Genomic DNA, 144,179 nt, shown 5'->3' on the forward strand with positions numbered 1-144,179 from the left:
CCTTATCCCCACCTCCCCGCCCATCTAGCAACCCTCAGTTTCTATTGATTTTTAATATTGATTTTATATTTAGCCATCTTACAGAACTTAATCTATAATGTTTCATTCTATTTGATTTTTTACAACAGACACTGTATTATCCACAAATGATAACAAATTCTCTTTGTTCCAAATTTAAGTATTTTTACATATTTTTTTATTGAATTGGTCAGGACCTCTAGTACAATACTAAATAGTTAAGACTGACAACTAAACATCCTTTGCTCAGTTCTTGAATTTTATGGTAATACTTCATTGGTAAAAGAAAAATAAACAACAAAAATCTAAGAATTCATACATGTGGTTAAACAGATCAAACAGTACATACGAGGTCTGACAAGTTTGCGACCTTGTTTGCACCAATGTTGCTAACCGTTTTTGATATCAGAGGGATTATTCATTATGAACTTGTACCAACTGGACAAACAGTTAACCAAGTTTACTAATTGGAGGTGCTGAAAAGGCAGCATGGAAAAGTTAGATGACCTGAATTTTTTGCCAACAATTCATGGCTCTTGCATCACAGCAATTCATACAGCACTGTTTCTGTGAGGGAGTTTTTAGCCAGTAAACAACTGTATTGGAACACCCTCCCTACTCACCTGATCTGGCCCCCAATTACTTCTTTCTTTACCCAAAGATAAATACTAAAAGGAAGACATTTTGATGACATTCAGGATATCAAGGGTAATATGACGATAGCTCTGATGGCCATTCCAAAATTGCTTTGAAGTGTGGATGAGGTTTTGGCATTGGTGCATAGCTTCCCCAAGGGGAGAACTTTGAAGGTGACCGTAGTGATATTCAGCAATGAGGTGTGGAGCACTTTTCCTAGGATGAGTTCGCGAACTTGTCAGACCTCGTGTATGGGCTTATATTGAAAAAGAACTATCTCCTTGCCATCAGCCTTATTTAACATTTTAGCTTTTGTTTCTTCTGATGGTTATTACATTTCTAAATATGCTTATGTAGCTGTTTCTAGATTTGTCAAATTTAAATTACATATGTGTATTTAATTCTTTTACCCAACCCTTTTTGCTTTCTTCCAAGTCAGCCACACTTTTAGTCTTCAGTTCCTCCACTGAGGAACTGCAACCACTATCTCTTTTTCTTTAGAGAAAGCTTCACTTCTGTCTTCATTTTGTAAGATGGAGACATTAGTTCTGTCCTCTCTAACTTCTTGCCTTCACCTAACAACTCTACTCTGCTGCTTTTACATTGTCAAGGTTGATAACATATTATTTTATAACCATAGTGAAAGCTTCTGTAATTTGTAGATTGATTCTTAACATAGTCAATAAATACCATTTCCTTTCATTTGCATATTGCAGCTATTACTTACTCCAAAGCTAAAGTTGACCCCAAGACAAGGTGAGGGTTAGGGGTGTCGAATCCCTGTGCAGTCAAAAATCCTATAACTTTTGACTCCCCCAAAAGCTAACTAATAATAACCTGCTGTTGACCAGAAGCTTTACCAATAATAGTCAATTAACACATATTTTGCATGCTGTATTATATACAATATTCTTAAAGTAAACTAGAGAAAAATTGTCATTAAGAAAATTATAAGGAAAATACATTTACATGTTTATTGAATAAAAACGCAGATAAGTGGACCTGTGCAGTTAACACCCATGTTGTTCAAGAGTCAGTTTTAATACTGTTTACTCCTTTATGTGACATCCATGTGCCTGAATGGATAATGTTCCTAGGGTAAATTTTAATTGGATTTTGTTCTCCTAACCCCTCTCCTTCCTCTCTTCTGCCTTCTCAATCTTCTTTCCCTTCTCCTCCTCCTCCTCCTCTTCCTCCTCCTCCTCTTCTTCCTTCTCCTTTCCTCCCTCACCCCCAATACTTGGACTTAGCAGAACAAATCCATTGTGATTCCACTTTTTAATGGTTCCAATTTCTTTTTGTTTTTTGGTTTAGAGTTTTGTTTTGTTGTAGTACATTTTAAATGTAACTTCCTAAGACAGTTTAAGTGATTAATGCTATTCAACATATATTTTTCTCCCCCCCACACACTACCTGCCTTTTAGGCACACGGTTAAATTGTATGTTTCTGTTGCCTTGAAGTTAACTTGCTTTTTCCAGTGAAAGTGCTGCTTTTCCTATGTGACCGTTACCAAAAATGTTTCAGACAAAGACAGTTCTGTCAGCTTGGTTTCTGGGATGAGGATAATTTGACACAGAACTGTCAGTATACCTGCAATGGACATGTAACATGAGGGAGAAATAAACTTTTATTGTTTTAGGTTAGGAAGATTTTTGAGTTATATAACCTAGTATATCCTGCCTGATAGAGGAAGGATATGTGAGTTTGTTTGTTTCCTAGAATATTTGAAATGATGTTGTTTTCTGTCAATTTGGAGAGATGAAATTCTAGATTAAAAATAATTTTTTTTCTCAGAAATACAAAAATATTGCTGTAATATCCACCAACATTGCTTGTTACTAATGAGAAGGCTAATGGCAGTACAATTCCTTTTTATTTTCAGGTAATCCCCCCCCACCCCAAATCTTTTAGGCTCTTTATATATCCTCGTTTGAAATTTCACAGTAATGAATATTTTATTCATCTAGCTTGGCTCTCTATTGGTCATTTCTTTTTGAAGATCATATACATTTCTGTACTCTGGAAAACTTAATTGCATGGTTCTGCCAATTTTCTCTGTACTTTCTCAGTTCTGTTTTTCTTTAGTTCATCTTAGTTGGACCCCTAGATTAATACTCTATTTATTTCATTTTCTTCACCCTTTGTTTTTACATGCTAAGAGATTTCCTTTATGTTATGTTCCAACATGTCTTTTGATTTCACGTATTTTAATTTCAGCAACTATATTTTTTATCTTCTAAGAATGTCTGTCTTAGCCTAGTTCCCCTCAGAAAGCTGAAAGTGAGAGAAGGGCTTGCATGTTAGTATTTTGATTCTGGAACTGATCCTATGAAACGGGTGTGGGACAAGGAAAGTGACACAAAGGAGGAGGAAAGCCAGTACTAGGATACATTATCAAGCTGGTGATTGCTGTGAATAATTGGTCTCTGTCCTGCTTGGACCATCAGAAGTGATGCATAGAACACTTATCAGATTAGTCCACCTGAAAACTGGTAGACAGAATGTTATTTACTGGCTTTTGTCTCCCATTGCAAGGGTTGTATGTACTGCCTTTCTGCACTAATTGGATATTCATGTCGTGAGACTCAATACAGCTTGTCCCGGATCTCCCACTCAGTAACCTCAGAGAAACCGGGCAGAAAGATTGTGCAGTGCAGAAGAGCAATGGCGTCGGGTTCGGGTTCTCTCTCCAAGGAAGCTGGTTGATAGTGTAATTCCTGGGGATAGGGGAGGAGTGAAGGTGTAAGATAAGGTAAAATAAGTGATCAGTGGACTCCACCTTTTGAAATGCTCTTAATCCTTGGTGCCCTTTATGAAGTCCAGTCAGTCAGAGTTTCCAATATAGTGGTCAAATTCAGCCTTTACACAGGAGAGTTAGTAAGAACAGGCTTTTGTCTCTACTACTGCAACTGGTCCTGAGGGAATAATTAGTATTTATCATCTTCCATCTCTACTACAAATTCCGTATTTTCCTCTCTCTGGGCCAGCAGTTTATATGCTCTAAAGTGCTAGTCTGATGGGATGACCTGAGCTTTCATCCCCAAGGTACCTTACCCTTCTTGGGTCATGGTTGCTACAAGTACATTCTTAGAGTTATCATTAGGCACTGAGTTACCACCCCTCTGAATTTTAAGCACCGCTCTGCATTTCCTGGGTCTTGGACAAGTCCCTTCCTTCCCTATCATGTAACTGTAATTTTAGCCCCTTAATGTAGTTATGGTCAGTTGTCCCTACTTGATAGTAACTATTTTCTTTGCCCACTGTCCCAGTGATATCAGGAGTCCAAAGTGACCATGTGGTAATCATAGCTTTAAATTCAGTGAAGTCTTGATAGAAATGTCTCCACTACTCCAGAATGTCTCCACTATTCCAGAAGCAAAACACAGAAGAATCGGGGATTCAAGATTTTTAGGCTGGGTGGAAAAGGTTTGAGATGGGACACAAAAGGTGTGAAATAAAAGATGTGAAATATGTAAGAGCCCTCCCTTTTCTCTCATTTCGTTTCACAGTATATTATTTATATGGATGAAATATTTTTCACTATCTCTGAGGTTGCTAATAAGGTTAAACTTTATTTTTTAAAATTATCTTGTTGTCTATGTCTGTTTATTATGATGTGTGTGTGTTTAATTTTATTTTTTGGCCTTACTTTGCCATTTCATTAGCTTTCCCCAAATGTTTGCTGATCTTTGGTTGGATGTTCATATTTAAGATACCTTTGTACTCGTGAAGGACTTGTTAACTGACTGGCCTTGTCTTTTATACTGAGTATGTATTACTAGACATTACCTAAGGGAACCCATAAATGTCACAATGGAAAAGGCTTTCCTTGGATAGTACACCAATTCCAGTACCTTATTCCACCCTGGACGATTTACTTTGATTTCTTTAGAAAAGGACTTTTAATTTTTTTGGGGGTAGTAGGGTAGGTATGGTGTACAGACCATATAGTATAAGGGTCTAGCTCAGGCTTTTCTATTCTCTCACTAATTTTTTTCTGTACCAGGATTCAAGCCAGGAGCATATGTTGCATTTTGTTGTCATATCTCTTCAGTCTCGTTTAATCTGGGATAAATCCCCCCCCTTTTTTTTTTTTGCTTGTTTTGCTTAATTTTGATACTTTTGATGAATTACTGACCTGTATTTTGTAGAATGACCCTTGATTTCGGTTTTCTTGATGTGTCCTTATGATTAAAATTCAAATTACGCATTTTTGATAAGAATAGTACAGGAGTGAAGTGCTCTTCTTAGTACATCATTTTCAGGAGATATATGATGTTAATGTGTCTTATTAGTGGTGATACTAACTGATCCCTTGGTTAAGATGATGTCTGTAGGTTTCTTCCCTGTATCAAGTTATGATTTTTTTATTTTGAAATGAAATTGTGTCTTGTGAGGAGATACTTTGAGACTGTGTAAATACCCTGTTTGTTAATCATGCTTTTGCTCTCTAATTTTACTATTTATTGATAGATAATTCTTGCCCAAAACAAATATTACTATGGTGTTTGCCTAATGGTGATTTCTGTCCATACATTCTTCTATAATTATTAATTGGCATTCTACCATAAGGAAAAATATCCCCTTTCCTCCATTTATTTACTTTTGTCTTTATCACTACAGATTTATGGATTTTTAAATTTATTCTATGGATTATAATCTATAACATTAATTTTGTTGCTCAACTTATTCCAGATTTGACTTACTGGGACTCCCTTCAGTTGCCCCCATATCCTTTTGACATATTTTTCATCATTTTGTGTACTTGTTTATTTTTTGGTGGCACAAGATATATCATGCTCATCTTGAGTTCCATTCAGTGGAGTAGACTGAGCTGATCATAAATGACTCAACCTTTCCCACTTCTCCATCACATACACATCCTGAACAAAAGAACATAGAACAACATATACAGACAAGTATGAAACCAAGAAGGATATCCACCAATTGTTAGCATAAGAGGAAATTCCATAAATAGGTGCTTGTGGGACCCATTTAAAAAGGGACTTTGGGAAGAATCAAAAAATGATATGGGCCTTAACAGTAGGGACCAAAATTCTACAGAGTTCAGTGTTTTTAGGCTAAAAAAAATTAAATTATAATGGAACTGTGAAATGTTTGCAGAAGTCAACACCTATTGAATATTAATTCATGAAAACCACATTAGGAAATGACTAGCTACACAAAATAGAATGACTTATACCTGAGGATTGTAGATAGAGATAAAAATCAGAATGAGATTTTAAAATAATGGTGTTTAAAATGTTCAAGAGATGAAAGCAGTTAATGTGAGACTGAGGAAGGTGAATATAAAAGGGACTGTTTAGAAATTCTAGAAATGAAAAAATACAAGTTGTGATCAAACAATATGGTGAATGTTTAAATAAAAACAAATTTATTACAGTAAAAGACACATTGCCATTAATCTCCCTCTCTGAACACATCCCATCATTGCCACTTTCTGAAGCAGTTCTGGAAGTCCTCTTTTGTTAGTGTCTGTAGTTGCTCTGTCATGTCTGCCTCAATGTCCTGAATCATTTTGACTTTGGGGAAGAGCCAGAAGTCCCACAGTGCCAATCTGGTGAATAAGGTGGATGAGGACACACCGTAATGTTTTATTTGACAGAAATTGCCATATTCCAGAAGTAATGTGTGACACAGAGCATTGTCATGATGGAGGATGATTTATGGCACACTTTAAAACACACCTTCTCTACAGACCAATAAAACTGTCTTTGGATAGACATGGCTGGATGGGACTTCTCTAAATTTATGTATGACTTATATATTACTCAGGGCACTCTCATCTGATAGATGGGAAGCTCGAGCACTCACCACCTGTATCACTCATCTGGCTCTATGCAAAAAGAATGGATACTCGGCTGGATTCTATTACTCATGTGGCTGAGGACGTCTTCTTTGCCTGGTAAACTTACTCATCTTTCAAGATGTAATTCCAAGATTATCTTCTCTGACCTTCATCTGCTCTAGTATTACATCCACCTCGGTAACATCCCTATTGCATATCCTCACATGAACGACCCCCTCTGAATTCCCAGGGAATAATAGCACGGTGCCTGGAACTTAAGAGACTCAGTAAATGCTCCAATTATTAGCTAATCTATTTGTAAAATTAATCCCCATTACTATTTGTGCAGAACTTGCACTTTTGTACATAGGCTAAAAAAATGCATCCATTATATAAAATCCAAGGTAAAGACGCAGTATACACATCCCTCACCATTTCGCAGGGGGTAGGCTGGTAAAAAAAAATAAAAAATAAAAAAATAAAACACACCTTCTCTCAACCGTAGCTCACACCAGACAGACAACTCCAAACAAGTTGAAACTTGTCACACACTGTTACTAAGGTTTGATGCACCGCTTCCTGTATTGAAGATCCCTGTTTTTCCCTTGGATGGCACTCGGCAGCAGCATTCGCCATATTTTGTGATCACAATGGAAAGGCTCCGTGTCACACATCACTAATGGTATGGCAATTTCTGTCAAGTAAAAACACGGTCCTCATCCACCTTATTCACTGGATCTGGCACCATATGACTTCTAGCTCTTCCCCAAAGTCAAGGTGATTCAGGACATCAAGGCAGCTATGACAGCTCAACTGAAGACACAAAAGAGGACTTCCAGAGCCACTTCAGAAAGGGGCAAAAATGATGGGATGAGTGTGTTTGAAGACGGGGAATATTTTGAGGGGGATTAATGGCAATGTGTCTTTTACTTGATCACCTCTCCTACATTTGTTGATTATATGAAATGTAATTGAGTATATGAAATAAAATGGAACTGAAGGAGTGAATAGAAGAAGAATGAGCAAGATCAGCTATAGAAAGAATTAGTGAATTTTCTGAGCCTTCTAGACCGAAAGGCTCTAGGAATTTCTAGTAAACCAATTTAAATACTGTGTTATTTGCTAACGTCTTATATTAGAGCCCTTCTAATTACGTGATGTATTTCTAAAGCTCTCTTGTTTCTAATTGTTTTCTTGACCTTCATGGATTGCAATATTTGTGATCTGATTCAATGTGTTTGCCCCAATTTTTATTTCATTCCATCCTGACTCTTGTCCTTATTATGATTGATCAACCCAGCTCCAAAGCTCATCTCTGACTTAGGATTCCTGATAAATTTTTACCAGTTTGTCTGACGTTTTGTTGATCTTATTTGTTTCCTTGCCAGTCACTTTGAGCCACCGTCATCCGTGGCCCCAGGATTCTAGACTTTTTACAAATAACAAATTGACCCTTTGTAACTTCTCTACACTAAAGAAGAGTCAGTAGAGAACACCACAATAGAAAATGAGTGCAGTATATGAAACAAAACAACCCTTAATTGGATGAAGACATACAAAAAGATGGCCAATCAGTTATAGAGTTGCTAATTAAATCAATGAAATACATGTCCATATATTTTGGGGTGGGTAAAACTAATATACGCTGTAGAAGAGGTACCAAGGAATTGGTCATTCTAGTGTTGTTTTGATGAGTATTTGAACAGATTGGTGATGGGTGCAGAGATGAAGGCTATACGTGGGCCCAACAGAATAGATTCCTTCTAACCCACACTGGGCTAGCTACTACTGTGTTTCCCTGAAAATAAGACCTAGCCGGACAGTCAGCTCTAATGCGTCTTTTGGAGCAAAAATTAATACAAGACCTGGTCTTATTTTACTATAAGACTGGTTCTTATATAATATAATATAAGACCGGGTCTTACATTAATTTTTGCTCCAAAAGACGCATTAGAACTGATTGTCCGGCTAGGTCTTATTTTCAGGGAAATGGTACTGAAACCAAGAATATAGGCTGCTAGTATGTTTATTCTGATTGATTATATGTTTGGAGATCAGAGAAGTTACCAGCAGTGGGGCTACAGACCAAATGGGCCTATGCTGAGCTCAACTTTGTCAGAACTTCTGTATACTCCCCACTTCCACAGACTTCATTTTAACAGCCATGCCTCTACCTAAATTTTATAATGATGCAGTGTCCGAAGGTACAAAAAGCTTTGTGATGCTAACAAATGAGAAATTTGGAATATTGTCTACTGTTCCAGTTTTTAATTTATTATGTCTCAGTTCCAAATTCTGCTTTGTGGTGTTAAATCTGGACCCTTTAAATATTTCTCCTGTGCCAGTTCGCTAAATGTTAAGCTGCATCAATACAGAACCCTGGAGTGACTCTGCAAGGCTGTAGTGGTGGGGGGACAGCCCTTTAAAGGCCCCACTTTTCTTTCTTGTTACTCAGTAATTGTGATTATTTTTGGGTTTTACGAATATATGTATTAAAGAATATAAGAATATTTAACAATATACTTATAAATCTATTTGTATTTATATTATTCTTTAATAAACATTGCATTCTACATAAGACTAATTCAGGATTAATTAATTTCAGCTTGAAGAACTCCCTTTAACATTTTCTGTGAGGCTGGTGTAGTCTTGATGAATTCCTTCAGCTTTTGCTTTTCTGAAAAATCCTTTATCTGTCCTGCAGTTCTGAAGGACAAGTTTGCCATGTAGAATATTCTTGTTTGAGAGTTTTTTCCATTCAACACTTTGCGTATATCATACAGCTTAGCTCCCTTCTGGCCTGCAAAGTTTCTGCTGAAAAATCTGCTGATAGGTTTTAAGGGGGTTCTCTTGTACATAACATATTGTTTTCTCTTACTGCTTTTAATTCTTTACTTTAACGTTTGACAATTTAATTATAAAGTGTCTCCCTTGGGGTCTCATTGGATTCCTCTTATGGCAACTCTGTGGCCTTCATGGACCTGGATGTTGGTTTCTTTCCCCAGGTTAGGGAAGTTTTCAGCCATTATTTCTATGAATATGCTTTCAGCTCCTTTCCTCTTACTTCTGGGACCTCTATAATGTATTGTTCAGTGTGATGGTGTCCCATAAGTCCCATAAAGCTATCTTTACTCTTTTTATTTATTCTTTTTTCTTTTGGTTCCTGTGAGTGGACGAGTTCCACTGCCCTGTCTTTGAGTTAACTGATCTTCTGATTTAGTCTATTGTTGAACGCTTGTATTGAATTTTTAGTTCACTTACTGTATTGTTCAGCTCTGTTGATTTCTGTTTGGTACTTTCCTACAGCTTCTATCTCTGTTGAAGTGCTCATTTTGTTCATGCATTGCTTTGCTGACCTTAGTTAAAACATATTTATGGCCATTATTTACAATTCTTTATCAGATTAATCACTTACGTGTTTCATTAAGGTATGTTTCTGGAGTTTTATCTTGTTCTTTTGTTTGAAACATATTCCTTTGTTTTTTTTTCATTTTCTTTGACTCTTTGTGTTGCTTTCTATGCATTAGATAACACAGTCACCTCTCCCACTATTGATGGAGTAATCTTGTTTAGGGCGTGACCCTTATCGATCAGCCTGGCAGCAGCTGGTTGTCTCTCAAACCTTTGTGATTGTCCAAGCTGCATTCTTTGGTTTAGTAGCTCCCAGTAGTTAAGAGTGTGCCCAGACCTGTCAGTGTTATCTCTCTCCTTTTGTTCCTTGTAAATACTTTGACATAGTGTCATTTTAGCTTAGGGAAGAAGGCCTTTTTACGTTCTGAGACAGTCTCTGGAAGTTTTTCTTCCATTCATTCTGCCTGATTTTATAGCGAGCTTTTTCTAATTGTGCATACAAAAATTAATTTAGAAGTATGAAAAGAGCCTCATCTCGGCCATTTTAGTTAAAAATGGGACGCTGACTGTCGTGGGGCTCGTTAGTCTAACATTTCCTATGTTGATTTTGAGGTCTGTCGAGTCTGAACAAACTTATAGGGAAAACTAGCCCTTACATGCACATTTCCAGAAGAGCCAAATGGGATGGCTCTCCCTATAAGTACCGCTTCATGACCAAGAGGAAATTTTTTGTTAGGCAACCTGTAGTGCAGGGGATCCTGCCGACTTCGCCAAGTGTCGTGCGGGGCGTCCGGCGGGGTCTCTGGTCCCGCTCCCCACACAAGAACGCAGGACATGGTGAGACCAAAAAGGAACACCCACGGAGCCATAGGTAGGGGAGTCATATCTCTATACTCTCGCTGGCAGCTGGGTTGGAGACACAGGAACCAGGAGCAACACAATTCTCAACCCTCACTGTGCCGCTTGCAGACTCAGCCACCATCTTCTTGCTAGCTCCCCCTTTTTTTTTTTTGCTAGCGTAGCCACGGCAGTTATATTCATGGCTAATGGCTCACTGGTTACAGCTGACGGCCAACTAGCCACAGCTGCTGGCCATTTGATCACAGTCGATGGCCATTTACTACCTGAGCCAGCACCTTTCTATGTGAGGCCGAGAGCCTGGAAACTGCTTTTTGGGGCTCTGTCCCCACACAACCCCACAAAGATTCTTAGTCACCTAAGAATGTCTGAGCAAGGGCCAGCGAGAGCTTACCAGACGCTGTCAAAACCATGATGCTTTCCAAGGTATGGGCCGCTCTCGCGGGGCCCCCATCTCCAGGTACACCCATTCCAGGGCGCCCGGCCCTTCTCCCTGGGATTCCTGCCAATTTCTCCAGGATCAGCTGTGCTGCTGCACTGGATGACTCCTGGAACCCATCTCTGCCACCCTGGATTGGGGGATCTGAACAACTATATCATCACCTCGTTGGCTATTTGGGTTGAGGAAATAAGTGTCCTTTCTCTTTCAGAGCTGGAAAAAGAGGACAGTCTCTCATTTAACCGGCAAGTATTTTGTTTAGACTCTCAGCAAGCAATCAAATTAAAAAGCCAAAATTAAAAGCAGCAACCCATTCCCCCCACCCCGGGTTCTCGTCCTTATTTACCTCAAGGGTTTTCTAAAAACAGCTCAAAGAAAGTCATGCCTGCTCCTTGAAGGAAAGAGGCCTGAATTCCGAGAGACACCCTGATGTTGAGTGGGGAGCCATTGGGGCACAAGGGGCCCTTGTTTGTACCTAGCACCGGGTCCAATTCTGCAGGGTGGTCCTGGGTGGGTTTGTTCGGAATCCTGCCATACTACACCAAGTAAGAAACATCGAAACCAGTAGAGAATTTGTGTGAGTTTATTTGAGCCAAACTAGCAACATATGCTGGGGAGTGATAATCTCAAAGGCTCCTCATCTGCTATCTTATGGGCAGAATCTTCACCTGATACTGGTAGAATCCACAGTTAATCTCCCAATTCAAATTGAAGATTCAAATTGATTCTTCAAATCCTCTTGCCAGAATTAATCACTATCCTATAAGAGGCCCTTCATGGTAGAAAGTCCATAGTAGAAGATTACATAACTCGGGGCCTTATTCATCCTTGCACTCATCCTTGTAGCACTCCCATTTTATCTGGGAGAAAGCTGGAAGGATGAGGGTGGAGGTTTGCTTAGAACCTCCAAGCAATAAGCAACACTTGTTATCCCTCGGCACCTTGTCATGCCGAACCCTATTCGCTGCTAGCATCTGTCCAAACTGGAAGTAAATTCTTGAATCGATTTATGCAGTGCATTCTTTAGTATTCCAGTTGATGAAGCTAGCCAATACCTTTCCTCTTTCACTTGGGAAGGAAAACAATTTACCCAGACAGTGATGTCTTAGGATTTTACTGAAAGCCCCCTTAATTTCTCACAAATCTGGAGACTGATTTGGGTGACAGAACTTTCCCTAGGTTCTCTCTACCTTGTTGGAATGTGAGGATGATTTACTTCTTTGCTTTTCTTCTCAAGTTTCCTCATTGGAAGAAGCATCTACCTGTTAGAACTTTTGGTTTTAAAGGGATATAAAGTCTCTAAAGAAAAATTGCAATTTGTCCAACCTCATGTCCGATATTTGAAACATCTATATCAGGACAAGGAGTACACCTGAATCCTGGTGTCCCAAGTTTCCCAAGGCCCAAAACGAAGTGTCAGCGGGAAGTTTTCTTGGGCTAGTTGGCTATTGCCAAAATTGGATCCCAAGTCTCTCTCATGGTAAAATTTCTGTGTAGTTTTACTAAAGAATGACAGCCCTGACCCAATTTTATGGGAAGAATGGGACAATGTAGCCTTTAAAGCCTTAAAGGAAAATTTAATAAACCCACCTGCTCTTGGGCATCCTAATTATCAGATTCCCTTTTTCCTATTTGTAAATGAAAAGGAAGGGAATGCCCTGGGGGTACTTACCCAAAAACATGGAGATCTCTATAGATCCCTAAGCTATTCTGGTCAGCAGCTGGACCCTGTGGCTCAGGGATACCCCCCTTGCTTTAGAGCTATTGCTGCTACTACTCTCCTGGTTAAGGCTACAGAGAAAACAATATATTAAGTAACTCATGTGAAGATTAAAATCGTTGTGGAAATTTTTCTATGCATTTAATAAATGATAATGCAAATTACGTTTTTCATTATATAGCAACTAGTTTTAGTGCTTTACAATGTTAAAACATTCATCCTTTCAACAACCCCAAGAGGTATTTACTACTATTAGTTTATCTGCATTTCACTGGTGGTGAAACTGAGGCATGGGGTATTTCCACATTGTACTTCCTTAAAAACAGTTTTACCAGATTAATCGTTTGGCAAATTACCTGTACGAAAATAATTTAATGACTTAATTTTCATTTCTCGAAGCACCATTGATCTTTGTTATCTTTTATGTGTTATTGTCCATTTTACTTCTGTGAAGTTGCTGTTCATGTCCTTCATCTATTTTCATAGATGGTGTTTGGAGTGTTTGACTTTTGGTGGAGATTTGTAGTAGTTCTCACTATACAATGAATACCAATACCTTTTCTGTTACCTGTGTTGCAGGATAGATTTGAGGTAAATTATTTAAGTATAAATACATGATTTAATAATAATATATACTATGGTACTATATTCTACTTTTCTTTTAAAATTTTTCTGTCCTTTATCTAGAGAAGTTGTATGAGAAATTCTGTAGTATTTTTTTTTCTATAATTCCCCTACCATCGTAGTTTTAATTTGTTTTTAAAATAAATTTCATGCCTTTGACTAGAGAATGTTTTAAAACTTTGATAGTAATCTTCTTGACCAATAAAGACCAATAAATACTTTTCCTCTTCTGCAACCACTTTGACTATAAAGTACTGTCCTGATGTTCAGGTTCAGGAGGGCCTTATGTTCCTTTGATTTGATTTACCCATTTTCCATAGTAGTTGTGTAATTTTTGTGTTCTTCTCGTTGTTACTGCTTATGTCAGTCATAGTGTGCCTAACTTTTAGTAAAATGTTGATTATATTGTTCTTTGTCATAACAAAGGATTTAATGTTTATATATAAGAGTTATGGGAGGAATGGGGAAATAGTGTCCTGAAGAAAGAGACAAAAGAATGAGACATGCTGATCTAGTATGGCTATATAGAATAATAGTCATTATTTAAAATTGTATTAAAAAAACACATTGAATTTCACCCCATATCTATAAGTAGCTAAGTTATATTATGTCTTGTTTTGAAAGAAGTATACACACACACACACCCCCCCCCACATTTGAGAGAATAAAAATCCACTAAGTCCTTTTAGAGTACAGGTTTTATATTATCTTAATCTATAATTGGGACTTTACATCCATTATCAAATACTGAATATGAGAGTGAAAGCAACCAGGTGAATATTTTTAAAGGACATGAAGAAAAGAGAATTAGTTTGTGGAATCAAAGACTTTGTCACAAATAGCTCAATTTTATAATAGGAAGCAGATAGCAGCTATTGTAATTCTAATTCAACAAACATTCCACTGGGAAATGACTTAAACTGGATAAAGACAAACAACTTGCCATGTCTTTAGGTAACAAATGATGCTGAGGCTGGATGTACAGTAAAAGCAAAGGGGCATTATTGGTCTCCCAAAATGAAATGGAAGGGTGAATCTATTTACAGAATTCCAAGCCCTGAACAGTTTCCTTAGCAAATGTTAAAGCTACAAAATTCTGCACCAAAATGAAGTTAAAATATTCTGCGTATCTGCAAAATAATGTGGATACTATGTGTAGACATTTTAATGTTTCTGTGTCCATACACAATATGTGAAACACTGTTAAACTCAATTTTTTGTTTTTTTTGGTATTGCTTGTAAATTAGAACCGTAAATTTCAATATAAACCCATAGTTTGTTATTAATCTTTTGCCAGTTTTTTCTCTTTGGAATGAAATATTTCTAACTCAAACAGGTAGTAAATCACTTAAAACAAATTTTGAACTCACAAGCTAAATTGTGAAACATTGTTCTGTCACAAGAGGAAGGGATCCTTATATCACAACTTCTTTCTGGAATATACTGGAGGAGTCCCATCTGTGAGGCATACCAGCTTCAGTCCTCAGATACAACTAATCACTTTTTACCTTCTTTCCTGTTTTAGCACACTTCCAGCAACAAAACAGGCAACATTTTGTGATGACAAATACAGCAGTTGCCACACAGGTCAGCAGGAACCCAGTTACATCCAAAGAGTGGTACTGGAACCAGTTGAGGTCGTAGGAGGCTGGCCGCAGGTGTTTGGGCTCCTCTGTGGCGCATGACAAACTTGATTCAGAAGACTGCTCCCTCTAGAGGTTTCCTTGGCTGGTCTTGGTGAATTCTTGATAATTTTATAGCATTCTTTTTATATCTAAAGGAGAAACAAAAAGACACCAACATTGAAAGGAAGTTAATTTGCTCAAACAATTCAAAACCATGAAAGGTTTTTGTCAAACAAATGATTTAAAATACATGCCTTAGAATTACAGAAGTAGTAGATTTTTATTTGGGTCTCAAGAAGGTTTGATTTCTAAATTGGAATTTGCTGATTGACAAATTGGTGATGATGGAAGATAGGTAGAAAAGTTAATCTTTTTTAGCGGAGGAAATGGTAGCAATTCTATATGCTATATGTTGAATGATAGAAAATGCTTATTTAGGATAATGCCCTTGAAATTTTAAAGAGGAATTGTGTCGTGGAGGGAGAAATGCTTCCTCACCAGTCTCTGGGCTTCTACTCTTCATAACTCTACTGTCTATTTTCAACCCAGTAGCCAGAATAATTTTTTTTTTGAAACACATCAGATTATGACACTCCTCTGCTCAAAATTTCTATCTGGCTTCTCATCACATTTAGAATAAAACCCAAATCTATTATTTGCCCTATACGAGTAGGACCTTAGATGGACAGACCCCTGGCAACCTCTTCTATCCTTTGTCCCATGCACATTCTGTGTAGTCACGTTAATCCTTAGCTATTCATTGAGCTGCCAAATGTTTTCTCACATATGCATCTTTGCACTTTCTATCCCCTTTGTCCCTCTCCTGGAGCAAGTCTTCCCTGCAACACCCCAGGGCTGCTTCTACCTCTTTTTGGAGGCCTTGGCCCAGTGTCACATCTCAGAAAGGCTTTTCCTGCCCACACTATGATAGCAACCCTAGGCATTTCTTTTATATCTGATTTTTTTCTTACTATTTGATTCCTAGAATTTCTAAGTACAATACATTTAGTAAAATATGCCTTCAATTTATGTATAAAATTCATAAGAAAAACACATATCCTAAGTGATCAGCTCAAAATTTAAAAATTAGCAAGAAAATTACCATGAAATGGACATACCAATATACCTATTGTACAGATATTGATAAAGAATTCCACAAGCTACATAGAAGCACCCATTCCCGGACCTTTCACTACTCTTTCCCAAATTAACTGTTATCCTGACTTTTAATACCATAAATTAGTTTTTCTTGTTTATGTAATAGAGTCAGTATAGTATATACTCATTTGTTTTGTCTTTTCTGTAGCAGTTGTTGGTTAATTACTATTTAGTATTTCATTGTATGAAAATACCACAAAATTATCTCTACATTTAATGATCAATGGATATTTTGACTATTAGTAATTTTTTAGCCATTACTACTAATGCTGTTATAAATGTTCTTCTATACATCTTTTGGATTACATATTTATGGCATTTTTGTAGCATTATACCTAGAAGTAGATTTGATGAGAAGGTGAATTTATGACTATGATTTCTTGGTTGACACTGAATTATTTAGAAATATATGCTTGCTTTTCAAATTTAGAGATTTTTTAGTTATCTTGTCTTACGATTCTAACAATCCTAGTCTGGCCAAAACAAGATACTCTTTATCATATGATATTTTCAAATACTGCATCTTGGTTTATGCTACAGTATATATGGCCAATTCCATTAGTAAATTCATATGCTCTTGAAATACATGTTTTCCCATTGTTTTATATTTGGGGAAGGGAGCAGTGAAAGGGTCCAAGAGGGTGCTCTATGTAGCTTGTGGAATATATTTATTATACATAGATAAACTAAGTTACATTTTAAACATGTCTTCAGAATTTTGGATACCTATTCATTATTGTGTCATTTTTTTCTATATCATTGAGAAATGTATTTTAAAATGTCCTGTCATGGTTATATATTTGTGCATTTTGCTTTTCCTTTTGTCTAATTTTACTTTGTTTATTTGGTGAATTTATTAGTAGGTGTTACTAATGAATATTTTTTATTTTATTGAAAGATTAACCTATTTATCATTCTGAAATATCTTTATTTTTAGTAGTGCTTCTTGTCTACGTGTTTGATATTAGTACAATACCTTTGTATGGTTACTGCTGAAATAGATCTGTTTCTATCCTTTATACTTACAATCTTCTTGTACAGATTTACTGTTTAGATTTACTGTAACTACTGACATTTTTACTTTTGCGTCTATTACCTTACCCTATGTTTTCTTTTCTATTTATCCAACCTCTTTTTTCTTATTCTTTCTTGTGTCCTTAAAAGTATTTTGTAAGTCAATTGTACTGTCGTTTTTTTGTGATAATTCATTTTTAAAGTCTCCCACAGTGTTTAATATTAATATAACATGTTAATATAATAGAACTATAATTATATTAGCATACTATAATTACATTGATATAATATTTAATGTAGTAAAATATGATATTTTAATATATAATAGTGCTGAGGGGTAGTAATAAATGCTCAACTGATGGTCGCAATGCTAGGCACTACAAATTCCACGTTATTTTCCTTTGCAATATGGAAAAACTTAATCATTAAAATTTTATCAAATTGAAACGTTTTCTGCTTGAACTGACACTGATAAGAGAGCAAGAAATCAACCAACTAGACTGGGAGAAAATATATTTGCAACTATAGATATTTGTTCTATAGTATATAAAGAGTCTCTACAATCCAATAACAAGAAGGACAACTAACCCAATACAAAAATTGGCAAAGCATTGAAATAGACATTTCTCCAAATAAGATAGATGAATGGCCAATACGCACAAGAATAGATGCTCAACCTTCTTTGCTATAAGGGAAATGCTAATCGAGACCACAAAGAGAGGCTATTTCATACCTGCTAGGATACCTGTAATAAAAAGACTGATGATAACAAATATTCACGATAATGTGGAGAATGGAACCCTCATACATAGCTGGTAGAAAGTGTAAATGGTGCAAACTCTTTGGACATCAGTTTAGCAGTTAATCATAAAGTTACCATAACCCAGAATCCACTTACAGATACTACCCCAAACGAATGAAAACATATATTCACACAAAAATATAATGCAGTATTCATTATAGCCAAATGTGGAAACACAAAATGCCCCTGAACTGATAGATGGATAAATAAAACATGCTATAATTTATATCATAAAATATTATTGAGCAGTACAAAGCTACAACAGAAAAGAAATTCAAAATATATCCTACATGAATTAAACCAATTATTATAAAAGATATATGTTGTATGATTCCATTTATATGAAATGTCCAGAAGGGCTAATCTATAGAGATAGAACGTTGATTAATGGTTCCTTGAGTATGTATGTGTGTATGGGGAGGAGTAATTGGAAGTGAATTCTAACACATATGACATTTCCATTTAGGGTGATTAAAATGTCCTTAATTTATATTATAGTGATGGTTTCATAGCTCTGTAAATCTACCATATGTATTTGAATTTTATACTTTAAACAAGTGTTATTTTGTGGTATTATATATGTTTATTATAAAATATGAATGATAAAATCAATTTTGAGCAAAAAGATAATTTCAGAAATTTTAGATAGTGAATTGATAATTTATAATATTCTTGTCCATCATTATTTTTTCTATGGTTCTATCATGTATTTTTTAAATGTGTTCTTTTTACAATTGCCTACATCACTTGGCAATTTTTGTGTAAAAAATTGTTGCGCTACTTGGTTACCTATTAAATCAATGGTATTAAAAGTCAACTTTGAAATAAATGTCTGATTAAAAATAAGAGATTTAATCAACAAACAACAAGTGCTGGCGCGGATGTGGAGAAAAGGGAACGCTTGTGCACTGTTGGTGGGATTGCAGACTGGTGCAGCCGCTATGGAAAACAGTATGGAGGTATCTCAAAATTCTGAAAATGGAACTACCTTATGATCCAGTAATTCCACTCCTAGGTATCTATCCGGAGAAATCCAGAACTTCAATTCAAAAATCTCTATGCACTCCTATGTATATTGCAGCACTATACACAATAGCTAAGACATGGAAACAACCAAAATGCCCATCGGTAGATGACTGGATTAAGAAACTGTGGTACATTTATACAATGGAGTATTATGCAGCCATAAAGAAGAAAGAAATCTTACCATTTGCAACAACATGGATGGATCTAGAGAACATTATGTTAAGTGAAATAAGTCAGACAGAGAAAGATAAGTACCATATGATCTCACTTATTTGCGGATTCTAAAGAAAAGAATAAGTGAATGAACTAATCAGAAACAGTTTGGGAGACAATGAGGAAAAACTGAGGGTTGCTAGATGGGCGGGAGGGGTGGGGGGTGGGGGGGGAGGGTGAGGGGATTGGAGGGCAGTCGGTGACCACAGGATGGCCACGGGGTTTGAAAATTAATCTGGAGAACGTAATTTGGTGGTTACCAGAGCGTAAGGGGGTTGGGGGTGGGGGATGAGGGTGAGGGGGATCAAATGTATGGTGATGGAAGGGGAGCTGACTCTGGGTGGTGAACACACAGTGTGATTTATGGATGATGTGATACAGAATTGCACAACTGAAATCTATGTAATTCTACTAACAATTGTCACCCCAATAAATTAAAAATAAAAAATAAAAATAGATTTAAGATGGGTTAAGTCATGTTAATAATTTTAAAATTAGCTTCTGAAAATGGGATGAAAGTCATATTCACTGTTGACGAGAACCTGTCCAAAAATTGTGATACAGAGGCTCAGTAATGACTGTCTTCAATGCATTGAGCAAATCTGTACTTGACATTGTGTTGAAGTCCAATCTGACAGCTGCTTCCTTGGCCTTCGTGTGAGCGATGTTATCAGGTTGATCCGCAAACAAAGGAATGCCCACCATGGGGATCCCGTGGTCCATCGCCTCAGATGCCATTGGTTCCACCATGAGTTACAAAGGCTTTGGTTTTTGGATGACCTAGGGTTGGGTGAATTTAAGCAAATTGTTAATTTTAAGTCTTAGAATAAAATGAGAGTTGGGCAGTAAAGGTTCTGAAAGAGAAAGTATATTTAGATAACAGATTATTATACACTTTAGACTGCATCACAGTGTCTTTCAGAACTCAAAGAGGCACCTAAGTCCGCTGGAGAGGCAGTGAAGGCTACGTAGAAGACTGGTGTGTTTCCTGTGACTTGAAAAATGAATATAAGTTGCCAGTGGACAAATATTCTGGAAAGAGAATATTCTGGATTTAAAAAAAAGTATAGGCAAAAAAGAAAAAGTAGGGGCATATTAGAATATATTCTGTTAATGAATAGTGAAGTCACTGAGTCTGATCATTTGTCTTTCAAGGCAGCATTCCTGTATGATACTTCAGCATTCCTAAAGTATGATGGTGATGACACAGCAATAAGAGAAAGGATAGGGTGTACGCTATGATAAAATGTGTTACCACTTCATGAAACAAACTGGATTTTTTTCTATAGAAAATAGAGGGTCACTAGAAATAAAAGAGATGTATTTTTGTGGCACCTGATACACCCTCAGACTGGGGAAAAGGACTGATGTAAAGAAAGAATTAAGAGAGTGACAATCCAGAAAGTGTTGAAATATTCTTTGTGACAGGTTACTACACATGAAATGAAGATACTTTGTTTCTGGCCATAAGGAATGTAACTATAAAAAATGCCAACTGTTATAACTTATCCTTTCCCCTAGGCCTGGGAACTATATGTAAGAACGTTTTTTTTTTTTGAGGTTTTCAATAAGAAATGTTCAGTAAATGTCTTGGTGAATTTTGTAGCATTGTGGTTGGACTGATTCTCATTTCAGTGTTTTCCAGAGTCTTACCAAAAAGGTCATTCTGTGGGATCCATTTATAGAGCCAAGTATTTGGTACTAAGGTATCTGGTGTTTTTTTTTTGCCATCAAATTTCCATATAACCTGTTAGGGTAAAGAAGGTAACTTATTCCAATAGTAACTACACATTTTAGTGTGTTAGATTCTAAATAGATTAAGAGACATCTAGTTAAACCCCTTACATATTACAGCTAAGGAAATGAGGACAAGAGATGTTAGATAATGAGAAGGAATAAAACACTGATACAGGAAGAATACTCATATTACATGTACTTATTTTTGTATTCAATTGGTATGAATGCAGTGATGTTTCACATTTAGGGGTTAGACAAATGAGATTGTCAATGATTATGTCAAGCATATAAAATATTTCAGGTAGTCATGTAATTTTAGTGCAAAAACAGTAGCAAATTAATAATTTTCACATATATTTTGTATTAACTATTTTACTAGCTCTCTTCTTCCAGATTTAATATTAACTTATTTATTTTTTATTTTTTCGGTTTTATTATAGTTTTGTTTTAAAGTTTAATGGGGTGACAATTGTTAGTAAAGTTACATAGATTTCAGGTGTACAATTCTGTATTACATCATCTATAAATCCTATTGTGTGTTCACCATCCAGAGTCAGTTTTCCTTCTATCACCATATATTTGATCCCCTTTACCCTCATCTACCACCACTCCCTTACCCTCTGGTAACCACTAAACTATTGTCTGTGTCTATGAGTTTTTGTTTCTCATTTGTTTGTTTGTTTTTGTTTTTGTTTTTTATATACCACATATCAGTGAAATCATGTGGTTCTCTGTTTTCTGTCTGACTTATTTCACTTAGCATTATAATCTCAAGATCCATCCATGTTGTCACAAACGGTCCTATGGCATCTGTTCTTACCGCCGAATGGTATTCCATTGTGTATATATACCACAACTTCTTTATCCATTCATCTATCGAAGGACATTTGGTTGTTTCCATGTCTTGGCCACCGTAAATAAAGCTGCAATGAACATTGGAGCACATGTGTCTTTATGTATAAATGTTTCCATATTTTTTGGGTAGATACCGAGGCGAGGGACTGCTGGGTCATATGGTAATTCTATCGTAATTTTTTGAGGAATCTCCACACTGCCTTTCATAGTGGCTGCACCAGTCTGCATTCCCACCAACAGTGTATGAGAGTTCCTTTTTCTCCCCAGTCTCTCCAACACTTGTTACTATTTGTCTTGTTGATGATAGCCATTCTAACTGGGGTGAGGTGATATCTCATTGTGGTTTTTATTTGTGTTTCTCTGATGATTAGTGATGTTGAGCATTTTTTTAGATGTCTTTGCCATTTGTATGTCCTCTTTGGAGAAATGTCTCTTCAGGTCCTCTGCCCATTTTTCAATTGAACCCAATTTTTTTGTTGAGTTGCATGAGTTCCTTCTATATTTTGGATATTAACCCCTTATCGAAGACACTGCTTGCAAAAATCTTCTCCCATTCAGATGATTGCCTCTTTATTTTGTCGTTGGTTTCTTTTGCTGTGCAGAAGCTTTTTAGTTTGATATAGACCCATTCATTTATTTTAGCTTTTACTTCCCTTGCCTTTGGAGTCAAATTCATAAAATGCTCTTTGAACCCAAGGTCGATAAGTTTAGTACCTATGTTTTCTTCTATGCAGTTTATTGTTTCAGGTCTTATGCTTAAGTATTTGATCCAGTTTGAATTCATTTTGGTACATGGTGACAGATAGCAGTCCAGTTTCATTCTTTTGCACATAGACTTCCAATTCTCCCAGCACCATTTACTGAAGAGGCTGTCTTTTCTCCATTGTATGTTTTTTGCTTCTTTGTCAAAAATTATCTGTCCATATTTATGTGGTTTTATTTCTGGGTTCTCAATTCTATTCCATTCGTCTACGTATCTGTTTTTCTGCCAACGCATGCTGTTTTGATTATTGTAGCCCTGTAGTACAAGCTAAAGTCAGGGAGTGTGATACCTCCAGCATTGTTCTTTTTTCTTAAGATTGCTTTGGCTATTCGGGGGTTTTTGTTTTTCCAAACAAATCTGATGATTTTTTGTGCTATTTCTTTAAAAAATGCCATTGGGATTTTGATGGGGACTGCATTAAATCTGTATATTGCTTTGGGTAATAAGGCCATTTTAACTATGTTGATTCTTCCTATCCATGGGCACGGAATGTCTTTCCATTTCTTTGTGTCCAGTTTCTTTTAAAAATGTGTTACAGTTTTCAGCATGTAGGTCTTTCACATCCTTGGTTAAGTTTATTCCTACGTATTGTATTCCTTTTGCTGCAATTGCAAAAGGAATTGATTTTTTGATTTCTTTTTCTGAGATTTCATTGTTAGTATATAGGAAATCAATGGATTTTTGCACGTTGATTTTGTAGCCGGCAACTTGACTGTATTCGTTGATTGTTTCTAATAGCTTTTTGGTGGAGTCTTTAGTGTTTTCTATATATAGCATCATGTCATCTGCAAAGAGTGACAGTTTAGCTTCTTCATTCCCAATTTGGATGCCTTTTATTTCTTTCTCTTGCCTGATTGCTCTGGCGAGGACTTCCAACACTATGTTGAAAAGCAGAGGTGATAGGGGACAGCCCTGTCGTGTTCCTGAACATAGAGCAAAGGGCTTCAGTTTTTCACCATTAATTATGAGATTAGCTGAGGGTTTATCATATATGGCCTTTATTATGTTAAGGTATTTTCTTCCTGTACCTATTTTATTGTGTTTTAATCATAAATGGATGTTGTATCTTGTCAAATGCTTTTTCTGCATCAATTGATATAATCATATGATTTTTGTCCTTTATTTGTTTATGCAATATATCACATTGATGGATTTGCATATGTTGAACCATCCTTGTGCCCCTGGGATAAAACCCACTTGGTTGTGATAAATAATCTTGTTAATGAATTGTTGCATTCAATTTTCTAGAATTTTGTTTAGGATTTTTGCATCTGTATTCATCAGAGATATTGGTCTGTAGTTTTCTTTTTTTGCGTTATCCTTACCAGGTTTTGGTGTCAGGGTAATGTTGGCCTCATAAAATGAGTTAGGGAGTACTGTCTCTTCTTCAATTTTTTGGAAGAGTTTGAGCAGGACTGGTATTAGATCCTCTTTGAAAGTTTGGTAGAATTCATTAGTGAAGCCATCTGGTCCCGGACTTTTGCTTTTGGGAAGGTTTAGATGACTTATTCAATTTCGTTACTGGTGATTGGTCTAGTTAGATTTTCCAGTTCTTCATGGTTCAGCCCAGTAAGGCTATATGTTTCTAAGAACTTGGGCTTTTCTTCTAAGTTATTGAATTTGGTGGCATATATTCCTTCATAGTATTCTTGGATGATCCTTTGTATTTCTGTGGCATCTGTGATAACTTCCCCTCTTTCATTTCTGATTTTATTAGTGTCTTTTCTCTTTTTATCTTAGTGAGTCTATCCAAGGGTTTTTAAATTTTGTTAATCTTTTCAAAGAACCAGCTCTTTGTCATATTAAATTTTTCTATAGTCTTTTTGTTCTCTATTTCATTTAGTTCTGCTCTGATTTTTATTATTTCCTTTCTTCTACTGACCTTGGGTTTCATTTGTTCTTCTTTTTCTAGTTCTTTAAGGTGTAATGTGAGGTTATTTATTTGGGATTTTTCTTGTTTCTTGAGATAGGCCTGTAATGATATAAATTTCCCTCTTAAAACTGCTTTTGCTGCATCCCAAAAATTTTTGTAGGATGTATTTTCATTCTCATTTGTTTCTATGTATCTTTTGATCTCTCATTTCTTTTTTGACCTGGTTGTTCTTTAAAATATGTTGTTTAGTCTCCATGTATTTGTGTTTTTTCCTGCTTCCTTTTTGCAGTTGATATCCAATTTGTGATCAGAGAATATGCTTGATCAGATTTCAGTCTTCTTAAATTTGCTAAGGCTAGTTTTATGTCCCAATATATGGTCTATCCTTGATAATGTTCCATGTACACTAGAATAGAATGTATAGTCTGATGTTTTAGGATGAAGTGCTCTATAATAATGTCAGTTATGTCCATTTCATCCAACGTGTCATTTAGGGCTGCTGTTTATTTATTTTCTGTTTGGATGATCTATCCATAGCTGTCTATTATGTATTTCAGTCCCCTAGTGTAATTGTGTTTTGGTCTATTTCTCCCTTTAGTTCTGTCAGTAGTTGCTTGGTATATTTTGGTGCTCCCTGATTGGGGGCATAAATATGATGACTGTCATGTCTTCTTGTTGTATAGTCCCCTTTACCATTATGAAATGTCCATCTTTGTCTCTTGTTACCTTTTTTACCCTGAAGTCTGTTTCATCTGATATCAGTATGGCTACACCTGATTTTCTCTGGGTACCATTTGCTTGGAGTGTCAATTTCCACCCTTTCACTTTGAATCTATGTTTGTCCTTGTAGCTGAGATGTGTCTCTTGGAGACAGCATATGGTTGGGTTTAGGTTTTATCCAATCTGCCTTTGGATTGGTGAGTTCAGTCCATTTACATGTAGAGTGATTATTGATATGTGAGGATTTCCTATCATCTTATCTTTAGTTTTCTGGTAAGACTGTGTCTCCATTGTTTCTTTGCTCTTTTGTTGTTGTCTATTATTTCTGTGTGGTGGTATTCTATGACTTTTCCCTCTCTTTCTTCTTTTATTACAGTATATATTTCAGTTCTAGATTTTTTTTTGAATGGTTACCATTAAGTTTATGTAAAAGAAAGTTTGATATTTAGAGTATTCCATTTTCTTCAGCATACTTACTTTCTCCGTGTATTTCTTTTTGTGTGATGAGGGAAGTGCTTTACTTATATCCACTAGTTCCGTAAGTTGTTTTATTAGAGTTTTACATCTTTTGATTTACAAAATCAATGCAATCAGCTGTTTGTGAAAAGTAATTCTGAATTTTAGCAATTTATTAATAATTTTTGCTTAATAAGTATGCTTAGCTTCTTTTAGTTTGCTAATTATTAATCTGCTTCTAAGAAAAATTTCAAGTGATAATTTTTACCTAAGTATAGTGTTATCACTGTGGCTAGGATTGAAAATTCTTAAAATGTACAAAAGAGCACATTGGCACTTCATAAAGAAAAGTATAGCTGTGAAAAAGATGAAATATGATGATGCTAAATTTTATTCACCCTAGTGTTAACACTTCATGATGTGCTAGGATGCACTGACAGTATTGATTAATATGGTTAATTAATCATGACTGGCCAAGCCATTTCCAGTCTCGGTACTAAAATTAGGTCCAGATTTTGGGATTCCCAAGCAATCGTCAAGCTGGATTCTAGCTTAGAAGTGGTTTACATCTATTTGCTGTGTGAGTGTTCATGTAACTTCAGGTTCTCAGCAAACTATCATGGGTGATACGGAGAAAGCTACATCTGTTAGGAAGTTAAAAAGTAGTTCACAAATACCCAGAGACTGCAAATATATATTAAAAATAATTTCCTACCATATTTCACGGAGAAGGGGGCATCTGAAACTGTCCCATATCAGGCTTGCTTCTGGTTGCTCTATTTTATATTTATTTCTCCTTGGCCCACATTTTATAAAGCACGTGGCCACCTTAAGGGACGGACCCACCTCCATCTTTTCTTTTATGTCTTCCAGCTTCAGACCTTAGCAGGTCCCAGCCAACTTTATCTTTAGATAAAGATTTTCTCTTTATCTAAATCATCATGTCTGGTTTAGGTACCTGGATGCAGCTTGGTAAGCCTTGGGCATCCTTTCTCTGAATAGCACCCTGAAAAATACAGGGCATAGGCCTATTCCAAAATTCAGGGGAAGTAAGAGAGGCCTAGATGACCTGGTCTAAAGGGCATGTTACCTTTCTGACTGTTATCAAGTCCTGTTTAATGTTACTGTGAAAATTTAACTCCTTTCTGAGAACTTCTGTAGTATCTATAGTGCATTCAGGAATCCTGCCAGGAAAAGGGACAAGTGATAGGACAGAATTTGGTGATATGTGTACCTAGCTAGAATACCATTATGATACCAAACTTGATGCTGTATCTCATAAATGCACTTCTTTGTCATCACAGTTTTAATGCCAAAGTTATCGTCAATCAAAAACACCCTTGAATCACTTTAGTGCCTGCCGTATGTATTTTGGTTTTAAACTGATATCTGAGATAAATTGAAGCTATTAGGGTATTTTTGTCTCACCTTTTGTGGAATCTGGGCAAGGGCTTATGCAATCACATTGGCCCTTTCTTCTGTCATGTTACTGACCATTGACCCCAGAGAAAATACCACAATACCATTTTCCTCAGAGCTCTGGGCAAACTCTTGAATTTCCTGTGGAGAAAGATTTGCTTCGTAAAAGAACAGCAGCACAGCAAACACTATTGAAAGGATGGCTACAAACAACTATCAAGAGAAAAGTAAGTATTATCAGGAATTAATGTAGTGCCTTTTTAAAAGTTGTAGTAAAATACACATAACCTAAAATTTGCCATCTTAAACTTTCCTAAGGGTTCAGTAATTTTAAATATATTCTTTTTGTTATACAACCAATCTGCAGAACTTTTCATTTTGCAAATTCGGAACTATACCCATTACAGAGTTTTTTCCCCATTTCCACTTTCATCAGTCTCTGGCAAATGACATTCTACTTTCTGTTTTCATGAATTTGACTAGATACGTCATATATCTAGAGTCATGCAGTATTTATCTTTTGTAAGTAATCCATTTCACTTAGCATAATGTCCTTAAGTTTCATCCATGTTGTAGCATATATTAGAATTTTCTCTTTTTAAGCTTGAGAATATTCCATTGTGTATAAATACCAAATTTTGTTTATTGATTCACCTGTTAATGGACACTTACATTGTTTCCACCTTTTGACTCTTGTGAATAGTGCTGCTGTGAAGGTGGATGTTCAAATGTCTCATCATGATCCTAATTTCCATTGTTATGGATATATAACTATCACTGGAATTGCTGGACTCAACGATAATTCTATATTTAACTTTTTGAGGAAACTCCATTTCTTTTTCATCAGTAGCTGTTTATAGCATACCTAATCTCCCATTTCCTTTGAGAGTGTACAAATGATCTGTTACATATTTTCCTTTATAATGTATATTTGTGAAATGTTTGTGTGTGTAAAAGCAAGAAATGAAATACAGTCTATACATAGTACTGAGGAGGAAATGCCCTTAGACAATATTATATCCAAACTTTTCATTTATAATTGTTATTAATTACTAACATAGATTCTTGGAAGGCAGCCAAACAGCAGGCTATTAACTCGCCTTTCTTTATTTTTATAGTTCTACTTAAATCACTTGTGTTTAATCTCAGCTGGTTTTTTAGAGAATTATATTTTTGTTTGTCTTTGTATTTTATTTCTCAGACTATAAACACTAAGAAAAAGTATATTATGACCTCATCTAAACCTGTATCAGTGTTTCTGAAACTCTCCCCCTAAATCAATCTTTAAAGGCTGGACGTGCAAGGCTGTCATTCATGAGTCTGGCTTTGCTGTTTGGAATTTCCATTAAATAGCCCTAAGATTCCTTTTTATAATTCAGAAATGCTATAATTGTATAGGACTTATTTGAGTGACCATATTTCTGTCTTGTTTACACATGACAGCTTTTGCCCTGAAATCATATTGCAAAATGGATGTCCTAGTAGAATGTGCTATGTGAAACTGGTTATGAGGGGCCTTATCATCACCCCAGGGAGCACCTGCCCCACAGTGGGAGAGGTACAGCTGGGCTTTCTGCAGTGGAGATCTGGTCACCCTCTTAAGTAGCTCAATTCAAATTCAATTCATAAGGTAGGTGCAAAAGTAATTGCGGTTTTGCAATTTTAATCTTTTAAACCGAAATTACTTTTGCACCAACGTAATATATTACTTTCTAGGTTAGAGTAATTCCTCATTGCTCAATGTACTCTTCTACCAAAAACACAAAGTAGACAAGCCAAAAGTTTCCTTTATATTTTATCAAAACTGCGTAGTCATCTTTTTTGTCCCCCGTCCTGCTTTAATCTATTATTTGTTATTTTCTCTCTGGAAAACAGTGACCTAGTCCTTCCAATTAAAAATATATTTTCTCATCCTCTCTCATCCTAATCGTTGTAAAGCTTCTTTTTCAAGTGTTTTTTGTTTTTTTTTTTATTTGTTTGTTTACAGAATAAAGAAAAGAGGAAAACTTTTTCAAACTTACACCTTGCAAACTCTGCACTGTCCAGATAATTCTTCAAAAGTATAATTCCACCCTGATGGCATTAGTTTCATATGAACATCACTGTAGTTTTCTGTGGTTAACACTGTGAATCCTCATAAGCTGTGGGACTCCAGTAACCTGTAGCAACATCATAGTTACCTGTGTTCAATGTTTTGTCTCATTACCTCTCTGCCAATGGCTTTCTTCAACTGTGCTGTGGAAAATGGTTCCCTATAGTACTATAGTAATACAGCCTCTCCTTATAGATTAAGTCATTGACATAGGCTGGTCATTCTCATTTTGTGACATCCTTAAAAAAATGAGACATGCTTATTGATAGAACATCTGGAAAAGTATGAAAAGAAGTCAAAAGTATCCAAGATTCACCCCTACTTCTCATTCAGGAGTATCCTCTATGTGAAATTTATATGCATGTTTACACATCTTGATTATTTTTATCTGTATAGTTTCATATGAGTATATTATAAAGTCAAAATCTATGCATTTTTAAGAATCTTGTTGCCCTTTGCCAAATTCTTCTTTTCAAAAAATTTTTATTAAAATATAGCTAACATATAATAATTGTATTAGTTTCAGGTATACCCCATAGTTATTCAACATTTATAGACCTAAAGAAGTGATTGCCATGATAAGTCCAGCAACCATCTGACACCGTACCACGCTATCACAATATTACTGACTGTGTAATGCTGTATATTACATCCCTATGACTTATTTCTGCTATACCTAGAAATTTGAACTTCTTATTCCCCTTCACCTTTTCCCTACCCCTTTTAAAATTTTTCAATTACAGTTAGCATTCAGTGTTATTTTATATTAATTTCAGCTGTACAGCATATTGTTTAGACATTTATATAATTGAAGAAGTGATCCTCTTGACTAGTCTAATACCCACCTTGCACTATATATAGTTATTACCATATTATTGACTATATTGCCTATACTTTACATCCCTATGACTATTTTGTAACTATAAGGTTGTACTTCTTCACTTCCCTTCCTCTTTTACACACACCCTGCCTTCAACCCCTCCCATCTATCACCCCAACAAATCTAGTACCCATCTGATACCATACATAGTTATTACAATATTATTGACTGTATTCCTTATGCTGTATCCTACATCCCCATGGTTACTAGGTAACAACCAATTTGTACTTCTTAATTTCCCCTTCCCCTTTCACTCATCCCCAACCCCCTCCCATCTGGCAACCATCAAAATGTCAAAATGTTCTCTATATCTATGAGTTTGTTTCTGTTTTGTTTGTTTGTTTTGTTCTTTAGAGTCCACATATAAGCGAAATCACGTTGCATCTGTCTCATCACTGTCTCACATACTTCACTCATCAGCACAGTTCTCTCCATGTCCATCCATGCCACTGCAGATGGCAAGAACCCATTCCCTTCCCTGGCTGAGCAATATTCCATTGTATATATGTATTCACTTCCTCTTTCCATTCTTCCATTGACAGACACTCAGGCTGCCTCATCTTGGCCATTGTAAACAATGCTGCAATGAACATATGGATGCACATGTCCCCTCGAAGTAGCGTTTCGGTTTCTTCAGATAAATACCCTTAAGTGAGATTCCTTGGTCCTTCTTTGTCTCTTGTTACAGCTTTGTTTTAAAGTCTATTTTGTCTGGTATTAGTATTGGTACCCCACCAGCTTTTTCCCCCCACCATTTTCATGAAATATCTTTTCCCATCCCTTTACACTCTGTCTGTGTGTGTCTTTCAATCTGAAGTGAGTCTCTTGTATGTAGCATATGTAAGGGTCTTCTTTCCGTGTCCATTCAGCCCTCTTAGGTATTTTGAGTGGAGCATTTAATTCATTTACATTGAAAGTAGTTGTTGATTATGTAGTAGATATGTATTTATTGCCATTTTTTAATTCATACTTTTGATTATTTTTTTTCCATCTTAAAGAAGTCCGTCTAACATTCCTTTTAATGCTGGTTTGGTGGTGATGAATTCCTTTAGCTTTTTCTTGTCTGGGAGGCTCTGTATCTGTTCTTCAATTCTAAACGATACCTTTTCTGGGTCTAGTAATCTTGGTTGTCGGTCTTTGCTTTTCATTACACTGAACATTTTGTGCCAATCCCTTCTGGCCTGCAAAGTTTCTATTGAGAAATAAGCTGACAACCTTATGGGAGCTCCCTTGTAAGTTACTAGTTGCCTTTCTCTTGCTGCTTTTAGGATTCATTCTTTGTCTTTAACCTTTGCCATTCTAATTGTAATGTGCCTTGTGGGCCTTTTTGGGTTCATCTTGATTGGGACTCTGCGCTTTCTGGGTTTGGATGTCAATTTTCTTCACCAGGTTAGGAAAAGTTTCAGTCATTAGTTCTTCAAATAGGTTCTCAATCCCTTGCTTTCTTTTCTCTCTTCTCTTTCTGGTACCCCTATGATGTGAATGTTGCTATGCTTCATGTTGTCCAGAGGTCTTGTTTTATATTCTTTTTTCTTTCTGCTCTTCCAATTAGGTGTTTTATGCTATCTTGTCTTCCAAATCATTGATTCGGTCTCCTCTGCTTTATCTAGTCTGATGGTGATTCCGTCTAGTGCATTCTTCATTTCAGTTACTGCATTTTTCACTTTTGACTGGTTCTTTTTATGGTTTTTATGGTTTCTGCGACATTTTTTTATGCTTACTTTCTTTTGTTGGAGTTCTCACTAAATTCCTTGAGCATCCTTATAGCTATTGTTTTGAACTCTGTTTCTGATAGATTGCTTGTCTCCATTTTGTGTAGTTCTTTTCTGGAGTTTTCTCCTGTTCTTTCATTTGGGATGTATTTCTTTGTTTTCTTCATTTTGGCTGCATTTTGTTTGTGTCTATGTATTAGGTAGATCTCCTATATCTCCCAGTCTTAGCCAGGTGGCCTTATGTAGTAGGTGCCCTGTGGGGCCCATTGGTACAGTCTTTCTGGTCACCTGCACTCGGTGCTCCAGGAGTGTCCCTTGTGTGTGCCCTCATTATAGTTGAGCTTTGATTGCTATTGGCACCTCAGTGGGTGTTACTGTCCCTCAGGATGGCTGGCTGGAGGATTTTGCTACGTCCACAGCTTACAGGCTGCTGTGCGGGGGCCTTACCCCAATGAATGGGATTTGCCCCAGTGGGCTCTGGTGCCTATTGAGACCACCCTTTGTATGTGCCACTTGTGGGGCTAATTGGGTAGTGCTCTGCTGTGATCTGAAGCTAACTTCCAAATATGTTGGTTCTGCAGCCTCTTGCGAGGGGCTCTGCTGCAGACCCAGGTCACCCGTAGCCTATGGCCAGCTAGGGGCAACCTAGTAAGAGCTACAAAACAATCCTTGGTTTTTCACTGCCTGCACTAACCCTGGAGGCATGTGGGAGAGGACATGCTGTGAGCTGAGGACGTCTGCCACCAGTGCCAGGCCTTGGGTTGCTTCACAAAATGCCAGAACACCCTGAGGCCTGTTGCCAACTGCCAGCTCCTTTAAGGTTCAGCCACCGATAAAGCCTCGTGTGGTATGCAAGTTGGGTGAGGCAGGGTCTCAGGGAATCACTATAGTGGGAAGAGTTGTGGTAACCAGGTTAATGTAAATTCTGGGTTGTTGCCAGTGGTGAGCCTGAAACTTCTCAGCAAAAGTCTGAGAACACACCGAGGCCAGTCACCACCTGCCTGGGTTCTTTAGGACTCTGATAGCTTTCCAAGAAGGAATGCAATATGGTCAGGGCTTGCTGCTCTTGGAGAAAGTGCCTCCTTCATTGAGGGAGTTGGGTGGGTTGGGGTCCCAGTGAGTCAGGAGAGTGGAGCTGTGGAACTCTTCAGGCCAATCAGGTTCAGATTGAACCATAAGCATAGGGAGATGGATCAACACAAGAAAAATTGCTCCCACCTGCCGGCTGCACAGGACCAGAACCCTTCACAAGTAAAAATGTTGACTGCCCGCCAGCCTTCAATTCAAAGCCATACAACTCAGTGTGTCCCCATATGTCTCCGACAGCCTCCACTGTCCCTCTGCTGGAGCACAAGGTGAGTGCCTGGGAATAAGAGAGTCTGTTGCACTGGACATGTAAGAGAACGCCTGGGTTTCCCTCTGCCTTCCGTCCTCCCCAAATGGTCGAAATCCCCACTGTTTCACAGCCAGAAGTTCTGGGGGCTCTCATCCTGGAACCGGTACTCTGGGTTGGGGAGGCTGGTGTGTGGCTGGGGTCTCTCGCTCCTCTGAGGTAACCTGCATGGATGAGATATCCCCTCTCCTGGTTCTCAGCCTCCACACAGAGTTTGGGGTTTGCATTTTCTGCATCTCCACCCTTCCTACCAGTCTTAATGTGGCTGCTTCTTTATATCCTTAGTCATAAAACTTCTGTTCAGCTAGACTTCTGAAGGTTCTCTACATTGAATGTTCTATAATTAGTTGTAATTTTAATTGTTCATGGAAGGAAGCAGACAGTGTTATATCTACTCTGCCATATTGGATCTCTCCTGTATTGTACATTTTCCCTGTCATCATTTTTGACAGGCAGCTATGATGATGAGAAATATTTTTTGCTGAGGAATCTTTACTGAGATTTTGTACAGGCTTGGTGTATATATGGCAGAGAATATCTGCTGAAATAAGCAAATCTCTTTTATGCTCTAGGTGTCAAACCCTGGAATCTTAAATTGAGGAATTGTTTTAAATGCTGTAGTGAAGGCAAGTGAACGTTGGGTTTGATTGCCAATATTATTGGGACACACATTCATATCATTGAGGAATGGTGTTCCCTTTAAGCTAGAATATTGGGTGGTGAGCCTAAATCCTTACAATTTTTTTTTCAGTATTTCAACATGCTCATCTGATCACCAAATTATGTATACATTTACTTTTAAGTACTTCACATGTTCTCATATGTTCTCTATGACTTTGATAGAAAGCAATCTTGATCTATTGGAAACCAGTTCTTATTAAATAAGGAATCATATCAAGATAGGATGACACATATTAGGTTACTAATAATATCCTTAGTTATATTAACAAAAATAACAATAGTGATAATAGTTATACTCTGTATCACTATGTGCCAGAGACATTTTAAATATTTATGAGTATTAGGTAATTTTTTTCTATTGAATAGAAATATGAGGTTGATATTATAATTATAAGAGTAGGTGTGGTCATATTTTTAATGTTTAGCTTTCCATCACGTGTTGCCTGAACTCACGCACAACCTCTATATGGTCTCCCTTCCACTCTTGCTCCTATGCAATTCAATCCAGTGACTGTAACTTGAGGGATTTTTTTAAAAAAGAAATCTCATCTCTCTCAATTTTCACTCCCTTTGCTCCTTTTCATTGGCTCCTGAATCCTTTTATTAGATGCTTCAAAATACTTATAATTACTATCTCTAACTTCTCCAGCATCATCTGCCTCTTTATTCAACCCCTTCCTGATATACTGAATTGAACTTTTGGGAACTGTCATTATTCTTCCTGCTTTATCTCTTGTGTCTTTCTCTCTCCCTATCCCTTCCTCCTATTACTGCACATATTCAGGTCTCAATTATCGATGATATGAAATACTTTGTATGATCACTGCTGGGTGTTCTCAAGTATTGTGGTTTTTCCTTACAATACTTTTCACACAATTTTTAATTACTTGCTATATTCCATCTTTTCCAGTAGAATGTTACATGTCTATGATGGATATTGTGTCTACATTGTTTTTCTGAATATCTAGCTTTCTAGTACTTATCTCTGGACTAGGCTAGTCACTTTAAGAATTTTTCTTTGAATGAATGGTTGACAGTTTCTTATGTGTTGAATAATTTAATTTACTTAATTAACTGACCCTATTCCTAAAGTCTACCAGATATAATACTTTATTGTCTAATGATAATGAAATTCAGATTCTTCTAATGGTATTGAAATATTTAAAATTTTAATTGTCAGTTCATTTTGCCCGGTTCCTCATATCTCTCACATTGTGATCAAACATTCTAAACAAAGAACACAGAACTCCTACTGAAAATGCAAAATAAAGCAAAACAAACAGTAGTAGGTTTTATCTCAGGTAGGCCGTTAGCAGGTTTGCAGTGGCGTCCTACAACAAATTCAAAATGTGGCAAGAGTGGGTGAGGAAATTCAAAATTTTAGTAGCTTCGAATGAGACACATTTCAGCTTTCCCCTTTTATTATTGTAGTGGGTTTAATTATTTATCTATTATTGTAGTAGGTTTTCCTGAAGGGAAAAGGAAACAAAAAGTAGAAAAATCAGAATATTGTAATGTGAAAATACCAGGTAATTTTCTAAAAGGATCTTGGAATAATGTAGACAAAGATGTTTAAAAGTGGCTTGGTTTGAAAATACATATAAATATATATGTGTGTGTGTTTATATACAAAGTATAATAAACTTTTATGTCTAATGTCACAACAGTATATTCAGCATCATAAAAATTATTAATCTATATTAAACATGTATTTGTTTACTGTGTAAAGCTTCAAAATTAACTAATGCAAATGTAAACAATGATTTCAACTCCTCAATCAATTAACCATTCACATGAAAGCACCTTTCCATAGAATACCCCGTCTAGAGTCTATAATTTAGCAAGCTCTTCCCTTGTTCCTAGATTTTCCAAGTAAACTGAGGTTTTTGAGAGTTTGGCTACTATCACACTTGGTTCATGTTAAGAACTTAATTAATATTTGTGTAGTAAATAAAAGTATGTGAAGAAAATAGCTGAAAAGCTTTCATAAAGTATGGAAAAACATCTGTCCACCCTTAATTTTGGCTCATTTCGTGTTTAATGGAGAGATACAGTTTTTTAAAAAAATATCAGCTGATAACTTGATTGTCCGCCCTTCAACAAGATTTTAGGTGTTTAAAACAGGTGATTTGTAAGTACTTAGTGAAGGACTGTAATTAATCAGTTTCCTAAGTCTGAAATAGAGCCACTTTATCTCTCAATTGTGAAAGATCCTTCAGGTAATATGGCAAAATAATTTCAATGAAAATAAGCTATACAAGAGGAAACAATTTTCTTAAAGTTCCATGGGAATCGTGCTAGGAAAAAAAATCGTAACTACTATATATCTGCTTTGATCCAAGATAGTTAGTGAAATTTCTAATGCCTTTATTGAAGATGGATATGTATATGTATGTAGGATGAATGTAGGATGTATGTATGTAGGATGAATATGCTCTGCCTATTCATGTCAGGCAGTGAAACTATTCTGTACAATACTATAATAGTAGTGTTATAGTATTATACATGACATTATAAATTTGTCCAAAATCATGGACTGTATATCAAGAGTGAACCTTTATGTGAACTGTGGACTTTGGATGGTGATGATATGTCAATATATTTTCATTAATTGTAACAAATGTAATTCCCTGGTAAGAGTGTTGATAATAGAAGGCACATGTGGTGGGACAGGGCGTATATGGTAAATCTCTACTTAATATTGCTATAGACCCAAAACTCCTCTGTAAAATAAAGACTATTACAAACAAACAAGAATGGGTATGTGATTGCTTAAATCTGTGGTCTCCAACTTCCTGGAATGTCCTATATTAGTAATTGACAACAGGGTTCAAAATGACCTTATAATTTAAGCATTCTATAATAATTGTGAGATTGAAAGATCACTTTATAATTTTATTTTATCATTTCCCTTATAAAAGACAAATTCCTCTAACTTACTATTTGTACAAACACCTCCCAAGGTACTACAAAAGTTAGGACTTCATGCTACCAACTGAAAACATGACTTATCTAGTACTTCGCTGTAAAACTGATCCCACTTCTTATGAAATGTTTGGAACAAGAAGTCAAAGTAAAGCATATATGTCATATTTAGTACCCTCTCCATGAATGTTATTGGATCACTTAATCCTGACAAAACAATAGGTACGTAGGATGGAGGGGTTAGAAGTCCTCCACTATACTTTTCAATTGTGTTGCCTGGAAAGAAGCAGAGACTGTACACTAAAGGTATTTTAAATAGCTCAGCCAGGAGCTCACCACAGGGTAGCACAGCATCTGCGAAAATGACATCAAACCTTGATTCTTGTAGTTTTGTCATAAGTTTCTTGTTAAAAATGACAAATTCACAGAGCATTTCAGCATAGTTAGAAAATTCTGCAAAGATTTCTTGCATTAGTGAAAAATATGTCCATAATGTATCTTTTGACTTATACATATCCACTTAGAGATCAGCTGTGTGAACAAAACCTCCAAATCATCTTTTGTTAAAGATGTAGGGTAAACCTCAAATTTAATAGCAGATGGTTTGTTGGGATCAATAAGAATGGAAGCTGAAGATGCCAGAACAATCACTTCATGGCCTCTTTGGACAAGTTCATCCAGGATTGTCTTCATATTGAGCCAATGGCTGTATTCTGTGGGCCACACCAGCACCTTTCCACAACTCCCTGGACTAAAGTAACAACTCAGCTGTAGCAGCAGCAGAACTGGAATCCACTTCATAGACATTCTGGTGGAATGTAATGGTTCTTTTCAAATCACTGTTCGTTGCTGTCATTGCTCATGCTGATATCCAAGGAGAAATCCATCAGAAAGTTAAAACATAACTCCCTACTCCTCAAAGTAAATCCATTATATGAACACTCAGAGCATGTGGACGGCAAGTGGATAAAGCAAAAGGTACATGAATACTTAGGTGATGATGAGGACACGAAAATGTCTCATTGTGTTCTTACCATACAGTTACTAGATTTTCACGTGAAGATGCACACATACACAACAGATAAATTTGTTAACTGTGTGGCATGAAAATTATTTACTCTTCTCTCAGTGGAAGTGGATTATCCTGAATGTCTTCATCCTTGTTTTCTTCATATTGAGTAGGCTGAGGAGGGGTTGCTCTTGCTGTCCAGGGGTGGCAAAGGCAGGAAAGTTAGAGGAGGTGGGAGGAGAAGCAGGAGAGGCAGGCACACGCGATGTAACTGGATGGTATATAATTAATTTCTGTCTGACTTTTCAGCTTGTTCATGTCTGTAAAAATGCTTCTATACAGTATCAATCCTCCTTCCACCATTTTCTTTAGTTTCAGTGCCTGTATCATAAAAGGGTCCACGTCGTAAAAGAAGTCAAAAGCAGTCTTAAATATCAGAAACCTGCCAAATTATCTAATGTCAATTTTTTTTCCGGCTGTACTTCTTCTGTGTCTTCTTACTCATCGTATGGCTCATATGGTAGTTCTATTTTTAATTTTTTGAAGAACCTGCATAGTGTTTTCCATAATGGCTGCACCAATGTACGTTCCCACCAACAGCACACAGGGTTCTCTTTTTTCTACATCCTCGCCAACACTTGTTACCTCTTGTCTTTTTGATGATAGGCATTCTACCATGTGTGAGGTAATATGTCATTGTGGTTTCGATATGCGTTTTCCTGATAATTAGTAATGTTGAGCACCCTTACATGTCCCTGTTGGCCATTGTATATCTTCTTTGGAAAAACATCTATTCAGATCTTCTGACCATTTCTTTTTTGATTTGGCATAATTTATTAGTATGCATATAAAACCATGTAAGCATCACAAAGCAAATGCTTGATCCTCTACAATAACCAACAGATAATCTGCCATGACCTTCTAGCACCCCCACTATTTTAACATACGTTTCACAGAAAGTCATCGTCATAAAAATAGGACCATGTTTCCCTGAAAATAAGACCTAGCTGGACCATACTCTAATGCGTGTTTTGGAGTAAAAATTAATATAAGACCCGGTATTATATTTATATTAGCTCCAAAAGATGCGTTAGAGCTGATGATCCAGCTAGGTCTTATTTTCAGGGAAACACGAGATTATAATACATTTTTTTAGGGAAAGGGTTTTTTGGTCCACATTTTCTGTTAAAACCAACTAACAAACACATATTTTCCTCTTTGACAAAAGAGGTTAAATTCCACACAGTGAACTCACAAAGCAAACTCAGATAAAAGCCACTGAACATGAGGTACAGCTGAGGTCTAATCTAATCTGGAATTAGAGACACATACTCAGGAGGAAAAGTGTTCCTTACAAAGTCACTTCTGTTCCCAATCATCTCAGTAGAAAAGCTCTATGTAGATTTGGCCTTGGTCACTTTTGTAAGAAAACACTTGTAATAACTTTTGTTATTACAGAGTACGGTTTCAGAGTACAGAGTACAATGCTCAGAGTACAATGTGAAGAAAGGTACAGGAAGTGCGGGCATCTGACCTTAACATTATTTTTAATCTGAACTACAAAAGCATCTGACACTGTAATTCAGACTATAATTGCTATGCCACCTTCATTCAGTTTGTTGGGAGAACAGTTTTGGTTGCTGTTAAGTCTCAGCATTTGGCTTTGCAGATCGTTTGAGAAACTGGATTGGCATGTGAAAGTCATATAGTATCCGCCAGGTCTGAGGTGAGGAAGAAACAAAGTGTGATGAAGGCCAGTTCCTGAGGGATCCAGTTCTTTCAAGACGAGAGCCTTGAGGTCCCCTGCAGGCCAGAAACCTCCTGCTCTATGCATGCTCTGACCGGCCTTTGCACATCCCCTTCTGGAGTGGAGTCTAAGAACAGGCATTTGATAAGGTGGTTGTGTGTGTGTGTGTGTGTGTGTGTGTTTGTGTATGTGTGTTTAATCTACAGTTATAATTGCTGACAACCACCCTGGTGTACTTCAACACTTCAAGTAATTTCTTTCTTTCTAGAAGAATGTTAATGATGTTTTTAATTCTAGTTATCAAAGGAAATGAAATGAACCACAATAACAAGATTAAGTTTAAACAGATCTGCTGCTAACACAGTATCAGATACAATATATTTAAAAAGTGAGCATACTATTATATACCTTTTGCGACAGTTGCATTCTCCCACTTAACCTCTATGCAGAACTAAAGTCTGATAAAGGCAATAAGTCAATTCTTGTTAAATATACTGGGGAGATTGCATATTCTTAAAGCAGCTTAGTAACACAGAGAAATGAAAATACCATCTAAAAATTTTCATTTTTCCAGCCCAACAAAAACTAACAGACTCTTGCCCTAAGAGTCAGAACAAAAACAACTGCACAACTTTGTAAACAGTATGAGAGGTGGACTCTGAGATCCCTCTGCAGAATCCTATTCTCTCATTCTCTCTCTCTCTCTCTCTCTCTCTCTCTCTCTCTCTCTCTCTCTCTCTCTCTCTCTCTCTCTCTCTCTCTCTCTCTCTCTCTCTCTTCTCACACACGCACACACACTTGAACAAGTCTCCCTTCTTCCAGTGCTGCACACAGCCCGATGCTCAGTACCACAGCAGGTTTATGTCACATTGTGTTTACAAAACCGCAGTCACCGCCATGTGGTTGAGAGGTTTGAGGCAGTCTTTGATGGCTAAATAAGCATCACTCACCTGCGGCTTTTGGACAGTCGTGCTCTGCACGCGCTCTGCGGTTAAGCAGTGGCTGGCTTTGGGCTGATGGAGCTCTAAGGCCTTTAGTAGCCCGTGGACGTGGCGCCACCTGTCGCTGCAGCCAGGGAGAAGCTGCCAGAAGAGAAGGAGTGCTTGGGCGCCTGCTGAGGCCCAGGCATAAGGTAGCCGCTCTGCGCGGAGAAGGTGTGCGCGCGGGACAGGTACAGCTCCAAAAGGGTGTGGCGTACTCGGGCTCCGGGTTGGTCTAGGGCAGCGCGCGCTCCTGGCCACGGGTGCGGAAAGGGCAGTGGTAATGGCTATGGGCCTCAGCTTGGGCGATCGCCCCGCCTCGTCTGCCTCAGTGTCCATGGGCCTCAAGGTGGAGCCCTTCCTGTGACTGTCCCAGTGGCAATCATGAAAGACTTCTGGTAATCCGCCACATCACTTGTGATGATATCATATTTTTATGTCATCTTCTTTTCATTATCATAGCTGATAGTAAATTCGGTTGACTGATGCCTGGCAGACGGATATTTAATCTGCTTCCAACAACTTGTTTTCTGAGTCTTAGCGGATCTATAAGGATTTACTTTCTTCTTCCTCTTTCTAGGGATTGCAACAATTCCCATTCCAGCAATCAGCAGGGCAAGGAGGAACACCAGTGGAATAGCAACTATTGTGATGTTTATTCCTTGTGGGCATTTCTTCAGAGGGGGATAAGTTTTGTGGTAGTTTCATCATCTTTTTTAGTTGAACCAACAGAATTTGGACTTATTTTGTGCCACATCAATGAGTTGTTACCTAGTGTAACCTGGCAACCAATGAGCTCCGCTTTCAAGGCTATCCTCTGGTGCCATGTCGGAGGGACAACCTGCACATATCTGCCATGGCACGAGGGAGGAAATTGTTCCTTACTGGATCCTGAAAATTAAAGTTGCCCTGAAACATCTTTTCTTCATTATTCACAATTCCTTTGTAGGTCCTCCACTTGGAGTTCTTGTTTTTGAAGTTCATCACAAAACTCTTAACATAAAATTTGACTGTGTGGCTCCTGTTGTCCTAATTCATGTTATTTTCTTTTTCTCTCCCAAATCTATCTCTAGCCACTCTCGTTGTGTTTTTTGCGGCTGTCCGCTGAGGCCCATGGTGAGGCCTTGGTCCTGACGTCTGGCTTTGCCAGGAAACAGACCAATGAACTTCTCCAATCTCATTAACCCACTGCCAAGAAGAAGATCTGATTTGCCTGTCAGTTTCTCAAATCAAGAATCTGTTACAACCATTGAAGATAAACAGAAATCGCTTGTCTGACAGGGAACCATCCCTTAAGAGCCCACCATTGGTCAGGATTCCTTCCTGTCCACTTATCCCTTTGCATTGACACATGCTATCTGACCACCCAATTCATCTCCAATTATTCCTGCATGGATGACGACTTTGCACAATAAAGAGGTATCTCTATACCCATCCACTACATTCCCAGAAATGTTTCCTGCTCTGTCTCCACAACCAGCGGGGCAGAATTTGCTGTGTTCTGTCTTCAAGTAATGGTTAGCTTCTTCCAAGCACGTTATTAAGTCTGGATGGTTGCTGCTGGCATAATAGGTCAGTAAAACCCCCCTCCCGGAAATGTGGGATCTACTCTCAGAATGAAGTTACTTTGTTTGTGTTCACAGGAGTTCTTTGGGAACATTCATACTTCCGCATATTGATCCTATTGCTGGTGAAGAGAAGACAGTCAGAAGCACAGGTCTGGGACTCAATATCCAAATCTAATACCAGAATCAATCTCTTCCCCTTCAGTGCTGTGATTGTTTTTTCACAGTGTGATTGGGGTAACCCCTTAGTTGTCATGGTGCCACTGTCCTGATAGGTTACTGTGTGCCCACTGCCATCACCCAGCTCCTCCACCTGCAGCCAGAGCCAGCAGAAAGCATGAGCAGCAGGGTCAGGAGGCTGCTCTAGGTAGCCCCAGACAGTGGGCAGCTGCTGCGGGCACCAGCTTGTCAAGGACAGCCTCCCCTCACCTGGCGCAGCTGGGTTGCTGTCGGGCAGAGCCTCTTCCTCCGCGGCCAAGCGTGACGCCTGCAGTGGGCACACTGCAACATGGCACAGAATCCCATTAAGGCTACCTCCATACGTCCTGCCTAGGGTGTCTCCCACCCTGCTCATTCCTGCCTGCGGGCCCCAAAGGAAGAAGTCTGGTTCCCCCTCAGTGACTATGGGGGAGCTCTTCTGACCATTTTTGAATCAGATCTTTTTTGTTTGTTTGTTTTGCTGTGAAGTTGTATGAGTTCTTTATATATTTTGGATGTTAACCCCTTATCAGATGTAAAATTTGTAACAGTTTTCTCCCATTCTGCAGGTTGCTTTTTCATTTTGTTGACGGTTTTCTTTGTGGTGCAGAAGCTTTTTAGATTGATATAGTCCAACATCTTTATTTTTACTTTTGTTGCCTTGGATTTTAGTGTCAAAAAAAAAAAAAAAATCATTGCCAAGACTGATTTGAAGGAACTTATCACCTACATTTTATATGGGTTTTATTGTTTTAGGTCCTATATTCAAATCTTTAGTACCATTTGAGTTAACTTTTGTGTTTGGTGTAAGACAGTGGTCCAGATTAATTCTTTTGCATGTTGCTGTCCAGTTTTCCCAACACCATTAATTCAAGAGACTGTCCTTTCCCCATTGTGTACAGGCATACCTTGGAGATATTGAAGGTTCTGTTCCAGACCATTGCAATTAGTGAATATTGCAATAAAGTGAATTACATGAACATTTTGGTTTCCAAATGCATATAAAATTTATATTTAAATTATATTGTAGTCTGTTACGTGTGCAGGAGCATTATGTTAAAAAAAGGAAATACAGTAATTAAAAAATTTTATTGTCAAAATATGCCAAACATCATCTGAGCCTTCAGCAAGTCATAAAAAATAAAGTTGATTCTTACATCATGTACAAAAATTAACTTAATATGAATCAAAAACTTTATGAACTATAAAACTGTTAGAAGTAAACGTAGGAGTAAATCTTCTTGACCTTGGATTTGACAGCGGTTTCTTGGATATGACATAAAAGCATAGGCAACCAAAGTAGAAATAGATAATTTGACCTAATGAAAAAAATAAAAAAACTTGTGCATTAAAGGACATCATGAAGAGAGTGAAATGACAACCCACAGAACTAGAGAATATATTTGCAAATCATGAATCTGATAAAGGACTTGAATCAGGAATATATAAGGAATTCTTACAATTCAATAGAAAGACAAAACAACACAGTTAAAAAAGGGGAAAAGGGAAAAACTGTAGAATATCACCATCCTAAAATAACAGACAGCAAGAAAAAGGCAAAGAAACAATGAAGACACCGAGCCACCAGAAAACAAAAGATAGAATGATAGAAATGCTCATTTATCAATAATCACCCTAAATATAAATGTCAATCACCCTAAATATAAAAAGAGAGAATGACAGGAAATCCTCACTTATCAATAATCACTCTAAATGAAAATGGACTGAACTCACCAATAAAAAGGCACATTGGATCAAAAAATAAAACCAACCACATGCTGACTCCAAGAGACACATGTCAGCTACAAAGATAAATATAGACTGAAAGGGAAAGGGTGGAAATTGATACTCCAAGCAAAAGGAATTCAGAGAAAAGCGTGTATTCATATCAGATAAAAGAGACTTCAGGATACAAATGGTAACAAGAGACAAAGACAGATATTTCATAATGATAAAGGGGACGATACAACAAGAAGACATAACAGTCATCAATATTTATGCCCACAATCAGGGAGCACCGAAATTTACCAAGCAACTACTAACAGAACTAAAGTGAGAAATTGACCAAAAAATTGGGAAAGGTTCTGAATACACATATCTCCAAGGGAGTTGTCAACAAGCATATTAAAAAGGTGCTTAATATCATTAGGCACCAGTGAAATGGAAGTTAAAATCACAGTAAGATATCTCTTTGCAACCACTAGGATGGCTAAAAAGAAAAAACAAGTTTTGGCACATATATGGAAAAATTAGAAACTTCATACCTTGCTGCTGAGACTATAAAACGACAGGTATTCAAATCAAAGCTTGTGAATATTCATAGCAGCAGCATTCACAATAGGCTACTTATGGATATAACTCAGATACCCATCAATAGATTAATGAAAAACCAAAATGTAGTATGTCTATGCAATAGGATAAGTTTCACCATTAAAAGGAATGAAGTAATGGTACATGCCATAATGTAGATGGTATTGAAAACATGCTAAATGAAAGAAGTCAGACACAAAAGGCCACAGTTGATTCCATTTATATTAAATATGAAGAATAGATATTCCATAGATATAGAAAACATTGTAGTGGTTTCCAGGGGCTGGGAGAGAAGGAAATAGGAAACAATTGTTTAATGAGTTTCCTTTGAGTGATGAAAATGCTCTGGCCCTAGATAGTGGTGATATCACACAAAATTATGAACGTATTAAATGCCCTAGGAATCACACACTTTAAAATGGTTAAAATGGTGCATGTTATATTATGTGAATTGTCGTGTCCAGCACGCCATGGGTAGTGGGGAAGGAGAAGGGCGGCGCAGGGTTAAGAAAAGACAGTAGCCACAAAAAGAGTATAAGCATGGCCAAGGGGAACAGTCTCAGGGACTGAACCCCAAATCGAGCCAATGTGTAGTTTTTATTGGTAAACTTCTAAAGAGGTAATGATTGTTAATCTCAAGATCTGTGCTGGGTGTCTCTCCGAAAGTTCCCATTGTGTTCCAGCCTGAACTTTGCCTTCACACACACACACACACACACACACACACACACACACGCACATCTCCAAGGAATCCATTGAAGGGGAGGGACCGATGTAATTTCATCCGGCCTCAGTTTGCTGAGACTTCCCCTCAAAGGAGTTTTTCCGATATCTCTCCGTCGGGCCTCAGTTTGCTGAGGCACTCCCTTGTGAAATCCTGGGAAAAGCACAGGGGAACAAACGGTTTGGCAGCTGTAAGGCAACAGTGAATTTTACCTTAATTAAGAAAAAATGATACATGGCTGGCCAGAATTAGACCAGAGTCATTAGTTTGTAAGCCAATTAATTATACCATAAATTAAATCCCTACATATTTGAAATAGAAAATATTATTTATAAATTTTCATTTGAAAGATATTTCATTTAAAATATATATTAGGTGATTTATGTGTAGACTAAGATTGTGAATGATGGTAGTTAATGCAAATTTAATTTTGCTATATACAGTAACTATATACAGCAACTGTTTTTAGAGCTTTCTCATATTAATGCATTCATCCTTTAAACAACCCCTGAGGTAGTTAATACCATTAGTATAAATACATTTCACTAGTGGGGAAACTGAGGCATAGAGCGGTTAAGCAACTTGCTTTGGGGACAGAGCCCCAGAGAGCAGTTTCCAGGCTCTCGGCCTCTTGTGGAAAGGTGCTGGCTCGAGTAGTAGATACCCGTCAGCTGTGGCTAGTTGGCCGTCAGCTGTAACCATTGAGCCATGGGCCACTAATATAACTGCCGCGGCTACGCTGGGGAGTGGAGGAGAGTCGAGGAGAGTCGGTCAGTTGGCAGCAACGCGGACAGCAGGTCGCACGTCGTGTGAACCCAGCCTCCAGTGAGACCATAGTGGCATGATTCCCCTACCTATGGCTCCATGGGTGGTCCTTTTTGGCCTCACCACATCCTGTGTTCTTATGTGGGGAGCGGGAGCAGAGACCCCGCAGGTCACCCCGCACGACATTTGCCCAACTCCACATAACTCTGTAGTGGTTTTGCAGGGACTGGGTCCAGAGTGCAAGATATTAACCACCATGTTATAATGACTCACCTTTTTGGATTACAATTATTTTCAAAATGTAACATTTATAGTTTCACCTATTTATAGCTACCTATAGCTATAATATTGTTACAAATGTATAATTTTAAAAATGTAGAAATATTGTTCCAGATGTCTATCACTGCATAACAAACTGCCCTCAAATGTAGGGGCTTAGAACATCAATAAGCATCATTCTCTCGGTTCTGGGTGTTGGCTGGGTTCCGCTAGTTGCTTCTTGCTTGGCTTGGTTCTTGATTCTTGGGTTTCTCAGGTGGTTACAGTCATATGGTGGCTGAGGTTGTAATCATCTAAAGGTCATTTACTCGCACATCTGGTGATTGGTTTGAGAAGACTCAAACCATTGGGGGGCTGGGGAACTGGGGGGCTGGAACAACTGGGAATGTAAGGTACATTGTTGTCATCTCTGTACTACTTGGTCTTTTATCTTGGGTATTGCTGGTGTGGCACAGGGTTCCAAAATGAGTGGATACCTTGTTTCCCCGAAAATAAGACCTAACCAGAAAACAAGCCCTAGCATGATTTTTCAGGATGCTCATAATGTAAAATAAGCCCTACCATATTTCCCCGAAAATAAGACCAGGTCTTATATTAATTTTTGCTCCAAAACACACATTAGGGCTTATTTTATATTACGAGCATCCTGAAAAATCATGCTATGGCTTGTTTTCTGGTTAGGTCTTATTTTCGGGGAAACGCGGTAGGAAAAGAGAGGGAGGGAAAGAGAGTGAGAGAGAGACAGAGACAGAATGTATTGCCTTTTCTATCAGAGCCTTGGAAGTTAAGCTGCATCACTTCCACTGAATTCTTTTTGTTAAGACAGTTGCAAGGTCTACTAAAGTTCAAGGGGGAAGAAAGATGTTCAAGGGGGAAGAGAGATGGAGGATTTTCAAAGTATTTGTAATCATGTCTCAAAATCACCACAAATATACCTTGCTAAGTAAGCCAGCAGAGGTCACTAAGCCACTATAAAATTCATGAAATGTTAACATTCAAAACACAGTAAAATCATTAAGAATTGCGAATTTAGTTCTCCTTCCATCACCATATATTTGATCCCTTTTACCCTCATCTACCACCTCCCTTCCCCCTTACCCCAATAAACTTTAATTAAAAAAAAAGAATTGTGAGTTTAGATTTTCACATGCATTAACATTTTTAATGTATTGTAATATAAATATTGTAATATATATTTACTCCTAGATATTTCAAATGAAAGGTTTTTTAAATATGAAAAAAGTGCCCCAATTTGATGCAATAGATAATACACCAGATGTTTGGTCAATTCAAGTACTCTGAATGACACCACCAAACTGATAATCCAAATGTTAGAACTTGTTATCTTGAATCAATATGTTTATTTCACTAATGAAGATTTTATTCCACATAATACATGAAAACCATGTTGTGATATTTATAAACATTTAAATTACCATCACTGGAAATTCTATGTATTCTTCCAGAATATGTCCTCTGTTTATACAAATTTGCATATATTTTATTTCTAAAGAAGAGTATCACACTTATGTTTTTTTCTGGAACTTATTTATTTAGCAATGTGACATGGAGAACATGCAAGAATATTGCCCGTAATCTAATATTCTTTGTTATTACTGTATACCTTATACCTTTCATTGGATGTAAGTGTGTTCATTGACTGATAGGTATTTAGGTACCTGAGGGAAAATGCTATACATAAATATATGCCTGTGTAAGTTTTTACATGACATATCGTAGGAGTAGAATTCCAGGGTTAAACAGTATCTTTAGATTTTATTTGAAAGCATTATTTCACATTATACTCCATAAAAATATTTTTCTCAGATTCTTTGTCTAATAGAAGAAAATTTCTTCAATCAGCAAAGCAATAACAAACAATATTTGTCAAATAGTCAAAGGTTTCCACCTGAGATTGGGAAGGAGATAAGAATGTTCAATATTCTGCTTTAATTAATCAATATTGTATTTGAGGTCTTGGCCATACAGTAAAGCCCAAAATAAAAATAACAGATGTTTTAGGGAAAAAGGTTAAGGGAAAGAAAAGAAAGTTGGGACTTGGACTTAAAGGTCCAAATCAAGCCAAACTATAGTATACAGTTTAGAAAATGTTACATGTGTACAACATAAGGCGGACCCTAAAGCTAACTTTAAGAAAAAATCAGTAATTTATAAGAGAAACTGACTTACTGTAAAGGCGATTGTCTTTATCTTGCTAAACTGTAAATATCTCACTTTGATATTACTTCACAATATTTAATAGAATGACCACTTCCCACACAATTAAAAAAATACATTTTAATCATTTCTGTAGAATGTATTTTATTATTTGAAGTAGAAATAAGACCCAAAGAATGTCTTAGTAAACAATAAGCTGACTTTAAATATATCGTCTGTGATCATTTTGGTAAGACAGTTTACTACACCTTAATTCCAAGCATAAAATGGACGATTTAGAAAGCTTTTTGATTGGGGAAGGTGGAAAAAAACTGTCAAGACATGCAAAGAATCTGCAGGTTAAAACACAAAATCCTGTTACTTATAACTCACATGTTTAAGACACCAAATACTGAAAACACAAGACAGTTGTCAGAAACACTATTATAACCTATTAATAACTGCTATCATCCAACAAATTATAATAAAAATGCCTCTTATAATAAGGAGTCCATTTATTATTCACAGATATTGTAGAATCCTAGGCATCTTCTGTACTGAAAAAAATTGCAAATCAAAATATTTTTAGAGTAATGTAGCAGTCCACATCTTTCTCAGGATAGACTATGTCAGCTACCTCAGATCTTTGGAAATGTACCCTCAATTTTGGCAGCATAGGCCATGAAGCCGCCCATAACATGATGGACTCTTAAAGAGTCTAACTCTTGGACAGCTGTCAAGAATTGCGGATCTTCACGGCTTTCTGGGATTCACTGACCAATTTGCATATCACATAAATGGGGAGACCTGCTCCTTCCCGTGTGCTCTGCTTCCCTTCCCTGATAGCCTCTCCTAAGAATTGCAGGCTGTCTGCATCTCTTGGTTCCAAATGTTTCAAAGGGTTGTGTAGGGCATGAGGCAAACAGCTCTTGTCCACCTCCACTTGAGGCCACATGTCTAGCAACGTAGTGTGACCCAAAATCCGGAAATCACTTATAGTTGGTGATGGAAACTCGCTCTTCTGGGCTCAGCAACTGCAGCGTGTGGTACTTATTGGTGGCTGAGGAGCGCAGAAGTCTCAGTTCCGCAAGTTAGTCACTGGGCAGCTCCTGACACGCTGCACATTCGGGCCTGTGGCTCCACAGCCCAATACAGCAGAAATGTCTTCTGTGGGCATCAAAGAGCAACAGGTTGCCACTATCTGAAGGGCCCAAACCTGCAGCAATCTTCAACACCTCCAGCGCCTGCAGGCCGCCCAGGACCCCAGTTACGACTCCAAGCCCCCTGCCATCCATGCAGTTGGTCGCCGTCTCAGCTGGAGGTGGCTGGGGAAATACGCAGTGATGGCAAGGCGCGCCATTGTAGTGGTAGGCTGTGGTTTGGCCCTCAGAGCACATCGCGCTGGTCAACACAGGAGGCTGATCCGCCAGCACCCAGGTGTTGTTAACCAGGTAGTGAGAGGGCACGTTGTCTGAGCAACCAGCCAGCACGTCCTAGCAGCCGCCTCCATCTAGCACTGTGGTTTACGTAGGTGCTAGAGCATAGGACACGCACTGTGGGGACAGAATCCCAGAGAGCAGTTTCCAGGCTCTCGGCCTTATGTGGAAAGTTGCTGGCTCAGTTATTACATGGCCATCCGCTGTGGCTGGGTGGTCATCAGCTGTTACCGGTTAGCCATTAGCCACTAATATAACTGCCATGGCTACGCTGGCAAAGGGGTTTGTTGGTTGGTTGGCAGAGAAGCGGAGGGTGGATTGTGGCTGGTAAGTAGGGTTAGCAAGCAGACTACGGATCGCAGATCGTGTGGAGCCAGCCCAGCCTCCGGAGAGAATATAGTGGTATGAACCCCCTATCCATGGCTCCATTGGTGTTTCCTTTTGGCCTCACCTTATCCTGCGTTCTTGTGCGGGGAGTGGGACCAGAGATCCTGTATCACACGCACTCCTGTCGGAACTGAGGTGGTGCAGCGAGGTGGGGCCCAGTAGACCCTGTCCTGGAGAGTCTGCTCATTTGTACTGTTGTAATTACAAGGCCAAGGCAGGCTATACCGGCTGGCCGCTGCCAGGTGCTGAACCTTAGGCAGCTGAGTACACTGAAGCCAACGACTAGCCGGGACCCAATCGCCAGGCACAGCAGGGTGTAGGCCCAGCTCAGGCAGCACCAGTGGCTTGCTGGCTGTAGCACAGAATCTCATCTTGGGACCGGTAGCCTCGGTGGCAGGGGCGACACCAGAACCAGCTATTCTGGCTCCTGCTGTGCCAAAAGAGCTGCTGCCAGCCTCTGCTTCCAGGAACTCAGCGCCTCCTCATGCTGGGCAACTTCAACCTTCAAGGTAAGTACTTCCTGGAAGTCACAGCGGCTTTTGCCCACGTCAATCCTTCTGTTTGATAAACCTTATATGGTAACAATTTGTTAACTCAATTTGTGTTTACCTAAAATCAGTGCCTTTGCTATTGTTTCTGTTATTATCCATTTTTACTTATGTGAATTGTCTGTTCATATCCTCCATGTATTTTTGGCTTAGACTGTTTGTCTTTTTGTTTGTGATTTGTAAGATTTCATACTATAGAATGATTACCAATCTTTATTTGTTGCATGTGTTACAGGATAGATTTGAGGAAAATTATTGATTTAACAATGTTATTTACTAGGGCATTATACTAGTTCTATTTTTCTTTACAATTGTTTTTTTATTACTAATTTCAAAACAACATAATGATTAGACATTAATGCCGCTCACAAAGTGATTACCCCAACAAGTCTACTACCCATCTGATATCGTACATAGCTATTATAACACCATTGACTATATTCCCTGTGCTATACTTTACATCCCATAAATGAATACACACACGCGCATGAGTACAGTGCCAAAAAATGTATACACATTTTAAGGAAAAAACTGTATTAAAATTGAAATACTTAATATATAGTCACTTTTAACTTCTGCAATTACAGGAGGTGCTCAAAGTGGTTACCGTCAGCATCTAGATAATTCTGATTATGGCGAAATACTACTGTTACATAGATAACATCGCTTAAAATGTGTATACATTTTTTTGGCACCCTCGGGGGTGTGTGTGTGTGTGTGTGTGTGTGTGTGTGTGTGTGTATAAAATTATAGTTGATATTCAATATTATTTTATATTAATTTCAGGTGTGCAAGCGCAATGGCTAGGCATTTATATAATCTATGAAGTGATCCCCCCCATAACACCAGTACCCATCTGACACCCTACATAGTCCTTACTACATGACTGACTATATTCCCCATACTGTATTTCACATCCCTGTGACTACCAATTTGTACTTCTTAATCGTTTACCTTTCTCACTCATCCCCTAACCCCCCTCCCACCTAGCAACCATCAATATGTTCTCTGTATCTATGAGTCTTTTCTGTTTTGTTTGCTTGTTTATTCTGTTCTTTAGATACCACATATAAGTGAGATCATATGTTATTTGTCTTTCTCTGTCTGTCTTGTTCCGTTTAGCATAACATATTCTAGGTCCAGCCATGTTGTTGCAAACAGTAAGATTTCATTCTTTTCTAATGGCAGAGTAATACTACGTTGTATAAATGTACCACAATTTCTTTATCCAATTGTCTATTGATGGGCATTCCGATTGTTTTCATATTTTGGCTATTGTGAATAGCGTTAAAGTAAAACTAGGAGTGCATATATTTTTTCAAAATACTACTTTGGATTTCTTTGGATCAATCACCCAGAAGTGGAATTGCTGGGTCATAAGGTAGTTCTGTTTTTAATTTTTTGAGGAACCTCAATACTGTTCTCCATAGTGGCTGACCCAATTTGCAATCCCACCAACAGTGCATGAGGATGTCCTTTTCTCCATGTACTCGCCAGCACTTATTTGATTTATTGATGATAGCCATTTTGACAGGAGTGAGGTGTTATCTCATTGTGGTTTATGTTTGCATTTCTTTGATGATTGGTGATGTTCAGCACCTTTTCATATATGTATTAGCCATCTGTATGTCCTCCTTGGAGAAATGTCTGTTCAAGTCCTCTGCCCATTTTTTAATTGGATTGTTAGTTTTTGGTGTTGAGTTGTTTTTTTAAAATAAAGTTTGGATATTAATCCCTTATCAGATGTAGCACTGGCAAATATCTTCTCCCTTTCAGTAGGATGTCTTTTTGTTTTGTTGATGGTTTTCTTTGCTGTGCAAAAGCTTTTAATTTGAGGTAATCCCATTTGTTTATTTATTTATTTTTTTTGTTTCCCTTGCCTGAGGAGAATTATCAGTAAAAATATTACTAAAGGTAATGTCTGAGAGTTTACTTCCTGTATTTTCTTCTAGGAACCTAATGGTTTGGGTCTTACATTTAAGTCTTTAATTCATTTTGAGTTTATTCTTGTATATGGTGTAAGAAGGTGGTCCAGTTTCTTTCTTTTTTTTTTTTTTTGCATGGATCTGTCCAGTTTTCCCAGCACCATTTATTAAATAGACTGTCTTTATCCCATTATGAATTCTTGCTTCCTTTGTCATTGATTAAACGACCATATAAGCATGGGTTTATTTCTGGGTTCCAAATGCTGTTCCATTGATCTATGTGTCTGTTTTTATGCCAGTACCATGCTGTTTTTATAACTATAGCCTTGTAATATAATTTGATATCAAGTAGTATGATACCCCCTTATTTCTCAGGATTGCTGTTGCTGCTGTGTTTCCCCGAAAATAAGACCTAACCATACAATCAGCTCTGATGCATCTTTTGAAGGAAAAATTAATATAAGACCCGGTCTTATTTTACTACGAGTAAAATAAGTAAGATTTTACTTTACTATAAGTAAAATAAGACTGGATCTTTATATTACAATATAATGTAATATAATATAATACCAGCTCTTATATTAATTTTTGCTCCAAAAGATGCATTAGAACTGATTGTCCGGCTAGGTCTTATTTTCGGGGAAATACGGTATTTAGGGTCTCCTATGGTTCCATATAAATTTTAGGATTATTCTACTTCTGTGAAATTTGCCATCTGTATTTTGATAGGGATTGTGTTGAATCTATATATTGCTTTGGGTAGTATGGACATTTTACCTATATTAATTCTTCTTGTCCATGAACATGGTATATGTTTCCATTTATTTGTATCTTCTTTAATTTCTCTCTTCATTGTCTTATAATTTTCTGAGTAAAGGTCTTTTACTTCCTTGGTTCAATTTATTCCTAAGTATTTTATTATTTTTTTGATGAAATTTTAAATGAGATTGTTTTCTTAATTTCTCTTTCTGATAGTTCGTTATTGGTGTATAAAAATGCAAGCTATTTCTGAATTATTAGTTTTGTATCCTGCTACTTTACTAAATTCATTTATCAGTTTTAATAGTTTTTTGGTGGAATCTTCGGGGTTCTCTATATAGTGTCATGTCATCTGCAAATAATGATAATTTTTTTTTTTTGTTCTTTCTTTTCCATTTGGATGCCTTTTATTTCTTTTTCTTGTCGGATTGCTGTGACTAGAACTTCCAGTACTATATTGAATAAAAGCGGTGACAATGGACATACTTGTCTTGTTCCTGATCTTAAGGGGAATGCTTTTAGCTTTTCCTCATTCAGTATATTAGCTGTTTGTCATATATGGCTTCTATTATGTTAAGATATGGTCCTTTTATTCCCACTTTGCTGAGAGTTTTGTTTTATTATTATTATTATTATAAATGGATGCTGGATTTTGTCAAATGCCTTTTCCACATCTATTGATAAGACAATATGATTTTCATTTTTATTTTGTTTATGTGGTGTATCACATTAATTGATTTGTGGATATTGAACCAACGTTGCATTCCAAGGATGAATCCCACTTGATCGTGGTGTATTATCTTGTTAATGTACTGCTGAATTCGGTTTGCTAGGCTTTTTGCATCTATATCATTAGGGATTTCGGCCTATAGTTTTCTTTTTTTGTAATGTGTTTGGTTTTGGAATCAGGGTAATGGTGGCCTCTTGAAACGAGTTTGGGAGTCTTCCCTCCTCTGCGATTTTTTGGAATAGTTTGAGGAGAATAAGTATTAATTCTTTTTTGAATTATTGGTAAAATTCATGTGGGAAGCCATCTGGTCCAAACTTTAGTTTGTTGGGAGCTTGTTGATTACTGATTTAATTCCATTTTGTTGGTAGAAATCAGTCTGTTCAGATTTTCTGTTTCTTCTTGGTTGAGCCTTGGAAGATTGTATGCTTCAGGGCATTTATCTGTTTCTTCCAGATTGTCCAATTTGTTGCTGTATAGTTTCTCATAGTATTTTCTTAATTTTTTTTTGTATTTCTGTGCTGTCAATTGTCACTTCTCTTTCATTTCAGATTTTATTTATTTGGGTTCTCTTTTTTTCTTGATGAGTCTGGTTAAAGGTTTGTCAATTTTTTTTTATATTTTAAAACATATATTTTGTATCTTTTTTTTTTTTTTAAGGTTTTATTGGGGAAGGGGAACAGTGTGTATTTTTCCAGGATTTTTTCCAAGTTGTTGTCCTTTCAATCTTAGTTGTGGAGGGTGCCATTCAGCTTCAAGTTGTTATCCTTTAAGTCTTAGTTGTGGAGAGCACAGCTCAGCTTCACGTCCAGTTGCCATTGCTAATTGTAGGGGGCACAGCCCACCATCCCTTGCAGGAGTCAAACCAGCAACCTTGTGGTTGAGAGGATGCACTCCACCCAACTGAGCCATCCGGGAGCTCAGTGGCAGCTCAGGTCAAGGTGCCGTGTTCAATCATTAGTTGCAGGGGGCGGAGTCCACCATCCCTTGTGGGAAATCAAACCGGCAACCATGTGGTTGAGAGCTTACTGGCCCATGTGGGAATCGAACCGGCAGCCTTCGGAGTTAGGAGCATGGAGCTCCAACCACCTGAGCCACCAGGCCAGCCCCAGGTTTGTCAATTTTTTTTTATCTTTTCAAAAAAACTAAGTCTTGGTTTCATTGGTCTTTTTCACTTTTTTTTTTTTTTTTTTTTTTTTTTTGGCCTCTATTCCATTTATATCCACTCTGATCTTTATTATTTCCATCCTTGTACTCACTTTGGGCTTTGTTTGCTATTCTTTTCCCAGTTCCCTTACGTGTAAAGATAGACTGTTGATTTGAGATTTTTCTTGTTTCTTCATATAGGCCTGCAGTGCTATGAATTTTCCTGTTAGGACTGCTTTTTCTGTGTCCCGTAGATTTGGGGTTGTGTTTTAATTTCCCTTTGTCTCAAGATGTTTTTTGATTTCTTCCTTGATCTCATTGTTGATCCATTCATTATTTAGTAACATGTTATTTAGTCTCCATATTGTTGTGTGTTCTTCAGGTTTTTTTTTTCATTTGTTTGTTTTGTTTTGTTTTTTGTAGTTTCTAATTTCATACCACTGTGGTTAGAGAAGATGCTTGATATGATTTCAATGTTCTTAAACTTGTTGAGACTTGGTTTGTGGCCTCAGATATGATCTATCTTGGAAAATGTTCCATTTGCTCCTGAAAAGAATGTATATTCAGCTGCTTTGGATGAAATGCTCTAAAACTATCAATTAAATCCATCTGGTTTAGTGTGTCATTTAAGGTTGCTGCTTCTGTGTTGATTTTTTGTCTGGAAGATCTTTTTATTGGTGTCAGTGGGGTGTGGAAGTCCCCTACTATGATTGTTTTACTTTATGTTCATCAATATGTGCTTTACATATTTAGGTGCTCCTGTGTTAGGTATATAAATTTTTACTAGGGTGATGTCCTCTTGTTGGATTGATCCCTTTATTATTATTTTATGTCCTTAGTTATAGAGTTTCTGTTTAGCTAGTCTTCAGATGATTGTTGAAGTTGATTGTTCTATAATTTATTTGTAATTTTGGTGTGATCCTGGGATGCAGTAGGCATAGTATTTACCTAATATGCCACCTTGCACATGTCTCAGATTGTTTTAATTATCTAGAGGAGTTCTTTGGAAAATTCTATGGTAAACTTTTCCAATAATTCTGCCAGCATAAAATTTTAACTTTAAAAAAAATGAATTTATGGCTCATGCTGGAGAATGTTTGTTGTGAGACTTTGATGATGGTCTTTGGACCAACAAAGGAAGGGATGTTTTTCTCATCTGGACCACTTGGATCCTGGTGTGTATGTTTTAGGAGGGCCTTGAGAACCCTTGTGATCTGATATTCCTATTTTCATAATATTTACACAATATTTGTATTCTTTGCATTGTTACTGATTATGGTCATTTATAGTGTGCCCAGGTATAAAAGAAAAAGATGATTATAATATTTTTGTCATGTCAAAGGATTTGATGTGTTCATATTAGGTTAATGGGAGGGATGAGACAGCAGGTTTCTTAGGAAAGAGAAGGAATGAGACATGCAGATCTGGTTTGGTTATATAAGAATAATAACCATTATTTCAAATTGTCTTCAACAAAGACACTGCATTGCTCACCATATCTGTAAGTAGCTAAGTGATGCTGTACCTATTTTGAAAGAAGGGGACATATGTAATTACTTTTGCACCAACCTAATATATGTACACACACATTGGAGAGAATGAAAATTCAAGAAGTTTCTTTAGGGTATGGTTTCTACATTATCAAACCTACAAGTGGGGGGACATTACATCCACTATCAAAAGCTGAAATGAGGAGTTTGGGAGTTGCGGGCTTGGGTGCAGACATGGCCAAGTCCAAGAACCACATCACGCACAACCAGTCCCGAAAATGGCACAGAAACGGCATCAAGAAACCCCGATCACAAAGATATGAATCTCTCAAAGGGGTGGACCCCAAGTTCCTGAGGAACATGCGCTTTGCCAAGAAGCATAACAAGAAGGGCCTGAAGAAGATGCAGGCCAACAACGCCAAGGCCTTGAGTGCACGGGCTGAGGCCATCAAGGCCCTCGGAAAGTCCAAGGAGGTCAAGCCCAAGATCCCAAAGGGCGGCAGCCGCAAGCTCAGTCGACTTGCCTACATTGCCCACCCCAAGCTTGGGAAACATGCTCGAGCCCGCATCGCCAAGGGTCTCAGGCTCTGCCGGCCAAAAGCCAAGGGCAAGGCTCAAACCAAGGCCCCAGCTGGTCCTGCAGCTGCAGCTCCGCCTCCAGCTCAGGCCCCGGCTCCCAAAGGTGCCCAGGCTGCCACGAAGGCTCCAGAGTAGAGGCCTCTGTCTGCCGATGGAGGACGGAGAGACTGGGGACCCTGGGCTGCTGTCTGCGTGGGGCTAGTGTCCTCCTGTGTTACCTGGACCAATAAAGCTGAGGCAGGATCTGGAAAAAAAAAAAAAAAAAGCTGAAATGAGAGTGAAAGCAATCAAGTGAATCTTTTTAAAGGGCTGTGAAGTAAAGAGAATTAGATACTGAAACACAAGTCTTTCATAAATAGCTCAGTTTTATAATAGGAAGCAGTTATAGCTGTTGTTACATTTCTAAATCCACATTCATTTTGATGAGAATTGACTTAAACTGGATGAAGGTAAATGGCTTGAAATGTTTTTAGGTAAGAGTGATGCTGAGTCTGGATGCTCAGTAAAACCAAGGAGCATTACTGGTATCCCAAAATGAAATGGAAGGGTGAATCTTTTTTGCATAATTCTAACCATTGAATAATTTCTTTAGCAAAAGATGAAACTACAGAATTCTGCACCAAAGTGAAATTAAAATATTCTGAGAATTTGCAAAATAATATTGATATGTGTATAGATCTCTTAGTGTTCATGTGTCCATATGTGATGTTTGAAACACAGTTAAGCTCAGTTTTTTTTGGGGGGTGGGCGGAGGTATGATTTTTGTATTAGAATAATAAATTTCAATATATATCCATATTGTTTTGTTTTTATTTTATTTTATTTTGCCCGTTTGTATCTCCGGCATGACATATTTCTAACTCTTAAATAGGTAGTAAGTCATTTTAAAACAGATTTTGATTTGACAAGCTAAATAGTGAAACACTGTCACAGGAGGAAGGGATCTTTACAACACAACTTCTTGCTGGAATACACTGGCCACAGTCCTGAGATAAAATTACTCCTTCTTGTCTCTCTTTCCTGTTTTAGCACACTTTTGGCAAGACAACAGACAACATTTTGTGATGACAAATATAGCAGTTGCCACACAGGCCAGTAGAAACCCAATCACATCCAAAGAGTGGTACTGGAACCAGTTGAGGTCGTAGGAGGCTGGCCGCAGGTGTTTGGCTCCTTTGTGGCGCATGACAAATTCAATCCAGAAGACTGCTCGATCTAGAGGTTTCATTGGCTGATCATGGTGAATTCTCGATAATTTCATAGCATTCTCTTTATATCTAAAGGAGAAAGAGAAGGACACTAACATTGAAAGGAAGTTAATTTGCTTAAGAGTATCATTGCAATGAAAGGTTTTGTTTCAAAACAATGTCACAGAATTGCAGAAGTTATTTATATTTGGGTCTTCATAGATGGTTTGGTTTTTACATTGGAATTTTGTGATGACGAGTATTTTACAAAGTGAAGAAGGAAGATAAGCTGGGAAAGTTGAATCTTTGTAGCAGAGCAAATGATAGAACCTTTCTAGGGTTATCAGTGTGAATGAAAAACGGTCTATTTAGCAGACCTGATGAGCTCAATGACCTAAAATAACCATGCAGAATGATCTGATCAGAAATTCTTAACTGGGCAAGTCCTGGTGAGTAGTCACATCCCGGGCCTAGTAAAAGGTTAATCTTTACCTTAAGGGAGCCTACCCATTGTTTTTATACACCTAGGATACCTTACCTTTTGGTTATCAGAGTGAATTCTTTTCCAGATGACTTGGAAGCATAACAGTAGGCACCAGAGACCAATGACCACATTTCTCATTGTTGTCTTGTTGCCCACATACAATGTCTATTTACTATAAATCTTACGTTAGCTATCCTGTATCTACCAGCACAAAAGAAGTTTGTATCTCTGCATTTCACTTTGTATCCAATCCTAGACATCTCTCCTTCCTCCACTTTGCTTTCTCCCTCCTCCTAATCTACCACTAATAGATTTCATGTGACCTTCTTTATGTTTTCTCCTTTAATTCCGAATGTATAAAAAGGACTGACAAACTGCCATTCTCTGGAACATTTTCTCTTTGGTTGACATTTTTCTTCAAGTCGGTTTTCAGTTATTGGCTCAAATAAACTCTTAAAAAAATTTTATGTAAGTTCAAACTTCCTTTTGTCATCATAAATTGCATGATAAAATGCAGTTTTAAGATGATGCTTTTGAGTTTTAAAGAGGAATTGTGTCATGGTGGAAGAAACGCCTCTCACTAGTCCCTGTGCTTCTAGTGTTTTCATAACTGTGTTATCATTTTCCACTCAGTAGCCAGAATGATACTTTTTTATAAACAGATCAGATTTTGACCCTCCCCTGTTTCTAATTTCCATCTGGCAACTCATCCTGGTTTGAATAAATTCCAAATCTGTTCTTTGTCTTACAGGATCCTACATAGTATTAAAGAGAAAACCACAGGCCCTAAATTGTGTTACTCCTGCTAAAAGCCCATGATGCCAAACCTAAATTTTAATGCCTGATTTAATTGAAATTTCATCCTCTCCCAGAAATATAATCTCAATCAACCAGTCTGGAATTTTGTGGTCAACACCATAGAGGTTCTGTTACTTGGGCCCTCTCAAAGGCAAGGGACTTATCTTGTAGAGAACAGGCAGTCTACATGATGCAACCTATGCCATTCCTTTCCTGGAAAAAAGATATTTTTGTCTAAAAATAATCCTGTGTTTTGTTTGTTTGTTTGTTTGTTTTTTGGCTAATAACTTCCCTGCTACATCCTTCTTTTTATACAATTTTCCATTTTGTACAACCCCTTAGAGAGTCCTTGTAGTTTCTTATCAGATGCTGCCTGATTTGTAAATTGCGTAGTAAATCTAATTATATCTTAAAATTTACTGTGTTGAATTTTGCATTTTGAAAATGGATGGACCCTTGGCAACCTCTTTCCTGTCATTATGTCCCATGCACACACTATTGTAGGCACGTTGGCCTTTAGGCGGTTCACTGAAGCTGCCAAATGTGTTCCTACCTCAGCACCTTTGCACTTTCTCCTCACTTTGTCTTACTTGGAATAGTCTTCCTACAACAGGCTACTTGTTGTAGGAAGCCTACTTCTAAGGCCACTTCTAAATTCTGATGGAGGCATTGGTGTCAGTGTCACATCTCAGACAGCCTTTCCTGGTGACACTAAAAACACCTCTTAGGCATTTTTCTTTTCTTTTCTTTTCTTTTCTTTTCTTTTCTTTTCTTTTCTTTCTTTTCTTTTCTTTTCTTTTCTTTTCTTTTCTTTTTCTTTTCTTTTCTTTTCTTTTCTTTTCTTTTCTTTTCTTTCTTTCCTTTCCTTTTCTTTTCTTTCCTTTTATTTTCTTTCTTTTCTTTTCTTTTCTTTTCTTTTCTTTTCTTTCTTTCTTTCTTTTTTTTACTATTTGATTTCTAAATTTCTCAATACATGATGTATATTGCTTTAATATGATTTCAAATCCACTTGTTTGTGATATAAGTGAAGTTTTAATGCACTTGTTTACGACAAAGACAAAAACAAAGTTGCTTTGCTATAGGAATGAAGTAAATCGTTCCTGATTTTATCCTTCTACACCTGGTGTTCTTTGGTAAGCAGAGGGGACCCCCTGGGGCTTATCAGTAAGAACCTGTGGAGAAGCAACTGTGACAAGGGGACAATTAGGCCATAACTACTAAGTTTGTGAGCACTATTTGAGAGTTCCAGTTTGGGGAGGTGACTCTTCATTACTAACCTAAACTCTGCAGGACCCTTGGGACATTCCTTCCGTCTTTAAAAACTCCTCTTAGTGGTGCTAAACGTCAGAACCACCCTGTGAAAGAGATCAGCCAGCCTACCAACACGGGCATCCTTGTGCCCTAGCAGCCTGCTCCAGCAGAGTGGGACGTTTACTTTGGTGCTGGATGATGGCAATCAGGTCTTGGTTGCTGACTGTCACCAGTGCCTCCTGTCAACTGATGGTCACTGGTGCCAATTCAACACCAACAGGAATCCCTAATTTGGGGTGCGGTGAAGAGGAAAACTGTATTCAGTGCAAACAGCTCAATAGTGTTACAGCTCAATTATGAAAGAGCATAGCTGTGAGGTGGCCCTGAGGCCAGGCCCCTCTCTAGTGAGATAGCTGTGCTCTGCTCCTGTTAACTCCACTCTGCCCTGAGCCGGACTGCTCCCCTCTGCTCTGCTCTGGAGAGGTATTTTGATTTCAGCTCCAGCTGGGAAACAGTTTTCTGACTTCCTTGGAAAGAGAGAATGTGTTCCCAGAGCTAGAGGGGAGCTGCCTTAAATAGTTAGAAGTTCCTTCCCCTAGTCCCTGATTGGTCCATCCAAATGCAAATGGAGACTTCAGATCCTCACAACCAGTTTGGTTGGTTCACAGATCCAACCAGTTTGGTTGGTTCAAAAGGCACTGTCTTTATTGGTCAGAATGGAGTCACTGTGGTCAGTGAAATGCTGATAGGATATAGTTGTACAGCTCTAATTGGACGGGGAAAGCCTCAGTCCTACTGGTTGAAATGTTATTCCAGGAACTACTTTATAAGGGCTGGCTTAGATGGCAGGAACACAGTGCAGGCAGGCAGTTTAGTGCAGGAGGGAGGCTGCCTAGTGCAGGTCTCTACCCAATGTGCAGCCTGTGCAAGAGATCTCTCTGTAGAAATGGCTGCTAGTCTCTGTTTTTCATTTTTTATTTTTGTTTTTATTTTTATTTGAGCTTAGTTAGCTACCTGGAGCCATTCTTAGTAGGTATCTTCTTTCTCAGGGTCCACACTCATCAGAAAATTTACACCTCATATTAAATTTGGGCTCTATTCTTCCATCTTTTCTTGCCTGAGACAATAGTGTGATTAACTGGTCATTTTTTTTTGGTATATGTTATTTCTTTATTTGGTTTATGAAGACATTATCCTGTATGCTATTGGCTTGTGAAGTTATTATATTTCCCATGGTGAACCTGTGCTATAGAAATTCCTGGCAAAGACAGAAGTCAGTCTATTTTGGTGCCGCTCCCAAACAAAACAAAATAAAACAAAACGTTTTGTAAAATATACCCTTAATTTAAGTATAAAAAACATTTAAATGTTCATATCTTATATGAACAGCTCAAAATTTTATAATTACTTAGAAAATTGTCATGAAATCAATATAGTAACGCACCTACTCATAGATACTGATGTAGGATACCACAAGCTTCGGGAAGCTCCCCATTTTCTTGGAACTTTTAGTCACTAATCCCTTCCACAAACTAACTTTTAATATCACAAATTAGTTTTTCTTATTTGTATATTGGAATCAAGCAGTAATCCTTCAATGTCATTGCTGAAGTAGATGATGCTTGGTTCAAATGCTGTATAGTATCCAATGCTGTATCATCTGTCAGTACTAAAGATTATTGCTTCAGAATGTTCAATGGTCATTTGAACATTACTGTTCATTTTTTTTGGCCATTTTTACTAATGCTGATGTAAATATTCTTGTATATGCCTTTTGGTTTACATATTTACATCTTTCTGTTGTGTATATACTTAGAAGGTGAATTGCTTAGAAGAAGGTGCATGCATGATTATGATTTCAGTTTTGACTCTGAACTACTAGAAATATATTCTTTATTTTTCAAAATTGCTTGTTTTTCAAAATTTAGAGATTGTTTTGTTTTTGTTTTTATGTTTTTATTCCTGACTTAATTCTAGTCCAGTCCGACAATATGCTCTTTATGATTTGTAAACTTTCAAATACTGAGTCTGGGTTTTGCCCCAGCATGTATGTTCAATTCCATTAACTATTCCTTATGCTATTGAAAAATACATGTTCTCCACTCTTGTATATATGTCAAATAGGTTGCACCTTAACATTGTTTTTCAGATCTTTTACGTATTCACTTATTTTGTCATTCTTTTTTTATATTATAGAAAAAGTTCTTTAAAAACATTCTATTATGACTATAGATTTATTTTGGTATTTCCTTTTGTTTACATTTACATTTTTTACTTGGGGATTTAGTAGTAGGTATTACCAATTAATAATTTGTAGTGTTTTGGAAGATTAACCTATTTATCATCATCTTTATTATTAGTAGTGCTTCTGGTCTGCCATTCCTGATCCTAGTACAGCTACATCTTTTTTATGGTCACTGTTGAAATAGATCTTTTTTCTACCGTGGCACTTACAATCTTCTTGTCACATCTATGTAAGATGGCTTCAAAATAGCATATATCATTAATTTTTAAAATCTTGTCTGACAGTATTTTGTAAAAATGATTTAGCATGTTTTCATTTTCTATAAATATTGGCATCTTTAGTTATATTAACACAAAATCAGAGATAGCAATATTCATAACAGCAAATATAGAAACAACCAGAATGTCCATGGACTGATAAATGGATTAAAAAAAAAAGTGCTTTATCCATATCATAGAATGTTATTCAGCAGTGCAAAGCTGGTAAGAAATTCAAAAACATGCTTTGTGAAAAAAGCCAGTTATAGAAAAACCATGTGTTACATGATTCTGTTATTATGCAATGTCCAAAAGGACTAATAGAGACACAAAGTTTATTAATGGTTGCTTGGGCATGGGGGGATAGGAAGTGACTTCTGAGGCAAATGACATTTTTTTTTGGAGTGATGAAAATGTCCTATGTTTATATTATGGTGATGGTTTCATAGCTGTGTAAACATATTACATATATTTGAATTTTATAATTTTAACTATGAATTTTATGATATGTAAATTGTATCACAAAATTTATTAAAATATTTATAATAAAATGAAGTTTTTGAATGTAAAGAGATTATAGTTTCAGAAATTTTAGGTATTGAATGGGAAGAATTTATGATTTTTTTTGTAGTTCATCATTCTTTCCTTCTATGGGTTCTGTCATGTTTTTTTAAAGTGTTCTTTTTACAATTACTTATATAACTTTACATTATTCGCGGAGAAAATTGTACCAGTTGGCTACTCGTTAAACACAGAGGGTGGCGAAAAAATGTATACACATTTTAAGATAACATCTCTTTTTTTTGGTACCCACGGTATATGGTATTAAAATGAAACTTTGAAATAAATGTGTTGTTGAAAATAAAAGTAGATTTCAGATGGGTTAAATTATGTTAATGTCAAAATTAACCTCTTAAAACTGGGATGGAACTCATATGCACCATTGATTGAAGAACCTATGTATAAATACCATCTATAAAAAAAATTTATGTTACTCACAAAGGGTCACTAATGATTGTCCGCAATGCATTGAGCAAATCTGTACTTGACATTGTGTTGAAGTCCAATCTGACAGCTGCTCCTTTGGCTTCCATGCGAGCGATGTTATCAGGTTGTTCTGCAAACAAAGGAATGCCCACCATGGGGATCCCGTGGTAGATCGCCTCATAGATGCCATTGGTTCCACCATGAGTTATGAAGGCTTTGGTTTTTGGATGACCTAGGGTTGGGTGAATTTCAGCAAATTATTAATTATAGTCTTAGAATAAAATGAGAATAGGGCGATATAAGCACTGAAAGAGGCAATGTATCCTAGATAACACATGTTTATACACATGAACCTGCCTTAAAATTTCTTCCAGTACTCAAAGGAAGAAGCACGTAAGTCAGCTGGCAAAGTAAGTGAAAAATACATAGAAGATTGGTGTGTGACTTGAGACTTCAAAATGAATACAAGATTACCTGGTGGACAATTTGAAAAGAACATGCTGGATCTTAAATAAAAAAAGAATAAAATGCATGGGGTAAAAAGAGGGAGGGGAGTATGTTAGAATGTATCCTCTTAATGAAATAGTGAAGGCACTGAGTCTGATATGTGGGGTGTCAAAGCAGCAGGAAGTGTAGTGATGATGCATAGGAGTCAGAGGAAGGAAAAGCTACACGTTACAATGAAATATGCTATCACTTTGGAAAGAGGTTTTGAATTTTTCTCTGGAAAAGGGAAACTCAGTGGTAATAAAAGACAAGCGGACCTTTTACAGGGGCACCTGTCCACCCTTACAGTGGGTTCAAGGATTAGTGTAAGGAGAGAACTAAGAGATAGGGTGACAATCCAGAAAGTGTTGAAATAGCCTCTGAGAGAGGTAATTACACATGAAATAAAGACAATTTGTTTCTGGTCATAAGGAATTTGAATGTGTATAATAAGATGCCAACTGTTTTATTTGATGATTTCCCCCTAGGGCTGGGAATTATATAAAGGAAATTAATTTGTATTTTTGAGGCTTTCAGTAAGCAATGTTTAATAAATGTTTATTTCCTGATGAATTGTTTATCACTGGTCAGATTGGCTCTCATTTCAGTGTTTTCCAGAGTCTTACCAAGAAGGTCATTTTGGGGGATCCATTTATAGAGACGAGTATTTGCCCCTAAGGTATCTGGTCTTTTGCCATCAAATTTCCATATAACCTGTTAGGGTAAAGAAAATAACTTATTCCCATCTTCAAACTACAAATTTATAGCGTGTTAGATTCTAAATAGATTAAGAGACTTCTAGTTCACTCCCTTACATATTACAGCTAAGGAAGTGAGGACAAGAGATGTTAAATAATGAGAACGAATAAAACACTGATGTAGGAAGAATACTTATATTACATGTACTTATTTTTGTATTGAGCTGGTATGAATACAGTGATGGTACAGTGATGGCACACTAGGGGTTAGACAAATGAGATTATCAATGACCAAGTATATAAATTTTTTAGGTAGTCATATAGTTTAGTGCAAAAACAGTAACAAATCAATCATTTACACATACATTTTTTTAACTATTTATTTTACTCTCATCTTCCAGATTTAATATTAACCTGTTTAATTCTATTTGAGTAATGGGGGAAGTGCTTTACTTATATCCACTAGTTCCATAAGTTATTTTATTAGAGTTTTACATCTTTTGATTTACAAAATCAATGCATAGCTATTTGTGAGAATTAAGTAATTCTGAATTTTAACAATTTATAATAATAAACAATTTCTGCTTAATAAGTATGTTTAGCTTCTTTTAGTTTACTAGTTATTCACTTTGTGTAAGAAAAATTTCAAGTGATAGTTTTTACATGAATATAGTGTTATCACTGTAGCTAGAATTGAAATTTCTTAAAATATAGAAAAGAGCACACTGTCACTTCATAAAGGAAAGTATAGGTGTGGAAAAACATCAAATATGATAATGTCAAACTTTTTCACCCTACTGTTAACACTTCATGATGTGCTTCAATGTACTGACAGCATTGATTAATATGGTTAATCACTCATAACTGGCCAAGCCATTTCCAGGCTCGATACACAAATTAGGTCTAGAGTTTGGATTTCCCAAGCAATCCTCATAAGCTGGATTCTAGTTTAGAAGTAGTTAACATCTATTTGCTTTTGAGTGTTCATGTAACTTCACGTTCTTAGCAAACTAGCGTGGGTGATACGGAGAAAGCTACATCAGATAGGAAGTTAAAAAGTAGTTCACAGATACCAAGAGACTGCAAATTTATATGTTAGAAATAATTTCTTACTATATTTCTTGGAGAAGGGATCATTTGAAAGTGTCCCATACCAGGCTTACTTCTGGTTGACTCCATTTTATATTTATTTCTCCTTCTTTAGTCAGGAGGAGTTACTCTGATTGGTTAGAAGCAGAGTTGTGGTGGGGCCACATTTTATAAAGCACATGGTCACCTTAAGGGCTGGACCCACCACCACCTTTTCTTTTACGTCTTCCTGCTTTAGACTTTAGCAGGGCCCAGCCCACCAGGGAGGTTTTCTCTTTCTATTTCACAGGCTAGTTTTTCTCCTTATCAAAATCAACATGGCTGGTTTGGGTACCTGGATGCAGCTTCCTAAGCCTTAGATATCCTTTCTATGAATAGCACCCTGAAAAACACAGGGCATAGGCCTATTCCAAAATTCAGGGGAAGTAAGAGACTCCTAGATGACCTGGCCTAAAGGGCATGTTGCCTTTCTGACTGTTATCAAGTCCTGTTTAATGTTACTGTGAAAATTTAACTCCTTTCTGAGAACTTCTGTAGTATCTGTTATGCACTCAGGAATCCTGCCAGGAAAAGGGACAAATAACAGGACAGAATTTGGTGATATGTGTACCTAGCTAGAATACCACCAAACTTTATGCTGTATCTCATAAATGCACTTCTCTGTCATCACAATTTTAATGCCAAAGTTATTGTCAATCAAAAACATCCTCTTTCTTACTGTAGCATCTGTCGTGTATATTTTGGTTTTTAAATTGCTCTCTGAGATGAATTGGGGCTATCATAGCAGTTTACCTTTCATGAAGAAAATTTCTATAATCCGACTCTACAGAGTTTAACACACTCACTAAAGAGTTTTGTACTTTATCTCACCTTTTGTGGAATCTGGGCAAGGGCTGATGCAATCACATTGGCCCTTTCTTCTGTCATGTTACTGACCATTGACCCCAGAGTAAACACCACAATACCGTTTTCCTTGGAGCTCTGGGCAAACTCTTCCATTTCCTGTGGAGAAAGAATTTGGTCCATCACAAATGAGTATTAACACAGTGAATACTATTGAAAGGAGTGCAACAAACAGCTAAAGAGAGAAAATCAAGTATTATCAGGGATCATTAGTATACTACCTGGTTTTTTGTTTTTTTTTTTAATTGTGGTAAAATATGCATAGCATAAAGTTCACCATCTTAACCATTCTTAAGTGTACATTTCAGTAGCATATATATATATATAGTTTATATATATATATATAAAATAATATATAATTATTATTGTTTTGCAACCTATATCTAGAACTTTCATATTTTGCTAATTGGAACTGGATTCATTATTTTGTAATCCTCCATTTCCCACATTCACTAGTCCCTTACAACTATCATTCTACTTTTTGTTTTGTGAAATTTAGTAGTCTACATACCTTAGATAAGTGAAATCATACAGTATTTGTCTTTTTGTGAGTGGCCTATTAACGTAGCACAATGTCCTTAATATTCCACTATGTTGTAGCAGAATTTCCTTAGTTTTGGGGATGTATTAGAATTTCCTCAGTTTTAAGGATGAGTATTATTCCTCTACAGACTCCCTGACCTACAAGAAAGACAAGTGGGTTATGGAGCAAAGGAAGCCAGAAATATTGCTGGAGGTAAAAATGACAAAACTGAGATCGTCATTGTTCAGGCACTTCATGAGAAGGCAGGATTCTTTGAAAAGACAGTAATGCTAGGAAAAAAAGAAAGCTACAGGAAACATCAAGATGGATTGACTCCATAAAGAAACCATCAGCTTGAGTCTAAAGTTGCTGAGCAGGGCTGTTGAGGCTAGGATTCTCTGGACATCATTCATAAGGTTGTCTGGGGTTGGAGCTGACTCAACAGCACATAACACACAGTATTGCATGGTGTGTAAATGCCATATTTTGTTTATTGATTCATCCACCAGTGGACCCTTGGGTCGCTTCCATCTTTTGGCTCTTGTAAATAGTGTTGCTATGAAGATGGGTGTGGAATTATCTCATCAGGATCCTAAAGTCATTGTTTTGGATATAAACCCAGAAGTAGAATTGCTGGACCAAATGGCAATTCTGTTTTAAATTTTTTGAGGAAACTCCATTCTGTTTTTATCAGTGGCTATTTTTAATAGACCCAATATGTCAGTTCCTGTGGCATATAGAATTGATATTAGTTTAAGATTCTTGGAATGAGGCTACAGCAGGATCTTAACTTACTTTCAATTCTTATTGTTATAGTTGTACTAAATGTGTTTATTCCTGACAGGTTTTCTGGAGAATTATTTTCGTTTACTCATTAGTATTGTATTTCTTTGACCGTGAGTACTAAGGAAAAGTTTGTTATCTTTAGGATGATTTTATATCTTTCTTCTTTTAGCTCTATAATAATTTACACCCCACCTTAACCTTTGTCAGATTTTCCCAAGCTCTCCCCCTGCATCACTTAGTAATGGTTATTGAAGTATAGTAAGCATATTATATTAGTTTCAGGTGTACAGCACAGTAATTTGACATTTATATACCTTACCATGAGATATCTGTGGTATATTGAGTAAATCATCTATCACTGTACAAGTTATTATATTACTGACTATATTTCCTATGCTGTACATTACGTTCCAACGACTTATTTGTCTTACACCTAGAAGTTTGTATCTCCTATTCCTCTTTACCTTTCCCCTCTATCCCCTTTCCCTCTCCCCTTTGGCAACAGTTTGTTTTTTACCTACAAGTTTGTTTCTGTTTTTTTGTTTGTTTTGTTCTTTTTAGATTACACATACATGTCATGTGATATTTGTCTTTCTCTGTCTGATTTATTTCTCTTAGCATGATAGCCTCTAGGTTCGTCCATGTTTTTGCATTTAACATGATGTCATTCATTTGTATTGTAACATTCCATTATATCTATCTATCTATCTATCTATCTATCTATCTATCTATCTATCTATCTATCTATCTATCTGTGTGTATATATATATATATACATATATATATATATATATAAAACTTTTATTTTATCCACTTATCTGTTGATGGAAACCTAGATTACTTCCATCTCTTAGCTATTGTAAATAATGATGCAATGAACATGGTGGTGCATATATCTTTTCAAATTAGTGTTTTGGATTTCTTCAGATAAACACCCAGAAGTGGAATTGCTGGTCCATAAGGTAATTCTATTTATAATATTTTTCAGGAAACTCCTAACTGTTTTCCACAGTGGCTGTACCAATTTGCAGTCCTACCAAAATTGCACGAGAGCTCTTTTTGCTTTACATGCTCACAAGCAATTGTTTTTTGACTTACTGATAGCCATTCTGGCAGGAGTGAGGTGATATCTCATTGTGGTTTTGGTCTGCATTTCCCTGATGATTACGGAAACTAAGAATCTTCTCATACACCTGTTGGCCATCTGTATGTCTTCTTTGGAGAAATTTCTATTCAGGTCCTTTGCCCACTGTTTAATCAGATTGTTTGTTTTTTAATATTGAGTTGTATGAGTTCCATATATAGTTTGGGTATTAAGCCCTTATTGGAAATACATTTGCATATATCTTCTTCCATTCAGTAGGTTGTCTTTTCATTTTGTTGATGGTTTCCTTTGCTCAGCAGAAACTTTTTACTTTGATGTATTTCCATTTGTTTATTTTTGTTTTGTCCCCTTTGCCTGAAGAGATATATCCAAAATAAATTTGTCAAGACCAGTTTTGAAGAGTTTTCTTCTAGGAGATTTATGGTTTCAGGTCTTACATGTAAGTCTTTAACCCATTTTGAGTTTTATTTGTACATCGTATAAAAAAGTGGTCTAGTTTCATTTTTTTTTTTGCTTGTATCTGTCCAGTTTTCTCAACACCGCTTACTGAAGAGCCTGTCAGTTTCCTATTGTATTTTCTTACCTCCTTTGTCGTAAATTAATTAACCATATAAGCGAGGGATTTTTTTTATGGGCTCTCTATTCTGTTTCATTGAACTATGTGTCTGTTTTTATGCCTCCACCACAATGTTTTGAGTACTATATCTTTGTAGTATATTTTGAAATCAGGAACATGATACGTCCAACTTTGTTCTTTCTCAATATATCTTTGGCTGTTTGAGATCTTTTTTGGTGTCATGTGAATTTTATGATTATTTGAGAAAAAATGCCATTAATATTTGATATGGATTGCATTGTATCTGTACATTGTTTTGGGTAGTATGGACATTTGAACAATATTAAGCCTTCCAATCCATGAGCATGGTATATATCCTTCCATTTCTTTATGTGTATTCAGTTTCTTTCATCAATGTCTTATAGTTTTGAAAGTGCAAGTCTTTTACCTCCTTGGTTAAATTCATTTCTAGGTATGTTATTTTTTTGAGACATTTTGAAAATGGATTATGTTCTATATTCTTCTGATAGTTCATTATAGGTGTATAGAAACACAGCATATTTAAGTACATTAATTTTATATCTGGCAACTTTACTGAATTCATTTATTAGTTCTAATAATTTCTTTTGTGGAGTTCTTATGATTTTCTATATATTGTGTCATGTCATTTGCAAAAGTGACAGCTTTATTTCTTCCTTTGCAATATGAGTATTTTTTTTTTTCTTCTTTCTCTTGCCTGAGTTATGGCTAGGAAATCCAATACTGTGTTGAATAAAAGTCGTGATAGTTAGTGTGCTTCTCTTGTTCTGATCTCAGAGGAGAAGATTTCAGCTTACTCCCATTGCGTATGGTGTTAGCTGTGGATTTATCATATATGGCCTTTATTATGTTGAAGTATGTTCTCTCTATAGCCACTTTGTTGAGCGTTTTTATCATTGCTAATGCTTTTTTTTTTTTTTTGCATCTATTGGTATGATCATATGATTTTTATCATTGGTTTTGTTGTGTATTGTTTTTTGTGCATATTGAACCATTTTTGCCTCACTAGAACAAATATCACTTGAGCGTGATGTATAATCCTATTATATATTGTTGTATTCGATTTGCTAATATTTTGTTGAGAATATTTGCATCTATGTTCATCAGGGATATTGGATTGTAATTTTCTTCTTTTATTCTTTGTCTGGTTTGCTATCAGGACAATGTTGGCTGACTTCATACAATGAGTTTGGGAGTGTTATTTCCTGTTCAATTTTTGGGGTATTTTGAGAGGGATAGGTATGAATTGTTTGGTAGAATTAAATGTTTGTTGAATTCAGCTGTGAAATCATCTGGTCTTGGACTTTTGTTTGTTGGGAGTTTTTTCATTACTGCTTCAATTTTCTTGCTAGTAATCAACCTATTGAGATTTTTGCTTATTCCTGGTTCAGTCTTAGAAAGTTGTATGTTTCTTGAAACTTATTTGTTCTAGGTTGTCCAGTATGTTGGCATAAAATTATTCATAGTATTCTGTTATGATGCTTTGTTTTTCTGTGGAGTTGGATCTAATTTCCTCTTTGTCATTTATGATTTTATGTATTTGGGCTTTCTCTTTTTTCTAGGTAGGTCTGGCTGAAGGTTTATGGATTTTATTTATCTTTCCAAAAAGTAACCCTTACTTTCATTGGTCTTTTCTATTTGATTTTTAGTTTGTTTATTTTCACTCTGATTTTTATTTCCTTTCTTTCATTTATTCAGGCTTTTGTTTGTTTCATTTTTTCATGACTTTTTAGGTGTCATGTTAAATTATGGAATTAGGATTTTTTTTCTTCTTTTTATTTTTTTTTGACATAGGCCTGTATCACTCTGAATTTCCCTCTTGGAACTGCTATTTATGCATCCCATAGATCCTGCATCCCATAGATCCTGGTTTAACTTTCATTTAGGTCTCAGGTAGATTTTGATGTCCCATTTGGTTTCATATTTGACTCATTGGTTCTTTAATGGAACCTTTTTTAGTCTCTATGTGTTTGGATATATTACAGTTTTCTTTTTGTAATTGCCTTGTAATATTATACTGTTGCTATTAGAAAATCTTTTTGAATTTATTCAAACTTGTTTTGTGATCTAACATGTGATCTTTTCTGAAGAATGTTCTATGTACCCCTACAAAAAAATATGTATGCTGCAATTTTTATATGACATGTTCCAATCCATCTGGTCTAATGTGATGTAAGGCCATTGTTCCCTTATTAATTTTTCTGTCTGGATGATCTATCCATTGATGTGAGTTAGGTGTTAAAGTCCCTTACTGTTATTATTGTAATACTGTCAGTTTATCCTTTTATGTCTGTTAATATTTGTTTTATATACTGAGGTGCTCCTATTTTGGGTGCATAGATATTTTCAAATGTTATATCCTCTTCTTGCATTGTCCCCTTTGTCATTACATAATGCCCTTCTTAGTCTTTTTTATAATCTTTATTTTAACATCTATTTTGTCATATGAGTATTACTACCCTAGTTTTCTTTCACTTTTGTCTGCGTGGTATTTCTTTTTCCACGCCTTCACTCTCAATCTGTGTATGTGAGTCTCTTGTAGTTACCATATAGATGACACAGTTTTTAAAATCCATTCAGCTATCTTTTGACTCTTCATTGGATCATTTAATCCAGTTTTATTCAAAGTAATTAATTATTAATAAGAATGTACTTATTGCCATTTTTAATTTTTTTTTTTTGTAGTTCTCTGTCTTGTCTTCTTGATCTCTCCTCTTGGTATGCTGGTTTTGTTTAGTGTTTGTTTGATTCTCTTTATTTTTGGGGTATTCTTTGTAGATTTATGGGTGGTGGTTACCACGGTTCACATATACCAATTATTACCTATAATTGGTATTTTGCTTTTATGCATTTAAGCTCAGAAGCACTCACAAAGAGCTACATTTATACTTGTCCCTCCATGTTTTATGTTTCTGACATATTTTATATCTTTTTTTTATTGTTGTAGTACCCTAAATACTTATTGTAGTTATAGTTAATTTGCTACTTTTGTCTTTTGAATCTTCATACTTGCTTTTTAAGTGGCTGATCCACTGTGTTCATTATATATTTGATATCCAGTAAGATTTTTTTATTTTACATATTATTTCTGGTTATGGCCTTTCTGTTCAGCTTAAAGAAGGCCCTTTATCATTTCTTGTAAAGCTGTTTTATTGGTGATGAACTCCTTTTACTTGTCAGGGAATCTTTATCTCACCTTCCATTCTGGATGAACCTTGCCTGGTAAAATATACTAGGTTGTAGGCTCTATTTGTTTAGCACTTTAAATATATTCTGCACTACCTTCTGTAACATTTCTCCTGAGAAATCTGCAGATAGCTTTATGAAGTTTCCTTTCTATGTGAGTAGTTGTTTTTCTCTTGCTGCTTTCAAGATTCCCTCTTTTAACCATCAACAACAAAGAGACAACCAACTGAATGAGAGAAGATATTTGCAAACAACACCTCTGATAAGGGGCTAATATCCAAATATATAAAGAACTCATACAACTCAACACCAAAAGAATAAACAATTCAATTAAAAATGGGCGGAGGACCTAAACAGAAACTTCTCCCAAGAAGACGTGCAAACAGCCTACGTACAAACATATGAACAGATATATGAAAAAATGTTCAACATTACTAGCTATTAGGAAAATGCAAATCAAAGCACAATGACATATCACCTCACACCTGTTAGAATGGCTATTATTAAGACAAGTAATAATGTGTTGGAGAGGTGGTGGAGAAAAAGGAACTGTCATACACTGCTGGTGGGAATGCAAATTGGTACAATCACCATGGAAAACAGTACAGAGTTTCCTCAAAAAATTAAGTATAGAATTACCATGTGACCCAGCAATCCCTCTCCTGTGTATCTACCCCAAAAATCTGGAAACATTTATTCTTAAAGATATATTTACCCCTGTGTTCATTGTAATGTTATTCACGGTGGCCAAGACATGGAGAAAAACCAAAGTGTCCTTCAATAGATGACTAGATAAAGAAGATGTGGTATATATATAATACTACTAGGCCATAAGAAAAGATGAAAGAATGCGGTTTGCAACAGCCTAGATGGATCTTGAGATTATCAGGCTAAACAAAATAAGTCAGACAGAATAAGTTGAGAACCATATGATTTCACTGATATGTGGTATATAAAACTGAAAGCAGCAAAGGAATAAGACAAACAAACAAGGAAACAAAAACTCGTAGATACGGATAACAGTTTAGTGGTTACCAGAGTTATGGAGGGTAATAGGGTAGTAGAAGAGGGAAGAAGGTGTTAAATATATGGTGATGGAAGGTGAACTCATTATGGTGGTGAATGCACATTGCAATTTATAGATGATGTATTATAGAAATGTATACTTGAAACTTATATAATTTTACTAACCATATCACCCCAATAAATCTAATAAAACTTTTTAAATGATTCTTTATCTTTATTTTTTGCCACTTTAATTATAGTATGTCTTGGGGTGGATCTCTTTCTTTTCACCTTGTTGGGGACTCTCTGGTCTTCGTGGATCTGGATGTTTGTTTCCTTCCCCAGGTTAGGAAAAATTTCAGTCATTATTTCTTTAAATGGTCTCTCTCTCTCTCTCTCTCTTTCTCTCTCCCCTTTAATGCAAATGCTAATACTCTCATATTGTACCTGATGACCTTTAAACTATTCTTGCTTTTAAAAGACTTTTTGCTAGTCTGATTGTGTAATTTCTATTATGCTGTCTTCCCAGTGGCTAGTCCGTTCTTCCCTAGTATTTTATCTGCTGTTGATTAGCACATTTTTCACTTCAGTTAATGTATTCTTCAGCTCTGATTGGCTTGTTTTTGTTTTTTCTAACTCTTTTAAAGTTCTCACTGTGTTCTTCTATTCCTCTATTATATTGGTAAGCATCCTTATGACCATTCCATTGAATACTTCATCAGACAAATTACTTATCTTTGTTTTTTAGGATTTTATTTCTTTTCTGTTTTTTTTTGTTGTTGTTGTTCTTTCATTTTGATCATATTTCTTTTTCTCCTAATTTGTTTTATTTTCTGTGTTTGCTTGTATAAATTAGGTGGAACAGCTACCTGTCTCGAATTCGATGAGAGGTCTTGTGTAGGAACGATCTCTGTGTAGGCTGTGTGTGCATTGGAAGGCTGGCTGGAGCCAAAGTGTTGCTTGAGGCACGAGAGGTGCTCTACCCAGCAGGCCAGTCAGAGTTGGGGCAGGTTTACCAGGGTGCATGGCTCTGGGGGCACCTTGTTAGGCGGGCTGGCCTGGTTTGGAGCAGTCCAGGGGACGCGGCGATAGCGGTGCCATGGCAGTCTGGCTGTGTGAGCCTGGCGTGGGTGTGGGGTGAGCAGCCTAAGGCACACTGTGGTGGCCTTGCAGCTGGACTAGAGCATTTGAACTGTGTTCCTGCCCATGCTGTCTGTGTGAAGAGGGGACATAAGCATTGGTACTCACTGGCACCTCCAATCCCACAGAGTTCCCACAGAGCCTGGAAAGTTCTCATGATTCCCCAACCTTCTCTGTCATGTGCTGTGCACAAGCTGTTTTATCAACCCTCGGTCGTTTTTCAGGAGGAATTGCTCTATATGTGGATGTATATTTGGTGTGTTCATGGGAGGATGTGAGTTCACGGTTGTCCTATGCTAACATCTTAGGACCCTCTCCTTAAATCCCTTTTATAAGCTAAAGGATCACTGTAATTCATGAGTCTAGTATCATTGTCTGGAATCTCCATGAAATAGTCCCAAGAGGCCTATTTATAATCCAGAAATGTATTTGTACAGTTACTTATTTGAGTGACTACCTTTCTGATTAGTTTACATATGACAGCTTTTGCCCTGAAATCAGATTGCAAAATGGACGTGCTAGTAGAATGTGCTGAGTGTCACTGGCTGTGAGGGGCCCTATCGTCCCCTCAGTGAGACCTGCATCACAGTGGGGGAGTTACAGCTGTGGTTACCCCCTTGAGTTGCTTAGTTCAAACTATAGAAAGTTCCTGGTGAAGTCAGGGTTACCTGGAATTGTTTCAGAATTATTCTGACTTGTGGCTCCTAATACTTATTAGTTTTCAAATTTTATCACATTCTGTATTTGAAAAGTTCCTTGTTGCTCCATGTGCTTTCTAAACTCTGCCCTGTCTCCAAAGAAACACATAAGGAGCCAAAAATTTCATGGATATCTGGTCCAAACCTCATAGTAATCTTTTTTTTTTTCTTTTTTGATCCAATCCTTCTGTTTTCTATTGTTTAATTCTATTTTCTCTTTGGGAATTAATGACTTAACCCTTCTAAAAAATGTTTACTTCTCATCCTAATCATTGTTTCATGCTTCTTTTTTTTGTTTAAGTTGAGACATAATTGACAAATAGCATTCTGTGAGTGTAAGGTGTTTGTGTTGTGTTGACTCATTTATCTATAGCAATAAGTGCCACTCTTGCGTTATTAAACACCTCTATCATGTCATTTAACTATCTTTTTTGTTTGTATTTGTTGTGAGAACATTTAAGATGTAGTCCCTAGAGACTTTCATGTATGTAATAGTATTATTGACATGTAATCACTATGCTGTGCATTATATCTTTGGAATTTAATAATCTCCGAGTTGCAAGTTTGTAGCCTTTGACCAATATCTTCTCAAGTCTCCCATCCCCCTTTTCACCAGCCCATGGTAATCACCATTCTACCCTCTGTTTTTATGAGTCTGCCTTTTATATTCCACATAGAAGTGATATCATACATTATTTATATTTTGCAATGTGACTTACCTCACTTAGCACAATGCCGTCGAGGTCCCTCTAAGTTGTTCCAGTGTCTGGATTTTCTTCTTGTTCATGGCTAAATAATATTTCGTTCTGAGTGTGTGTGTGTGTGTGTGTGTGTGTGTGTGTGTGTGTGTATTTCATATCTTCTTTACCCACTCATCTGTAGACAGTTTCCATTTATTGGCTAGTGTGAATAATGCAATAAACATGATATTATGGATGTATTTTTGATATCCTCTTTTTCTTGGATATATACCCAAAAGTGGGATTGCTGGATCATAGGGTAGCTCTATTTTTAATTTCTTAAAGAATCTCCCTACTGATTTCCATAGTAGTTGTGCTGAATTTACATTTCTACAAACATTGCACAAGGGTTCAGTGTTTTCTTGTAGATTACTGAGTTAACTTCAAAGAGCTATTTTGAATTTTTTATCAGTGAAATCATATATCTCCATGTCTTTATTTCGTTACTGGATGGTTATTGCAAAATTTGGTGATTTCGTGTTTCCTTGCATTTTCATGTTCTTTGGAGTTTTGTGTTGTTGCTTTTGCATTTGAATTAGCAGTCACCTACTTCAGTCTCTACTAACTGCTTTCAGGGTAGAAACGCCTTTTGTCAGTCCTGCTGTACATAAGGCTTTCTCAGACCTTGTAGGAACATACCTATTCCATGCTACTTGCTCCTTACTTCGTGTGGAAGAATTAGTAAGCATGTATGCATATTCTCCATCCTATAAAGCACCAGGCCAGATGCTGACAGCCTGCCTTTTGTTTTCCTGAAGGTGGCGCTACAGCTCAGGTTTGTAGTTTGTTTTTTGCCAGAAAACCCTGGTCTACTTTCTGGTGATGCTCCCTAGCCTCCTATCAAATCTTGCTCTTCTTGTGGCTGTCCTTGGCAGCATGTACAGGGAGCTGGCCACAGAGGGGAGGAGGTTGGGTTTGGAATGCTGTGTGCTGTCAGTGTCCACAGGCCCGTGGAAGGGATCTGCAGGAGAGGTTTTCTTTGTGGTTTGTGGTCAGCCTTCATGTAGGAGTCCAGAATGCAGTCAGGAGGAACCATGTCTCTGTTGTGCCCTCTGGAAATCTTGTACGTCCCTCTCTTGATCTGCTTCTTCTCATCAGTCGCTGAGCTCCGAATTTAACACTGTGGATGCTGTGAAATAAGCCTTTGGAAGCATCCTGCACAGCAGAAAAAGCTGGGCATCCACTCAGCGATGTCCCTTTCCCCTGCAGGAGAAATCTTGGGCCTTTTTTTTAATCCCTAAATTATGGTGCCTTATGGGAGGCTCACGTAATGCTCGCAAAGTCAAACTTTCTTCTCACCCACAAGAACACATTCAAACTCATATATTTTGTGGTCCGATAGAGTGCTGGAACTTCTCTTCTGGAATTCCGGACTTCCACAAAGGCTCTCCACTCTGTAGGTGACTGCCCAAGGTACGGTTCTGCAGCTGCTCTTGGACTACTGCCTCAAGGGGCTGGAACCAATTCACCATCTCCTGTCGGTATCACAGCTGGTACTGGAGTCTTTCTGCCTATTACCTATGCACAGGTTGGCAAGACTTTTCCCAGGTCTCTTGGCATCTGATGCTGGATCCTCCAACTCCCACTTTTATTCATGGATAGATGCCAAATTTTTGTGTTGCAGGGGGACAAAAACGTGGGATGTTTATGCTCACTTATGGCAGATTGCATCGTCAGTCCTGAGGTGTTATGATCCATTCCTATGGGATGTTCTCTAGCATTATAGTAGCATTGTTCTTTTTTTATTGTAATACTTTTCACACAGCTTTGAGTCACTTGCTTATATTCTAAGCATATCTTTCCAAGTAGAATATCTGGTGTGTGGGGGTAAAAAATGTGTCTACACTGCTTCTCTGCATATCCAGTACTTACTCCTGCATTATGCTAGTCACTTTAAAAATATGCTTTGAATTAATGGCTGACACGGTCTTATGTGTTGAATAATGAAGGCCTTAATTTAACTGACACTATTTCCAAAGTCTCCCGAGTACAAAGTTAATTCTGTAATGATATGAAATTCAGATTCTTGCACTAGATAGAAATATATGAGCTTCTAATTGGCAGGTCACTTTACCCAGATTCTTATCTTTCTCTCTCAGTGTGATCAGATATTCTAAATAAAGAACACAGATGCTTTCCTACTGAAAATGCAAAGTAAACAGAAAAGCATACACGAATGGGTTTACCTTAGGAAGGGGTTTAGCAGGTTTGCAGTGGAGTCCTCCAACAAATTCCAAATGTGGCAAATGTGGGCGGGGAAATTCAAAATCCCAATAAGTTCGAATGAGCCACATTTCAGCTTTCCCTATTAACTCAGACAATGTCGTGGGTCTTCCTGAAGGGAATGAAACAAAGAAAAGGTTGAGGAAATGAGAAATTGTAATGCGAGCATATCAGGTAATTTTCTGAAAGTAGTTTAGGATTATGTAGTCAAAGATGTTTCAAGTGTGTTTGGTTTGGTAATATGAATATACAAGTGTTACATATACATATATATGAACAATACATATATATAAAACATGTATATTCATATATATATGAATAACATACACAGTCTGACAATTATGTTGCGAACTCATCCTGGAAAAAGTGCTACATACTTCACTGCTGAATATCGCTACTGTCACCTTCAAAATACTCCCCTTGGGAAGCTATGCACTGATGCGAGTGCCTAGTCCACCCTTCCAAGCAGTTTTGGAACTCTCTTTTTTGGAATGGCCATCAGAGTTGTTGTCCTATTACCCTTTATGTCCTGAAGGTCATCAAGATGTCTTCCTTTCAATATTTCCTTTATCTTTGGGTAAAAAAAGAAGTCATTGGGGGCCAGAACAGGTAAGTAAGGGAGGGTGTTCCAATACAGTTATTTGTTTACTGGCTAAAAAGTCCCTCACAGACAGTGCCGTGTGAGCTGATGCATTGTCATGAACTGTTGGCAAACAGTTCAAGTTGTCTAACTTTTTCATGCAGCCTTTTCACCCCTTCCAAATAATAAACTTTGTTAACTGTCCATAAATTCATAATGAATAGTCCCTCTGATATGAAAAATGTTTAGCAGTGTCGTTGCAATAAGTTCAGCAAAATTTATTGTGAGACCTAGTATGTATGACTAAGCGTAAGAATCTTTCATCCGTAAATCACATCAATACATTCACAATCATAAAAAAATGATTAAACCTAAGACACTGTAGAATTACTCTGTAAGCTATAAAAGCATGTTTACTCTGTAAGCTATAAAACTAACAGATGCAAATATAAACAATGATTTCAATTCCTCAATTAATTAACCCTACCATACCCATGAAACATCTTTCCCCAGAGTACTTAAGTCTAGTTTCTACAATTTAGCAAGCTATTCCCTTGATCCCAGATTTTCCTTGTAAAGCATGAGGTTTTGAGAATGTGACTCGATTCCTTGGCCTATAACTGCATGTAGTTCACGTTAGCAGCTTCATAATAACTGTGCCTTAATAAAAATATTTTTAAATAACAGCTGGAATATTTTTATAAAGTATAGTAATAGATTTGCACATTTAATTTTGGCTCATTTTGTGTTTAACGAAGGGAAAGTTTTCAAAAAATATAGTTTATAATTTATATGTCCATTGTTTGACAAAATTTTAAGTCTTTGAAAATATGATTTTAAGTAATTAGTAAAAGAATGTGGGGTCATTAGAAATCTCAAATTATAGATTCTTGATCTGGGATAGAGCCTCTATATCTCTCTATTGTGAGAGATATATTACCTTCAGGTAATATGGCAAAATAGTTTAATTTTTTAAATGAAAGTTAAATACACAAGAGAAAACAGTTCCTCAATGACCCTATAATTGGAGCATTTCCATAATATTTGTGACACTGAAAGATCATTTTACAATTTTATTTTATCATTTCCCTTATAAAAGACACATTCCTCTGATTCAATATTTATACAAACACCTTCAAGGCACTAGAAAAGTAAGAACTTCATGCTACCAACTAAAAACATGACTTACCTAGTACTTTGCTGTAAAACTTATCCCATTTCTTCTCATTAAACGTTTGGAACCAGAAGTCAAAATAAAGCACATACATCATATTTTGTACCCTCTCCATGAATGTCATTTGATCACTTAATCCTGACAAAACAACAGGTACATAGGATGGAGGGATTGGAACTTTTGCACTATATTTTTCAATTGTGTTGCCTGGAAAGTACCGGAGACTGTATACTAAAGGTATTTTAAGTAGCTCAGCAAACAGCTCACCACAGGGTCCAATGGCATCTGCAAGAATGATATCAAACCTTAATTCTTGTAGTTTTGTCATAAGTTTCTTGTTAAAAATGGCATCTTCACAGAGCTTTTCAATGCAGTCAGAATAATCCCTAGATATTTCTTGCATTAGTGAAAAATATGTCCAAAATGTATGTTTTTGCCCATATGTCCATTTCATGACCGCCTTCTTGAAAAAAAACAAAAAATCATCTTTTGTTAAAGATGTAGGGTAAACTTCAAATTTAATAGCAGATGGTTTGTTGGGATCGATAAGAATGGAAGCTGAAGATGCCAGAACAATCACTTCATGGCCTCTCTGGACAAGTTCATCCAGGATTGTCTTCATGTTCATCCAATGGCTGTATTCTGTGGGCCACACCAACACCTTTCCACAACTCCCTGGACTAAAGTAAGAACTCAGCTGCAGCAGCAGCAGAACTGGAATCCACTTCACAGACATTCTGGTGGAATGTAATGGTTCTTTTCAAATCACTGTTTCCCTGCTGTCATTGCTCATGCTGATATCCAGGGAGAAATCAATCAGAAAGTTAAAATATAACTCCCTACACCTCAAAGTAAATATAAAACAGAACATTTTTATGGCAAGTAGACAAACACATATAGTAGATGATCTGTTTTTTATACAAATGTGTTTAATGTCTACAAGAGCTATCATCCAGCTAAGAGTTAACCTTTCTGTGCAGTACCCCTGAATTATGTAATATATTGACATAATTGAGTCAATTATGAGTGTTAGAACTGTAAGAAGTGAGGGGTGACTGTGTCTGCAGTCTCTTTTCCTGAAGAAATAGAGATAAAGCAATTATATAGCTGCCTCGGAATTTCCTGGATGATGGTTCAAGAGATTTTATTGTTTTTATAAAACTTTGTTGACAGGTAATCCACACACCTTTCAATTGATAAACTTAAAATGTACAATCATGGTTCATAGTATATTCACAGATTTATGCTACCACCTTGATGATCACATGAAGAGCACGTCATACCCCAATAGAAACCTTTACCCTTCACATGGTAATCTCTAACTTCTGACTCCCCAGCCCTATCCAACCATTAATTTAGTTTGTGTCTCTACAGAAATAGAGTATTTCCTGTAAATGGAATCATGGAATATGTGGTCTTTTGTAACTGCCTTCTTTCACTTAGCATAATATTTTAAAAAGTCATCCATATTGTAGCATGTTCAGGACTTAACCCTTTTTATTGACAGATAGTATTCCATTATATGGATATACCACATTTTGTTTATTCATGCATCATTTGATATACATTCCCCCCACAATTTTTGGCTATCATGAATAACGTTTTTTAACATTCATGTGCAAATTATGAGTGAACCTAGAAGTGGAACTGCTGCGTCATATTGTAACTGTGTAATCATTGAGAAATTGGCAGACTTTTCCAAAGTGACTGCACTGTTTTCCGTTTTACTACCAATATATGATGATTTCAATTTCTCCATATCCATGCCAACACATTATTATTTGTCTCTATGATTTCACCAAGCTAGAGGGGATGAAGTTATATTTCACTGGGGTTTTGACTTACCTTTCCTGATGCCTAGTGGTGTTAAGCACGTTTTCATATGCTTGTTAATGACATATATCTTCCTTGGAGAAATGTCTTTTCAGAAGCTTTGTTACTTTTTTATTGTGTATTTGTTGTCTTATTGAACTGTAAGAGTTTTTTTTTTTAAATGTGCATATTCTGGATATAAATCATTTATATGAAGTGTATAGAAACACAACTCATTTTTGTATATTAGTTTGTATCTTGCAAATTTACTGTTTGTTAGTTTTAATATTTTTTGGTGGAGTCTCTAAGTTTTTCTACCTTTAAGACCAGGTCATCTGCAAACAGGGATCATTATATTTCATTATTTCTCTTTTGGATTTATTTCATTTTATTTCATTGCATTTCTTAATCATCTGGCTAAGACATCAATAAAACGTTGAGTAGAAGTGGTGAGAGTAAGCATATTTGCCTTGTTCTTGATCTTAGAGGAAATGCTTACATTTTTTTCACCTTTTACTACGATGTTAGCTGTGGGCTTGTCATATATAACCTTCATTATGCTCAGATAATTTTCTTCTATTCCTAGTTTGTTGGGAGTTTTTATCATGAAAGGGTGTTGAATTTTCTCATATGATTTTTCTGTATCTGTTGAGATGATCATGAGGGTTTTTTTTATTGTTTATTCTGTTATTGTGGTGTATGACATTAAATGATTTCCATTTCTTGCATCCCAGAGATATATCCCACTTGGTTATCATGTATTAGCTTTTTAATGTACTATTGAACTTTGATAGTACCTTGATGATTTTTCCATTTTTGTTCATTTGAGATACTGATCTGTAGTTTTCTTGTATGTCTTTGTCTGACATTGGTGTCAGGGTAGTGCTGGCCTCATAAAATGAGTTTGAAAGTGTTCTTTCCTTTTCAATTTTTTTTGAAGAGATTATGATGAATTAGCATTGATTCTTCTTTAAATGTTTGGTAGAAAATTCCAGTCAGGTCACCTGGACTTGTGCTTTGCATTATTGGGAAGTTTTTGATTACTGATTCAATGACCTTACCAGTTATAGGTTCCCTCAGATATCCTATTCTTCATGATTCAATCTTGGTAAGTTTTATATTTCTGGGAATATATCAATTTCTTATAGGTTATTCAATTGCTAGTGTGTAATGATACATGGTAATCTGTTATGATCCTTTTATTTCTCTGGCATTAGTTGTAATGTCTTCTCTTTTGTTTCTGATCTGCCCTCTTTTATAGTTAGTCTATCTTATGGCTTGTCGTTTTTTGTTTTGTTTTGTTTTGTTTTTATGTTTAAAAAGAGCAACTTTTAATTGTGATGATCTTTTCTCTTGTTATTCTATTTTCTATTTCATTTATTACTGTTGTTTATCTTTATTATATCCTTCTGCTAACTTTGGGCTTAGATGTTCTTTTCTGAGGTTTTTGAGATATAAAGTTAAGTGACTTTTTGAGATCTTTCTTCTTTTTTTTATGTAGGCATTTTTCATTATAAACTTCCCTGTTAATACTGCTTTTTCTGTATACCATAATATTGGTATGTTGTGTTTTCATTTTCATTTTTCTCAAGATAGTTTAAAATTATTCTTTTGATTTCTTCTTTGATCCACTGGCTGTATATGAATTTCTACATCATACTTCCTGCTGCCTTGACAGACTACTTATCGTACTCAGTGACTTTACTATTTCATTAAAAGAATGTATTCTAACATGTCTCACCACTTTTTTTTGCGTACTCTTTTTTTTAAAATCTGGAATATTCTCTTTTAATTTGTCCACTGGCAACTTGTATTCATTTTTCAAACACAAGAAACACACCAATCTTTTATGTAGCCTTCACTACCTCTCCAACAGAATTAGGTCCGTCTTTGTTTGAGTGCTGAGAACATTTTAATGCAGTGTGAAGTGTACACTAGTTTTATGAGCCCGACATAAGCCTACAACCAAATACAGAAAAACATCACAAGAAGTGAACTTGTGATGTTCATTTAATGTCCCTTATGAATATAGATGTAAAATTTTTCAACAAAATTCTAGTCAACTGAATCCACTAGTATATAAAAACAAGTATACAGCATTTCCAAATGGGATTTGTCCAGATATGCAATTGTGGTTTTATATACAATAATCAGTTAATGTAAACCACATAATAGAATGAAAGGGAGAAATAATATGGTCATCTCAGTAAACACATGAAAACATTTAAGAAAATCCAACACCTTGTTATGATGAAAACAGTCAATAAACTAGTATCGGGGCAATATTCTCACATGATAAAGGGCATCTATGAAAGCCCACAGCTAACATACCTAATGATGAAAGACTGAAAGACTTACTCCTAAGACCAGGAGCAAAACAAAAATGACTGTTTTTATAACTTCTGCTCCACAATGTACTGGGAATTCTAGCCAGAGAAATTAGACAAGAGAGAGAATAACAATTATCCAGATTGGAAAGGAGAGCAAAACTACCTCTATTCACAGATGATCTTATCTATAGAAAATCCTAAGGAATTCACAAAAAACTATTAGAGCTAATAAATAAATTTAGAAGAGTTTTGGAATACAAAGTAAACATACCAAATCAGGTGTATTCCTCTACACTGGCAATGAAAAATCTGAAAAGAAAATAATTCCACTCATAATAGCATCAAAAAGAATCAAATCCTTAGGAATGAATTTAGCCATGGAAGTGAAAGTCTTGTGTACTAAAACTACGCAATATTACTGAAAGCAATAAAGAGGATAAGTGAATGGAAAGACATTGCATGTTCACAGACTGGAAGACAATATTGTAAAGATGGCAATAAGCCCCAAAGCAATCTACATATTCAGTGCAATTCCCTATCAAAATCTCAATGGCCATTTTTGCTAAGTGGAAAATTGATCCTGGAATTCATACGAAGTTGCACAGGGACTAAACAGTCCAAACAATCTTGAAAAAGAAGAATAAAGTTGTTGGACTCACATTTCCTGATTTCAGAACCTATTACAAATCCACATTAGACAAGACCATGTGGTACTGACAGTGAATAGATATATAAATCAATAAAATAGATGTGAGAACCCAGAAGTATACTTTTGCCTTACGTTCAACTGATTTTTGGTAAGAGTGCCAAAACAACTCAATGGGGGAAAGAACAGCCCTTTAAACAAATGCTGCTGGGAAAGTTGGATATCCATATGGTAAAGAATGAAGTTGGATCCTTACATCATATACAAAGAGTAACTCAATGTGGATCAAAACTTAAATTCAGGAGATAGAACTAAAAAACTCTTGGAAACATAGATGTAAATCTTCTTGTCCTTGGATTTGGCAGTGGATTCTTGAATATGACTCAAAAACACAAGTAGTCAAATTAGAAATATATAATTTGGCCTAACTAAAATTAAAAACTTCTGTATATTGAAGGATACCATCAAAAAATGAAACGGCAACACACCGAATTTGATCATATACGTATTTGCAACTCATGTGTCTGAGAAGGCGTTTGTATCTGTAACATGTAAGTAATTCCTACAACTCATCCACAAAAAGACAAAACATGTCAATTAAAAAAAAATGGCAGAGAGCCATAATAGATATTTCTCCAAGGAAGATATACATGTTGTCAACGAGAATATGAAAAGGTGCTTAACTTCATTAGTCATCAAGGACATGTAATTTAAAACCACAAATAACATATCACTCTGTAACCACTAGACTGGCTGCAGTAAAAAAATAGAAAAAAACAAAAACAAAAACGAGTTTTGACAAAGATGGGGCGAAATTAGAAACCTCATGCACTGCTGCTGATAATTAAGTGGTACACGCACTTTGGAAGATCGTGTGGCAGTAGCTCAAATGGTTAACCAGAATTACCATGTAACTCAGCAACTGTACTTTTAGGCTTCTGCCTACTCCCAACAGATGAAAACAGGTGTTCAACTCAAAGCTAGACATGAATGTTCCTACGGGTAGAAGAATCAGTCATAATAGGCTACTTGTGGAAACAACTCAGATATCCACCAATGGATGAATGGAAAAACGAATATGGTATGTCTGTACTTGCACAATAGAATAGAATTCACCATCAAAAGAATTAAGTAATAATACATGCCATAACATTGATGGATATGAAAACATACGAAATAAAAGAAACTAGACACAAAAGGCTACAGTTGTTACCATTCCATTCATATTAAATGTGCAGAATAAACAGTCCACGGATATAGAAAGCACATTAGTGGTTGGCAGAGACTGTGGGAAGAGAGATATGGGAAGTGATTGTTTAATGAATGAGTCTCCTTTTGAGGTGATAAAAATGCTCTGGATTTAGTTGTGGTGATATCACACAACATTGTAAATGTATGAAATTGAAATGCTCCTGAATTGCACACTTTAAAATGGTTAAAATGGTGAATTTTATGTTATGTCAATGTACCTCAATTAAAAAAAAATCCACAATAGATGGCTGGCCAAATTTGGATCAGAGGCCCTAGTTCATTAGTCATTGGGTTATGCCATAAATTTAATTCCTACATAGTTGATATAGGAATTGCTGTTATTTTTATTATTTACATGTGAAATATGTTACATTTTAAATATATATTAGGTAATTTATGTAGAAACTAGGATCATTATGGAAGTATTTCTATTCATTTAATAGTGATAGTTAATGCAAATTGAATTTCACTGCATATAGCAAATATATAGGATAAATGTTTTTAGCACTTTACCACATTTTGCTTTCATCTATTCAACAACCTCAAGAGGAAGATAATACCATCATCATGATTTCCATTTCACTGGAGAAATAGGACATAGGGAGGTTAAGTACTTACCCAACCTTATATAACTTCCTAGCGGTTTGTCAGGGACTTGAATCCAGGGTATCAGAGTCCACAGAGAGCAAGCTCTTAACGCACCACTTTTCTGATTTAGCATGTTTACAAGATGTAACATATCTAGTTTCTCATTCATGCGGTTATAACTTATTATAATATTACTACAAATTTATGATTAAAATATGTACAAATTTTGTTTCAGTTATTAATGACTGCATAACAAAGAGTCTTCAAATATGGGGCCTAGAACATTAATGCTCATTATTATCTTTCATAGTTTGGTTGTTAGCTGGGCTCAGCTAGTTGGTTCTTGTACCATTTCTCAGGTGGTTACAGCTGGGGCTGTAATCATCTAAAGGTGCTTTCTTCACACCTCCGGTGATGGGTTTGAGAAGCTTAAACTGCTGGGGAGCTTCAGCAACTGAGACTTCTTAGGTGCATCTTTCTAATCTCTCTACCATATGATCTCCTTTTCTTGTGTACTTCAGGTGTGGGACAGGGTTCCAAAATGAGTGGAGAGGAAAAAAGAGAGAAGGAGGGAAAGAGAGTAAGAGAGAAAGAGACAATGTCTATCAATGCCTTTTCTATCATAGCTTTGTAAGTTAAGCTGCATCACTTCCACTGCATTCTTTTGGTTAAGACAGCTGCAAGGCCTGCCAAAGTTCAAGGACAGGAGACATGATGGGAAGATTGTGAAAGTATTTGTAATTACGTCTCAGAATCACTAGAAAATACAACCTTCAAAGTAAGCCAGCAGAGGTCACTAAGCTACTGCAAAATTCATGAAATATTGACAGTCAAAACACAGTAACATCATTAAGAGTTGTGAGTTTAGATTTTTACATGAATTAAAAATTTTAATAAACATTGTAATATATTTATTCCAAGATATTTTAAATATAATATATTTTTTAAAATATGAAAAAAGTTCCCCAATTTAATACCAGATTTCTGGTCAGTTCAAGTGTTCTGAATGACACTCAATAATTGATAACATACTATCACAATCTTGAAACGTGTTATCTTGAATCAATATATTCATATAACTAATTTTTAAAACTACATAATACTTGAAAATAATATTATGAAGGGTCGACAGTGAAGACATATCTAAAGATTTAAATTCCTATCGCTGTAAATTCTTATTTCAAATGATTTCCTTTGTGTTTATACAAATTTATATATTAATTAAATTTTATTTCCAAGTAAGAATATAATGCTTAATTGTTAAAAACTTATTTTTTTAATTTAAAAGTTATTTGTAACTGAAGTTGACATACAACATATTGAGGTCAGGTGTACAACATAATGAGTCAACATTTATATAACTTACAAAGCGTATCACTGTAGATAGTTATGAGATTAATGCCTCTATTCTCTATGATTTACATTATATCCCAGTGATTTACGTTGTAAAGGGAAGTTTTCCTTGTTAATTCCCTTCTCCTTTCTTGCCCACCCTCCCACTGGTCTCCCTTTCGGCAACCATCAGTTTGGTCTGTATATCTATGTGTTTGTTTCTCTTTCAGTTGCTTTTTTTAAATTTAATTTTTTAGTATGTGGAAATGGTTGTTTATGTAGCAGTATGACATGAAGAACAATTGAACAATATTGCCTATAATCTACTTGTTCTCCGTAATTGCTGTATTCTTATAGCTTTCATAGGAGGTGTGTTCATTGACGAATAGCTATTTAAGTGCTTGAGGGAACATCATGCACATAATGTGTGGATGAGTAAATATTTCTGCATGACAGTTTCCTAGATGTAGAATCACAGGTTTAAACAATATGTTTAATTTTATTTGATAGTGGTATTCTACATTATACTCCCTAAAATAGTTTCTCAGATTCTTATGTTTGATATATCTTCTTTGGGGAAATAATTTGGTGGCTTAATTTATGTTTCCCTAAGTATAGGTAATTTTTGCCATCTGTTATACATTGTAGGCCATTTTACTTTTGTGAATTGCCTGCTCATATCCTCCATCTATTTTCACATTGGACTGTTTGTCTTTTTGTGTTTGCTTTGTAAGATTTCTCACCGTACAGTGGATACCAATCAATGTTTCTGTTATCTGTATTAGAGGATAGATTTGAGGAAAATTAAGCCCATACTCATGATTTAACATAATCTACTATGGCTCTATATTCTATTTTCCTTCAAATATGTGTCAATTATCTAGAAGAGTTTTAGGGAAAACTCTGTGGTAAACTTTCCTATACTTTCCCCAATATCAAAGTTTTAACTTGTTTTTCAAGTGAATTCATGCCTTACACTGGAGAATGTTTGTCTTGAGATTTTGATGATGGTCTTCTTGACCAATAAAGACAGGAATGTTTTTCTCACCTGGACCACTTGGTATGTATGTTTTAGGAGGGCCTCTAGAATCCTTGTGATTTGAAATCCTGGTTTACATAAAATTTACATGATATTTATATTCTTTGAATTGTTATTGATTATGGTCATTTATAGTGTGCCTAGGTTTAAAAGAAAATTATTATATTGTGTGTGTGTGTGTGTGTGTGTGTGTGTGTGTGATGCCAAAGGATTTAATGTTTCCATATTAGGTTAATGGGAGGTATGAGACAACAGGTTTCTGAGGAAAGAGAAGGAATGAAACATGCTGATCTATTATGGTTATATGGAATAATTATTATTATTTCAAACTGCTTTTAGCAAAGACATTGAATTGCTCACCATATGTGTCAGTAGCTAAGTGATACTGTGCTTTGTTTTTAAAGAAGTCGACATATATATGTACATACACATTGGAGAGCATGAAAATTCAGTAGGTCCCCTTAGAGTGCAATTTCTATAATTAACCTACTATTAGAATCTTACATCCATTATCAAAGGCTGAAAACGGGAGTGAAAGCTACCTTGAAGTTAACAAGTGATAAAGTGAAATAATCTGCTTGATGCTACATAAAGGATTCAGAATGTTCAAAAAAAGGTGTGATTTCTACTTAACTTTCAAATGTACTAACGTTGCCACCTCGTACTATCCTAAATTATCAAGAATATTACAAAGAAGTCCTTGTGGTGCTGCCGTCCCCAGGGCCAAAGAGATACCAGCTGCCTGGCATGCATAGCGGTCAGCGGGCAGTTGGCATTAGTGAGTATTCTCTGGGGAAATACGTACGGTATTATAGCCAGGTGCTGCTCTTCACTGGGTGTGAATGCCAAATACAGAATTATCACGTGGGAATACCTGGCTAGAAAAGCAAGAGTGGGAATGGTGATTGATTGATTGATTACAGTGTGTATAAGCGTTGGAAAATGCTATTGTCACAAATTACAAAATAAGCAAGAATACAAGGTTTTATGTTTCTATGAATTTTATTGATATAGTACGCTTGGTGGCAGACTCCACCTTGAACATCATCTCAAACAGCTTCATTTTCAGCATCTGTTAGAAAAAGTATAAGCAGCGAATTGTTCAAATTTAGTCACAGAACCGAACATGTGAGAGGAGTAGATCAGAAAGGCAAGGCCTCCCCTCCTGCTCTGTCACTAAGCTCTTATCTAATCAGTTACCTGTGCATTTGCATTAATGTATCCTGGCATTTCATGTGAAAACAGCCACTTCGACAATTCCATTAAAAATCTAAAAAGCAGGATAAGAAATAAATGCACATAGCCTAAAGACATTTTGATAACTGAGAGTTGTCACCTGAAATATAGTAACTGTAGTACTTGAACTTGCCTGTGAATGAAATCTAGCTTTTGTCCATCAGATGTTCAGCTTGAAATCGTCACACATTAAGTACCTGAACTTGTTGGTGTGTAGGTATTATATACTCTTAACACACTTGTATTATATAGTCTTAGATCATCTTCTCACTACCTTCTCCTGACTTCTCCACATAGCAGCCAGCAGGATCTAACATCTTCTGGCTTCTCATTGACCGTTCAGTCCAAATCACTTTCCTTGGTATGCAGGGACCCTGAATTATGGTCCCCTCTTCTCATCTCTAAGTTCCTCTTCCATACTCCCCCCAGGTCTGCCCAGGCAGTCTCATTTGGTTTACAGCCTGCAATGTCACGAACTCCACACTCTCTCCTGCCCTAGGCCTCTGTCTGTGGGCTCTTTGCAAGGCTGGCTCCTTTGAGACTCATGTATCAGTTTACATCTGGGCCCAATAAAGGAGGGTCTGTATCAGTACCTTGTTTGTTTTCTTCCTAATACTTAACACATTGTAACTTACAGTTTTGTCCACCTCCCCCACTGAGGTGTATGTAGGCTCCATGTTTTGCTCGCTGTCCTATACACATGTGGGGGATGAGGGATTAGCACAGGACAACGCATTAAGTACTGGTTGAATGAAATATTTAAAAATGATTAAGTGATAAAACTGTCTTATCTACGATTAATTCCAGTTGTCTCTTTAGCTCTTTGATGTGTTTCCAGTCTGTCCATTCTGCCATAAATATTCACTCTAAGAGGGAACAAGCTCTTACTACATTGATTGGGTATTCTATATATAATCTCTTTTCTCTTACCCTGCTCTCCAGCTGTTCCCAGCTCTTATGTCTTGTCTCTGCTCCTCCCTACCCTATAAACATGCCAACTAGGTTGTAAATTTCCACATAAGCCTGTCTCTTTTTTTTCCAAATCCATCCCCCTTCAGCATCTTCCAAGGCGAGACACAGAACTAGGTATTCAAAGGTGGTTGTTGATTGGTTCCTGTATGAGACACTGGATCCTTGGTGTGAGTTATCATGTTGCATGCAGTGCCCTGCTGTGCATTTATTAGTGATTGGCGGTTAGGAAGCTGGAGACAGTAACCATCAAATTAGAGTGTACCCCAACTCATTGAATGACGCCATTCAATTTAATTTTTTTAAATAGCTCAGATTCCAGGTCAACAAATCAAAATGCTCAAGTGTCTTAAGGCCCACTCATTATGGTAGGAAGATTTACCTGCCAGTTTTAAGTTTCTGCTCTGTGACCATGGGCAGTAGTCATGGTTATTTCTCCAGCAATACATAACTTCCAAAGGGAGTATGTTTGTCAACACCTTTTTTATCTACATCTTCTCCTGGGAAAGCAACAGAAAAAAATCTGGGCTTTGTGGCCTGGGACATCTTGTCCACTTATAGGGGGACTAGCATTCTGAGGCTTGGGGGTTGTTTCTGGAGTTTCTGATCAGCAGGAACAGCAGTGCGTACTTGGACTGCAGCGTATCTCTTCAAGGGATCTGCCTGGGAAACAACAGCATGTTTAGGACGAGGTTTCCAATCCTGTGCTCCCTGAACATCTGAGCTATTAGAATAGAAGGCGGGGCACTGGTCTTCTTGCTGTCTGTTGTCCATCATCACATAAGTTGGAGAAGTAACTTTCGGTGGGTGCTGCAGAGACTGTGGGTCCTTAGGATTAGATAATAGAGGGTTGCTTGGGGGAAAGTCCCAGGTACAGGTGGTGGTGATGGGTGACTTTGTTATTTCATATCAGTTAGACAATAAAGGGTCCACATGTTAGAATATGGTGGTGGTTGTCCTGCTTCGCTTGTTGCTATTGCTGTAAAAGTTTTTTTGCAGACATTAAAGTTTTGGTCTCTGCATTAGGGGCTATGCACAGAAATGTCTTTGTACTTTTTTTACATATAAAGAAAGAGCTGTAGTAATATGCACCATAAAGCATGGTGTAGAGAGGACTAAGTAAATCATTGTTGGTAATGTAAAAGAGATTCTCTACAATTGGAAAATGAAACAGTGCTGTGATAGCAAGTGGCAGGGACACTAGATCTGTGGCTAAAGAAGCAGTCTCATTATAAGTTGCCATTTCCAGGTACTTAAACTTTAGACATGGCTTCTACGGGCTCCTCAAGAAGAAACGGGAAATTAATACTTTTGGCTTTACCAAAAAAATTGGTTGAAGACTGTATTAAGTCCTTGAAAAAAAGGTTAATGCATCTACACAGTGATATTTTTTCTTTACTAAAGAAATCTGCACAGGCATCATCTTTTGATCACTTAATCAAGTATCTTTGGCCCTTAAATTACCATTATTGCCCATTAATTTGTCACCGCACACAAAACACTGATTTAGGATTCTGGTGTCTGTTGCCCAGAGTTTGTGGTCTCAAATACTCAAAGAATGAGAACACGGACTCAGACAGGTAAATTGAAGCAGTATACAGTTTTATTGCAAAAACGAAAAGTGTACGAGTACAGCTCTCCAAAGAGAGGGGTGATCCGAATGAAATGCCGTGTAGGCTAAGCTGCGCCAGAGACTATATGTCCTTGAGTCTGTAATCTTTAAGTTGTTTACCAGGAGCCTGTTGGGCTCCCCGTCCCCATCGCCTTCCTGCACCTGGGCTTGTATCTTGGCTGACTCTGCAGTCCGGTGCAGTAGCCCTCCCATCCAGTTCCCTTCTCTACATTTTTTTTTCCTGGCAGCTACTGTTCTCTTTGGCCTTGAGGTCCTCTGCCACACGTCCCTGACTGCCCATGATTTTCCCATCTCATTTTGAGACTGTCTGTCTGGGCCATGGTCCCTCCACCATGGTCCTGACCCTAACTGTCTATGACTTTCCTATTTCCATCCTTCCTCTGAAAAACTAACCCTAACTGCCGATAGAGGAAGGGCAGGAAGACCGCTCTGGCTGCTTCCTGCTGAGAAGGGGTGGAGTATGGGCTGGCAGTAGGCTAGTCGGTCAGAGGGCGGGCCAGAGGTTTGTGGTAGATGGGTGAATTTTGGTGAGATTTTATATTCAGAACCATCTGGAGCTGGGTGGTCTCTGTCCTATGGCCCAGATGTTGTAGTCGCTTGTACTGTTACAGTCAGCCAGTAGGTGATCTGCAGGCTGAGATACATTGTGGGCAACAGCATGATATTATCCCCACAGCAGTGAATAAGAGACAAATGGGAAATGTCTCCTTCAGCCCAGTCAGGCTGGGAATCCAGGAAGTAAGGGAGGAGAGATCAAGACCAAAAAGCCCTTCTCTGTGCTTAATATTGGACACTATGTCGTGAATCTGTTTAACTTTGTCTTCAGTTAACTGTGAGTTGTCAGAGAGATTAAAACAACATAGTGTTTTAAATTCTTCATTCCATGGTTATGACTTAAGAGTAAATAATCTATGGCAGCTCTGTTTTCAAGAACTGCTTCTCTGACTTGTCCTAACTCCTTTCCAATGACTGCCTGTGAAGTGACGTTTAGGGCCTTTGTCATGGAGGGGCAGCCTACTTGGCTAATCTCTATATTTAAGGCAATAGTCATAGCTGGTACTATAAAAACAGATAATGATACATATTCTGCTGGACTGAACAAATGTACATTACTGTTACAACTGGAATCTAGAGTAAGTTCCCCGTGGTGTCTAGTCTGATGAGATTTTTGAGGTAAAAAGACAGTTAACCCCCTGAGGGAGCAAGGTACCCCCGTGCTGTAAGCTGGAACATAGGAGTAGACAGTCTTCCACAAATGAGAAGCCATCCAGCAGGTCATTTGACATGTGCATTAACATAACTTACACAGGTGGTGGAGCTTCAGTTTAAACAGATATTGGCTGAAAGATTGAAACATTGGTTAGAACAACTGGTGAATTTGACACATTTTTCTGCCAGGGTTACAGCTATTACTTTTCAGGAAAACATCCTCCTGTCTTTTAGGGAACTGGTGGGTCCCCAATTATAAATGTCAGAGTAAGAAATGGGCTTATTAATAAACTGAAAGATAGTATGGTTTTTTATGTGGCTTAAGGGTGTGCAAACTCCTATTAGGCAGGAGGTAGAGGTTTGTTCTATGTAGGTGCCTCTGGTGAGACAGAAATCAGACACATTCATTACATGTTTGGCTAGGTAAAACCAAAAATTTTCATCCTTTTGGAAGGACATGGGACTATCTGAAAATCCTTTTGGGAGAAGTGTTAAAAGAATTAAATTAGAGGTTTATGGATGGTGTTATTTTTCATAGCTTATCTGATGTGTTGGCAACCTTTCCAAAGAGAAGCTTTAGATCTTTCAATGGTACGCAGGAGTAATTGAGTGGCTCTGTTGAAGGGCTCACAAGCTCTGGACCCACAGGTGGCACCAGTTCTTCCAGATCCCACTGCTTTATCTGGGAATGGTGGATCCAAGAGTCAAATTCCAGTACCTTCACAGCTGTGGGAGTAGAGAGGATTACCGTGTAGGACCCTTTCCAGGCCAGGTCTAGACTAGGAGACAAAGAGGGAAGGGTTTTAATAAGCATTCCATCCCCTGGGGAAAACAGGGGACTCCCTCTTTCTCTGGGTTGTGATCCCGAGATCTGTTGGATGACCTATTGGAATTGGGCTAGAGAGGTGACATGTTGGGTTAATTCTATGGTTTCATGGTCTACAAGTAGGTCATTTGTTAGGAAGGGCCTGCCATAGAGCATCTCAAAAGGGCTTAGGCCCGGTTTGTTGGGGGCATTTTGAATACGAAGGAGAGCTATAAGGAGTAAGGTGGTCCAGGTTTGGCTGGTTTCTTGGGATAGCTTTTGAAGATGCCTTTTAATAACATCATTGGTCTTTTCTACCTTGCCAGAGGACTGGCGTCTCCACGAACAGTGGAGATGATAGTTTATTACCAAGGCTTTAGAGCTTCCTTTGGTGACTAAGCATTTGAAAGAGGGTCCATTGTCGCTTTGGGGACCTGGGGAGACCAAACCTGGGTATAATTTCTGTGATTACAGCTTTAACTACCTCTATAGCTTTTTCAGTCCAGCAGGGAAAGGCCTCAATCCAGTGTGTAAAGGTGTCTACCCATATTAGGAGATATTTGTATCCTTTTTCTTTGGGCATGTGGGTGAAATCTAATTGCCAGTCCTCCCCTGGATATTTTACCCTGTTTATTTTACCCTATTCCCAGGGGTGTGTGACAATGCATTTGGGGATTGTTTTTATGGCATAACTTACAGGAGATAAGAATGTTTTTTATAGTTTTGTGAATGCCTTTGCCTGTGAATAACCATTGAGCTATCTGTAGGGTTTTGTCCTGCACTAAATGGAAGGTCTGCTGTAGGGTTTGGAGGACCTTCCACTGATTTGCTGCTGGGAGGTGGAGACGGCCATCCTCACTTTGTAGCCCTCCTGTAGGCAGATAAGAGTAACCCCTTTCCTTTGTCCACTTTTGTTCTTCCTGTGTGTTTTGGGGCTTCATATGTGTTGCCGACCTGTCCCAAACTAGGGGAGTTGTGTGGGAGCAAGTATGGCAGCGTTTGTGGCCACCTGACATGCTAGACGGTTACTTTCAGAAACCTCGTCATTTCCCTTTTGGTGTCCTTTACAATGTATGACTGCTATTTCTCTGGGGAGGTGTACTGACTGGAATAACTGATTGATCTGATGGTATTTGATGGGAGATCCAGTGGCTGTTAAGAAATTTCTTTCTTTCCAGATGGGAATGTGATACCTCCAGCCTTGCTCTAGGGTGTATGGGGATGACTGCTTCATTGATGGCCTGGGGGTTTTGTGCCTGACAATGGGCTCTAATGCTTTTCAGTACATAATATGTTCAAAAGAATGACATAAAAGTGCTAGAGGACCAAACTTTGAGGCCAAGTTTTAATGATGTCACCTTAAAATCACTCATCTCTTAAGAGTAAAATCTCAAATACAACAGTGTTTAAATAGCTTTAACATTTTAAAAACTTTTGAAAATAAAGACTTTTGAGCAATCTTCAGAGAGCCTACCTTGATGGTTATCTGAAATACAGATGTCACCTGAAATGTCTTTTCTAAATAAATAATTTATTTAGAATTCTAAATAAAATTCTAGCAAATCATTACAACAATACATTAAAAAGATTACACATCATGATCAAGTGGAGTTCAGTCCAGGGGCACACATATGGTTCACCATATGCAAATTGATCAATGTGATACACCACATAAACAAAATGAAAGATAAAAATTATACGACTTTATCAATAGATGCAGCAAAAGCATTTAACAAGATACAACACACATTTATGATTAAAACAATTAAATGGATATAGAAGGAAAGTACCTCAACATAATAAAGGTCACATATGACAAACCCTCAGCTAATATCCTACTTAATGGTGAAAACTGAAGGCTTTTGCTCTACAATCAGGAATAAAACAGGGGTCCCTGTCTTATCACCACTATTATTCAACATACTATTGGAAATCCGAGCCAGAGCAATCAGGCAAGAGACAGAAATAAAAGGTATTTGAATTGGGAAAGAAGAAGTTAAATTGTCGCTTTTTGCAGATGACATGATTTTTGTATAAAAAACCCTAAAGACTCCACCAAGAAGCTATTAGAAACAATTAACAAATAAAGTTGCTGGCTACAAAATCAATGTACAAAAATCCACTGCTTTCCTACATACTAACAATGAAATGAAAAAACAATTCCTTTTGCAGTTGCAACAAAGGAATAAAATACCTAAAATATCTAAAAATAAACTTAACAAAGGATTTGAAGGACCTATACACTGAAAACTGTAGGGCATTCTTAAAAGAAATTGAAGAAGACACAAGGAAATGGAAAGACATTCCGTGCTCATGGATTGGAAGAATCAACATAGTTAAAATGACCATATTACCCGAAGCAATATACAGACTTAATGCAATCGCCATCAAAATCCCAATGGCATTTTTTTCAAGAAATAGAACAAAAAATCATCAGATTTGTATGGAATCACAATAGACTTATACAGCCAAAGCAATCCTAAGAAAAAAGAACATTACTTTGACACCAAAACCTGGTAAGGATCACACACACACACACACACACACACACACACTACAGAATAATATCTCTGATGAATATCATAAATGGCTGCTGGATTTTGTCAAGTGCTTTCTCTGCATCTATTGATATGATCATGTGATTTTTATTTTTCATTTTGTTAATGTGGTGTATCACATTAATTGATTTGGGGATGTTGAACCACACTTGCATACTAGGGATGAATCCCACTTGATCATGGTGTATGATATTTTTAATGTATTGCTGAATTCTGTTCGCTAATATTTTGTTGAGGATTTTTGCATCTATGTTCATTAGAGATATCGGCCTGTATTTTTCTTTCTTTCTTTTTCTTTTTTTTTTTAAAGATTTTTATTGGGGAAGGGGAACAGGACTTTATTGGGGAACAGTGTGTACTTCCAGGCCCGTTTTCCAAGTCAAGTTGTTGTCCTTTCAATCTTAGTTGTGGAGGGTGCCGTTCAGCTTCAAGTTGTTGTCCTTTCAGTCTTAGTTGTGTCGGGCGCAGCTCAGCTCCAGGTCCAGTTGCCGTTCCTAGTTGCAGGGGGCACAGCCCACCATCCCTTGCGGGAGTTGAACCGGCAACCTTGTGGTTGAGAGGATGCACTCCAACCAATTGAGCCATCCGGGAGCTCAGCGGAAGCTCAGCTCAAGGTGCTGTGTTCAATCTTAGTTGCAGGGGGCGGAGCCCACCATCCCTTGCGGGAGTTGAGGAATGGAACTGGCAACCTTGTGGTTGAGAGCCCACTGGCCCATGTGGGAATCGAACCGGCAGCCTTCAGAGTTAGGAGCATGGAGCTCTAACCGCCTGAGCCACCAGGCCGGCCCCGAGTTTTCTTTTTTTGTGGTGTCTTTGTCTGATTTTGGGATCAGGGTGATAGTGGCTTCGTAAAAAGTGTTTGAAAGTCTTCCCTCCTTCTAGATTTTTTGGAAGAGCTTGAGGAGAGTGGGTGATAATTCTTTTTGAACGTTTTCTAAAATTCACCTGTAAAGCCATCTGGTCCAGGGCTTTTGTTTGTTGGGAGATTGTTGATTACTGATTCAATTTCCCTGGTGGTAATCAGTCTATTCAGGTTTTCTATTTCTTCTGCAGATAGCGTTGGAAGGTTGTATGCCTCTAGAAAATTGTCCATTTCTTCCAGATTGTCAAATTTGTTGGCATATAGTTGCTCATAGAAATTTCTTAAATTTTTTTGTATTTCTGCAGTGTCTGTTGTCACTTCTCCTCTTTCATTTCTGATTTTATTAATTTGGGTCTTCTCTCTCTTTTTTTTAATGAGTCTGGCTAAAGGTTTGTCAATTTTGTTTATCTTCTCTCAGAACCAACTCTTGGATTCATTGATGTTTTGTATTGTTTTTCTGGTTTCTATTTCATTTATTTCCGCTCTGATCTCTATTATTATCTCCTTCCTTCCTCATGCTTCCTTTGGGCTTATTTTGCTGTTCTTTTTCCAGATCCCTTAAGTGAGAAGATGAACTGTTGATTAGTGATTTTTTCTTGTTTCTTTAGGGTAGGCCTGCAATGCTGTGAATTTCCCTCTTAGGACTGCTTTCGTGGCATCCCATAGATTTTGAGTCGTCGTGTTTTCATTTTTGTTTGTCTCCAGATATCTTTTGATTTCTTGCTTGATCTCCTGCTTGACCCATTCATTATTTAGGAACGTGTTATTCAGCCTCCATGAATTGGTGTGTCTTCCAGTTTTTTTTCCTGTAGTTCACTTCTAATTTCATAGCACTGTGGTCAGAGAAGACAATTGGTATGATTTCAATTTTCTTAAATTTATCAAGACTTGTTTTGTGGCCTAACATATGGTCTATCTTGGAAAATGTTCCATGTGCGCTTGAGAAGAACGTATTTTCTGCAGCTTTGGGGTGAAATGCTCTGAAAATATCTATTAAATCCAAGTGGTCCAATGTGTCATTTAAGGCCGTTGTTTCCATATTGATTTTCTGTCTGGAAGACCTGTCCCTTGTTGTCAGAGGTGTGTTGAAGTCCCCTACTATGATAATGTTACTGTTGGTCTCTCTCTTTATGTCAGTCAGTACCTGTTTTATATATTTAGGTGCTCCTCTGTTGGGTGCATAGATGTTTACTAGGGTTATGTCCTCTTGTCAGATTGATCCCTTTATTATTATATAGTGCCCATCTTTGTCTTTTAATATGTTCTTCATTTTAAAGTCTATTTTGTCAGATATAAGTATTGCAACTCCAGCTTTTTTCTCATTTCCATTTGCATGAAATATCTTACTCTAACCCTTCACTTTCAGCCTGTGTGTGTCTTTTGATCTGAGGTGAGTCTCTTGTATACAGCATATACAAGGGTCTTGCTTTCTTATCCACTCAGCCACCCTATGTCTCTTGATTGGAGCATTCAATCTGTTTATATTTAAAGTGATTATAGATAGGTACATAGTGATTGCCATTTTTAAATTTGTAGTTAGATTGTTTTCATCTTTCTTCTATTTACAGAAGTCCTGTTAGTATTTCTTGCAATGCTGGCTTGGTGGTAATAAATTCCTTTAACTTATTCTTTTCTGGGAAGCTCTTTATCTCTCCATCAACTTTAAATGATAGCCTTGCTGGATAAAGCAATCTAGGTTGGAGGCCTTTGTTTTCCATGACTTTGAGTATCTCCTGCCACTCCTTCCTGGCCTTCAATGTTTCTGAAGAAAAGTCATTTGATAGTCTTATGGGAGTTCCCTTGTATGTAACCCTCTGTCTTTCTCTTGCTGCTTTTCGGACTCTCTCTTTGTCTTGAAACTTTGCCATTTTAACTATAATGTGTCTTGGTGTGAACCTGTTTGGGTTTATCCTGGTTGGAACTCTCTGCACTTCCTGGGCTTGTATGTTGGTTTCCTTCATCAGGTTGGGGAAGTTTTCAGACATTATTACTTCAAATATGTTCTTTTTTTTTTTTTTCTTAATTAGGGGGCTTTATTTTAATCTTTTTCTTTTTAAGATGCTACATAGTCAAACATAATTGGATTGGCCTTTTACATCATAAAATTAATTCACAGTCAAACTCTCAATTACGACTGGATAGATTATGTGAGGAGTCTCTCGCATCCCCTGCCCACCCCCACCGGCTGGTTCCCTCTCTGACCACTCTGCCATCTGACTCACTCGCCCCGACCCCAAGCTAGGGCCACATGGAAAAGGTCAGGACCAGACTCAGGGCAAATATGCTGGGAGTATGAGTGGTGGCTGGGGGGCGGGCAGTGAAGAAACAATACAAAGGGTAATACAGAGTTGACTGTCGCTACTAAAAATGTCCCTCCCTATGGTAGCTGTTATTTATTTACACAGAAAAATGCTTCCTGGCAGCTGTTCTCCAACATTCCAATAAACCTCCGTGTGTATGCAGAGCCCAGAACCTCCGGGCAGAGGAGCCCGCGGCCCTCCAGCAGCCATGTCAGCCTCGCCCACCGGCCTCAGGTAGCACAGGTGATTTTAGGCCACAGCATTAATTATAATCTTGTGACAGTAAGAAAACATGAGATGAAATACATTAAATAAGTTAAATATGCATTAAACATCTCTGAATAACAGTTCAGCCTCACTACATGAACCAACAGTAATTTAGCTTGGTCCCTTTAAGAGAACAAAGCATTGACTTTTATTTCCAAAGTGTCGGGTCAGTCAGTCAACATATGCCTCCCCCTCTTGACAAGCACATCTGACGCTGCCACAGCACAATTCTTTTCTGCTTCTGACTCTGATCATCAGTACCAAGGAACTCATGGCCTGGGCAGAACGTGGAAAGCAGCCTGGGGAGTGAGTGAGCAGCTTGGGGGTTACTCCGTGGAGGCGACGGCACTCCCCAGCGCCGAGGGCCAGCACCAACAGGCAAGGAAGAGTGTCGTGTTTTAAGAGAGGTAATCCAGCAACATGTACCGAGGCTACAAATGTTTAAAATGACATTTACAACATGCCATTATCACTTAATCATGGTTCCCCTTGTCATTAACAAAGATCATTCTTCTCCCCCAATCATTGACTACTCATTTGTAACTTTCTAAGAGATCGTTATATTATGTTCTATTCGTGTGCGCGCACCACTCGCACGCGCAGGGAGGGTAATTTAAAGGCAAGACCTGTGAGATGTCATCATACATTAATTTCTTTGTGTACACGGTTATGATAAATTTAAATCCCACGCCATGGCGGGCCGTCACCCGACCGGTTGGCCCGCGTCTTCGCGGCCTCTACAAAGCGATCTTCCCTATGACCACCCCGACGATGAAGAACAGGACCACCAGAGCCAGGAGCCGGCTGCTCAGGCCCTCCTCCTTGCCAGCCATGGCCAGCGCAGGGCCAGGGCTGTTGCTCTGTGCCGCCTTCCTCATCCGGAGTCCATCTTCTTCCTTGAAGTGCTTGTTCTCCTCCCAGAGCCTCTGAAGCTCACCTTGCAGCCTCCTACATTCTTCCATCACCTTCTTCACTTCAGTGTCATCCAAAGAAGAACTCAGAGATTTAGACACCGTAGGTGTTTCTGTCTTTGATGCAGTTGTGGATATAATTTTATTTATTTCTACATCATGTGGTTTATCATTTTCTGCTGGCAATTCAAACACACATCTAAGTTTTGAATCCATAAGGTCTTCCGGTTTTGCCTCCTTCCATACTGCTTCCATATCAGAAGTGTCACTTGGAGCAAACATAGACTGAACCATAAACTTGTGTTTACTTTTCTCATTGGGATCATAATCGAAAGGCTGTAACATCACGGAGACATTGATGGCAGCCCCTGCATCGATGACCCCGCTGTTGGGCCTCACGCAGTACCTACGCGGTCCTGTGGTCTTCACTTTAAAGCACACGTTGCGGTCTGTCGGGTTGCCAAGCTTCAGGTTGGTGGTGACAACGTCTGTGAAGGGACCTCGGAATTTGAGCTCGTGCTGCGGCTCGAGGCTCAGGACCTGCTCCACCTTCGCCATGTTCCTCCGCAGCCGGACACCTCTGGCGGGGAGACCCCTGGGAGGTCACCTGAGGCGGGAGGCGTTAATGCTGCGCCCCCTTTAAATTTGGAAAGGGGGGGCCGGCCGGGGCGCGGGCGGGGGTCCTTGCGGGCTCGCGCGGGGGGGTTGGCCTACGCGGTGCAGGCGCAGGGGCGGAGGGCGAGGGCGAGGCCCCAAATATGTTCTTAATCCCTTGCTTCCTCTCTTCACCTTCTGGTATTCCTATGATGCGCATGTTGCTGTGCTTGATGTTATCCCAGAGGTCTCTTAAGCCATCCTCATTGTTTTTTATTCTTTTTTCTTTCTGTTGTTCTGTTTGGGTGATCTCTGCTAACTTGTCTTCTAAGTCGCTGATTCGATCCTCTGCTTCATCTAACCTGCTGTTAATTCCTTCAAGTGAGTTCTTTATTTCGGTAATTGTGTTCTTTAGTTCTAACTGGTTGTTCATTATGATTTCTACATCCTTCTTTATGTTGTCTCTAAGCTCTTTAAACATTCTTATCATCAGTGTTCTGAACTCTGTCTCTGAAAGGTTGGTTACCTCTGTTTCATTTGGTTCCATTTCTGGAGGTTACATATAATTAGTGATATTACACATCTCCCTCCTGGTTGCAGTCTGAAGGGAAAGTATTCAATATTCATCACTGAGTATATTAGCTGTAAGTTTTTTATGCATAGTTATCAGATTTAGGAAGTTCCCTTTTATTCTTTGTTTGCTTATCAACTTCTTTTAAAGTATTTTCTTGTAAAGTGGGTCTGATGACAATGGATTGTCTCAGCTTTTGTCTGCCTGAGAATGTCTTTATTTTGCTTTCATTTTTTAAAGAATATGGACACTGGGTATATGTTCATTCTAGGTTGGCAGTTTTTGCTTTCAATACTTTAAAGATGTGTTCCCATTGTCTTTTGGCTACTGTGGTTTCTGTTAACAAATCAGCCATTTGTATTATTATTATTCCCGTGAAAGTAATGTGTCTTTATACCCTACCTGATCTGTATTATTTCTTCCTTGTACTCACTTTGGGCTTTGTTTGCTGTTCTTTTTCCAGTTCCCTTAAGTATTAAGATAGACTGTTGTGGTGAGATTTTTCTGTTTCTTTAGGTAGGCCTGTAGTGCTATGATTTTTCCTGTTAGGACTGGTTTTGCTGTGTCCCATACATTTTGTGTTGTTTTGTTTTGATTTTCATTTGTCTCAGGGTATTTTTCTATTTCTTTCTTGATCTCATTGTTGACCCATTCATTTAGTAACATGTTATTTAGTCTCCATGTTGTTGTGCGTTCTTCAGTGTTTTGTTTTCTGTTTGTTTGTTTGTTTGTTTTTTGTAATTTCTAATTCATACCCCTGTGGTCAGAGAAGATGTTTGATATGATTTCAGTGTTCTTAAACTTAAGACTTGGTTTATGGCGTAAGATGTGGTCTATCTTGGAAAATGGAGTCCATTTTCACCTGAAAAGAATGTATATTCAACTGCTTTGGGCAATATGCTCTAAAACTATCAATTAAATCCACCAGGTCTAGTGTGTCATTTAAAGCTGCTATTTCTATGTTGATTTTTTGTCTGGAAGATCTTTCCATTAGTATCAGTGGGGATGTGAAAGTCACCTACTATGATTGTTTTACTTTATGTCCACCAATATCTGCTTTATATATTTAGGTGATCCTATGTTAGGTGCATAAATTTTTACTAGGGTGATGTCCTCTTGTTGGAATGATCCCCTTATTTTTATGTAATGCCCTTCTTTGTCTCTTATTATAGTCTGCATTTTAAAGTGTATTTTGTCTGATATGAATATTGCTACTCCTGTTCCTGTGCCTGTATACCTATTTTCTTTGCCAGGTTCAGAAAGTTTTCAGTCATCATTTCTTTAAATAGATTCTCAATACCTTGCTCACTCTCTTCTCCTTTTGGTACTCCTATGGTGTGCATGTTGTTACTCTTGATGTCATTCCTACAGGTCCCTTTAGTACCTTCCTGTTATTTGTAATTCTTTTTTCTTTTTGTTGTTTTGATCGGATGTTTTCTGCTACTTTTTCTTCTAAATCGCTAATTCAATCCTCTGTTTCATTTAACCTGCTGTTGATTACTTCCAGTGTATTCTTCATTTCCATTACTGTATTCTTTATACAATAATGGTTCTTTTTTATGGTTTCGATGTCCTTCTTTGTGCTTGCTATCTCTTTGTTGAAATTTTCACTAAGTTCCTGAAACATTCTTATAATAAGTATTTTAAACTGTCTCTAGTAGGTTGGTTGTCTCCATTTCATTTAGTTTTATTTCTGGAGGTTTCTCCTGTTCTTTTCTGGGGGACTTGTTTCTCTGTTTTCTCATTCTGGCTGCTGATGTGTATTTGCTCCTGTGAATTTTGTAGATGTCCTATGTCTCTCAGTCTTTGCACGGTGGACTTATGTAGTATGTGTCCTGTGTGGTAGAATGGCGCATTCTCCCTGATCCCCCATGTGTGTATTCCAGGAGTTTTCCTTGAGTGTGTTGTGTATGTTCTCCTATTGTGGTTGAGCCTCAATTGCTTTTGGTGCGTCAGTGGGTGGGATTGACTCCCAGACTGACCGTGTGGAGTGGCTATGCACAAAGTGTATGAGCTGCTGTATGGGGGCTGACCCCTTAGAGGAGGATTTGCCCCCCATGGGTTCTTGTGCCTATAGAGAACCTCTCTTTGGGTGTGATGCCTGTGGGGCTAGCTAGGTAGTGCTCTGGAAAGGTCTGAAGCTGGCCTCTGTGTGTGTTGTTTCTGGTGTCTCTTGGGAGGGGCTTCCATGAAGGCCAATTTCAACCTTGCCTGTTACCAACCCATGTCTATCTAGTAGAAGCCCCAGAACTATATGTGGATGGCTGCTGCCTTTGCTGGACCTGGAGGCATGTGGGGGTGGCCTTACTGTGAACTGAGGCTGGCTGCCACCAATAGTTGGCCTGAAGCTGCTTAGAAAAAGGCTCAGGGCCCCCAACTCATTGTCACCTGCTGGCTGCCCATAAGGCTCAGCAGTTGAAAGAGCCTCCTTAGGTGTACAGGCTGGGCTGGTTGACCTGGTGTTGAGAGTGCCCATGGCGATGCAGCACTTGTGGACAAGGTGGATTCCCTGGGTGTCATGAGATGTGGCTGTTAGTTTTTACAAAGTTAATGCAGATGCAGTTCTTATGCCAGTGCCTGGCCTGTGACCACTTTGAACGGTGCTCTGAGAACACTTCAGCCAGTCACCCCTTGCCTTGGGGCAGTGCCTGTCCTGTGACCATTTCGTGATATACCCTTAGAATACCGCACCACACCACCGCTTGCCTCAGGCTCACAAATCCCCAAGAACTGCCCCAAAATTGCTGTGGCACAGGTTTTGGGTCGCTGTCCACCCCAAAATTATCCCAGGATTGTCATGGGCCATGTGCTGCTTTAAAAAGCTTTCTACTTCCTGTGGGGTGGGACTAGCAGCCCAGCAGTCAAGAGCATCCCAGGAGATGTAGCACCAGCTGTGCATGGGGGTAGGGAACCAGGATGTCACAATGGTGGTGCGCCCACATGGATACCATCAGATCATTGTGGTCTCAGACTTGGCCCTTTGGGAGAAGACTTAACACTGAAAATATGGCGCCTTCCTATAGGCAATTGTGTCAGGCTCCAGCAGGGACAACAATGGCTCCTGTTCTTCTAGCTCCTGCCCAAAAGCCTTACAACTGTCCCACATGTCTCTGAGCCTCCCAAGCTGCCACTCCTCCGTCAGAGACCAGGTGAGTATTTGCTAGCGAGTGAGTCCATGTGCTGGCTCTACAAGAGGGTGTCTGTGTTTCCAGCTGCCCCCTGCCCACCTGGAAGGGCAGATAGCATCCTCTCTGATTTTCACTGCCAGATGCCATGGGACCTTTTCTTCCTGGCACAGGATCCCTGTGCTGGAAAGCACGGCATGGGGCTGGGACACCTCACTCTTTAGGGTGGACCTCTGCCATCAAAGTGTTTTCCCTGGCATTCAACCACCACCCATGGGCTTGGTATCAGTCCACTTTCATCTCCACTCCTTCTACCAGTCCCAATGTAGCTTCATTTTTATATCCTTAGTTATAGAGTTACTGTTTGGCTAGTCTTGAGATGATTCTTTAGGTTGATTGTTCTATAATTTATTTGTAATTTATTTGTAATTTTGGTGTGATCCTGGGATGCAGTAGGCATAGCATTTACCTAACATGCCATCTTGGGCATGTCTTAGATTGTTTTAATTATCTAGAGGAGTTCTTTGGAAAATTCTGTGGTAAATTTTTCCTATAATTCCACCAGCATAACATTTTAACTTTTTAAAAAAATGAATTCATGCCTCATGCTGGAGAATATTTGTTGTGAGACTTTGATGATGATCTTTTGACTAATTAAGGAAGGGATGTTTTTCTCACCTGGACCCCTTGGATCCTAGTGTGTAGGTTTTAGGAGGGCCTTGAGAATCCTTGTGACCTGATTTTCCTATTTTCATAATATTTACACAATATTTGTATTCTTTGCATTGTTATTGATTATGGCCATTTATAGTGTCTCCAGGTGTAAAAGAAAATGATGATTGTAATATTTTTGTCATGCCAAAGAATTTAATGTGTCCACATTAGGTTAATGGTTGGGAGGAGACAGCAGGTTTCTGAGGAAAGAGAGAAGGAATGAGACATGCCGATCTGGTATGGTTATATAGAATAATAATCATTATTTCAGACTCTGTTCTACAAAGACACTGAGTTGCTCACCATATCTGTAAGTAACTAAGTGATGCTGTACCTATTTTGAAAGAAGTGAACAAATGTAATTACTTTTGCATCAAACTAATATGTGTACACACACATTGGAAAGAATGAAAATTCAAGAAGTTTCTTTAGAGTATGGATTCTACATTATCAAACCTACAAGTCGGGGGACCTTACATCCACTATGAAAGGCTGATGAGAGTGAAAGCAATCAAGTGAATATTTTTAGGGCTGTGAGATAAAGATAATTTAGGTACTGAAACCCAAGTCTTTCATAAATAGCTCAGTTTTATAATAGGAATCAGCTATGGCTGTAGTTATATTTTTAAATCCACATTCATTTTGATAAGAATTGACTTAAACTGGATGAAGGTAAATGGCTTGACATGTGTTTAGGTAAGAGTGATGCTGAGTCTGGATGCTCAGTAAAACCAAGGAGCATTACTGGTATCCCAAAATGAAATGGAACGGTGAATCTTTTTACATAATTCTAACCATTGAATAATTTCTTTAGCAAAAGATGAAACTAGAGAATTCTGCACCAAAGTGAAATTAAAATACTCTGAATATTTGCAAAATAATATTGATATGTGTATAGATCTCTTAGTGTTCATGTGTCCATGTGTAATGTTTGAACACAGTTAAGGTCAGTTCTTTTTTCTTTTTTTTTTTTGGTATGACTTTTGAATTAAAATAATAAATTTCAGTATATATCCATATAGTTTTATTTTTACTTAATTTCTTTGCAGTTTGTATCTCTGGCATGACATATTTCTAACTCTTAAATCGGTAGTAAGTCACTTGAAAGCAAATTTTAATTTGACAAGCCAAATTGTGAAACATTGTTCTGTCACAGGAGGAAGGGATCCTAACATCACAACTTCTTGCTGGAATATACTGGTGGATCCCATCTGTGAGGCATACTAGCCTAAATCTTCAGATACAATTACTCTCTCTTCTCTCTCTTTCCTGTTTTAGCAAACTTCTGGCTACAGAACAGACAACATTTTGTGATGACAAATATAGCAGTTGCCACACAAGCCAATAGAAACCCAATCACATCCAAAGAGTGGTACTGGAACCAGTTGAGGTCATAGGAGGCTGGCCGCAGGTGTTTGGCTCCTTTGTGGCGCATGACAAATTCAATCCAGAAGATTGCTCGATCTAGAGGTTTCATTGGCTGATCATGGTGAATTCTCGATAATTTCATAGCATTCTCTTTATAACTAAAAGACAAACAGAAAGACACCAACATTGAAAGGAAGTTAATTTGCCTAAGCGTATCATTCCCATGAAAGGTTTTTAAGTGTCATACATATTTCAAAATAAATGTCAGAGAATTGCAAAAGTTATTTTTATTTGGGTCTTCATAGATGGTTTGGTTTTTACATTGGAATTTTGTGATGACAAGTATTTTACAAAATGAAGAAGGAAGATAAGGTGGGAAACTTAAATCTTTTTAGCTGAGCAAATGAAAGAACCTTTCTAATGGCTATAAGTGTGAACAAAAAAGGGTCTATATAGCAGGCCTGACTAGCTCAGTGACCAAAAATAACCATGCAGGATGATCTGATCAGACTGGGCAAGTCCTGGTGAGTAGTCACATCCCAGATCTAGTGAAAGGTTAATCTTTACCTTAAGGGAGCCTGTCTGTTGTTTTTATACACCTAGGATACCTTACCTTTTGGTTGTCAGAGTGATTTCTTTTCCAGATGCCTTGGAAGCATAACCATAGGCACCAGAGCTTAATGACCACAAATTTTCCTTTGTTGTCTTTTTGCCCACATACCATGACTACTTACTATAAATGTTACATGTTAGCTATCCTGTATCTACCAGCACAAAAGAAGTTTATATCTCTGCATTTTACTTTGTATCCAATCCTAGTGATATCTCCTACCTCCACTTTGCTTTCTCCTTCCTCCTAATCTACCACTAATAGATTTCATGTGACCTTCCTTATGTTTTCTCCTTTAATTCTGAATGCATAAAAAGGACTGACAAACTGCCATTATCTGGAACATTTTCTCTTTGGTTGAGATTTTTCTTCAAGTCGGTTTTCAGTTATTGGCTCAAATAAACTCTTAAAAAATTTTTTTCTGTAGGTTCGAACTTCCTTTCGTCATCATAAGTTGCGTGATAAAATGCAGTTTTAAGATGATGCTTTTGAGTTTTAAAGAGGAATTGTGTCATGGTGGAAGAAACGCCTCTCACTAGTCCCTGTGCTTCTAGTGTTCTCTTCATAACTGTATTATCATTTTCCACTCAGTAGCCAGAATGATACTTTTTTATAAACAGATCAGATTTTGACCCTCCCCTGTTTCTAATTTCCATCTGGCATCTCATCCTGGTTTGAATAAATTCCAAATCTGTTCTTTGTCTTACAGGATCCTACATAGTATTAAAGAGAAAACCACAGGCCCTAAATTGTGTTACTCCTGCTAAAAGCCCATGATGCCAAACCTAAATTTTAATACCTGATTTAATTGAAATTCCAACCTCTCCCAGAAATATAATCTTAATCAGTGAGTCTGGAATTTTGTGGTCAGCATAATGAGCTACTCTTACTTGGGCCTTTTCAATGGCAAGGATTTTATCTTGTAGAGAAGAGACAGTCTACATGACGAAACCTATGCCATTCCTTTCCTGGAAAAAGATATTGTCTGAAAACAATCCTGTGTTTTTTTTTTTTTTTTTTTTTTTTTTAATAAATCCACTGCCACACTGTTCTTCCTATACAGCCTTTGCTTTTTGTACAACCTGTCAGAAAGTCCTTATATTTTTTTATCGGATGCAGCCTGTTTCATGAATCGTTTAATAAATCTAATTATATCTTAAAATTTACTATGTTGAATTTTGCATTTTGAAAGTTGACAGACCCCTGGCAAACTCTTTCCTATCATTATGTCCCATGCACACACTATTGTAGGCACGTAGGCCTTTAGGTGGTTCACTGAAGCTGCCAAATGTGTTCCTACCTCAGCACCTTTGCACTTTCTCCTCACTTTGTCTTACTTGGAATAGTCTTCCTGTAATACCCCAAGTCTACTTCTAAATTCTGATGGAGGCATTGATGTCCGTGTCACATCTCAGACAGGCTTTACCTGGACACACTAAAAGCACTCCTTAGGCATTTCTTCTATTTTTTTTTTTTTTTACCAGATGTCACAGTACATGGGATATATTGCTTTAATATGATTTCAAATCCACTTGTTTGTGATGTAAGTGAAGTTTTAATGCACTTGTTTATGACAAAGACAAAAACAAAGTTGCTTTGCTATAGGAATGAAGTAAATCATTCCTGATGTCATCCTTCTACACCTGGTGTTCTTTGGTAAGCAGAGGGGCCCCCCTGGGGGCTTATCAGTAAGAACCTGTGGAGAAGCAACTGTGACAAGGGGACAATTAGGCCATAACTACTAAGTTTGTGAGCACTATTTGAGAGTTCCAGTTTGGGGAGGTGACTCTTCATTACTAACCTAAACTCTGCAGGACCCTTGGGACATTCCTTCCTGTCTTTAAAAACTCCTCTTAGTGGTGCTAAACGTCAGAACCACCCTGTGAAAGAGATCAGCCAGCCTACCAACACGGGCATCCTTGTGCCCTAGCAGCCTGCTCCAGCAGAGTGGGACGTTTACTTTGGTGCTGGATGATGGCAATCAGGTCTTGGTTGCTGACTGTCAGCAGTGCCTCCTGTCAACTGATGGTCACTGGTGCCAATTCAACACCAACAGGAATCCCTAATTTGGGGTGCGGTGAAGAGGAAAACTGTATTCAGTGCAAACAGCTCAATAGTGTTACAGCTCAATTATGAAAGAGCAGAGCTGTGAGGTGGCCCTGAGGCCAGGCCCCTGTCTGGCTAGATAGCTGTGCTCTGCTCCTGTTAACTCCACTCTGTCCTGAGCCGGACTGCTCCCCTCTGCTCTGCTCAGGAGAGGTATTTTGATTTCAGCTCCAGCTGGGAAACAGTCTTCTGACTTCCTTGGAAAGAGAGAATGTGTTCCCAGAGCTAGAGGGGAGCTGCCTTAAATAGTTAGAAGTTCCTACCCCTGGTCCCTGATTGGTCCATCCAAATGCAAATGGAGACTTCAGATCCTCACAGTTTGATTGGTTCGAAAGACACTGTGTTAATTGGTCAGAATGGAGTCACTGTGGTCAGTGAAGATGCTGATGGGATATAGTTGTACAGTTCTAATTGGATGGGAAAGCCTCAGTCCTACTGGTTGAAATGTTATTCCAGGAACTACTTTATAAGGGCTGGCTTAGATGGCAGGAACACAGTGCAGGCAGGCAGTTTAGTGCAGGAGGGAGGCTGGCTGGTGCAGGTCTCTACCCAATGTGCAGCCTGTGCAAGAGACCTCTCTGTAGAAATGGCTGCTAGTCTCTGTTTTTTTTTTTTTTTTTTTTTTTTTTTTTCTAATTTCAGCCTAGTTAGCTACCTGGAGCCCTTCTTAGTAAGTATCTTCTTTTTAAGGGTCCACACTCAGCTGAAAAAGTACAACTCTTATTAAATTTGGGCTTTATTCCTCCATTTCCCATTGCCTGGAACAACAGTGTGACTAATTGGTCATTTATTTTGTATACATGATTTCTTTATTTGGTTTATGAAGACGTTATCCTGTACTGGCTTATGAAATTATTATATTTCCCAGGGTGAACCGGTGCTATATAAATTCCTGGCAAAGACAGAAATCAGTCTATTTTGCTGCTTCTCCAAAACAAAACAAAGGAAAACAAAACAAAAGGAAAGAAAACATTTCTAAAATATTACCTTAATTTAAGTATAAAAATCTAAGAAAAATGTATATATCCTATGTAAACAGCTCAAAATTTTATAATCACCTAGAACGTTGTCATGAAGTAAATATAATAATGCACCTACTCTTAGATACTGATATAGGATACCACAAACCAATAGAGGCTCCCCATTTTCTTGGACCTTTTAGTCACTAATCCCTTCCACAAACTAACTACTATAATTACTTTTAACATCACACATTAGTTTTTCTCATTTATATATTATAATCAAATAGCAATAAGTCCTCATTTGTGTCTTTTCTGAAGTAGTTGTTGGTTAGTTCCAGTGCTGTATAGTATCCAATGCTGTATCATCTGTCAGTACCACAGATTATTATTTCATAATGTTCAATGGACATTCGGATTGTTAAATTTTTTTGGCCACTTTTACTAATTCTGTTGTAAATATTCTTGTATGTGTCTTTTGGTTTACATATTTACACATTTCTGTTGTGTATATACCTAGAAGGGAAATTGCTGAGGAGAAGGTTCATGTATGATTGTGATTTCTATTGACTCTGAACTATTTAGAAATATATTGCTTAATTTTCCAAATTTAGAGATATTTATTTATTTATTTATTTATTTATTTAGTTTAAGGTTTGTTTGATTTTTTTTTTCTTAATTCCTGACTTAATTCTAGTCTGGTCTGACAATATGATCTTTATGATTTATAAAATTTCCAATACTGAGTCTTGGTTTTGCCCCCGTAGGTATGTTTACTTCAATTAACTATTCCTTATGCTGTTATAAATATACATGTTCTCCACTCTTGTATATATCTCAAATAGGTGCACTTTAAAATTGTGTTTCAGAACTTTTATGTACTTATTTATTTTGCCATTTTTTTTAATGTTATAGAAAAAGTTCTTTAAAAACATACTATTATGGCTATAGATTTATTTTGGTTTTTCTTTTTGTCTACCTTTACTTTTTTTTTTAATTAAAGGTATTGGGGGTGACAATTGTTTGTAAAGTTACATAGATTTTAGGTGTACAATTCTGTAATACATCATCTATATATCAAATTGTGTGTTTACTGCCCAGATTCAGTTCTCTTTCCATCACATTATTTCATCCCCTTTACACTCATCTACCACCCCCCTCTTCCCTTACCTCTGGTAACCACTAAACTATTGTCTATGTCTATGAATTTTTCTTTCTTCATTTGTTTGTCTTGTTCTTTTGTTGTTTTCAGTTTTATATATCACATATCAGTGAAATCATATCATTCTCTACTTTTTCTGTCTGACTTACTTCACTTAACATTGTAATCTCAAGATCCACACATGTGGTCACAAATGGTCCTATTTCATCTTTTCTTACCGCCGAATAGTATTCCATTGTGTATATATACCACAACTTCTTTATCCATTCACCTATCTAAGGACATTTTGATTCTTTCAATGTGTTGGCCACCATAAATAATGCTGTAATGAACATTGGAGCACACGTGTCTTTATGTGTAGATGTTTTCAGATTTTTTGGGTAGATACCCAGGAGAGGGATTGCTGGGTCATGTGGTAATTCTATTCGTAATTTTTTGAGGAACCTCCACACTGCCTTCCATAGTGGCTGCACCAGTCTGCATTCCCACTAACAGTGTATGAGAGTTCCTTTTTCTCCACAGCCTCTCCAACATGTGTTACTATTTGTCTTGTTGATGATAGCCTTTCCAACTGGGGTGAGGTGATATCTCATTGTGGTTTTCATTTGCATTTCCCTGATTATTGGTGGTGGTGTGTATTTTTTCATATGTCTAGTTTCCATTTGTATGTCCTCTTTGGAGAAATGTCTCTTTAGGTCCTCTGCCCATTTTTCAATTGGGTTGTTTGTTTTTTTGTTGTTCAGTTTCATGAGTTCCTTGTATATTTTGGATATTAGCCCCTTATCGGAGGCATTGTTTGCAAAAATCTTTTCCCATTCGATTGGTTGCCTCTTTATTTTGTCGTTGGTTTCTTTTGCTGTGCAGAAGCTTTTTAGTTTGATATAGTTAGTCCCAGTCATTTATTTTAGGTTTTACTTCCTTTGCCTTTGGGGTCAAATTCATAAAATGCTCTTTGAACCCAAGGCTCATAAGTTTAGTACCTATGTTTTCTTCTATGTAGTTTATTGTTTTAGGTCTTATGTTTAGGTCTTTGATCTGCTTTGAGTTAATTTTGGTACACTGTGACAGATAGCAGTGTAGTTTCATTCTTTTGCACATGGCTTTCCAATTCTCCCAGTATCATTTATTGAAGAGGTTGTGTTTTCTCCATTGGATGTTTTTGGCTTCTTTGTCAAAAATAATCTGTCCATATTTATGTGGGTTTATTTCTGGGTTCTCAGCTCTATTCCATTGGTCTGTGTGTCTGTTTTTCTGCCAGTACCATGCTAGTTTGATTATTGTTGCCCTGTAGTACAAGCTGAAGTCAGGCAATGTGATACCTCTAGCAGTGTTCTCTCTTTTTTTTTTTTTTTTAGGATTGCTTTGGCTATTCAGGGTTTTTTGTGGTTCCATACAAATCTGATTTTTTTGTTTGTTTGTTTTATTTCTTTTAAAAATGTTATTGGGATTTTGATGGGGTTTGCATTAAATCTGTATATTGCTTTGGGTAATAAGGCCATTTTAACTATGTTGATTCTTCCAATCCATGAACATGGACTGTCTTCCCATTTCTTTGTGTCTTCATCAATTTCTTTTAAAAATGTCAACACTTAATAAAATAGGTATAGAAGGAAAATACCTCAACATAATAAAGGCCATATATGACAAACCCTCAGTTAAGATCATAATTAACGGTGAAAAACTGAAGCCCTTTGCTCTACATTCAGCAACATGACAAGGCTGTCCCCTATCACCTCTGCTGTTCAACATAGTATTGGAAATCCTAGCCAGAGCAATCAGGCAAGAGAAAGAAAGAAAAGGCATCCAAATTGGGAATGAAGAAGTTAAATTGTCACTTTCTGCAGATGGCATGATGCTATATATAGAAAATCCTAAAGACTCCACCAAAAAGCTATTAGAAACAATAAATGAGCACAGTAAAGTGCCGGCTACAAAATCAACTTACAATAGTCCATTGCCTTCCTATATACTAACAATGAAATCTCAGAAAAAGAAACAAAAAAACAAACAATTTCTTTTGCAATTGCAACAAAAAGAATAAAATACCTAGGAATAAACTGAACCAAGAATGTGAAAGACCTATATACTCAAAACTACTTTTACTTTTTTACTTGTGAATTTATAAGTAGGTGTGTCCAGTTAAGAATTTGTAGTGTTTTGAAAGATAAACTTATTTATCATCATCTTTATCATTACTAGTGTTTCTGATCTACTATGCCTGATATTAGTATAGCTACATCATTTTATGGTTACTGTAGAAATAGATATATTTTTCTACCTTTTTACTTATAATTTTCTTGTCACATCTATTTAAGCATGGCTTGAAAATAGTATATATTGTTAATTTTAAAAATCTTGTCTGACAGTATTTTTTAAAAGTAATTTAGGACATCATAGGAATGGCGGCAGCAGGGCGCACTTTTTGAGTTCTCCTCCGGATCTTATCACAAACGGGACATATAACCCATCAAAGGACTCTGGATTCATCACGCAGAAGAGCTAAGTGATTCGTACAAGGATTACTTGCAGGTGGGCAAATTAGGCGAGCAGGGGAAGAGGGAAGGGAGCGGAGTGGAGACACAGGGAGATGCGGCCCGCATCTAAGGCGGTGAAAACACAGCCGGCATCCACAGCTGCAGAGACGCAGGGAATCCCAGGATGGAACAGAGAACACAAAAGTCAGGAGGTGGGCTCTTTCCCTGCGTCCCACAGCAGATCTCACCCACTGAGGGGACAGCATATCCAGCATTTGAGGCAATAACCTCAGCTGGGACCTCCAGTTGGGTCCTAGGCTGGACAAAGGACACAAACTCCATACCTGGGCCCTTCCCCCCACCCCCTGCTCTTCCAGTCCTGCCCCGCCTTCCAGAGAATTAAACTGGCCCCTGAACTGAGGAGTAGTGTCAGATTATAGAGGAGCCATAGTGCTCAGGCTCTGGGAAGACTGGCAGGCAGTTCTGACCTAAGGAAGAGGCTGGGAAGAGTGTGATTTTTGCTGGGCTAGGAGAGAAGAGACCCTTCTACCCCAAGCCACCACCTTTTCTGGCCTGCGGGAAGAGGGTGATGCGCGGCTGGGCTGGGAGAGAGAAGACCCCCCATCCCCAGCCCCCACCCTTTCTGGCCTGCCTACGGCAGGGCAATTACAACTGCGGAGGCACTCCCAGGGATCAGCAGTAAGCGGCAGATGCAGCTCCCGGCTTTCAGCAGCTCAGAAATCTCCTGCTCGCCACACACACACACACACACACACACACACACACACACACACGGAAGAAGTGCCCTAAATCTCAGGAGAACTGGACACAGGGCTGGTGATGCTACTCTCAGTGTGCATATGTGCAGGCAAGGGCAAAAACTGCACTGACTTTGTAAAAACTACCATCCAGACCCCTCAGCCCCATGCATCTGAATCTGCAGTCTCAACGTCACTCTGGGCACCAGGTGACTGGCTCTGTCTGCACAATACGCAGGGGACTCTTTGATACAGCAGAGGACAAACTGGAGATTATTTGGTGGGCTTAAGCCAAGGCTGGCGCTGCTTTTTGTTTTGTTTTGTCTTTATATCTTTGATATCTTTGCCTGTGTTGAGTGGGTGTTGTCGGTTGTTTTTACATGTGAAGGTATTTGATTTTTTGTTTGTTGTTGTTGTTGTGCTTGGTGATTTGCTTTGTTCTGAAATTGCCCTACCAGGGCCCAGCTTAAGAGGCACAAGGGGTATTCTCTACAGGCACAAGAGCCCATAGAGGCCAAACCACATTTAAGTGGTCAACCCTCACACAGGAGAACACCCTGCGGTGGGCAGAGCCAAGTCTCACAACTAGTCAGCCTAGGAGTTAACCCCACCTACTCACAAGCGAAAAGCAATTAAAGATCTTCTTTAACAGGACAATATACACAACACAAGAGTCACCTTTGGAGCACACGCAGAGGAGAAGAAAGAAGTAGTGCAAGTCAAATATAAAGGACACATACTACATAAGAAAACCCAGCAAGAACTAAGAACTCTAGGGCATCTACTAATACATCGAGGCAAACACAGAGAGTCAGCCAGAATGGGGAAACAAAGAAACATGTCCCAAATAAAAGAACAGAAGAAACCTCCAGAAATGGAACCAAATGAAACAGAGGTAACCAACCTATCAGAGACAGAGTTCAGAACACTGATGATAAGAATGTTTAAGGAACTTAGAGACAACATAAAGAAGGATGTAGAAATCATAATGAACAACAAGTTAGAACTAAAGAACACAATTACCGAAATAAAGAACTCACTTGAAGGAATTAACAGCAGGTTAGATGAAGCAGAGGATCGAATCAGCGACTTAGAAGACAAGTTAGCAGAGATCACCCAAACAGAACAACAGAAAGAAAAAAGAATAAAAAACAATGCAGATGGTTTAAGAGACTTCTGGGATAACATCAAGCACAACAACATGTGCATCATAGGAATACCAGAAGGTGAAGAGAGGAAGCAAGGGATCAAGAACATATTTGAAGTAATAATGTCCGAAAACTTCCCTAACCTGATGAAGGAAACCAACATACAAGCCCAGGAAGTGCAGAGAGTTCCAACCAGGATAAACACAAACAGGTCCACACCAAGACACATTATAGTCAAAATGGCAAAGCTGAAAGACAAAGAGAGAATCCTAAAAGCAGCAAGAGAAAGACAGAAGGTTACATACAAGGGAACCTCCATAAGACTATCAAATGACTTTTCTATAGAAACATTGAATGCCAGGAAGGAGTGGCAGGAGATACTCAAAGTGATGAAAAACAAAGGCCTCCAACCTAGATTGCTTTATCCAGCAAGGCTATCATTTAAAGTTGATGGAGAGATAAAGAGCTTCCCAGAAAAGAATAAGCTAAAGGAATTTATTACCACCAAGCCAGCATTGCAAGAAATACTAACCGGACTTCTGTAAATAGAAGAAAGATGAAAACAATCTAACTAAAATTTAAAAATAGCAATCACTATGTACCTATCAATAATCACTTTAAATGTAAACGGATTGAATGCTCCAATCAAGAGACATAGGGTGGCTGAGTGGATAAGAAAGCAAGACCCTTGTATATGCTGTGTACAAGAGACTCACTTCAGATCAAAAGACACACACAGGCTGAAAGTGAAGGGTTGGAGTAAGATATTTCATGTAAATGGAAACGAGAAAAAAGCTGGAGTTGCAATACTTATATCTGACAAAATAGACTTTAAAATGAAGAACATATTAAAAGACAAAGATGGGCTCTATATAATAATAAAGGGATCAATCTGACAAGAGGACATAACCCTAGTAAACATCTATGCACCCAACATAGGAGCACCTAAATATATAAAACAGGTACTGACTGACATAAAGAGAGAGACCAACAGTAACACTATCATAGTAGGGGACTTCAACACACCTCTGACAACAAGGGACAGGTCTTCCAGACAGAAAATCAATATGGAAACAACAGCCTTAAATGATACATTGGACCACTTGGATTTAATCGATATTTTCAGAGCATTTCACCCCAATACTGCAAAATACACGTTCTTCTCAAGCACACATGGAACATTTTCCAAGATAGACCATATGTTAGGCCACAAAACAAGTCTTGATAAATTTAAGAAAATTGAAATCATACCAATTGTCTTCTCTGACCACAGTGCTGTGAAATTAGAAATGAACTACAGGGAAAAAAACAGAAGACACACCAATTCATGGAGGCTGAATAACATGTTACTAAATAAAGAATGGGTCAAGCAGGAGATCAAAGAAGAAATGAAAAGATATCTTGAGACAAACAAAAATGAAAACACGACGACCCAAAATCTATGGGATGCCGCGAAAGCAGTCCAAAGAGGGAAATTCATAGCATTGCAGGCCTACCTAACGAAACAAGAAACATCACTAATCAACAGTTTATCTTCACACTTAAGGGATCTGGAAAAAGAACAGCAAAATAAGCCCAAAGGGAGCACAAGGAAGGAGATAATAAAGATCAGAGTGGAAATAAGTGAAACAGAAACCAGAAAAACAATACAGAAGATCAATGAATCCAAGAGTTGTTTCTTAGAGAAGATAAACAAAATCGACAAATCTTTAGCCAGACTCATAAAAAAAAGAGAGGACCCAAATTAATAAAATCAGAAATGAAAGAGGAGAAGTGACAACAGACACCGCAGAAATACAAAAACTTTTAAGAAATTTCTATGAGCAACTATATGCCAACAAATTTGACAATCTGGAAGAAATGGACAACTTTCTAGAGGCATACAACCTTCCAACGCTATCTGCAGAAGAAATAGAAAACCTGAATAGACTGATTACCACCAGGGAAATTGAATCAGTAATCAACAATCTCCCAACAAACAAAAGCCCTGGACCAGATGGCTTTACAGGTGAATTTTACAAAACGTTGAAAAAAGAATTATCACCTATTCTCCTCAAGCTCTTCCAAAAAATCCAGAAGGAAGGAAGACTCCCAAACACTTTTTACAAAGCCACTATCACCCTGATCCCAAAATCAGACAAAGACACCACAAAGAAAGAAAACTACAGGCTGATATCACTAATGAATATAGATGCAAAAATCCTCAACAAAATATTAGGGAACAAAATTCAGCAATACATTAAAAAGATCATACACCATGATCAAGTGGGATTCATCCCTGGTATGTAAGGGTGGTTCAACATCCGCAAATCAATTAATGTGATACACCACATTAACAAAATGAAAAATAAAAATCACATGATCATATCAATAGATGCAGAAAAAGCATTTGATAAAATCCAACAGCCATTTATGATAAAAACCCTTAAAAAAGTGGGAATAGAGGGATCATATCTCAAAATGATAAAGGCCATTTATGGTAAACCCACAGCTAACATCATACTCAATGGGGAAAAGCTAAAACCATTCCCCCTAAGATCAGGAACAAGGCAAGGTTGCCCACTTTCTCCACTTCTATTCAACATAGTGCTGGAAGTTCTAGCCACAGCAATCAGACAAAAAAAAAGAAATAAAAGACATCCAAATTGGTAAGGAGGAAGTAAAATTGTCATTATATGCAGATGATATGATACTATTTATAGAGAACCCTAAAGACTCCACCAAGAAACTATTAGAGCTGATAGATGAATTTAGTAAAGTAGCAGGATACAAAATTAATATTCAGAAATCAGTTGCATTTGCAACAATAAAACACCAGAAGAAGAAATTGAAAAAGCAATCCCATTTACAATTGCTCCAAAGACTATAAAATACCTGGGAATAAATTTAACTAAAGAAGTAAAAGATCTGTACTCAGAAAATTATAAGACACTGAAGAAAGAAATGAAGGAAGATACAATTAGATGGAAACACATACCATGTTCATGGATAGGAAGAATTCATATAGTTAAAATGTTCATACTGCCTAAGGCAATATACATATTCAACACAATTCCTATCAAACAATCAATGACGTTTTTCACGGAAATAGAACATACAATCCTAAAATTTATATGGGACCATAAAAGACCCTGGATAGCCTTAGCAATCTTGAGAAATAAGAACAAAGTGGGAGGTATAATGATACCTGACATCAAATTATACTACAAGGCTACAGTAATCAAAACAGCATGGTACTGGCATAAAAACAGACACATAGATCAATGGAACAGAATAGAGAGTCCAGAAATAAATCCATGCCTATATGGCCATTTAATCTACAACAATGGAAGCAAGAATGTACGGTGGGGTAAAGATGTCTATTCAATAAATGGTGCTGGGAAACCTGGACAGACACATGCAAAAAAAAAATGAAGCTGGACCACCTCCTTACACCATATACCAAAATAAATTCAAAATGGCTTAAAGACTTAAATGTAAGATCTGAAACCATAAAATTGTTAGAAGAAAATATAGGAAGAAACTTCACAGACATTACTCGGAGTAAGATTTTATTGATATATCCCCTCGCGGGAGGGAAGTAAGAGGAAAAATAAACATGTGGGGTTACATTAAACTAAAGAGATTTTTCACAGCAAAGGAAACCATCAATAAAACAAAAAGGGATCCTACTGAATGGGAAAAGATATTTGCCAATGGTATATCTGATAAGGGGTTAATATCACAAATTTATTAAAAAACTCACTCAACTCAACTCCAGAAAAACAAACAACTCAATTAACAAATGGGCAGAGGACATGAAGAGACATTTTTCTAAAAAGGACATACAGATAGCAAACAGACATATGAAGAAATGCTCAACCTCACTAACCATCAGAGAAATGCAAATAAAAACCACAATGAGATACCACCTCAACCCAGTCAAAATGGCTATCATCAACAAATCAACAAACAACAAGTGCTGGCGCAGATGTGGAGAAAAGGGAACGCTTGTGCACAGTTGTTGGGATTGCAGATTGGTGCAGCCACTATGGAAAACAGTATGGAGGTATCTCAAAAATCTGAAAATGGAACTACCTTATGGTCCAGCAATTCCACTCCTAGGTATCTATCTGGAGAAATCCAAAACTCCAAATCAAAAATCTTTGTGCACTCCTATGTTTATTGCAGCACTATACACAATAGCCAAGACATGGAAACAACCGAAATGCCCATCGGTAGATGACTGGATTAAGAAACTGTGGTACATTTATACAATGGAGTATTATGCAGCCATAAAAAAGAAAGAAATCTGACCATTTGCAACAACATGGATGGACCTAGAGAACATTATGTTAAGTGAAATAAGTCAGACAAAGAAAGACAAATACCATATGATCTCACTTATATGCGGAATCTAAAGAAAAGAGTAAGTGAATGAACTAATCAGAAACAGTTTTGGAGACATAGAGGAAAAACTGAGGGTTGCTAGATGGGCGGGGGCATAGGGATAAGGGGGAAGGTGAGGGAATTAGAAAACAGTCAGTAACCACAAGATGGCCACGGAGTCTTGAAAATTAATTTGTGGAACGTAATCAATAATGTAAAGATTTTGTAGGGTGTCCGATGGACACGTGTCCCATTTGAGAGAGCACCTCAGGGATGATGTAAATGCCTGATCACTGCACTGTACACCTGAAGCTGAATAATAATGAATACCAACTATAAATTTATATATATATATATATATATTTGTATATATGTGTATGTATATACTTTCAAGAAGCAGAGTACAGCATTAGGAATAGAGACAGTGGAAATGTAATGGCTCTGTGCGATGTCAGAAGGATAGTGGATAGGGGAAGGTGGGTTCACACAGTGTGAGGGACATAAATGATAAACGACTAAGTATTAAAAAAAAGTAATTTAGTCTATTTTCATTTGTTGTAAGTACTGGCATCTTTGCTTATATTCACACAAAATCAGAGATAGCAATATTTATAATAGGCAAACATGGAAACAACCAAAGTGTCCATAGACTGATAAATGGATACATAAAATGTGCTTTATCTGTATCATAGAATGTGATTCAGCAGTGCAAAGGTACAACAGATAAGAAACTCAGAAACGTTATAGTATGTGAAAGAAGCCAGTTGTAAATGACCACATATTATATGATTCTGTCATTATGAAATGTCCAAAAGGACTAATAGAGACAGAAAGTTTATTAACGGTTGTTTGGGCATGGGGGGATGGGAAGTGACTTCTAAGGCGTATGACATTTCTTTTTGGAGTAGTGAAAATGTCCTGAGTTTATATCATGGTGATGGTTTCATAGCTGTGTAAACATTACATATATTATAATTTTAGCTATGAAATTTTATGATATGTAAATAATATCTCATAAAATCTGTTAAAATGTTTATAATAAAATCAAGTTTTTGAGTGTAAAGAGATTATAGTTTCAGAAATTTTAGAAACTAAACGGAAAGAATTTATGATTTTTCTTGTAGTTTATTCTTTCCTTCTGTGGGTTCTATTGTATTTTTAAAAATGTGTTTTTTTACAATTACATATAGAACTTTACATTATTTGAGGAGAAAATTGTTGCACCAGTTGGCTACCCATTAAATATATGGGATTAAAAATGCAACTTTGAAATCAATGTGTGGTTGAAAATAAAAGTAGATTTAAGATGTTATGTTACTGTCAAAATTAACCTCTTAAAAATGGGACGGAATACATATGACAAACTAATATTCACAAAAGCACCTATCTATAAATACGTCTATTAAAATAATTTGTGATACTCACAAGGGGTCATTAATGACTGTCTTCAGTGCATTGAGCAAATCTGTACTTGACATTGTGTTGAAGTACAAACTGACGGCTGCTCCTTTGGCTTCCATGCGAGCGATGTTATCAGGTTGATCCGCAAACAAAGGAATGCCCACCATGGGGATCCCGTGGTAGATCGCCTCATAGATGCCGTTGGTTCCACCATGAGTTATGAAGGCTTTGGTTTTTGGATGACCTAGGATTGGGTGAGTTTCAGCAAATTATTAATTATAGTCTTAGACTAAAATGAGAATAGGGCGATAGAAGCACTGAAAGAGGCAGTGTATTCTAGATAACACATTATTATACACATAAAACTGCACTAAAATTTCTTCCAGTACTCAAAGGAAGAAGCACGTAAGTCAGCTGGCAAAGTAAATGAAAGATACATAGAAGATACGTGTGTGACTTGAGACTTCAAAATAAATACAAGATAGCCTGGTGAACAATTTTAAAAGACAATGGTGGATTATAAAAAAATGCATGGGGAAAAAAGAGGGAAGGGAGTATGTTAGAATGTATCCTCTTAATGAAATAGTGAAGGCACTGAGTCTGATATGTGGGGTGTCAAAGCAGCAGGAAATGTAGTGATGATGCATAGGAGTCAGAGGAAGGAAAAGCTACACGTTACAATGAAATATGCTATCACTTTGGAAAGAGGTTTTGAATTTTTCTCTGGAAAAGGGAAACTCAGTGGTAATAAAAGACAACTGGTCATTTTTCAGGGCACCTGTCCACCCTTACAGTGGGTTCAAGGATTAGTGTAAGGAGAGAACTAAGAGATAGGGTGACAATCCAGAAAGTGTTAAAATAGCCTCCGTGAGATACAAATAAAGACAATTTGTTTCTGGTCATTAGGAATTTGAATGTGTATAATAAGATGCCAACTGTTTTATCTGATGATTTCACCCTAGGGCGGGGAAATACATAAGGAAGATAATTTATTTTTTTGACGTTTTTAATAAGAAATGTTTAAAAAATGTTTATTTCCTGATGAATTATTTATCACTCTGATCAGATTGGCTCTCATTTCAGTGTTTTCCAGAGTCTTACCAAGAAGGTCATTTTGGGGGATCCATTTATAGAGCCGAGTATTTGCCCCTAAGGCATCTGGTTTTTTGCCATCAAATTTCCATATAACCTGTTAGGGTAAAGAAAATAACTTATTCCCATCGTCAAACTACAAATTTATAGCATGTTAGATTCTAAATAGATTAAGAGACATCTAGTTCACTCCCTTACATATTACAGCTAAGGAAATGAGGACGAGATGTTAGATAATGAGAATGAATAAAACACTGATGTAGGAAGAATACTTATATTACATGTACTTATTTTTGTGTTCAATTGGTGTGAATGCAGTGTTTTACACTCAGTACAAATGAGATTATCAATGACCATGTCAAGCATATAAAACATTTTAGGTAGTCATGTAATTTTAGTGCAAAAACAGTAGCAAATTAATAATTTGAACTTACATTTTGTTTTAACTATTTGTTTTACTAGCTCTTTTCTTCCAGATTTAATGTTAACCTATTTCTTTTCTTTTTGAATGATGAAAGAAGTGCTTTACTTATATCCACTAGTTCCATAAGTTATTTTATTAGAGTTTTACATCTTTTGATTTACAAAATCAGTGCAATCAGCTCTGTGTGAGAAGTAATTCTGAATTTTAACAATTTGTAATGATAAATAATTTCTTCTTAATAAATATGCTGAGCTTCTTTTAGTATACTCATTACAAACTTACTGTTTGTAAGAAAAATTTCAAGTGGTAATTTTTATATCAATTTAGAGTTATCACTGTAGGTAGGGTTGAAAATTCTTAAAATATAGTGGAGCACATTGGCACTTCATAAAGGAAAGTATAGCTGTAGAAAAAGATCAAATATGATGATGCCAAATTTTATTCACCGTACTGTTAACACTTCATGATGTGCTACAATGTACTGTCAGCATTGACTAATATGGTTAATTAATCATAACTGGCCGAGCCATTTCCAGGCTCAATACCAAAATTAAGTATTGATTTTGGAATTCCCAAGCAATCCTCATAAGCTGTATTCTAGTTTAGAATGGTTAACATCTATTTGCTATTGAGTGTTCATGTAACTTCAGGTTCTCAGCAAACTAGCATGGGTGATACGGAGGAAACTATATCAGTTAGGAAGTTAAAGAGTAGTTCACAAATACCCAGAGACTGCAATTTTATATGTTAGAAATAATTTCCTACCATATTTTGTGGAGAAACGATCATCTGAAACTGCCTCATACCAGACTTGCTTCTGGTTGACTCCATTTTATATTTATTTCTCCTTCTTCATTCAGGAGGAGTTACTCTGATTGGTTAGATGCAGAGTTGTGGTGGGGCCACATTTTATAAAGCACATGGTCACCTTAAGGGCTGGAGCCACCTCCATCTTTTCTTTTATGTCTTCCTGCTTCAGACTTTTGCAGGGCCCAGCCCACCAGGGAGGTTTTCTCTTTCTTTTTTACAGGCCAGTTTTTTCTTTATTGAAATGGTCATGGCTGGTTTGGGTACCTGGATGCAGCTTGGTGAGCCTTGGACATCCTTTCTCTGAATAGCACTAGGCCTATTCCAAAATTCAGGGGAAGTAAGAGACTCCTGGATGACCTGGCCTAAAGGGCATGTTGCCTTTCTGTTATCAAGTCCTGTTTAATGTTACTGTGAAAATTTAACTCCTTTCTGAGAACTTCTGTAGTATCTGCTATGCACTCAGGAATCCTGCCAGGAAAAGGGACAAATAACAGGACAGAATTTGGTGATATGTGTACCTAGCTAGAATACCACCAAACTTTACGCTGTATCTCATAAATGCACTTCTCTGTCATCACAATTTTAATGCCAAAGTTATTGTCAATCAAAAACATCCTCTTTCTTACTGTAGCATCTGTTGTGTATATTTTGGTTTTTAAATTGCTCTCTGAGATGAATTGGGGCTCTCATAGTAGTTTACCTTTCATGAAGAAAATTTCTATAATCCGACTCTACAGAGTTTAACACACTCACTAAAGAGTTTTGTACTTTATCTCACCTTTTGTGGAATCTGGGCAAGGGCTGATGCAATCACATTGGCCCTTTCTTCTGTAATGTTACTGACCATTGACCCCAGAGTAAACACCACAATACCGTTTTCCTTGGAGCTCTGGGCAAACTCTTCCATTTCCTGTGGAGAAAGAATTTGGTCCATCACAAAGAGCATCAGCACAGTGAGTACTATTGAAAGGAGTGCTATAAACAACTAAAGAGAGAAAATCAAGAATTATCAGGAATTGTTAGTATACTACCTGGTTTATTTTTCTTTCTTTTTTTTTAAATTGTGGTAAAATACGCATAATATAAAGTTCACTATCTTAACCATTCTTAAGTGTACATTTCAGTAATATATATATACACATATATATGTGTATATATATGTATATATACACATATAGGTATGTGTATATATATACACACATATATGTATATATATATGTATATATATACACACATATATATGTATATATATATGTATATATATATATATATATATATACTTATGTAAGGTATGTAGACTACTAAATTTCATAAAACAAAAAGTAGAATGACAGTTGTAAGGGACTGGTGAATGTGGGAAACGATCCATTCCTTCCATCCCTATGGGATGTTCTCTAGCAGTATAGTAGCATTGTTCTTTCCCTATTGTAATACTTTTCACACAGCTTTGAGTCACTTGCTTATATTCTAAGCATATCTTTCCAAGTAGAATATCTGGTGTGTTGGGGTAAAAAATGTGTCTACACTGCTTCTCTGCATATCCAGTACTTACTCCTGCATTATGCTAATCACTTTAAAAATACTCTTTGAATTAATGGCTGATACTTTCTTATGTATTGAAAAACGAAGGCCTTAATTTAACTGACACTATTTCCAAAGTCTCCCGAGTGCAACAGTTTATTCTGTAATGATAATGAAATTCAGATTCTTGTTCTAGATAGAAATATATGAGCTTCTAATTGGCAGGTCACTCTACCCAGATTCTTATCTCTTTCTCAGTGTGACCAGATATTCTAAATAAAGAACACAGATGCTTTCCTACTGAAAATGCAAAAAGTAAACAGAAAAACATACACGAATGGGTTTACCTTAGGAAGGGGTTTAGCAGGTTTGCAGTGGAGTCCTCCAACAAATTCAAAATGTGGCAAGTGTGGGCGGGGAAATTCCAAATCCCAATAGGTTCGAATGAGCCACATTTCAGCTTTCCCTATTAACTCAGACAATGTCGTGGGTCTTCCTGAAGGGAATGAAACAAAGAAAAGGTTGAGGAAATGAGAACATTGTGATGTGAACATACCACGTAATTTTGTAAAAGTAGCTTAGAATTATGTAGTCAAAGATGTTTAAACTGTCTGTTGTTTTATAATAGAAATATACATGCATATATACATATGTATATGAACAACATATGAGGCCTGACAATTAAGTTTGCGAACTCAACCTAGAAAAAGTGCTACATACCTCATTGCTAATGTCACCTTCAAAGTCCTCCCCTTGGGAAGCTGTGCATTGATGCCAGCGCCTAGTCCCCCCTTTAAAGCAATTTTGGAACTCTTCTTCTGGAATGGCCATCAGAGCTGTCTTCTGTTACTTTTGATGTCCTGAATGTCATCAAATTGACTTCCTTTTAATATTTCCTTTATCTTCAGGTAAAGAAAGAAGTCATTGGGGACCAGATCACGTGAATAGGGAGGGTGTTTCAATAGAGTTATTTGTTTACTGGTTAAAAACTCCCTCACAGACAGTGCCGTGTGAGCTGGTGCATTGTTGTGATGTAAGAGACATGAATTGTTGGAGTACAGTTCAGGAAGTCTAACTTTTTCCCCAACCTTTTCAGCACTTTCAAATAGGTACCCTGGTTAATGTTTGTCCAGTTGGTACAAATTCATAATGAATAATGCCTCTGATATCGAATAAGGTTAGCAACATCGTTGCAACAAGTTCGCAAAATTAGTTGTGAGACCTTGTATATATAATTAAGTGTATAATCTTTCATCTCTAAATCACATCAGTACATTCACAATCATGAAAAAATGATTTAACCTAAGACACTACAGAATTAAACATGCATTTGTTTACTCTGTAAGCTACAGAACTAACAGACGCAAATGTAAACAATGATTTCAATTCCTCAATGAATTAACCCTACCATAGCCATGGAAACACTTTTCCCTAGAGTACTTAGTCTAGTTTCTACAATTTAGTCTAGTTTCTACTATTTTTTGATTCCAGATTTTTCTTGTAAAGTGTGAGATTTTAAGAATGTGGCTCAATTCCTTGGCCTGTAACTGCATTTAGTTCATGGTAGCTTAATAGTAGTTTTTCATTGATAAAAGTATTTTTAAATAACAGCTGGAAAATTTTCATAAAATATAGTAATAGATTTGCACACTCTTAATTTTGGCTCATTTTGTCCTTAATGAAGGGACAGTTTACAAAAAAACATAGTTTAGTAATTTATATGTCCATTTTTTGATAAAATTTTAGGTCTTTGAACTCATGATTTAAAGTACTTAGTGAAGGAATGTGAAATCATTAGAAACCTCAAATTATAGATTCCTGATCTGGGATAGAGCCACTATATCTCTCTCTATTGTCAAGGAATCCTTCAGGTAATATGGCAAAATTGCTTAGTTCTTAAATGAAACTAAACTATACAAGAGGAAACAGTTCCTCAATGACCCTATAATTTGAGCATTTTCATAACACTTGTGACACTGAAAGATCATTTTATAATTTTATCATTTTCCTTATAAAAGACAAATTCCCCTGACTTAATATTTATTCAAACACCTTCAAGGCACTAGAAAAGTAAGAACTTCATGCTACCAACTAAAAATGTGACTTACCTAGTACTTCGCTGTAAAACTGATCCCATTTCTTCTCATTAAATGTTTGGAACCAGAAGTCAAAGTAGAGCACATATATCATATTTTGTACCCTCTCCATGAATGTCATTTTATCACTTAATCCTGACAAAATAATAGGTACGTAGGATGGAGGGGTTGGAAGTCCTCCACTATACTTTTCAATTGTGTTGCCTGGAAAGAAGCGGAGACTATATACTAAAGGTATTTTAAGTATCTCAGCCAGCAGCTCACCACAGGGTAGCACAGCATCTGCGAAAACGATGTCAAACCTTGATTTTTGTAGTTTTGTCATAAGTTTCTTGTTAGAAATGGCATCTTTACAGAGCTTTTCAGTAAATTCAGAAAATTCTGCAAAGATTTCTTGCATTAGTGAAAAATAAGTCCAAAGTGTATCTTTTTTCCGATCATATGTCCATTTCTTGATCAGTTGCTTGATAAAAAACAAAAAATCATCTTTTGTTAAAGATGTAGGGTAAACCTCAAATTTAATAGCAGATGGTTTGTTGGGATCAATAAGAATGGAAGCTGAAGATGCCAGAACAATCACTTCATGGCCTCTTTGTACAAGTTCATCCAGGATTGTCTTCATATTGAGCCAATGGCTGTATTCTGTGGGCCATACTAGCACCTTTCCACAACTCCCTGGACTAAAGTAAGAACTCAGCTGTAGCAGCAGCAGAACTGAAATCCACTTCATAGACATCCTGGTGGAATGCAATGGTTCTTTTCAAATCACTGTTCGTTGCTGTCATTGCTCATGCTTATATCCAAGGAGAAATCAATCAGAAAGTTAAAACATAACTTCCTAAACCTCAAAGTAAATATAAAACAGAACATTTTAATGGCAAGTAGACAAACACATAAAGTTGACAATCTCTTTTTTATATCAATGTTTTTAATGTCTACAAGTGCTATTATCCAGCTAAGAGTTAACCTCTCTGTGCATACCCATGAATTATGTAATATACAGAGGGTGACAAAAATATGTATACACGTTTTAAGAAAGGAAAAAACTATATTAAAATTACACTGATGGTAACCACATTGAGCACCTCTTGTAACTGCAGAAGTCAAACGTGACTTGTATTCATCTTTGTTATCATTATATACTGAGTTTAAATTTAAAAAATTGTATTAAGAAAATTTTAATACAGTTTTTTTCTTTTTAAAATGTATACTTTTTTTGGAAATCTGTGTATATGAGTATTAGAATCATAAGAAGCGAGAGGTGATTGTGTCTGTAGTCTCTTTTCCTGAAGAACTAGAGATAAAACTATTTACAGCTCACTCAAAATTCCTGGATGATGGTTCAAGAGATTTTATTGTTTTTATAAAACTTTGTTGACAGGTTATCCACACACCATTCAATTGATGAACTTAAAAGGTACAATCATGGTTCATAGTATATTCACAGATTTGTGCTACCACCGTGATAATCATATGAAGAGCACGTTCATACCCCAATAGAAACCTTTACCCTTTACATGGTAATCTCTAACTTCTGACTCCCCAGCCCTATCCAACCATTAAACTAGTTTGTGTCTCTGCAGAAATAGAGTATTTCCTGTAAATGGAATCATGGAATATGTAGTCTTTGGTAACTGCCGTCTTTCACTTAGCATAATATTTTAAAGTGTCATCTGTATTGTAGCATGTTCAGGACTTATCTCTTTATTGCAAGATAATATTCCATTATATGGATATACCACATTTTGTTTATTCATGTGTTATTTGATAGACAGTTCCCCTCCCTAATTTTTGGCTATTATGAATAATGTTCTTTTTAACATTCATGTGTAAATTATGAGTGAAAGTATTTTCCTTTCTCATGGGTTTATACCTAGAAGTGGAACTGCTGCATCATATGGTAACTCTGTTTAATCATTGAGAAATTGGTAGACTTTTCCAAACTGGCTGCACCATTTTCCATTTTTACTAACAATATAAGAAGGTTTGAGTTTCTCCATATCCATACCAACACATTATTATTTGTCTCTATAATTATAGCCAAGCTAATTGGGATGAAGTCATATTTCACTTTGGCTTTGACTTATCATTTCTGATGCCTAATGATGTTAAGTACCTTTACATATGCTTGTTGATGACTTGTATATTTTCCTTTGAGAAACGTCTTTTCAGAAACTTTGTTACTTTTTAATTGGGTGTTTGTTGTCTGATATTGACTGTAAGAGTATTTTAAATAATGTGTAAATTCTGGATATAAATTCTTTATATGTATTGTATACAAACTCAGCTGATTTTTGTATATTGATTTGTATCTTGCAAATTGACTGTGTTTGTTTGTTCTTGTATTTTTTGGTGGAGTCTTTAAGTTTCTCTACCTTTAAGTCCAGGTCATCAGCAAACAGATAATTTTCTTTCATTCTTTCTGATTTGGATTTATTTTATTTTTATTTTATTTTGTTTTTTAATCATCTGGGTAGAACATCAACAAAATGTTGAATAGGAGTGGTTAGAGTAAGTATCTTTGCCTTGTTCTTGATCTTAGAGGAAATGCTTATAATTTTTCACCTTTGAGTATGATGTTAGCTGTAGGCTTGTCCTATATGACCATCATTATGGTCAGATAATTTTCTTCTGTTCTTAGTTTGTTGAGATTTTTTTATCACGAAAGGGTGTTGAATTTTCTCATATGGTTTTTCTGTATCTGTTGAGATGATCATTAGATTTTTTTTCCTTCTGTTATTGTGGTGTATGACATTAAATGATTTTCATTTCTTGCATCCCAGAGATATACCCCACTTGGTTATGGTATGTAAGCTTTTTAATATGCTATTGAACTTTGATAGTACCTCAATGATGATTTTTGTATTTTTGTTCATTTGAGATATCAATCTATATTTTTCTTGTATGTATTTATCTGACATTGGTGTCAGGGTAATGATGGCTTCATAAAATGAATTTGAAAGTGTTCTTTCCTCTTTAGTTTTTTTGAAGAGGTTATGAAGAATTAGTATTGATTCTTCTTTAGATGTTTGGTAGAAAATTCCCGTGAGGTAACCTGGTCTTATGCTTTGCATTGTTGGGAAGTTTTTGATTACTGATTCAATGACCTTACCAGTTATAGGTCCCTTCAGATATCCCATTCTTCATGATTCAGTGTTGGTAAGTTTTATATTTCTAGGAATATATCAATTTCTTACAGGTTATTCAATTTCTAGTGTATGATGGCCCATGATAGTCTTTTATGATCCTTTTATTACTCTAGCATTAGTTGTAATCTCTTCTTTCATTTCTGATTTTATTTTTGATCTGCGTCTTTTATAGTTAGTCTATCTTTTGGCTTGTCAATTTTTTTTTTGATCTTTAAAAAAACCCCAACTTTTAATTGTTAAAAGTTTATTATTTAACATATATATTATATAAAAATAGATTATTTTTTCTATTGTTATTCTATTTTCTATTTCATTTATTTCTGGTGTTATCTTCATTATATCCTTCTGCTAACTTTGGGCTTAGATGTTCTTTTTTGAGTTCTTTGAGGTATAAAATTAAGTGACTTTTTGAGCTGTTTCTTAATTTTTCACGTAGGCATTTTTCATTATAAACTTTCCTGTTAATACTGCTTTTGCTGCATTCCATAATTTTGGTATGTTGTGTTTTCATTTTTATTTTTCGCAAGACATTCTTTAATTATTCTTTTGATTTCTTTTTTGAACCACTGGTTGTACATGAGTCTGTACATCATACTTTCTGCTGCATTGAAAGACTACTTATCATACTCAGTGACTTTACTATTTCATTACAAGAATATATTCTAACATGCCTCACCACTTTTTTTGCATACTCTTTTTTTTTAATCCACAATCTTCTCTTTCAGTTTGACCACTGGCTACTTGTATTCATTTTTCAAGCCACAAGAAACACACCAATCTTTTATATAGCCTATCTACCTCCAACAGACTTAGGTGCCTCTTTTTTTTGAGTGCTGAGAGACATTTTAATGCTGTCTGAAGTGTACACTAATTTAATAAGGCCAACATTAGCCTAGCAACAAATCCAAAGAAACATCACAAGAAATGAACTTGTGATGTTCACTTAATGTCCCTTATGAATTTACATATAAAAATTTTCAACAAAAAATACTTGTCAACTGACTCCACTAGCATATAAAAAAAATTATACTGCGTTTCCAAATGGGATTTGTCCCAGATATGCAACAGTGGTTTTATATACAATAATCAATAGTGTATACTACATAATAGAACAAAGGCAGAAATCATATGGTCATCTCAGTAAATACATAAAAACTTTTAAGAAAATCAACACCTTGTCATTGTGAAAACAATCAATAAATATAGTATCAGAAGTAATTTTCTCACACAATAAAAGGCATCTATGAAAGCCCACAGCTAACATCATATCTATTGATGAAAGATTGAAAGCTTTACCCCTAAGTCCAGGAACAAAAGAAAGATTGCTGTTTTTATAATTTCTACTCCACATTGTACCGGCAGTTCTAGCCAGAGAAATTAGACAGGAGACAGAATAACAATCATCCAGATTGGAAAGGAAAAAGTAAATCTACCTCTATTTGCAGATGACATGATCTTATCTATAGAAAATCCTAAGGAATTCACAAAAAACTATTAGAGCTAATAAATAAATTTAGAAGAGTTTAGGCTTACAAGGTGAACACACAAAATTAGGCATATTTCTCTACACTGGCCAAGAAAAGTCTGAAAAGAAAATAATTCCATTCATAATAGCATCGAAAAGAATCAAATACTTAGGAATGAATTTAGCCATGGAGGTTAAAGTCTTGTGTGGTGAAACTACAGAATACTACTAAAAGCAATTAAGAGGACTTCCTTAAATGAAAAGACTTCCCATGTTCACACTGAAACACAATATTGTAAAGTCGGCAATCACCCCCAATGAAATGTACATATTCAGTGCAATTCCCTATCAAAATCCCAATGGCCTTTATTGTTAAGTGGAAAATTGATTCTGCAATTCATATGGAGTTGGAAGAGAACCTAAACAGCCCAAACAATCTTTTCTTTTCTTTCTTTTTTTTTTAATTACAGTTTATTGTGGTCACAATTGTTAGTAAAGTAACATAGATTTCAGGTGCAGAATTCTGTAATACATCATCTATATATCGTGTGCTCACCACCCAGAGTCAGTTCTCCTTCCATCACCATATATTTGACACCATTTACCCTCATTTATTACCTCCATTCCCCATTACCCTCTGGTAACCACTAAACTATGTCTATGTCTATGAGTTTTTGTTTCTTCATTTGTTTGTCTTGTTCCTTTATTATTTTCAGTTTTATATAGCACATATTAGTGAAATCATATGGTTCTTGACTTTTACTGCCTGACTTATTTCACTTAGCATTATAATTTCAAGATCCATCCATGTTGTTGCAAATGGCACTATTTCATCTTTTCTTATGGCAGAATAGTATTCCATTGTGTATATATACCACAACTTCTTTATCCAATCATCTATTGAAGGACACTTTGGTCGTTTCCATGTCTTGTCCACTGTAAATAAAGCTGCAGTGAATATTGGAGCATATATATCTTTACGGAGAAATGTTTTCAGATTTTTTGGGTAGGGATTGCTCCCAAACCCAAATTGTTTTCAGATTTTTTGGGTAGGGATTCTCTCCCCCCCCAGGAGAGGGATTGCTGGGCCATGTGGTAATGCTATTAGTAATTTTTTGAGGAACAGCCTTCCATAGCAACTGCAACAATCTGCATTCCCATCAACAGTGTGTGAGGATTCGTTTTTCTTCAGAGCTTCTCCAACACTTGTTACTATTTGTCTTGTTGATGATAGCCATTCTAACTGGTGTGAGGTGATATCTCATTATGGTTTTTATTTGCATTTCTCCGATGATTAGTGATGTTGAGCATTTTTTCATATGTCTATTGGCCATTTATATGTCTTCTTTGGAGAAATGCCTCTTCAAGTCCTCTGACCAATTTTTAATGGGATTGTTAGCTTTTTTGTTGTTGAGTTGTATGAGTTCCTTATATATTTTGGATATTGGCCCCTTATTGGAGGAGTTGCTTGGAAATATCTTCTCCCATTCACTTGCCTCTTTATTTTGTGGATAGTTTCTTTTGCTGTGCAGAAGCTTTTTAGTTTGATATAGTTCCAGTCATTTATTTTAGCTTTTACTTTCTTTGCATTTGAGGTCTAATTCATAAAATCCTCTTTGACTTTAAGTTCCATAAGTTTAGTACCTGTGTTTTGTTCTATGCAGTTTATTGTTTCAGGGCTTATATTTAGGTCTTTGATCCATTTTGAGTTAATTTTGGTACACAGTGACAGATAACAGTCTAATTTTATTCTTTTGCACATGACTTTCCAATTCTCCCAGCACCATTTATTGAAGAGGCTGTGTTTTCCTCATTGTATGTTTTTGGCTCCTTTGTCAAAAATTATCTGTCCATATTTATGTGGGTTGATTTCTGGGTTTTCAATTCTATGTGTTGGTCTGTGTGTGTGTTTTCCTGCCCATGTCATGCTGTTTTGATTATTGTTGCTCTGCAGTGCAAGCTGAAGTCAGGGAGTGTGATACCTCCAGCATTGTTCTTTTTTCTTAGGACTTTGGCTGTTTGGGGTCTTTTGTTGTTCCATACAAATCTGACGATTTTTTTGTTCTATTTCTTTAAAAAATGCCATTGGGATTTTGATGGGGATTGCATTAAATCTGTATATTGCTTTGGGTAATATGGCCATTTTTACTATGTTGATTTTTCCAATCTATTAACATGGAATGTCTTTCCATTTCTTTGTGTCTTCTTCAATTTCTTTAAAACTGCCTTATAGTTTTCAGTGTATAGGTCTTTCACATCCTTTGTTAAGTTTATTCCTAGGTATTTTATTCTTTTTGATGCACTTGTGAAAAGGATTGTTTTCTTTAATTTCTTTTTTGAGATTTCATTGTTAGTATTTAGGAATACAGTGGATATTTGTACATTGATTTTGTAGCCAGCAACTTTACTGTATTCATTTATTGTTTCTAATAGCTTTTTGGTTGAGTCTTTAGGGATTTCTGTATATAGCATGTAATGAGGAGTGGGCAAAAGGAGGAAGAGGGCCTGATAGTGTGAGGCTAATCAATTTATTTAGCAATATCTAATCAACTTAATTAGCAGTACACAATACTGTGTTTCCCCGAAAATAAGACCTAGCCAGACAATCAGTTCTAATGCGTCTTTCAGAGCAAAAATTAATATAAGACCCGGTATTATATTTTATTAGACCGGGTCTTATATTAATTTTTGCTCCGAAAGTTGCATTAGAGCTCATTGTCCATCTTGGTCTTATTTTCAGGGAAACACGGTAGTAAAAGTCAAAGGCAATCAAGGCAATCAGAAGGTAAAGGCAGTTAAGACTAGTTATACATTGATAACAATGTCATGTCAAAGGAATATACATACATACAGGTTTAAGAGATCCCAACATATGTTTACTGTTGATCAAAAATCACTTGGCTAAATACACAAATTACATCAGTAAGGAGTATCCAAAAGCAGTAATAAGTTTTATAGGACAATAAGTATTACAGTAGATGCCAAAAGCTCACCAAACCATAGGAAAAACAACACTAGAAAGGTCAGGAATGAAAAACCTTGTCAGGTCTGCAGCTGAGAGAAAATCAGCCATCTCCCACTGCTGCATGTTAGTTCCCAAGAATGCTGCTGCTGTTGCCGTTGCTGTTGCTGCTAGAAGTTAGGGCGTCTTCTGATGCTGCAAACTGCAAGTCTGAAACAATCCAATCCTGAAAAGCAGTCCTGAAACAGTGAATCTTCTCCTAGCTATTTCTTGAAACAGCAATCAATCAAATCAATTATGTCACCTGAGGTTTGTCTTATATATCTTTAGATGCAACCCAGAGCCTAGTGTGTGTTCCTGCCTCCCCTTTCAAATGACAGCCAGTTCTGGAGGGTTCGGCAGTTAATGATAAGAATGTTGCACCTCCGGCTGATGAAAATAATACCTACTGTTCTCGCCTGGGACCATGGGCCCTAAGCCTTCCAAAGCTTGGCAACATGTCTGTCATGTCATCCTGATATAACTTAGCTACTTCTTCACTTCATCTGCTGATGCAGGTGAAACAGACAGAAAGCAACATCATCTCATATCTCTATTGCCAGGAATGAGACAGAAGGGGGAAGTCTCTCAACCTCAAACCAAGAATTCTCTTAACCCTAAGCTAGCCATCACTTCACATGCAGTAACAGACAAAAGCTAATAGACAGAAGTTAACACCAACCAAAAAGGCAAATTTTCTTAGCATCTTCTCTGCATAGCATCATGTCATCTGCAAAAAGTGATATCTTCATTCCCAATTTGGATGCCTTTTATTTCTTTGTCTTGCCTGATTACTCTGACTAGGACATCCAGTACTACGTTGAAAAGCAGTGGTGATAGGGTACAGCCCTTTCTTGTTTCTGAATGTAGAGTGAAGGGCTTAAGTTTTTCACCTTAATTATGGTATTAGCTGAGGGTTTGTCATATATGGCCTTTATTATGTTAAGGTGTTTCCCTCTATACCCATTTTAATAAGTGTTTTAATCATAGATTGATGTTGTATCTTTTCAAATGCTTCTTCTGCATTTATTGATATAACCATATGATTTTTGTCCTTTATTTTATTTATGTGGTATATCACTTTGATTGATTTACGTATATTGAACCATCGTGTGCTCCTGGGATGAACCCCACTTGATTGTGATATATAATCTTTTTAACGCATTGTTGTATTCGATTTGCTAGAAGTTTGTTTAGGATTTTTGTATCTGTATTCATCAGAGATATTGGTCTCTAATTTTCTTTTTTTGTGTTATTCTTAGCAGGTTTTGGTATCAGGTTAATGTTGGCCTCATAAAATGAGTTTGGGAGTATTGTCTCTTCAATTTTTTGCAAGAGTTTGAGCAGGACAGGTATTAGACCTCTTTGAATGTTTGGAAGAATTCACTAGTGAAGCAATATGGTCCTGGACTTTTGTTTTGGGCATGGTTTTGGATGACTGGTTCAATTTCTTTACTTTTGGGCAGTCTATTTAGATTTTCAACTTATTCATGATTCAGCATAGGAAGGCTATATGTTTCCAAGAACTTGTCCATTTCTTCTAGGTAATTGAATTTGATGGCATATAGTTTTTTATAGTATTCTTGGATGATCCTTTGTATTGTTGTAGCATGTGTGATAATTTTCCTTTTTTGTTTCTGATTTTTTGTATGTCTTTTTTCTTTTTATCTTAGTGAGTCTAGCCAAGGTTTGTCAATTGAATTAATCTTTTCAAAGAATCAGCTCTTTGTTACATTAATTTTTTCTATTGTTTTTTCATTCTCTATTTCATTTAGTTCTGCTCTGATTTTTATTATTTCGTTCCTTCTGCTAACTTTGGATTTCATTTGTCCTTCTTTTTCTAGTTCTTTAAGGTATAATGTGAGGCTGTTTATCTGGGATTTTTCTTCTTTTTTGAATTAAGCCTCTAATGATATAATTTTCCCTCTTATCACTGCTTTCGCTGCATCCCAATAATTTTCACAGGGTGTATTTTCATTCTCATTTGTTTTCATGTATCTTTTGATCTCTCCTTTTATTCCTTCTTTGACCTAGTCGCTTCTTAAAAGTATGTTGTTTAATCTCCACGTATTTGTGTTTTATCCTGCTTTCTTTTTACAATTGATGTCCAAATCAAAGTCTTATTATGAGAGAATATGCTTGGTATGATTTCAATCTTCTAAACTTGTTGAGGCTAGTTTTCTGTCCCAATATATGGTCTATCCTTGAGAATGTTCCGTGTACACTAGGAAAGATTGTATAGTCTGATGTTCTAGGATGAAGTGCTCTGTAAATGTCAGTATGTCCATTTCATGCAATGTGTCAGTTAGGACTGATATTTCTTAATTTACTTTCTGATTGGATGATCTATCCATAGCTTCAATGATGTATTTTGGTCCCCTAGTATAATGATATTTTTGTCAATTTTTCCCTTTAGTTTTGTTAGTAGTTGCTTGAGATATTTCGGTGCTCCCTGATTGGGGGCATAAATATTGATGACTGTTACGTTTTCTTGCTGTATACTCCCCTTTATCATTATGAAATGTCCATTTTTGTCTCTTGTTACTTTTTTTATCCTGAAGTCTGTTTCATCTGATATCAGTAGGGATACACCTGATTTTCTCTGGATACCATTCACTTGGAGTGTCAATTTCCACCCTTTCACTTTGAGTCTATATTTGTCCTTGTAGCTGAGATGTGTCTCTTGGAGGCAGCATATTGTGGGGTTTAGGTTTTTGATCCTAATCTGTTACTCTGTGCCTTTTTATTGGTGAGTTCAGTCCTTTTACATTTAGGGTGATTATTGATATATGAGGATTTCCTATCATTCTATATTTTCTGGTGGATGATGTCTCCACTGATTCTTAGACTTTTTGTTGCTGCATATTGTTTCAGGATGGTGGTATGCTATGATTTTTCCCTCTATTTCTTCTCTTTTTTTACGTTATATGTTTCAGTTCTGTTTTTTTTTTTTTTTTTTTTTTTTTTTTAGTGTTTACCCTGGAGTTTATGTAAGAGAAGTTTTCATATATACAGTAGTCTTTTTTCTTCAGTATGCTTACTTCTCCATTCCCCTTTCTGGTTCAGACCTTTACTCTCTGTCCTTTGATGTTTTTGTTCTCACACATAATCCCTACTTATGCTGTGAGTTGATTTCTGTGTTGCAGTAGCAAGTTGTCTTTTTCCTGTCTTTTTTTTGTAATTTTTTTTATTTTATTCTTTACTCTGTATTTTATGTTTAAGTGTATAGTGTCCTATTTGGTGTAGGGGTTGCCATTTCCTGCTTCTGTCTGTCTGTTCGTAATACTACTCATGGCTTTGTACTCTTTTGCTTTTTTGTTTCAGGTCGAATAGCCTCCTTCAATATTTCTTGTAATGCAGGTCATGTGTTAGAAAATTCCCTCAGCTTCTGCATATCTAGAAATGTCTTTATTCTACCTCCATATTCAAAGGTTAACTTTGCTGGATATATTATTCTTGGCTGGCAATCTGTCTTTCAATAGTTTGAATATTTGATTCCACTTCCTCCTGGCCTATAGAGTTTCTGCTGAAAAATTCAATGATAATCTAAGTGGCTTTCCTTTACAGATTACTGCCTTCTTTTCTCTGGCTGTCTTGAGAATTTTTTCTTTGTCATTAATTTTTGACAGCTTCAATATAATGTGCCTTGGAGAAGGCCTGTTGGGATTGAGGTAATTAGGTGTTCTGTTTGCTTCTTGGATTTGAGAACCTAGTTCTTTCCATAGGGTTGAGAAGTTCTCATCGAATATTTGTTTGAATAGATTCTCTGTTCCCTTTTCCCTGTTTTCTCCTTCTGGTATATTTATTATTCTTATATTGATCTTTCTGATGGAATCAGATAATTCTTGTACAATTATTTCATTTCTTTTAACTCTCAGGTCTCTCTCTTCTTCCATCCATGTCATTTCTAGCTTCTATCTTCCATATCACTAATTCTTTCCCCCATCTAGTCAGCTCTATTTCCTAAGCTGACTATTTCATTCTTCATTTCTTTTACAGAGTTCTTCATCTCCAGAATTTCTGTTTGGCTCTTTTAAAAAACTTCAAGCTCTTTGTTAAAATATTTATTTTGTCCTTTGATTTTTTCCTGAGTTCATTAAACTGCCTGTCTGTGTTTTCTAGCATCTTATTGAGTTTTTTCAGAATTGCAATCTTGAATTCTCTGTCATTTAAGTCACATATTTCCATGTTTTTAATTTCATTTTCTGGAGTTTTTCATTTTCTTATCTGCCTTCTTACCTTGGTTATTCTTGGTAATTAATTAGCTATTATTTTTCTTCCTGGGCATCTACAGGAGTGGATTCTGCAGCAGGTTGATATGAAGAGGTCTGATAACAATGGATTGTCTCAGTTTTTGTCTGCCTGAGAATGTCTTTATTTTGCTTTCATTTTTTGAAGAGTGTAGACACTGGGTATATGTTCATTCTAGGTTGGCAGTTTTTTGCTTTCAATACTTTAGAGAGTTGATTCCATTGTCTTTTGGCTTCTGTGGTTTCTGTTAACAAATCAGCCATTTGTCTTATTATTATCCTCCTGAAAGTAATGTGCCTTTGTACCCTGCCTGTTTTTATAATTTTGTCTTTGTCTTCTTTGGCAATTTGACCATGATGTGCTGAAGTGTTGGTTTCTTTGTATTTATTCTGTTGTAGGTTTTCCAAACTTTTTAAATCTGTAGGTTAATATCTTTCAGTTAGATTGGGACAATTCTAAGCCTGCTCCCCTTCCCAAAAAGAGAAATATCTACTTTCCGTGAACTCTTTTCTCCTCTGTTAACTCCTGTTACATATTAGTTCTTTTGATCATGCCCCACATAATTCTGTTACACTGACCTGTTGTTTTCCTCTTTGCTTCATTTTGGATATTTTTCTGTTGCCCTGTTTTACAGTTTCCTAATTCTGTCTTCTGCTTGTGATGCCATCCAATAAGTTTTTAGTTTGCTGTCATGGAATAAACATTTATTTTTTATTTTTAGATTCTGTTTCAGTTGTAGTTCTTCATATTTTCATTCATTTTCCCCCATCTTTTCAAAACATATTAATCAGTTATTTTTAGCCCTCATGTAGTAATTCCAATATTTGGATCTTTGGGTCTGCTTCTAGTGAATGTTTTATGTTTTATTTCTTAATTATTAGTCACTTTCTCCTGCCTCTTTAAGTGTCTCATAATTTTTAATTGATGCTGAAAATTATAAGTGACACATTGTAGAGGTTTTCATTATGTTATTTTTTTCCTAAGTGGTGTTGCTGTTGTTCTATAATGGTAAAACTGATCCTCTTGAGATCTGGTGTTAGATTTTGCAGCTTTGTTCCTACTCCTAGCACATTGTCTTTATTCCTAGGGTGTGATCTTCCTGGGGTCTCAACTGAATTGCCAGGGTTCCATTAGTCTTTTCATTTTGGCTGGACCCAAACTAAGGATAACACACAAAAAAGAAAACTACAGACTAGTATCTCTGATGAATAAAGATGCAAAAGTCCTAAACAAAATTCTAGCAAATTGAATGCAACAATACATTAAAAAGATTATTTGTCACGACCAAGTGGGGTTCATCCCAGGGGCACAAGGATGGTTCAACATATGCAAATCGATCAATGTGATACATTATATAAACAAAAGAAAGGATAAAAATCATATGAGCATATCAATTAATGCAGAAAAAGCATTTGACAAGAATACAACATCCATTTATGATTAAAACACTTAATAAAATAGGTACAGAAGGAAAATGCCTTAGCATTATAAAGGCCATATATGATAAACCCTCAGCTAATCTCATAATTAATGGTGAAAAACTGAAGCCCTTTGCTCTACGTTTAGGACACGACAGGGCTGTCCCCTACCACC

General features: G+C 36.9%; 4 protein-coding genes and 4 pseudogenes across 4 annotated transcripts; 1 reads left to right on the top strand and 7 right to left on the bottom strand.

Moving 5' to 3' along the window:
* Nucleotides 1-14,949: 14,949 nt before the first annotated feature.
* On the bottom strand, nucleotides 14,950-37,623 carry LOC117022309 (UDP-glucuronosyltransferase 2B4-like; annotated as a pseudogene).
* Nucleotides 37,624-40,431: 2,808 nt separating this feature from the next.
* LOC117022068 (discoidin, CUB and LCCL domain-containing protein 1-like) lies at nucleotides 40,432-42,641 on the bottom strand (annotated as a pseudogene).
* Nucleotides 42,642-49,172: 6,531 nt separating this feature from the next.
* On the bottom strand, nucleotides 49,173-50,728 carry LOC117022069 (adenylyltransferase and sulfurtransferase MOCS3-like; annotated as a pseudogene).
* Nucleotides 50,729-57,134: 6,406 nt separating this feature from the next.
* On the top strand, nucleotides 57,135-57,779 carry LOC117022377 (60S ribosomal protein L29-like). Its single transcript, XM_033106403.1, has one exon. It carries the CDS (start codon nucleotides 57,151-57,153, stop codon nucleotides 57,664-57,666), a length of 516 nt encoding a protein of 171 aa, XP_032962294.1. The 5' UTR covers nucleotides 57,135-57,150; the 3' UTR covers nucleotides 57,667-57,779.
* A 525-nt stretch (nucleotides 57,780-58,304) lies between these two features.
* On the bottom strand, nucleotides 58,305-82,451 carry LOC117022636 (UDP-glucuronosyltransferase 2B31-like). Its single transcript, XM_033106775.1, has 6 exons — nucleotides 81,687-82,451; nucleotides 79,881-80,029; nucleotides 67,884-68,015; nucleotides 65,853-65,940; nucleotides 64,753-64,972; nucleotides 58,305-58,808 (listed from the first exon to the last, which is right to left on the bottom strand). The coding sequence occupies exons 1-6, from the start codon at nucleotides 82,405-82,407 to the stop codon at nucleotides 58,529-58,531; spliced, it is 1,590 nt and encodes a 529-aa protein (XP_032962666.1). The 5' UTR covers nucleotides 82,408-82,451; the 3' UTR covers nucleotides 58,305-58,528.
* Nucleotides 82,452-93,265: 10,814 nt separating this feature from the next.
* LOC117022070 (uncharacterized) lies at nucleotides 93,266-94,787 on the bottom strand (annotated as a pseudogene).
* An 8,355-nt stretch (nucleotides 94,788-103,142) lies between these two features.
* On the bottom strand, nucleotides 103,143-104,096 carry LOC117022604 (vesicle-associated membrane protein-associated protein B-like). Its single transcript, XM_033106728.1, has one exon. The coding sequence runs from the start codon at nucleotides 103,975-103,977 to the stop codon at nucleotides 103,246-103,248; it is 732 nt and encodes a 243-aa protein (XP_032962619.1). The 5' UTR covers nucleotides 103,978-104,096; the 3' UTR covers nucleotides 103,143-103,245.
* A 4,460-nt stretch (nucleotides 104,097-108,556) lies between these two features.
* On the bottom strand, nucleotides 108,557-131,481 carry UGT2B4 (UDP glucuronosyltransferase family 2 member B4). Its single transcript, XM_033106780.1, has 6 exons — nucleotides 130,733-131,481; nucleotides 128,972-129,120; nucleotides 127,882-128,013; nucleotides 125,879-125,966; nucleotides 124,802-125,021; nucleotides 108,557-109,949 (listed from the first exon to the last, which is right to left on the bottom strand). Exons 1-6 carry the CDS (start codon nucleotides 131,454-131,456, stop codon nucleotides 109,670-109,672), a joined length of 1,593 nt encoding a protein of 530 aa, XP_032962671.1. The 5' UTR covers nucleotides 131,457-131,481; the 3' UTR covers nucleotides 108,557-109,669.
* Between the last annotated feature and the right edge of the window lie 12,698 nt (nucleotides 131,482-144,179).

This window comes from Rhinolophus ferrumequinum, chromosome 5, assembly GCF_004115265.2.
Source record: "Rhinolophus ferrumequinum isolate MPI-CBG mRhiFer1 chromosome 5, mRhiFer1_v1.p, whole genome shotgun sequence".
In the NCBI taxonomy this organism is placed as follows: Eukaryota; Metazoa; Chordata; class Mammalia; order Chiroptera; family Rhinolophidae; genus Rhinolophus; species Rhinolophus ferrumequinum.

Excerpts from the sequence above, each read along its gene's own strand:
- UGT2B4 (XM_033106780.1), bottom strand. The coding sequence starts at position 131,456 with ATGTCTATGAAGTGGATTTCAGTTCTGCTGCTGCTACAGCTGAGTTCT. Across the intron at positions 125,967-127,881 it reads TTGCCCAGATTCCACAAAAG|GTTATATGGAAATTTGATGG; the intron begins GTGAGATAAAGT and ends TTACCCTAACAG. Across the intron at positions 125,022-125,878 it reads CCCCCAAAATGACCTTCTTG|GTCATCCAAAAACCAAAGCC; the intron begins GTAAGACTCTGG and ends ACCCAATCCTAG.
- LOC117022377 (XM_033106403.1), top strand. The coding sequence starts at position 57,151 with ATGAGGAGTTTGGGAGTTGCGGGCTTGGGTGCAGACATGGCCAAGTCC.
- LOC117022636 (XM_033106775.1), bottom strand. The coding sequence starts at position 82,407 with ATGTCTGTGAAGTGGATTCCAGTTCTGCTGCTGCTGCAGCTGAGTTCT. Across the intron at positions 64,973-65,852 it reads CCCCCAAAATGACCTTCTTG|GTCATCCAAAAACCAAAGCC; the intron begins GTAAGACTCTGG and ends ACCCAACCCTAG. Across the intron at positions 58,809-64,752 it reads ACAATCATTAGTGACCCTTT|ATATAAAGAGAATGCTATGA; the intron begins GTGAGTAACATA and ends TTTCTCCTTTAG.
- LOC117022604 (XM_033106728.1), bottom strand. The coding sequence starts at position 103,977 with ATGGCGAAGGTGGAGCAGGTCCTGAGCCTCGAGCCGCAGCACGAGCTC.